Source organism: Chanodichthys erythropterus, chromosome 15 (assembly GCF_024489055.1).
Source record: "Chanodichthys erythropterus isolate Z2021 chromosome 15, ASM2448905v1, whole genome shotgun sequence".
Taxonomy (NCBI): domain Eukaryota; kingdom Metazoa; phylum Chordata; class Actinopteri; order Cypriniformes; family Xenocyprididae; genus Chanodichthys; species Chanodichthys erythropterus.
This window is the reverse complement of record NC_090235.1, coordinates 16,369,963-16,514,141: the sequence shown is the minus strand read 5'-3', so window position 1 is coordinate 16,514,141 and position 144,179 is coordinate 16,369,963. Positions and strand designations below refer to the sequence as shown.

Here is a 144,179-nt window from a genome sequence, read left to right as displayed (position 1 = left end):
CGGCCGGCTGGCTTGAGTGCGAAGCGGCCGGCTGGCTGGAGTGCGACGCGGCCGGCTGGCTTGAGTGCGAAGCGGCCGGCTGGCTTGAGTGCGAAGCGGCCGGCTGGCTTGAGTGCGAAGCGGCCGGCTGGCTTGAGTGCGAAGCGGCCGGCGGATGCTTAGGAATGCCAGCCGCTCGTGTTGATGTCATCGGTGGATCAGCCACACTGGAACGCAAGCCTCTCCGTTCCTGGATTGATCTAGAGACGTGGCGTTGCTCTGGGCGATCAGCGGAGACGTGGCGTTGCTCTGGGCGATCAGCGGAGACGTGGCGTTGCTCTGGGCGATCAGCGGAGACGTGGCGTTGCTCTGGGCGATCAGCGGAGACGTGGCGTTGCTCTGGGCGATCAGCGGAGACGTGGCGTTGCTCTGGGCGATCAGCGGAGACGTGGCGTTGCTCTGGGCGATCAGCGGAGACGTGGCGTTGCTCTGGGCGATCAGCGGAGACGTGGCGTTGCTCTGGGCGATCAGCGGAGACGTGGCGTTGCTCTGGGCGATCAGCGGAGACGTGGCGTTGCTCTGGGCGATCAGCGGAGACGTGGCGTTGCTCTGGGCGATCAGCGGAGACGTGGCGTTGCTCTGGGCGATCAGCGGAGACGTGGCGTTGCTCTGGGCGATCAGCGGAGACGTGGCGTTGCTCTGGGCGATCAGCGGAGACGTGGCGTTGCTCTGGGCGATCAGCGGAGACGTGGCGTTGCTCTGGGCGATCAGCGGAGACGTGGCGTTGCTCTGGGCGATCAGCGGAGACGTGGCGTTGCTCTGGGCGATCAGCGGAGACGTGGCGTTGCTCTGGGCGATCAGCGGAGACGTGGCGTTGCTCTGGGCGATCAGCGGAGACGTGGCGTTGCTCTGGGCGATCAGCGGAGACGTGGCGTTGCTCTGGGCGATCAGCGGAGACGTGGCGTTGCTCTGGGCGATCAGCGGAGACGTGGCGTTGCTCTGGGCGATCAGCGGAGACGTGGCGTTGCTCTGGGCGATCAGCGGAGACGTGGCGTTGCTCTGGGCGATCAGCGGAGACGTGGCGTTGCTCTGGGCGATCAGCGGAGACGTGGCGTTGCTCTGGGCGATCAGCGGAGACGTGGCGTTGCTCTGGGCGATCAGCGGAGACGTGGCGTTGCTCTGGGCGATCAGCGGAGACGTGGCGTTGCTCTGGGCGATCAGCGGAGACGTGGCGTTGCTCTGGGCGATCAGCGGAGACGTGGCGTTGCTCTGGGCGATCAGCGGAGACGTGGCGTTGCTCTGGGCGATCAGCGGAGACGTGGCGTTGCTCTGGGCGATCAGCGGAGACGTGGCGTTGCTCTGGGCGATCAGCGGAGACGTGGCGTTGCTCTGGGCGATCAGCGGAGACGTGGCGTTGCTCTGGGCGATCAGCGGAGACGTGGCGTTGCTCTGGGCGATCAGCGGAGACGTGGCGTTGCTCTGGGCGATCAGCGGAGACGTGGCGTTGCTCTGGGCGATCAGCGGAGACGTGGCGTTGCTCTGGGCGATCAGCGGAGACGTGGCGTTGCTCTGGGCGATCAGCGGAGACGTGGCGTTGCTCTGGGCGATCAGCGGAGACGTGGCGTTGCTCTGGGCGATCAGCGGAGACGTGGCGTTGCTCTGGGCGATCAGCGGAGACGTGGCGTTGCTCTGGGCGATCAGCGGAGACGTGGCGTTGCTCTGGGCGATCAGCGGAGACGTGGCGTTGCTCTGGGCGATCAGCGGAGACGTGGCGTTGCTCTGGGCGATCAGCGGAGACGTGGCGTTGCTCTGGGCGATCAGCGGAGACGTGGCGTTGCTCTGGGCGATCAGCGGAGACGTGGCGTTGCTCTGGGCGATCAGCGGAGACGTGGCGTTGCTCTGGGCGATCAGCGGAGACGTGGCGTTGCTCTGGGCGTTCAGCGGAGACGTGACGTTGCTCTGGGTGCTCTGGGCGATCAGCGGAGAAGTGACGTTGCTCTGGGTGCTCTGGGCGATCAGAGGAGACGTGACGTTGCTCTGGGTGCTCTGATACTGTGCACATGCCAGATCTGAATAATACGCAATGTTCAGGTATTCTGCTATGTAATCCTCCAGTGATCATGTGCCCTGCATTCTCCACAACAACAACTGATCAATGTCCATACCGTACAAATGTCCTCCGGGAAAGCTGCTGGATCGGGGTGGCGGCAAAGTCTTCTGTAACGAGGCGGGAGTCATGGTAAGATCCATATGCAAGCTTTTATTACAAAAGTAAGCGTGGTCGTACAGGCAGGGTAAATCAGGAGCAAACGGGTACAGCAGAGGGTTAGGCAGAATCGTAGTCAGGGCACAGGCAGTAGATCGAGGCAGGCAGATATCATTCACAGGCAGACAGGATACAAGGAAACGCTCAGAATTGTCACAAGGAATCAAGACTTTGCGGTGAGGTGGTGTGTGCATGAGTCCTTTATAGTCCAGGTAATGCATATCAGCTGGGTGTGGTGATAAGTGTGGAGTGTGCATGGCTGTATGTGGCAACAGGTGATTGGTGGAGTGAGTGCATGTGATTGACACGGGGGGATGATGGGAAATGTAGTCCGGGAACTGACAGGATTGTAACAGGAACAGATGGTGATCGTGAAACCTTAGCTTCATCCTCTGCATGATATCTTGACAAATGTGTGCGGAGGGCACAATAATAATCAAGACAAGGTACCGAATTTCCATTCTCAAACGTCCTGTGCTGTAGTCTGTAATGCTGCAGAAGATCACCCCTTGTTGTCGCTCTGAATCCACTTTACACTGCCATCTCATTTGGCGGCACCTAAGGAAAACAAAGTTTTAGATATGAGAAGTGCCTTTCAGTTTCACATTTTTACAGATAAAAATCATCCCTGTGTGAAAAATTAAATGAATTCATGCAAAATATTTACATATTTAGATAAATCCTGGATTTTTTTAATTGGGGAAAAGGAGTTGATGTTATTTTAAAGGATTAGTTCTCCTCAAAATTAAAACTTCCTAATTATTTGCTCACCCCAATGCCATCCAAGATATCCATGTCTTTATTTCCTCAGTGGAAGAGAAATTATGTTTTTTGAGGAAAACATTTCTGGATGTTTCTTTGAATAATGGACTTCAATGGGCTCCAATGTTTTGAAGTCCAAATCAATGCGGTTTCAAAGGTCTTTGAAGTGCTTCAACAGGCTGTGGACGATCACAGCTGAGGATTAGGGGTTCATCTAGCGAATCGATCGGTCATTTTCTAAAAAAAAAAAAATTATTTATATACTTTTTAAGCACAATTATTCATCTTGAGGCGGTATAGGAAGTTTTACTCAAAAAACTAAATTTTGTCTTCCACTCAGGAAATAAAGACATGGATATCTTGGATGGCATTGGGGTGATAAAATGATAAGGAAATTTTCATTTTGAGGTGAACTAATCCTTTAAGGATTTCAATGATATAATTTAACTTTAATTTTGTGGAAAACCATATTAGACAAATTATTATTCCAAGTAACGTTAGTCAAAAAAAATAAAAAAAATAAAAAAATAAATAAAGAAATAAAAAGGTGGCAGAGTGCTCTGAGACACTGAAGTCCTAGATTGCTATACCTGCCCCACTGAGTCCGCTTAAGGTGCCGAAAGCACAGAAGTTCAGGCTCTAAATCTAAAGGCATGCAGAACTCCTCCATAAAAATACACATTGAAATAAGCCTTCAGGACAAGTAAAATTAAGATATTTTAAAGAATAAAGTGACGGTAGGGGCCAATGTTTGATTCAACAACTATTTTGTGGTTAAATTTGGACTTATTTAGGTAAAATGTAACTTAAAAGACTAGCTAGCTAAGTTAGCTAGTTAAAAAGACATTCATCACCAGTCATCTTTATGTTAAATGGCCATTTCTTCCAATGGAGTTTGGCTCACGAATCTCCAAATATCCAAATACAGTATTCTGTTACTAAAATGTTTTCAGAAACTTTTAGTGTACGGTTTGGCTGTAAAACGAGAGAGTTTGTGCCATCTGAATTTGAATTCCTCCCCTCCTGCTAGTTACATTTGCTAACTAACTTAAGTGCTAGCCGCTATGACTAAAATTAACAGATTTATGCATGGAAAGAAATAAAATTGCGCTTTAAAACATAACAATGTTAATAGACTGACTTCATGTGACTTCACATTTAGCTAAGTTAACTTCACATTTGCAAGTTGCAACAAAACGGTGAAATAACCGAGATAAGTTACGTTACCTGCCTCGGGAGGACGAGTTCCACACACGAGAAGTAAAGCCAACGGAACTGCGTCAAGTGCCGTCTGAAATATAAGATGCTCTTCCAGCGATAACCCCAAATATTGCTCTTTATGGAACCTTAAAATTAAACCCAATGTACTTATTTACGCAATTTCATAAAAACATACTGAGGATATTATATTAACACGCAAAAGACCTAGGAACCATGATAGTGATACTTCAAAGACAAAACTGAAGTCATTGCATTTAAAAACAAAGATGAAGATCTCAAAGTGAATGCATACCTTCACTCTAGGGCCAAATAACTAAAATTCAAGTCAGAAATCTTGGTGTGATTTTGAAGTCAGACTTGAGTTTCAGTAGTCATGTAAAATCGATAACTAATTCAGTATACTATCATCGCAAAAATATTGAAAGAATTAGATGCTTTGTCTCCAGTCAAGACAAAAAATACAGAACACTTCTGCCAGGTTTCTGAGCAAAACCAGAAAATATGAACACATCACACCAGTCCTTGGGCCCTTGAGCATTTGGAATTGATTTTAAAGTACTGTTACTTGTTTATAAATCACTTATAGGCCTAGGACCTCAATGCATTGCAGTTATGCCAATAGAATACAAACCTAAAAGATCACTAAGATCATTAGGATCAAGTCACTTAGACATACCAAGGGCTCATTTAAAGCAAGAAGAGTCTGCTTTTAGCTATTATGCCAGCCACAGCTGGAACCAGCTTCCAGAAGAGATCAGATGTGCTCCTACAGTGGTCACATTCAAATCCAGACTCAAAACACTTTTGTTTAGCTATGCATTTACTGAATGAGCACTGTGCTATGTCCAAACTGATTGCACTTTATTTTATTGTAACGTAGTTCGTAAATGTGGGAACCAGCGAACGTTCAACAAAACTTTAATACCAAAATAAACAAAGAACAAAACGAAAGTAATGCCAGCAGACCCTCTCGGACGTCTGCCGGCCACACAAACATAATAAAACATAAAATAAAGTCCAGGCCTGGTCCTCTCTCGTCCTTCACTGCCTCCTGGTGGCCGGCGATGGCTCCTCCGGCTGAGGGCAGCCGGCAGCAAGTCCCCCGTCCCCTGCTCCTCCCCTTCATGGCGGACGGCAGCAGGCTCCGGCCCACAGTGGACGGCGGCGACTCCTCCGCTCCCTCCTGGACGGCAGCCACCCCACCTTGTCCCAGGAGCACGGCATCCGGGTCTCCGTCCCACCTTTCACAAAGCTCCAGTACCATCGCCTCGGACAGCCTCTCGCGGTCTTCACTTCCGCGCTGCCCGAACTCAGCAGCACCGCGATCCCCCTCAGCAGCGAGGGCTCTCCGACAGCATGTCCCTCCTTCCTCCCGGGTTTCGGCACCAATGTAACATAGTTCGTAAATGTGGGAAGAAGGAGGCGGGAACCGGCGAACGTTCAACAAAACTTTAATACCAAAATAAACAAAGAACAAAACAAAAGTAATGCCGGCAGACCCTCGCGGACGTCTGCCGGCCAAACAAACATAATAAAACATAAAATAAAGTCCAGGCCTGGTTCTCTCTCGTCCTTCACTGTAGTCGCTCCTCCTTTTATGCTCCCGAAGCTCCTCCGTGAGGGACTCAAGGCCGGTGCGCCTCGCAGCTGATGCTCATTAACACTCGCGCCACCGGCCTCGCGCCGTTCCCTCACGGCTCTCGCCCGCCCTGGTCGCCACATACCCCCATCGCCCCTCGCAGGCCGAGGGGTACTCCCGAGACTGTGCTCTACTCCCCTTCATGGCGGATGGCAGCAGGCTCCGGTCTTCACTTCCACGCTGCCCGAACTCAGCAGCACTGCGATCCTCCTCAGCAGCAAGGGCTCTCCGACAGCATGTCCCTCCTTCCTCCCGGGTTTCGGCACCAATGTAACGTAGTTCGTAAATGTGGGAAGAAGGAGGTGGGAACCGGCGAACGTTCAACAAAACTTTAATACCAAAATAAGTATGGTCATCAACTCTGGGTTGGACTCAACCTGCACCACTCTTAGTCTTAATCCCCAGAAGACTCAAGGCCACCCTCCAATGCAGCAATCAACATCTGGTCCTCCGCAGGGGCTACAAAAGAGACACTGGGTCCCTCATAAAAGGACCCGCAGACTCATCAGGGAGCATCACAACCCGCAATGGATGTGAGGAGTGGGAGGCCCGTGGGGACTGGCCCAGTGGGAGAACTCCCGCTATAACCGTGATATCATCCTGTGTATTAACTGAAGTGGTCCTCTGCTGTACAGAGGGAACAGACCAGTGAATAGCGGAAGGGGACTCCACCTTTTTCAAGGTATTGGAGTCTCAATCTTAGCATCGCAATTGTCATGTTTCCGAGTCACCAACAAACGCTGTGATTTTGTCTGTCAGACAGGGAAATTGCTACTCACATTGACACCATCAGATGAGAACAAACACTTGAACTGAATTAAGCTGAGCTATTGTCTACTGTAGAGCTGCTCTATAACTGAATCACATCTTGCGTCATTGACATTGTTATTAAAACTGAACCAACACTGACCTGACTAATGCTGAATAATGACATTGCTGCCTTTTGAAGAACTTCTTATAGCTGAACTGAACTTGCTTAAAAATTTGATGAACTTCACTGAACCAACACTGAACTGACTTGAGCTAAATAATGACACTTCTGTCTTTTAGCTTTACAGCAGTATCTGAACTTTCTTTCTTTGCTTTGAAACAGTCTGTATTGTAAAAATCACTATACAAATAAAAGTGACTTGACTTGACATTCAGTTATTGGAATGTAATCAGGTATCAGATTATTTCAGATAAACAAAGACATGCACTTTCTTTTACTGCTGTTTTCTTCTGGAAATATTAGAGATTTTATTTTATTTGAGTTTATTTTTTCATTTCAATTTAATGTATGTTGATTAATGATTAGTTTTTATGGTGGGAAAAATATCTGCCATGCTCTTTAAAGTGGTTCATTGATAACTTTTCATGCATACAAATCATATTTACTTATAAATGCATATCTATTTATAAATCCTGTTTCAACAGAGGAAGACTTGATGAAGTATTGGTGCAGAATGCATTCACTCATATTGTGGTTGAGTAAATTGATTCAGTGGCAGTTATGTCTTCTCATATTAAAATAAAAGAAGTGGGAAAAGATTATTTGAATTATTACATTTGCACATTTCACAGATGCTTTAATATGAAGTGAATTCAAGTTAGACATTTCATCAGTTTATTAATTTCTTGTTCCTTGCAAACAGAACTTGCTTGTGCAGAAACTTCTCATCATGTGTTCAAATATTTAATGTGTGCTCTTGTGATCAGGATGTAAACAATGATCTTCTGCAGTTGCGTAAATTTAAATTGTATTTAGTTTTGTTTGCATTGTTTTTCATGTATGGCATGGATGTTTTGTTCTCAGAATTGCAGAATTTGAGATCTAGAGTTTTTGTCAAACTTTCTAGATGCAATAATTTTATTTAATAAAATAATGATTTTAATTCATAATTTGCAGTTTTACTTATATTAAAATAAATAACGCCTACCTGCACTTGTTCAGTTTATTTATTTGAAATGAGTTGCAACATTTGACTTCATTGCACTCAACTCACTTAAACTCAAATGTTTTTGTGTCTCCAGGTGGGATGGACACAACAGTCGCAGCCCTGTGAAGAAACACAGTAACAGAGAAATAGAGAGGGGTGTATCAAAATGGCATGAAGCATAATAAATACACTGTCAATGTCAAAAGCAAGTTTGTATTAAAGGATTTATTCAAAGTAATTTCATCTTATTTACTCATTTTCTAACCATTTGTGTAAGTATTAAGAGAGAGACAATACTTACAGCTCATTGTTGTTGCTATTATTTGCCAGACTGTTGCCGATTCGGATCTGAGCACCATTTATTCTCTCTGCACAACAATCTCCACGATTAGTGATGCTAACCCTGGTTACCCTGTAGACATCCAGCAAGTCAACTCTCCACCAGGGTTCCTTGTCTGCATTAGTATGACTGCATGATCTACTAATGTAATTTGGATTCCTGTTGCCATCGACAGCATTTTGTTAATCCATTGTATGTGGAAGACTGGACTGCTGTTCCTCCAAGAGCAAGATTCTCTGTTTAAGTCACGATCACCGTCTGTTCCTGTCACTTCCCGGACTACATTCCCCATAATCCTCTCTGCCAATCATCTGCACTCACTCCACCAATCACTACACTAATCACCACACCCAGCTGCAGCTCATTATCAGGACTATAAAGGACTGTCACACACACCACCTCACCGCGAAGTCTTGATTACCCCTTTAACAGTTCTGAGCGTTTATTCCATGTCTGTCTATCTGTTCTTGATCCTGTCTGGTTACCCGTTTATGATTCTTTGCTGCATACCCTTGGACTGTGTATTGTTTCCTGGACTGTGAACACTTTCTGCCTGCCTCGATCTACTGCCTGCACCCTGACCACGACTCTGTCTGTCCCCTGCTGTGCCTGTTTGCTCCTGTTCGACTCTGTCTGTACGACCACTCTAACTTTAATAAAAGCTTGCAAATGGATCTTACCTTGAGTCTCGAATTGTTACAGGTTAACACAAACAAAGGGTCTTATATATATATATATATATATGTCACGATCACCATCTGTTCCTGTCAGTTCCCGGACTACATTACCCACAATCCTCCCTGCCAGTCACATGGTCACTCCACACCAATCACCTGTCGCCACATACAGCCATGCACACACTCCTCACTAATCACCACACCCAGCTGCAGTACATTAACAGGACTATAAAGGACTCACACTCACACCACCAGTTTGCGAAGTCTTGATTCCTTGTGACAATTCTGAGCGTTTCCTTGTTTTCTGTCTGCCTGTGATTGATCTTGCCTGTTCCTGTTTTTGACCCGTTGCTGCCTGTCCTGACCCTTGCCTGTTATACTGTTCTGTGAATGATATCTGCCTGTCCTGACCATTGCCTGCACCCTGATTACGATCCTGCCTGTCCCTTGCTGTTCTCGTCTGCTCCTGATTGACCCTGCCTGTACGACATTCTTAATAAAGCTTGCATTTGGATCTTACCATGACTCCCGCTTCGTTACATATATATATATATCTTAAACTTTATTACTTTAATGTAAAAATTAAAGTTAACTAAAGTATAATCCCAATATAATGGGCAAAATAATGCTAAGCTATGTAATCCAAATGATTATTACATGGCTCTCTGGAAAACTTGATTCTGATTGTCTGATTGGTGAGTCCCGATATTCTGAGGTCTGATATTTCCAAATAATGACCGTCATCAATAGTAAAGCTGTATAACAGAAGCTCATCCGGGTTTCTGAGGCCGGCCTTTCTCTGATGTTTCTTGTATCACACCACAGACTCGCTCTTTGTTGATTCATACAAACACAACTGGTGCGTCTCTGTTAGAGTTATTGATTGTATTGAAGTATTAAGATTGTATAAGTATTTTTAATATTAAGAGTACTGTAGTGTTTGTCTTGTTGCATGAATGATTGTTTTTCTACACTTTAATGGATTCTAAGATAATAAACAGGAAAGAATTTAAAACAGTTTAGTCTCCAATCAATATGTCCATGTAATTATTTATTTGGTGTACATGACTGTACACTACTACTAACATGTTCCCTTTCAAGGGAACTCGCGCTGTTTCATATGACGACACTTCGGGGAATGTGCTTAATAAAAGTTAGCTGGATGAGTGCAAACAAGAGCGCAACCTCCACAATGGGGCTTACCATTTTTACTAATCTTTTTACTGTTGTCCTCAAAAATTTCTAGCTCTACTTTTAATGAATGTAGTGGCATACAGGGAGCTAAGGAGATGGTTATGGGATGATGCTGCAGGTTGAAGAGACTTTGGCCAGGTACCTTTTCCCAGACGCTTCCCACCAAACCCTGCCGCACTACATCTGCTTTGGTGGGTTAAGCATATATGGTGGTGGGTTGGGGTTGAACTTTTAAGGGACCAACCCGGGGGCAAGATATATCACCCCCAACAAGAGCTGTGGAAACTGTGGGTCTGACCCATTAAGGGGCTCAGTACCTAGAGGCTTGTCTCTCAGACAAAAAATGTATGGCCTGAAGTGGAATGTTTTCGCCTCTTGGTGTAGAGAGCATGGGTTAGACCAAGTTAACTTCCCAGTGGCTTTAGTGCTGGAGATCCTCAAGGATCGCTTTTCTGCTGATCTGTGCATGAGCACATGAGCTCTTAAAGTAATCAGAGTCTCTCTTTCCATCTCTTCTTCCATCCATCCATCTACTGCGTATTGAGCATCTCCCTGTGGGTATGTGGAGGACTGCACAGCCTTGGGATTAAGAGCAAGATTCCCTGTTCAAAATTATATGAAATGCATAATAAAAAGATAAGAAGCAATACAAAGAAATATAAATAAATAAATCATAATAAATAAAGGTTTTCAATTACCATATTTCAGCATATAATTTTAATAAATTAATCTGATTGATATGTAATGATCCAGAATGGTTACAGATTTTTAAATCCAGGTATTTTTACTTGTATTATTCTAAACGTACCTTTGGAATCAGCGACACACAGTCCAGTAAGTGTTAGAAACACAATCACACGTATGGCCATCCTGATATAAGACACAACAACACATCACCTCATCTCAGCATATGAAGGAATAATTTTCAATTTCTCATCCTCATAAAAACTAAGAAATACATATATTGCTATTTTAATGATAAAATAATATAGATAAGCCCCATGACAGTAAAGTCAGTGTAATGTGACTAACCTGCCTCTGTTCTTTGGCTTTTAAATGCTTTTGCTGAGTTTGCTCTATTTTTAACTTATATACTTGTATATTAACTAACTTATATGAATTAAAATTCATCTGAAATGTTTTTTTGGTAACACTTTATAATAACGTTCAGTTATAAGTTATTTGTGACTTATTAGTTAATGATTAACAAATAATTTACAAAACATGAATATACATTTATAAATGATTTATAAGTTATATACTAATACTTCATTAATGTTTTATTCATTCAGTTATAAGTCATTTATAAATTATTTGTTAACTATGAACAAATCATTTACAAAACATGGCTATACATTCATAAATGATTAATAAGTGATATGTTAACATTTCATGAATGTTTTATTAATTCAGTTATGAGACATTTATAAGTTATTAGTTAATGATGAACAAATCATTTACAAAACATTACAATATACGTTCATAAATCATTAATACATGTTATGCTAACAATTTACAAATCTTGTTAAATAAATCAAACAGATCATTAGTAGATAGTTTATAAGTTATTAGTTAAGACATTATTTATCACATTGAAGTATTTATGACAATTGTTTTAGTAACATTATGTCAATAAACAATTGTTAATCATGAACAAATGTTGAACAAATCATTAGTAAATGATCAGAATATGATTTATTGATGAATTTGTTAGCTGGTCTGTGTTCAAAAGCACAAACATTCAGGTATGCTAAAGCACAACTTTTAAGAAGAGTAATTTATTTGTTTTGAAGTGGATGAACATTTATTAATGCCTTACAGCCAGGTGATTCCAGTGGATTATATTAAATCCTTTCACTAATCAGCACAGGCTTGTGTTCTGTGTGGAGTGTTTGGGGTCTAGTGATGAAGTCATCCTTTGATCCGGATTTACCTTCCACTGAAGCTCACATCAGGTGCACAGAGTTAAACACTCCATATGTGTCAGAGAAGACAGCTGTCTATACCCTCACCAGTCAGCACTTACACTGCAGTACACACTACAAAGTGTTCAACACCTGTTATAGATGATGTGTAAATGCATGAATAAATCATTTGCAAAGCTTTCTGCATACCCTATTCTAAAGTGTAAACTATTCATCACTTATAAATGTGTTACACATCATTTGTAGACCTTTCTTACCTGTTACAAATTATTTGTATATGTATACAAGTCATTTATAACACTTTCTGCATACCCTATTCTAAAGTGTAAACTATTCATCACTTATAAATGTCTTACATATCATTTGTAGACCTTTCTTACCTGTTACAAATTATTTGTATATGTATACAAGTCATTTATAACACTTTCTGCATACCCTATTCTAAAGTGTAAACTATTCATCACTTATAAATGTCTTACATATCATTTGCAGATCTTCTTTATAAATTATGTACAAACTAAAATCTGTAAATTTACCATTTATTTGCCATATGCAAAGTATACCTTTTGTAACGAATGGAGACTCAGGTAGGGGATCCAAATGCAGCGTTTTATTAGAAGTGAGCGTAGTCATACAGGCAGGGTCAATCAGGAGCAAACAGGAACAGCGAGGGACAGGCAGAATCGTGGTCAAGATACAGGCAGAAGATCAGGGCTGGCAGATATCATTCACAGAACAGGATGGCAAGGCAAGGGTCAAAGGCAGGAACAGGAACAGACAGGGAAACAGGATAATCACAGGGAAACGCTTAGAATTGACACACAGAGTAATCAAGACTTCGCAAACTGGTGGTGTGAGTGTGAGTCCTTTATAGTCCTGGTAATGATGTGCAGCTGGGTGTGGTGATTAGTGTGGAGTGATTGTGAAGTGACTGCAGGTGATAAGCAATGGAGGATCATGGGAAATGTAGTCCGGGATGTGACAGGAACATACGTTGATCATGACATAACGCCCCCCTCCCGGAAGGCGCGTCCTCGCGACGTGAAGGAACAGCTAGGGAGGGGGGGGTGGGTGCATTGGAGATCTAGTAGCAGCCAGGAACGGGATCTCCAATGCAGCCCCTGGAACTCGGGCAGCCACGGTGGGTCAGGTGGCTCGGGCGGCCACGGCAGGTCAGGTGGCCTGGGCGGCCACGGTAGATCGGGTGGTTCAGGCAACCACGGCAGGTCAGGCGGCTTAGGCAGCCACGGCAGGTCAGGCGGCTTGAGCAGCCACGGTAGGTCGGAGTCCATACATGGCCTTAGTGGCCTACAGTCCATTAATGGCCATAGGGGTTTATAGTCCATGGGCGGCCCTAGCAGTTCGGAGCACGCTGATGGTTGCGGCCTTGCAGGGTCCCCACCCACAAGCTCCCCACCCTCTGGTATATGGCCCCCCCCCAAAAAAGTTCTTGGGGAAATCAACGGTGGCCATGGTCGATTCGTGGACAAGGAGCTCGTGGGGCGCTGGCAGGGCAAGTAGCACAGGTTCTGGAGCGGACTCGATGGCTGGAACACCCCCTATGTTCCTTGACACCAAAGGGGCGGCCATCTTGCCCGTAGGCACTGGCGAAACAGCCATCTTGTCCATCGCATCCAGAGAGCTGAGGTGCGTTGCAACCGGCGAACTTGAGTGCGTTGCAAGCGGCGAACTTGAGTGCGTTGCAAGCGGCGAACTTGAGTGCGTTGCAAGCGGCGAACTTGAGTGCGTTGCAAGCGGCGAACTTGAGAGCGTTGCAAGCGGCGAACTTGAGAGCGTTGCAAGCGGCGAACTTGAGAGCGTTGCAAGCGGCGAACTTGAGAGCGAAGCGGCCAGCGGGGCAAACGGCTGCTCTGAGACGGCAGCGGGCCGTTCTGGGACGGCAGCGGGCCGTTCTGGGACGGCAGCGGGCCGTTCTGGGACAACAGCGGGCCGCTCTGGGACAACAGCGGGCCGCTCTGGGACAACAGCGGGCTGCTCTGGGACAACAGCGGGCTCGGGCTGGCAGACTGCTCCCAAGTCCATAGAGCTCGAGTACATCCTCCACGCACGCATGACAGCCAAGACATAAAAAGTGAAGACAGCCCTCTTGGCCATCACAGGACTGACAGGGAAAGCATGCTGGACTGGAGTGGACTCACTGGCTGGAGCGGGCTCGGGAACGGATACACTGGCTGGAACGGGCTCTGGGCGATCAGCGGAGACGTGACGTTGCTCTGGGCGATCAGCGGAGACGTGACGTTGCTCTGGGCGATCAGCGGAGACGTGACGTTGCTCTGGGCGATCAGCGGAGACGTGACGTTGCTCTGGGCGATCAGCGGAGACGTGACGTTGCTCTGGGCGATCAGCGGAGACGTGACGTTGCTCTGGGCGATCAGCGGAGACGTGACGTTGCTCTGGGCGATCAGCGGAGACGTGACGTTGCTCTGGGCGATCAGCGGAGACGTGACGTTGCTCTGGGCGATCAGCGGAGACGTGACGTTGCTCTGGGCGATCAGCGGAGACGTGATGTGATGTTGTTGTGGTGGCCGCCATTTTGTGAGTGTTCTCTTTAGCGGCCGCCATGACGTGATTCACTGTGGTGTCGCATTCCTCTGCGATACCCACAGTAAAAAGTGAACCGACAGTGAACAGGGCAAAGTCCAGAAATTCCATGAGCGACCCTCGGGGACCATTGGTAAGTAAGCAGTTCTTTAATGGTTCGTTTAATCCATAGGTAAAGAAGTCAATGAGGGCGTGGTCCGGCAGATCAGATAAATTAGCAATCCCCAAAAATTTCTGGATATGTGCCTCGAGAGTACTGTTACCTTGACGCAGGCTGACGAGACACCATGCTGGGTACATGCTGAGGCTGGACATGCTCACCGAAGCTGCTGGATCTGGGTATGGCGAAGTCTTCTGTAACGAATGGAGACTCAGGTAGGGGATCCAAATGCAGCGTTTTATTAGAAGTGAGCGTAGTCATACAGGCAGGGTCAATCAGGAGCAAACAGGAACAGCGAGGGACAGGCAGAATCGTGGTCAAGATACAGGCAGAAGATCAGGGCTGGCAGATATCATTCACAGAACAGGATGGCAAGGCAAGGGTCAAAGGCAGGAACAGGAACAGACAGGGAAACAGGATAATCACAGGGAAACGCTTAGAATTGACACACAGAGTAATCAAGACTTCGCAAACTGGTGGTGTGAGTGTGAGTCCTTTATAGTCCTGGTAATGATGTGCAGCTGGGTGTGGTGATTAGTGTGGAGTGATTGTGAAGTGACTGCAGGTGATAAGCAATGGAGGATCATGGGAAATGTAGTCCGGGATGTGACAGGAACATACGTTGATCATGACACCTTTCAGTTACAGGATCTAAAAATCTATACGAATCCCAATATTTAAATTATATATTTTTATATAAAATTATAATATTTTTATGCAAATATATTTTACTATTATATAGATATCTTTGAGCCCCTAACTCACCTCTTATATCTAAACATGACCACATTTAGCTGCTTCACAAAAATAAAAATGCAATATTGATATATTTACAGTGACGGTTATCTTAGTTGATATACTGTTGTATAAAAAGAATAATTTTAAGCTCCCTACTCCACCCTATAACCTTAACCATAACCATTTTGACAATATAAGTAGTATAACAGGCAGATAAATGTACGTTAGTCACAATCATTTATTTAAAACATTACAAAAAACAGTAACGTTATACAAATCAGACAAAACTAAGTATGTGCTACATTACCAGCGAAATGACAGCAAATCATAAATTTGTGTGAGTTACAAAATGAAATTAAAGTGTTTAATCGCTGCAAACATTCCTCTAATCTGCATTTCATCCTTTTAACCGTCGCGCTGAATAATGTGAATAACACAGCAACTGAAATTCGGCATGTCGCAAACAGTCTATGGTAGTCGAAAATCACATGTGACAGCCGGTGACAGCCAATAAGGAGCAAGGTTTGACGTCACTGCCGCAAACTGTGTCGTATTGTGAGAAGCGCCAATTTTGAAAGTTATGAAACGGCGGATTGATACGATTAATGTATAATGGTTATATTACTTTATAAGAATCTTTTCCTTACACAATTGCATCGTTTGACTTCTGAAGACTAAAAAAATGCACGAAATAATGGACTACGTTTATTATCGGTTTATGGTGCGTTTTCATGTTATGGTGAGGAGCTGTTCCATTAAAAACAAAATAAAAATTAAATGATTAAGTGTTGGTTAAATGGTGGCAGAGTGATCGTGTTTTTGTTTTTTTGTTTTGTTTTTTAATAATGTAAAGTTTAGGCTTGGGTAAAGTGATGGAATGAGATGGATCATGTAACAGCTACAAATGATATGTAAGACATTTATAAGTGATGAATAGTTTACACTTTAGAATAGGGTATGCAGAAAGTGTTATAAATGACTTGTATACATATACAAATAATTTGTAACAGGTAAGAAAGGTCTACAAATGATGTGTAACACATTTATAAGTGATGAATAGTTTACACTTTAGAATAGGGTATGCAGAAAGTGTTATAAATGACTTGTATACATATACAAATAATTTGTAACAGGTAAGAAAGGTCTACAAATGATATGTAAGACATTTATAAGTGATGAATAGTTTACACTTTAGAATAGGGTATGCAGAAAGTGTTATAAATGACTTGTATACATATACAAATAATTTGTAACAGGTAAGAAAGGTCTACAAATGATGTGTAACACATTTATAAGTGATGAATTGTTTACACTTTAGAATAGGGTATGCAGAAAGCTTTGCAAATGATTTATTCATGCATTTACACATCATCTATAACAGGTGTTGAACACTTTGTAGTGTGTACTGCAGTGTAAGTGCTGACTGGTGAGGGTATAGACAGCTGTCTTCTCTGACACATATGGAGTGTTTAACTCTGTGCACCTGATGTGAGCTTCAGTGGAAGGTAAATCCGGATCAGAGGATCACTTCATCACTAGACCCCAAACACTCCACACAGAACACAAGCCTGTGCTGATGAGTGAAAGGATTTAATATAATCCACTGGAATCACCTGGCTGTAAGGCATTAATAAATGTTCATCCACTTCAAAACAAGTAAATTACTCTTCTTAAAAGTTGTGCTTTAGCATACCTGAATGTTTGTGCTTTTGAACACAGACCAGCTTACAACTTCATCAATAAATCATATACTGATCATTTACTAATGGTTTGTTCATCATTTGTTCATGATTAACAATTGTTTATTGAGATAATGATACTAAAACAATTGTCATAAATACTTCAATGTGATAAATAATGTCTTAACTAATAACTTATAAACTATCTACTAATGATCTGTTTGATTTATTTAACAAGATTTGTAAATTGTTAGCATAACATGTATTAATGATTTATGAACGTATATTGTAATGTTTTGTAAATGATTTGTTCATCATTAACTAATAACTTATAAATGTCTCATAACTGAATTAATAAAACATTCATGAAATGTTAACATATCACTTATTAATCATTTATGAATGTATAGCCATGTTTTGTAAATGATTTGTTCATAGTTAACAAATGATTTATAAATGACTTGTAACTGAATGAATAAAACATTAATAAAGTATTAGTATATAACTTATAAATCATTTATAAATGTATATTCATGTTTTGTAAATTATTTGTTAATCATTAACTAATAAGTCACAAATGACTTATAACTGAACGTTATTATAAAGTGTTACCGTTTTTTTTTTTCTTTTTTTAGAAATAAATGGTCTTTAGAGGTGAATATTGTTTACAAAAGTGTTACAAAAGTACACTGAAAATAAGTGCACATTTGTGTGGCAGCTGATATTTTAACTTCCATCAAAGCTTACTAATTATACATCAAGAGAAAAAAGCAGAGTTAAAAAAATATGTAGAAAATCATTCATCATTTTGTAACACAATATGAATAAAGCATACCAAGGCAACTTACACTGCTTGAATTAATTGTGAAAAGGAGGGATTTTTTTTTTTTTTTTTTTTTTTTATGCTTTAAGCTTATTGCGACTTCTTTGAATGTTGGATAAAGCATGGGTATGTCCCATGTGTAAGAAATAAGAGCTGTGACCTATGGCCTTTTGTCACACTTGAACTTGGAATATACAAACACACAAACACAAAAATGGACTGGATTTGAGGAGTTTATGAGGTTGAAATTTAAAAAAGTAACAAATCCTTCCCTCATGGATCAATTTGAACCGCACTGTAATGAATGGAATGAGGAATATTTATTTAATTTGTCAAAAAAATATATAAAACAATTCTGGCAAAATGCAGAACAAACACACACGCAAATATAGGCATGAGACTATAGAACATCCACAATGCAGAACACGCTCACATGCACACACACACACACACACACACACACACACACACACACACACACACACACACACACACACACACACACACACACACACACACACACACACACACACAGGTATTCCAAATAAAATGAATGAGAGATCATATAATGGGCAGTTTTTTTGTTTTGTTTTTGTTTTGTTTTTTTTCCAGATAAATATCAATCAGTCACAATGCAGACTTCAAACAGATATGAAGTGGTTAGATTTGAATACATTTACAATTCAGGACAACCCTGAATGAACCAAGCTCATTTGATACATATAGAGCTATAAGGCCATCTAGTTGAAAGTCATGAAATATCATGTTATATTATAATTTTTCCACAAGAGGTCATCAGAGACACCCAATGTGAGATATTTACAGGGTTATGCATGAAAATGGTGAGTTATTTTGAATTTAAGTTGAATGAATTTGAAGAATGTGCTTAAATTATTGTTCATTTATTATTTATTGATAAAATCTAGTCATTTAAAGGTAAATATAAATAAATAAATAAATAATTCAATTAAATGAATAAAATCTCCATAAAACTGCATTAGAAAAAAAATATATATACATATATATATATATATATATATATATATATATATATATATATATATATATATATATATATATATATATAATCAAAACAAAATTAAATAAGCTTTCTGGACCAAAAAAAAGTATCATTTTAAGGGTTCTGGTCATTTTGACCTGCAACAGAAGGATTTGTTACAAGTTGCGAGAAGAGGATGAGGGTTAATGCTATTCTTGTTAAATGTTCTTTTGTCATTGTTGGATTGCAGTGAGCGCAACAAGAAACTTCTAGACTATTATATACTATATCTTTACACCCAGACTAAATAGTCCAAACAAAAGTTTAGTTTTATTAGTAAAACCTCCATTGCATTTCATGCTCTCAATGAAACACCACTAACAGATTTTTCACTAACAAGGCCTTATTTATGTCAGTGTCACAGACACGTCAGGTTCCACCTCCCTGTAGTATCCACGCACACAATCACCAGAGTTCTAATCACCGCCACCTGCACGTCATCAACTCAGCAATCACCAGCACCATATAACCACCACACTCACACACAGTCTTTGTCTGGTCTCGTTTGCACTACAACCTATGTATGCTTACCTTAAGGACTCCAAACGCCATACTTACCTGCTCCAGTCATCTCCTCCATCTCCTCCATCTCCTTCGTCTCCTGTTCTCCTTGTGTGCCTACCTACCTACCTACCTGCCTGTGTGTGTGAGTGTCTCCGCCTTCTCCCTCCAACACAACCATCCTCTACATCTGTAAAACATCAAAAGGACAGTATCACTTTCTCTCCATCCTTCAAGAACTGCTATTCTGCTCATCATTACCCATTGCTCTGCTGTTTAACCAAATAAACTTACCTGTATTGCTTTTACGCCTGCCTCCGTGGGTTCTCGTATGCAGTCGTGTCTCCTCGAGCACCAGGGCCAGTCACCCTCCACCAACCTCCTCCGTCGGTCCGAACCCGTCAGCTCTCCAGAACCAGCCAACGAATCCATGCAGATCGATCACTCACATCTCACTACTAATGAAAGACAGAGAAGGCTGACCTTGACCTTGATATATTGTGGATCTCCGGGGCATGTCATCTCCACATGCCCAACCCGTCCTCCTCGACCCGTGGTGAGTGCAATTATTCCCTCCATTCAGAAAATGAAACCACTTACTACCATTGTAATCCTTACTGCTGCAAATGCCTCTATTCCAGCGCCACGCTCCTCGACTCAGGGTCAGCAGGAAACTTCATCTCCAGCTTCCTCTGTTGACAACTCAAGCTCAAGATCTCCCCGTCTCCGGTTAACTATCAAATCCACTCCATCACGGGCAAACCCCTGAGCCGTAAGACCATCCGACACTGTGTGGGACCACTTCAACTCTGTGTTGGCATTCTTCATACAGAAAACATCCATCTGCTGGTTCTGGAGGAATCAACTGCTGACGTGGTTTTAGGGTGCCCCTGGCTTGAGCAACACAGTCCCACCATCTCCTGGCGCACGGGCGAAGTCCTGAAGTGGGGCGACCACTGTTTTCCTGATTGCTTCCCAGCACTTCCTGCTCCGAACTCTCCACTCTCCAGGTCTCTCTCCATCAATGCCACGTCCATCGAAAGTCTGCAGAGAAGCACTCCGTGGATGTTCCCCCGGACTACGCCCCCTTCAGTGACATCTTCTGCCTGCAACGCACCTCCAAGCTTCCTCCACACCGGCCATGGGACTGTGCCATCGATCTGTTACCGGGTGAGCCAGTGCCCAGGGGACGCATTTACTCCCTGTCAATACCGGAGGAGAAGGCCATGGAGGAATACATCAAAGAGGCCCTCAATCAAGGTTACATCCGCCCGTCTACTTCCCCTGCTGCTTCAAGTTTCTTTTTTGTGGCTAAGAAGGATGGAGGCTTGTGGCCCTGCATTGACTACCGTGCCCTCAACAAAATTACAGTCAAGTTCCGCTACCCACTTCCCCTTGACCCAGCGGCCCTGGAACATCTCCGTGGTGCAACTGTGTTCACTAAGTTGGACCTCCGCAGCACGTATAACCTCATCCGGATACGTGAGGGGGGCGAGTGGAAGACCGCCTTCATCACGCCCACCGGACACTACGAATATCTCGTGATGCCATATGGCCTGGTCAACGCCCCCTCCGTATTCCAGGATTTCATATACGAGGTGCTCCGGGAGTTTCTCCACAAGTTCGTTCTGGTGTATATTGACGACATCCTCATCTACTCCCGGAGCTTGGCCGAACATCACGTCACCATGTTGCGGAGGTCCTCAAACGCTTACAGCAATTCCATCTCTTCCTCAAAGCTGAAAAGTGCTCCTTTCACCAGCCCTCTGTCCAGTTCCTGGGGTACGTAATTGACCACAGTGGCATCCGGATGGACGAGGGGAAGGTCTCCGCTATCCAGACCTGGCACACCATCAACAATCAAAGAACTCCAGAGCTTCCTAGGTTTCTACAATTTATACCGTCGTTTCATCAAAGATTACAGTACCATCGTCAGTCCACTCACCAACTTACTCCGTTACCAGCCCAAGTCTCTGTCCTGGTCCCAACAAGCCACCAACGCCTTTGAGACCCTCAAGAGAGCCTTCACCACCGCTCCCCTCCTCGTCCACCCTAATCCTGATCTCCCTTTCATTGTGAAAGTGGACGCCTCCACCACCGGAGTGGGAGCAGTCCTCTCGCAGCAGCAGGGGACACCAAGTAGACTCCATCCATGCGCCTTCTTCTTCCGCAAGCTCAACCCGGCGAGGGTCAATTACGACATCGGTGACCGTGAACTCCTGGCCGTCAAGCTTGCCCTAGAGGAGTGGAGGCATTGGCTGGAGGGGGCTACTCATCCATTCCAAGTTCTCACCGATCATAAAAACCTTGAGTATCTAAAGATGGCCAAAAGACTCTACCCTCGCCAAGCTCATTGGGCCATGTTTTTCTCAAGGTTCAACTTCTCCATATCATACCGCCCTGGTTCTAAAAATACTAAAGCTGATGCCCTGTCTCGCCTCCATGCCCCAGAAGAAAAGCCCGAAGTCCCAGAGTCCATCCTACCGGAGTCAATCTTCATGAGCCCCATCCTGTGGTCCGAAGAGACCGTTCCCTCCTCCAATGCCTCCACACGCACTCCGCCGGGCTGCCCCCAAGGCTTGCAATACGTCACACGGCACGCCGCACTCCACTTCTGCACAATACCCAACCCTTCACTTGGCACTGGCCACCTGGGGGTCAATGAGACCCTCTCGTTGCTCAAACAACACTTCTGGTGGCCCAACATGGCCAACGACGTCAGAAGGTATGTGCAGGGCTGCAGGGAGTGTGCCATCTCCAAGAGCCCACGCCATCTTCCCACCGGCAAGCTCCATCCTCTGCCCGTTCCTGAGAGACCCTGGTCACACCTGGGAGTGGACTTCATCACCGATCTCCCTGAGTCTGATGGTCACACTTGCATCCTGGTGGTGGTAGACCGCTTCGCAAAATAATGCCGTCTGATCCCCCTGGAGGGTCTACCTACCGCCATGACCACTGCAAAACTGATGTTCAACCATGTTTTTCGTCATTATGGAATACCCGAAGACATAGTCTCCGACAGAGGACCCCAATTTATCTCCCACGTCTGGAAGGCCTTCTCCCTCCTGGGTGTGACCGTCAGCTTGTCATCTGGATACCATCCTCAGTCGAACAGGCAGACGGAACGGAATATCCAGGAGATAGGCCGCTTCCTGTGTACCTTCTGTCACGGCCACCAGAACTCCTGGAACCAGTACCTGGGTTGGGCCGAGTACGCACAAAATTCCCTCCGCCAAGCCACAACTGGACTAACACTGTTTCAGTGCGTACTCGGTTACCAACCCCCACTGTTCCCCTGGGATGAGGAACCCTCCAACGTTCCGGCAGTCGAATACTGGTTCCGGGAGAGCGAGAGGGTTTGGGACTCGGCTCACCACCAACTGCAGAGAGCCCTGAGCAGAAGCAAGATGGCAGCCGACCTTCGGCGCTCCGACGCTCCTGTCTACCAACCGGGCAGAAGGTCTGGCTGTCCACCAGGGACATCAGAATGCGTCTGCCCTGCAAGAAGCTGAGTCCCCGCTTCATTGGCCCGTTTACCATCGTCCGACAGATCAACCCCGTCACCTATCGCCTCCAGCTTCCTGCACATTATAGTAGACTCCATCCCACAATCCATGTTTCACTGCTCAAGCCTCACCACACTTCTGTTCTTCCCTCCACAGAACCTGACGTGGCAGCCGCCGAGCCCCCCCTTCCACTCATCCTGGATGATGGCACTGCTTACGTGGTTCATGAAATTCTGGATTCCCGGCGCCGTGGTGGTCAACTAGAGTATCTGGTCAACTGGGAAGGCTATGGACCAGAGGACCGCTCATGGGTTCCCAAGAATGATATCCTTGATCCTATCCTGTTACAGACCTTCCGCACCAACCTGCCGGACAGACCTGCCCCATGCCTTAGAGGATGACCACCACGACGTCAGGGTCCGCGGCCCTCAGTAGCGGGCCGTGGGAGGGGGGGGTACTGTCACAGACAGAGTTCTAATCACCGCCACCTGCACCTCATCAATCACCAGCACCATATAACCACCACACTCACACACAGTCTTTGTCCGGTCTCGTTTGCACTACAACCTTTTTATATTACCACGCTTGTTTGTACAGTTTATTTTTAACCACTTCCCTTTTTTCTGTGCTTCTAATATGTAAAGCTGCTTTGAAACAATTACCAATTGTAAAAGCGCTATATAAATAAATTTGACTTGACTTGACTTGACAACCTATGTATGCTTACCTTAAGGACTCCAAATGCCATACTTACCTGCTCCAGTCATCTCCTCCATCTCCTTTGTCTCCTGTTCTCCTCGTGTGCCTGCCTGCCTGTGTGTGAGTGTCTCCGCCTTCTCCCTCCAACACAACCATCCTCTGCAAAACATCAAAAGGACAGTATCACTTTCTCTCCATCATTCAAGAACTGCTATTCTGCTCATTACCCATTGCTCTGCTGTTTAACCAAATAAACTTACCTGTATTGCTTTTACGCCTGCCTCCGTGTCTCTGTTGTAATAGTCAGAACAGTTGTTATTAATTAAAAGTGACTGGTATAGTGGTTTGTACTATTAATAGTACATGATGTATTAAATTACAAATTTATTCAATAGTCAGTTTAGTGATCTAGTATAACTTCATTCGATAGACTGAACAATTGCCACCTAAAGAAACTCATTGTGCAATAAGTAACTGTAATTTTTATCAACAACTTGGCTTATTATTTTGTGTTTTTTGCAAAGTATTATTGTGACATTTACTCTGATATAATGGTTTTGTGAAAGGAAACATAAGTAGCACAGCTGCTGTAGTCTTTTTAACAAAGAGTTGTTTTACAAGTGTGATTGGTTTAGAGTTTTGTGCCGAGTTTTGCAAATTTAACACTAGTGAAAGTGATATAAAAAATTAAATAAATAAAAAATTAAATAAATTTTCCCCCATTCCATTTATAAAGTTACCCTGGTGTAGAGAGTGCATAAACATTCAATATTATTTGTTTATAAACAATTGATATACGTATTATTTATCTAATATATTATTCATATGAGGAATATTATGTCCTGTAAAAAAAAATCAAACTAAAAATGTGCTATTAAACATAGATATGAATATTAATACACACCAGCAGTCTGTGAAGAGGGTCTAGTTGAATAATATTGTGCTCAGAAATGCTCTATTTATTGTTGAATTAAGTCCCTTCCAAACAAATGAGTCTTCTCTGATATCTGAAAAATCAATATTAAATGGACTGATAGCGATCACGTCGTTACTGTATATAGCAAATCTATTCCGCCAATATCAAATACATTAACATTACCATGCCATTTTTTTTTATTTATTTATTTTTTTTTTTTTCAAAGAACCAATCCAATACCAAAAACAACCCTCAGATAGGGTAGTGCTACAGTATCACTGAAGTTTTAAAAAGTGAAATTGAAACACTTTTTCTGGCATACAAGACAGAAACACTATTAATATGTTTTGTAGTTTTCTCATGTCTGTATAAAAAGGGTGTGAGCTCAGTGTAGACAGTATTCATTTTCATTTGAGCAGTTAAGTACATTTCGGATGTGTTGAATTTATCATGAAATAAGGAAGAACCATGTAGCTCTCAGTAAATATAACACTGGCAAAATTTATTCACAATCACGCTTTTAAGACTTTGCACACACAGAAACACACAAACCTGTTCCTGGAGATCTACCTTCCTGCAGTGTTCAGTTCCGTCTCTGGTCCAACACACCTGTCTGTAAACATCATTGCCGTGTCAAAATCACCCCTTACCCTCATTCACTATTCTCTACATTAGTCTACTAATATAGTCCAGTTGAAGGAGTGAATGAAAATGAGTAAGTAAATTCAAACACTAAGTGTGCTGAAATGTATGATATTACCCTGTGGTTTGGAAATTGGATGGATGGACGATTCAGCTATGGATGTCACCTTCTTGCGAGACATGGGAATTCATTTAGCACACAACTCTCACAGTGCATTATGGGTATTCTGTAGCTGTTGGGTGTACATCAGTTGTACACATTATTTTGGTACATTATGGGATTAAATGATTGCTATTTGAATCAACAATGGAGTTTAAAAATATGAAGATGGACTGAAGATGAGGTTCAGGCTTTATTAAGCTTACATGCAAACAACAAAATCCAGCTGGAACTGGAAAGTCACACGCAGTCCTACGTCACCAGACTTAAACTGCATGGTACTTTAGACAACGATGAAAACGCAGACAGTGACAAGTCAGGGAGGAAAAAAATTGCTGGGAAAAAAGGTCCTGGGACAAATTGTTCTGGGTAATTTCAGTTGAAAAACAGCCATCCTCTTTTATCTTTTATTGATAGCTTGACATTTTTTAATGGATATAAATCCATAAATTACGTTTTCAACACAGGAAGACTTATTGAAGCATATGTAGAGTGATGTGGATATGTGGTTGAGTAAAACTGGTTCACTGGCAGTGGTGCATTCTTATATCAAAATCAGAAAAGATCACAGATGTTTTTTATCCAAAGTGCGTTCAAGTTAGACATTTCATAAGTTCATGCATTCCTTGTTCGTTTTGAACTGAACTCGACCTTAAGATATCTAGTTTGAAATTTGCATGGTGTAATCAAACACTTTATGTGTGATCATCTTGTGATCAATGTGTACTCGGTGTAAACAGGGTTGTTTCATTTCAAATCTGTGCATATGCAAGCTTTATAAATGAGGCCGTACGTTCCTTTTGAACAAAACTTGCTCATCATGTATTCAAATACTTACAGTGGTGGTCAGAATTATTGGCACCCTTGGTAAATACCATCAAAGATGACAGTAAAAATAAATTTACATTTTTTATCCTTTTGACCTTTAATTCATAAAATAAGCAAAAATCTACCCTTTTATTGAAGGAAAAAAATTGAAAGTGGGGGGAAAATCACATTATGAAATAAATGTTTTTCTCCAAAACAAATTGGCCACAATTATTGGCACCCTTTTATTAAATACTTTTTGCAACTTCCTTTTGCCAAGATAACAGCTCTGAGTCATCTTCTATAATGCCTGATGAGTTTGGAGAACACCTGACAAGAGATCAGAGACCATTCCTTCATACAGAATCTCTCCAGATCCTTCAGATTCCCAGCTCCATGTTGGTGCTTCTTCTCTTCAGTTCACTCCACTCATTTTCTTTAGAGTTCAGGTTTAGGGGAATGGGAAGACCATGGCAGAAGCTTCATTTTGTGCTCACTGACACATTTTTGTGTTGGTTTTGATGTTTGTTTTGGATCATTGTCCTGATGGAAGATCCAACCATGGCCCATTATTGGATTTCTAGCAGAAGAGGTCAGGTTTTGTTTTTTATCTGTTGGTATTTGATAAAATCCATGATACCATGTATCTGAACAAGATGTCCAGAACCTCCAGCAGAAAAATAGGCCCACATCATCATTAAAGATCCAGCAGTATATTTAACCGTGAACATTGGGTACTTTTTATCCATGTGTGCACAAAATCCATCTGGTGGGTTTGCTGCCAAAATGCTCTTTTTTTAGTTTCATCTGACCATAGAAGCCGGTCCCGTTTGAAGTTTCAGTCGTGTCTGACTACTGAATATGCTGGAGATTGTTTCTGGATGAGCGAGGAGGATTTTTCTTGAAACCCTCCTGAACAACTTGTGGGGATGTAGGTGCCATTTGATCTTTTTTTTAAGGCTTTCTGAGACTCAAGACTCAACTAATCTCTGCAATTCTCCAGCTGTGATCCTTGGAGAGTCTTTGGCTTTTTAAACTCTCCTCCTCACCCCGCATTAGGATGATTTAGACACACGTCCTCTTCCAGGCAGATTTGTAACATCTTTAGTTGATTGGAACTTCTTAATTATTTCCCTGATGGTGGAAATGGAGATTTTTTAATGCTTTAGCTATTTTCTTAACCCTCTGGAGTCTGAGGCTGATTTGGGGCCTGGAGAAGTTTTGACATATCCTGACATTTGTGTTTTTTTCATTTGTTCATAAAAACATTAATGACACAAGTGTCATTACACTGTATTCAACACAAACTATGCTACAATAATATGTAAGGAACATGTATGTACATGTTTTTGTTTTTGAAGGAATAATGTTTATGCGTGGTTATTGAAAAAACAAAAAACTTAAGTCACTGAAATAAGGCCAAAAAAAGTATATTAAATCTGTGTTCATAAGACTTCTGGGTATTGGAGGTTGTAGAGTTTTTGCAGAATTATGTAAAAATTATGCTGCTTACTCCTTCATATAAAACAATATATTGATTTACTTTTTGTAAGTCACTTTTTGTCAAGAAACACAGTATGCATGGAGGCGTGAATGATCATGAATAATGGGCCATTTAGACCTGAGAAGACAAAAGAATCAAATAGTAATGACCTGAAATGACTTGCATATTAATGAGGCCTTTCAGTCAGGTAAGGTGTGAAAAAACCCTCTGTAATCATGTCTCAGCTCAATTTAAAATAATGGTATTCTATTATATTCTTTAAAATATAATGTATTTCTGTGATGCAAAGAGTCTGAACAATTATGTTACCTCTGTGGCATTTCATATAGGCTTTTAGCTTAAAGCATGCACATTTTGATATTGATGGATTCTTATATGTTTATGTCAAATTTCTATACAGAGTAGTAATATTTATTCTGTATTTATTCTATATATCATCACTATGAGTGCTGGATACAATTCATACTTGCAGCCGAAGGGCGCTCTGTACACCTTTAGGCCACAAATCCATATAAAGAAGAAGAAGAACCAGGAACTAACTGCATGTCTTCTAGAGTTCAGTAACCATGGCTGCATCCGAAACCGCATACTTCTCTACTATATAGTAGGGGAAAAGCAGTAGGCGAGCGAAAAAGTATGTCCGAATCCGAAGTATTCATAAAAGAGTATGCGAGAATTACCTGGGTGATGACTAATTCTCGCGAGATTCGGACGTGCGTCTACTTAAAGTGCGTCCGAATATGCCTACTTATCTACTATATAGTAGGGGAAAAACAGTACGTGAAAGGAGTAGTATGTCCGAAATCCTCAGTAATCATAAATGAGTAGTCGAGAAGTTCCCGGATGGCCTACTGCTCCCGCCCAGATTCTGAAGTGTTCATCCGATGGACACTCTTCTATCCCAGGAGGCCACGGGAGAGGATACGTCACACTCGAACATGGAGGAGAAAAGCGGCGCGGATGTTTTCAAATGTGAGCATTAAAAACCAAAAACTTGGTTACTTGTGTTAAAATCGCATTTGTTGAAGACGCTAGACACTGTAATATAGTTGTGATTTTGCAGTGAAAACATGTTTTATTGTGTACAGCTAACAGGGGAGCTTCAATAAACACACGTTCGTCTCCAAAGTGGATTTAAGTTACATGAATTCCAAACCATATACATCATAAAGTTGATTACTAAATGTTTATTTAACATCTGACAGGAAAATATTCAATAAGTATTGCAGGTAATGAGTACATCACAATATGAAATATACATCTTGAGTGATGTGTGCTATTATGTAGAATTCACTGTCTGTTCCCAACACTTTACATGAATGGAAGTAAATGTACAGGAATGAATGTAAAAAAACAAATGTACAAGTAATTCGATCTAAGTTATCTATTTTATTTGTCTGTTAGTACTGTTGGTAAATTATGTACAGTTGGATAAGAAGTGAGTTAACACATCATAAACATGTAAATGTAGTATTAAACATGTAGATGTAGCACATAAATCTCAGAGGAAACTTGAATCTTGTCTGGATGTTACAGGGACAGATGAGCACATGTGTTTATCCAGTGGAGAGAGTCCGATGAAGGAAAGATGGCGTCAATGGCTTTGAGTGAGAACACTACAGAAATTAATACAAATCTATTTAAATATTTACTTGTAGTTTATTTTAATTACTGTAATTTCAAACAGAGTTATTACAGCACTTCTAATTCTTGATGTCGGTATGTTTGCCTGCAAGGCAAGGTGATGGCGGCATTTGTGGGGGAAAGAAACCTGAATAATGACTGAATTTATATGTTTGGGTGAACTAACCCTTTAAGCCCCCAAATAGAAACTGTATGTATGCATTTATATTATGGTAGTACCTTGAAAAAGTAAACTTTAAGAAATAATCAGCTTTATTGAGTTTGTGCCCAAGACACTAACAAAAAAGGATTTACAAAAATCACATTTACATTTATTTACAGGTTTGCTTTTGGCAGATGCTTTTATCAAAAGTGACATACAGTGCTCTTATTACAGGGATGATCCCCATGGAGTAACCTGGAGTAAAGTGTCTTGATTAAGGATGGTGACAGCTGCGGACATCGAACCCGGAGATTTAGCCCACTACACCACTAAAATAATAAAGCTGAAACAAAAAAAAATAGCACGTAATTGTAAAAATATGTCAAGAAACAGAATTCTGACATGAATTATTAAACGTTTCAATCAGTTTAAATGTTTTACATGTAGTCTTGTTCATGGAGAGCACATGAATGTTTGGAGCAGACACAGCAGCAGCCAGATTGTCCCGCACATCTTCTCCCACTCCTGCTTCAAGGTTGTGGGGTTCAGGGGTCCATCATCATCTTCCTCGTCCTCCGGATCAAAGATGTCCCCATTGAGAGGAGCAGCAGTGAGGGACATTATAGATGGCAAAGACAGGTGAAGGTGTTCATGGTGGTCAGCTGCTTCATCAGAATAAAGCTGCAGAATTGGCACAGCTGTGTGAGATGGCAGCAGGACTGAAATATGCGATTGTAAGAACAAGTTTGAATAAAGCTTTGTTTCATGTGTTGTTGACTTGTATATGTATTTATTTATTCTGATGATTACTTTTATTTATTCTATAACTCATTTATGTTTCCTATTGTCCGTAAATAAAATATATTTATTTTATTCATGCATTAATTCATTGCTTGACTCAGTTGACTGTATATTGAGATGTATTCACCTTGGTTGTATTTGTCTAGTGTTTATTCATGCATAGCTATGTCATATGACAAAACATTACAATTTGCTTGTTTTAATAATACATTATTTTCTGTAAAAAAAATTAATATGATTAAGTATTGGTCAGCATTTATTATTAAGTGTTAGGGTGGTCTAGCAATGCTGTTCATTCTGGGGTAATCTTATCTTTAGTAGTAATACATTAGTCTTCTCCAAAGGTGATATCTTCAAGCAGCTGTCCGACATCTCCTTTGTGCAGATATTGCAAATGCTGATGAAAACCGTACAAGGTAGCGTTGTCAAGTTACTGGTGCTGTGAGGTGTTAGTGCACCTGTCACTCATATCTTTTTTATTATATTATTATTGCAGAACTAACAATGAGCAATCATAATGACAAAAAAAAAAAAAAAAAAAAATTATATACACAGAAAAAAGCACAATGACAAGGTTAAATATCAGAATATTTTTTTTTATAAGCCTAAGGGATGAAACGACAGTTAAATTCAATGAGAAAAAGGAAAACAGGAGATTTAAGCCACTTTTGCTTGTGGATAAAATTGTATGCATATAAAATAAAGAAATTAACAACATTGTTATGTTATCAAACATATTCAAGAGATCGCGATTTTGGGTTTTCATCACATATATATATATATATATATATATATATATATATATATATATATATATATATATATATATATATATATAGCCTATCTTTAAGGATAAAACTGTGGGTCAGATTAGTAGGGTTAAAAAAAAAATTTCAAGATATTTACAGATATGAATTAAACCTGTTGTAAAGTTGTTGCGCTTGTGATAACGTCGTAGGTCACATGATAACGTCAACATGGCGGATTATATCCGGATCACATTCATACTCAACGAGATTAGTACCTACTCTTTTAGGCTCGTAAAGTAAGTACTTACTGAAATTAAGTACCTACTCAGTGAGTAGGCGATTTCGGACGCAGCCGAATACCATCCAAATAAACACTTTTCAAGACAATAAATACACGATTGAGACGATGTATGCATGTATTGCCTCAGAATTTGCATCTGAATAGCAAAATGATAATTCATATTCAGTAATATAATTTTCACTTGCTATTTCCTACACCGGTGTTCCCCAACCCTGTTCCTGGAGGCACACCAACAGTACACATTTTGAATGCCTCCAGGAACAGGGTTGGGAAACACTGTCCTATACACTAGGTTTAGCATATCATTTAAGCATATATTTTAAAGCTTTATAAGTTGCCAAATTAAAATGAAAATGAATTACAGAAATTACAAGCTGAAATTGTAGCAAAATTATCATTTAAATGTTATTTTTCTTAATTGCATACTCACAGTTAAGACACTTGTGATTGCATTTTCATTAAATGTCCTGCAATGAATGTTAAAACCAGAGTAGGAAATAGCAAATGTAATTATATTATTGAAGTTCAATTATCATTTTGCTCCAAACATTGCACATATGGTATGGAAAATTTACACTTAAATACAGAAATGCATTGCCATTTTGCATATTACGTTTTAAATTGAAAATTGCTACAAATAGCTTCCATATTTCGAGTTGCTATTTAGGGTCTGTATGCTTCTGATTACACATTACACTTCTGATTACCTGCTCACCCACATATACAGACCGTCATAAACTGTCTGCCCTGGTCAAACCTCATCTATATGATATGATCAAGCATCTCTTTCCTCCCCTAAGATGAAAAAGGAGCTCCACTGATAGGTTGCCAGGTATTTGTCCCAGTCACAACAAAGAGAAAAATGTGGTGCAGTTTGAGAAACAATGTCATCTGTTGGTAAACGCACAGTACTGTGATTTTAGCATTTATATATATATATATATATATATATATATATATATATATATATATATATATATATAATACAAACTAAAATAACACTGCTGGAGGGTCACGGTACAGAAATGGGTCTCAGGGTTGCAAGGCAATAGCCTGGGTGCCAGCCCGAACCCCGCCCACAACATTTTTTGGACGGGAAGTCCGGTCTGGACTCGATCCATTGCGGAGTAATTATGCTCGGCTCCCAGAAGGCCGAGCCAATCAAATTGCCAGGGCGGGCTTTAATCGATGATGGACAGGCTATCTGCGGTTACGTAACCACCCACGTCATCAAAGAGCGCTTGGGTTGAATTGGTTTTCACCAACGATGACTGCAGCTGGAGAAGTAAGATGTTTAGATTCCGCTATCACGTCTGTAATAAAAGAAATCGACAGCGCATTAATTTTAAAAGAAGAACAAAGAACCGCAATCAAGGCGTTTGTCGATCGGAAAGATGTGTTTGCCGTCCTTCCAACGGGATTCGGCAAAAGTTTAAGTACAAGTTCAACATACGTCACTTACTGCGTTGCTCTGATTGGTTGTAGGTCTATCCAATTGAGTGCAGAGGGGTTTTTTTAATGGTTGGGTTAAGACACGCCCTATAATTCAAGTGCAATGGAGCAGTATAAGACTCACATTCTGCCTAGAATATGAGTATGATGAAGTCAGGCTAGCAAGGCAAGGCAAGGCAAGGCAATTTTATTTGTATAGCACATTTCATACACAATGGTAATTCAAAGTGCTTTACATAAAGAAAAAGAATAAAAATAGAACATAAGGAATAGAAATAACAGTAAAAACAGATAATTTTGCTATTTGGATTTAAAATGCATTAAAAGTCAGAATCATGATGATACATAAAAGATATAAAAATACATTAAAAATGAAATAAAATCAGGAAAAGAATTTAAAGAATAAAAAGATAATACGTATAAAATAAAGTGCAAACAGTTCGGAGCTCAATCAGCAAATGCATAGGTAAAAAGATGTGTTTTGAGTCTGGATTTGAATGTGGCTACTGTTAGAGCACACCTGACCTCTTCTGGAAGCTGGTTCCAGCTGCGGCTGGCATAACAGCTAAAAGCAGACTCTCCCTGCTTTGAGTGAGCCCTTGGTATTTTTAAGTGAGTTGATCCTGATGATCTGAGTGATCTGTTAGGTTTATATTCTATGAGCATATCTGCAATGTATTGAGGTCCTAGGCCATTGAGTGATTTATAAACAAGCAACAGTACTTTAAAATCAATTCTAAATGCAACTGGAAGCCAGTGCAAGGACCTGAGGACTGGTGTGATGTGTTCATGTTTTCTGGTTCTGCTCAGAATCCTGGCAGCAGCGTTCTGTACAAGCTGCAGCTGTCTTATGGTCTTTTTGGGAAAACCAGTGAGGAGCCCATTACAATAATCCACCCTGCTGGTGATAAAAGCATGAACAAGTTTCTCTAAGTCTTGACTGGAGACAAAGCATCTAATTCTTGCAATATTTTTGAGATGATAAAATGCTGATTTAGTTATTGTCTTTACATGGCTACTGAAACTCAGGTCTAACTCCAAAATCACACCAAGATTCCTGACTTGATTTTTAGTTCTTTGACCCCTAGAGTGAAGGTACATGTTCACTTTGAGAACTTCATCTTTGTTTCCAAACACAATGACTTCAGTTTTGTCTTTGTTAAACTGAAGGAAGTTTAGGCACATCCAATTTTTAATTTCATCAATGCATTGACACAGGGAGTCAATGGGGCTGTAGTCGTTAGGTGAAAGGGCTAGGTAAATCTGCATAGCTGTGATATGCAATTTGTTTCTTTCTCATTATTTGGCTCAGTGGCAGCATATATAGGTTGAACAGGAGGGGTGCAAGTATTGAACCTTGAGGGACTCCTCATGTCATGGATGTCCACTCAGACTTATGGTCACCGATACTCACATAATAACCTCTCCCTTCTAAGTATGACCTGAACCATTTAAGTACCATCCCAGAAAGCCCAACCCAGTTTTCGAGCCTGTCAAGAAGAATGTTGTGATTGTCAAACGCAGCACTGAGGTCGAGTAGAACCAGCACTGATAATTGACCTGTATGTGTGTTTAGGCGAATATCATTTATTATCTTTATGAGTGCTGTTTCTGTGCTGTGATGCGGTCGGAAACCAGATTGAAAGTTATCAAAGTATCCATTCAAGCTTAAGAACTTGTTCAGCTGATTGAAAACAACTTTTTCAATGATCTTGCCTATGAAAGGAAGATTTGAGATTGGCCTGTAGTTGCTTAATATAGTGTTATCAAGATTGCTCTTTTTCAGGAGGGGCTTGACAACTTCAGTTTTCAGGGATTTTGGAAAAGTCCCAGAGAGAAATGAGGCGTTTACCACTTCTAGGAGATCTGCTTCTAAACAGTTTAACACTCTTTTGAAAAAGGAAGTGGGAAGTGTGTCAAGGGCGCAGGTTGATGTTTTAAGGTGCTGTACTGTTTCTTCCAAAATTTTACCAGCAATAATAGCTACTTTCTGAGGTTGTGATCTGATCTGTTTTACTCCAGTGCAGCTCAAGGATGTGCTGATCGCCTTTCTGATATTATGAATTTTCTCAGAGAAGAAGGAAGCAAACTCACTACATTTGCTGTCTGAGAGCATTTCACTGGGAATCTGACTTGGGGGGTTTGTTAGTCTCTCTACTGTAGCAAAAATAGTGCGGGTGTTGTTTAAGTTTCTGTTTATAATATTTGAGAAGAAGGTCTATGCAGCTTTGCCTAATTCCACATTGAAAGCATGAAAAATATCTTTATAGATGTTATAATGGATTTCAAGTTTTGTCTTTCGCCACATGTGCGCAGCTTTGCTGCATAGTCTTTTCATATTTTGCACTGCTGTTGAGTTTCTCCATGGTGCTTTTTGTCTGACACTTTTCTTCCTGACTTTCACAGGAGCAATGTTATCAATAACATTCTATACTTTTGAGTTAAAAGAATCAAGGAGAAAATCAACAGAGTCTGCAGATATGCTTGGTATATAGCCTTCATAAACAGTGCACTAGTGTTCTCATTTAAACATCGCTTTTTGACCGAGACAGACCTAGCTTCAACAGTCGGACAGATCAATATTTCAAAGAAAATACAGAAATGATCAGATAGCGCTACATCCTTAATGACAATGGATGAAATGTGTAGACCCTTACTGAAAATTAAATCTAGAGTGTGTCCACGATTGTGTGTAGGCCCATGTACATGTTGAGTCATATCAAAAGTATTCAAAACAGTTATGATTTCTTTTGCCATATTGGATTCTGTATTTTCTATGTGGATGTTAAAGTCCCCAGTAATAGCAAAACAGTCAAACTCTGAGGAAATTGCTGATAACAGTTCTGTAAAGTCCTCCACAAAAGCTGGAGAGTATTTTGGAGGCCTGTAAATAACTATAAGTAGAATGCAAGGAGCACCTTTTAATACAATACCCAAGTATTCGAAAGACAAGTAATCACCAAATGACACTTGCTTGCATTGATAGACATCTTTAAATAGAGCAGCTACACCTCCACCTCTCCTAACAGCTCTGCAGACACTCATAAAAGTAAAGTTAGGAGGGGCTGTTTCATTTAGGATTGTTGCACTGCAGCTGTCTTCAAGCCATGTTTCATTTAGAAGCATAAAATCTAGGTTGTTTGTGGTTATTAAGTCATTGACTAGAAGTGATTTATTTTTAAGTGAGCGTATGTTTAGAAGTGCTAGCTTAACAGCTAGAAAGAATGCAAGTAGCCATATGAGTATTTGTAAAGAATCGGGACTCAGGCAGGGATCCATTCGCCAGCTTTATTAAAAGTGAGCGTGGTCGTACAGGCAGGGTCAAACAGGAGCAGACAGGTACAGCAAGGGATAGGCAGAAGATCGAGGCAGGCAGATATCTTACACAGTCCAGGAAACAATACACAGTCCAAAGGTATGCAGCAGAGAATCGTAAATGGGTAAACAGACAGGATCGGTAACAGACAGGCAGACAGGATATAAACGCTCGGAATTGCAACAATAGTTAACCCTCTGGAGTCTGAGGCTGATTTGGGGCCTGGAGAAGTTTTGACATGCTCTGACATTTGTGCTTTTTTCAGTTCTTCATAAACATATCGATGGAAAAAGTGTCATTACACTGTATTCAGCACAAACTAGGCTACAATAATATGTGAGGAACATGTATGTACATGTTTGTGTTTTTGAAGGAATAACATTTATGCGTGGTTATTAAAAAAACAAAAAACTTAAGTCACTGAAATAAGGCCAAAAAAAGTATAGTAAATCTGTGTTCACAAGACTTTTGGGTATTGGAGGTTGTAGACTAGAATTTTTGCTTCAGAATTATGTAAAAATTATGCTGCCTACTCCTTCATATAAAACAATATATTGATTTAGTTTTTGTAAGACACTTTTTGCCAAGAAACACAGTATGCGAGGAGGCGTGAATCACCACTGAAAATGGGCCATTCTCACCTGAGAAGACAAAAGAATTGGATAGTAATGAGCTGAAATGACTTGCATATTAATGAGGCATTTCAGTCAGGTAGGCTGTGAAAAAAACCTTCTGTGATGTCTCAAGCTCATTATGATATATGAAACATACAGAAAAATATTATTACAATATAAAGTAATGGTTTTATATTATACTTTAAAATATAATGTATTTCTGTGATGCAAAGAGTCTGAATATAGGCTTTTAGTTTAAAAGCATGCACATTTGGAGAAATATTGGATTCTCATATGCTTATGTCAATTTTCTATACAGAGGAGTTATTTTTTATTTAATATTCACTGTCATTACTATGAGCGCTGGTGTTTTCAATTCATCCTTGAAGTCGGAGGGCGCTCTGTGCATTTTTAGTTCACAAATTCATCTAAAAGAAGAAGAGGCTATTCCATGAATGGAGTTTCCAATTCATACAGCAGCAGGAGGGCGCTAAAGAAACAAAAACTCATCTAAAATTCATCCATAGAAGAAAAGTAAACAGGAACTAACTGTATGTCTTCTAGAGATCGCTAACCATGACTTTTACATCCAGATAAACACTTTTCAAGACAATAAATACACGATTGAGATGATGAATGCATGTATTGCCTCTGAATTTGCGTGGCCGCATTAGCGGATAATGAGCTGAATCACAGTCTTCTGACATGGCTCTCTTTTCATACAGATTACATAAACACAGAAGGTTTGTTTTTGATTTGACTTACATGATTTAAAACCTGACATCTTAACGTTTTTTTAGACATAAGTTTAATTTTTCTGTGATTAGTATTCACTAAGTTACAGTTCATTTTCTGAGAATTATCAGATTGGATTTCGTTCAGAGGGAGAGGAGAGATCACGCATCATGTTAGTTTTCTTTATTTTACAAAAAGCACATTTTGTTTTTACTTTGAGTGTATATAAATAAAAGAAGACATTCTATAGTTTCAATTGATATATTACTTATGTCTCTATGACAAAAAATGACGGAGTATTTGAAGTCTGTTTTGCTGCAATGTGAAAAAAAACTGCAAAACGCGTCGGCGCGTTTTTAGACCTCAGAGTGTTAACAAGACTTTGCAAAGAAGTGGTGTGTGAGTCCTTTATAGTCCAGATGATGTGCTAAGCTGTATGTGGTGCCAGGTGATTAGTGTGGAGTGTGTGCATGTGACTGGCAGAGAGGATGATGGGAAATGTAGTCCAGGAACTGACAGGAACTGATGGTGATCGTGACATAACGCCCCCCTTCCGGGAGGTGCGTCCTCGTGACGTACATGGCACAGATAGGGAGGGGGGGTGGGTGCATTGGCGACGCAGACAGGAACGGGGTCTCCAATGCAGATCCAGGAACTCAGGCAGCCAAGGTGGGTCAGGTGTCACGGGCAGCCATGGTGGGTCAGGAGTGTCAGTAAGCCATGGCGGGTTAGGTGGCTTGGGCAACCACGCAGGTCAGATGGCTGAGGGAACCACAGCAGGTCAGGTGGTTTGTGCAGCCACGGCAGGTCAGGTGCGGTGGCCAGCCCTGGCAAGACAGAGTCCGTAAATGACCATGGTGGTCCATAAATGGCCATAGGAGCTCGGGTAGCGCCGGCAGGGCAAGGCGCTTGGGTGACGCTGGCAGGGAAAGGCGCTTGGGTGATGCTGGCAGGGCAAGGTGCTTGGGTGGTGCTGGCAGGGCAAAACGCTTGGGCGGTGCTGGCAGGGCAAGGGGCTCGGGTGGCACTGGCAGGGCAAGGAGCTTGGGCGGCGCTGGCAAGGCAAGCAACTTGGGCTATGGAATGGACTCAATGGCTGGAACGACCCCTACGTCCACAGACACCGAGGGGGTGGCCATCTTGCCCGTGGGCACTGGCGAAGCGGCCATCTTGTCCATCGCATCCAAAGAGCTTGAGTGCGCTGCATCAGATGAACTTGAGTGGGCTGCAACAGGTGAACTTGAGTGCGTTGCAACTGGCGAACCTGAGTGCGTTGTAACCGGCGAACCTGAGTGCGCTGCACCCAGCGAACCTGAGTGCGTTGCAACCGACGAACTTGAGTGAGTAGCGGCCGGTTGGTTAGAGTGCGTAGCAGCCGGCTGTCCTGAGAGCGAAGCAGCTGGCGGGCTTGAGTGCAAAGCGGCCGGCGGGCTTGAGTGCGAAGCGGCCGGTGGAGGTTTAGGAATGCCAGCCGCTCGTGATGAAGACAGCGGTGGGTCAGCCACTCTGGAACACAATCCTCTCCGCTCTCGAACAGGACCAGTGACGTGACGTGACTCTGGGCGATCCGCAGTGACTTGACTTTGCTCATGAAGATCAACTGTGGCTTGACTTTGTTCATGGAGATCAGCTGGGACATAGACTGGTGTTTTTGTGATGGTGGCCGCCATTTTGTGAGTGTTTTTTGATGCGGCGACCATTACGTGATTAAGCATGGTGTCGCGTTCTTTTGCGACACCCACAGTAAAGGGAGATCCGCTCAGTAGTAAAGCCAGCTCTATATATTGTTCTAATGTCACGTTAGGATCATGTAGTGGCATGACAGCACTGAGCGGGTCAGATAGTCCACCGTGAAAAAATATCATTAGACACTCTTCATTAAAACAGGTTAACGTTGCCAGTTCAATAAAGTCCATGACATAGTCCTCAATGGATCTGTCTCCTTGATGGAGACCTATTAGCTTGGCAGATGAGTTCATATTTGTTGAGACAGGAACACTCACGGTAGCTGCTGGATCTTGGTATGGCGAAGGCAGAAAGGGATCCATTCGCAAGCTTTATTAAAAGTGAGCGTGGTCATACAGGCAGGGTCAAACAGGAGCAGACAGGTACAGCAAGGGACAGGCAGAATAGTGGTCAGGGTACAGGCAGTAAATCGAGGCAGGCAGATATCTTACACAGTCCAGGAAACAATACACAGTCCAAAGGTATGCAGCAGAGAATCGTAAACGGTAGTGATGTTACGGTCTGCGTCGAGGCTTCGGAGCGTGTGTCGAGAAATCCCGGAAGCTTTCAGTGAAGCACGTATCGAGGCTTGTATCGCTTTAGATCAATGACGTCATTGATAACATGGAAGCCTTGCTTCTGCCTGACTTGTTCGAATGGGTTTAGAATAATAATATCGCCCCTCCTGCCTCTTATGACCAAATAATTTGTTTACACACATTTGATAGCACCATTCATTTGAAGCCAATACATTTAATACACAGTTGTGTTATACAATCATTATATACAACCAGAAAATACACATTACATTCAAATAAATATATAAGTCTTTGTGGAATTTGTTTTTTTTCTTCACCGTTATTTCTAGGCCATAACTGCCGCAAAATACAGTGTATCACAGATCACATCAGGTCATCTGTAATGCATCTACTTGTTTTACACTCTTTGACCACCAGGTGGTATTGTAAGCAAATGATGCCTCGAGAAATGAATCTTTTTGCGAACCACTTGGCTGAAAAGCTTCAATGCTTCATGAGGCTTCATCTCGCCATCACTAGTAAACGGGTAAACAGACAGGATCGGTAACAGACAGGCAGACAGGATATAAACGCTCGGAATTGCAACAATAGTTAACAAGACTTCGCGAAGAGGTGGTGTGTGTGTGTGTGAGTCCTTTATAGTCCAGATGATGTGCTAAGCTGTATGTGGCGACAGGTGTTTGGTGTGGAGTGTGTGCATGTGACTGGAAGAGAAGATGATGGGAAATGTAGTCCGGGAACTGACAGGAACTGATGGTGATCGTGACAGTATTGAACAATTTATCAAATTTTACAAGAATTTATTTTTAAATATTTTGTTTTAACAATTGTTTAATTTGTAATTTTTAATTATACATTGTGACACAATTTTAATAATTTTGGCACACAAAAATGTATTGATAAAATTTAATTTAAAATAAATAAAATAAATACAACTATTTTAAATGTATTTTTTTTGCGCACAATTTGCACAATTTACAACTTTTTTTCATTTTGATTTTTGTTTTTTGCACACAATTGCTAATACTACAAGTATTGTACTACTACTATTTCATTCCCTCGATTTGCTAAAAATCAAGAGGACAAATTAGTAAATCATGCACACAATTTAGCCTAATACTTTTCCCCCGCGTGTCATGTGCGGGGTTCTGTAGGACGGTGTATGGAAGGAGCAGAGATTTAAACAGCACTGTGGAGAAGAGAGTGAGAGAGAGACTTCATTACATGAAGATGATTCCTTTCTCCTGCTTCCTTCCCAGAATCATGAGTTGATTTATATTGAGTTGTTCCTGACTAATTGAGCTCAGGATTTTGTTACTAGAAAGAGAATTGAATGTGTTGAACATGTTTTAATCTCTTTGATATTTTACTTATGTTGTAAATAGCTTGTTTCTTTTACATCTTTCCAAGACAATAATTTAATCTCAGTGATCTCACCATGATCCATACCAGGATACTCCTGATCACAATGTGAAGTCACAGCGAGCTAAAAGTGTAACCTCAGCACACTAACTGCTCATACTGTGAGACCACTGTGATATCATTGTGTTCAACTCTCGTTCTGTTAGTTTAGTGAGTTCACTGTGATCTAAAATTTCTCTATTATTGGCCAGTTGAACATCATGTAGGAGTTAATATTTTATTATCATAATTTAACAATTCCACTCTGAGTCCAACTGTACAGCACAAACGGTTTGCTAACAAATCCTGCAGTATCCAAATTTTTCCAGTGTTGAGAAACAGAAAGTATAATGCCCCCCGGTGAGAGACATTTGAACTGCCTCCTCTCAACCTGCTCAACATTTTGAAATCACAGTGAGCTCACATATTAATCACACTGTCAGTATCACAGTATAATAATTGTGTGATGTCACTGTGATCATCGCATGATCTCACATGTTGACTGGGTTACTTCTCTCTTATTTTGGGGAATGTAGGGGGAGAGTGCAATTTTTGTTTGTAATCCTGATTTTCCTGATCCTGATTTATAGTTAAACAGGCAGAGAGGGAAGTGTTATGTAAATATTTTTTTTTTCTGGATTCTCCAGGTAATTTAGATAGATTTCTTTTTGATATTGCTATTTCTGTTATGGTTATTGTTACTTTTGTGCATTGTTTTACTCTTTAAAACAGAAAATTAAAAGTTAATATTGGTTGAATTGGTGGTTGAGTTGTTGATTCTGGGATAGAAGGTTGGAAATCCTCTTTCTCTCCATGTTATCTTTCTTTCTTTTGAAAAAAAAAATGTAATTATTCTTTACTTTGTTACCAGCTCCTCAGTCTCCAGGAGAAGGTCTGGCAGGAGGTCTGGATTCTATCGTAGCTTTCACTAGCCAAGGACCGCCCAAGGGGAAATTTGACTGACATGTAACACAACCAATCACAGTTTGTTTGGTTCCGAGTCATGTTTAGGGGCAAGAAAATGTAAAGTTGATGTCCCCTACAATAACAGACCGGAGTGCATCTAATAAATAATTAATTTAAAAATGTAATACAAGTTTACTGCAACAATGGAGCCGCAAACTTCACATAAAACGCACAAAATCCAGCGTTTGGTTGACGTTCTTCTTCTTCGAGGGGGTTTGGCGTCACGGCATTTGTTTCCAAGCAGACCATTAAAGAACGCGAAACACACATCTCTCGGACATCCTGTAGAATTCAACCAATCAGATGATGACTTTGAAACTCCCGAAGTGTTTCCAGATAAGTGTGTCATATGCATCAGATTTTCAGCCAACTGTCCATGGGCTTGACACCTGAGGCTGAGACTACGAGCTCCTCAACTCTAGATGGGTAGATATGTAACACTACACCTCCTCCTAATTGTAAATATCAAAAAGAGGCAATTTGATCCAGAAACATGAAATACAACATGCAATGCTGAAGTAATTTATTCATGTAGAAAGCAAAGATAAACAAAGATGGGTAAATGCACAACACCCTGGATCAAACTGGGGTTAAGAATCAGGTGCATTTTAAAAACCATTTCATTCCTTTACTGAATGTGCACTGAAACATATCGTTTTTCTTAAGAATAAAGGTGAACAGGTAAAATGAAAATGATGAAAAAGGTGCAATATTAGAATTGCTCAGTTTGCAAAAACAGTTTGGTATTTTGCTTGTAGTATCAGTGGACTGTGGTGTAACATCATCTCATTCCACTTAATCTGGCAATGAAAACAGAACAAAAAAAAAATATTAAGGGATCATACACATAGTATAAATAGTACATATAGTACAAACGTCTACACATCATGTCTCTCTCCTTTTATCACTCACCTGAAAACACCTCAACCTCACACAGTGTGAGATGTTCATTGCGTCCAGGTATAATAATGTTGACATATTGCCCTATAATAGGCTTAAACTCAAATGTTTGAGTCTCTCCAAGTGGGATGGACGCAACAGTTGCAGCCCTGTGAAGAAACACAGTAACAGAGAAATAGAGAGGAGTGTATCAAAACGGCATGAAGCATATTAAATATACTTCTGTCAAAGGCAAGTTTGTATTAGGGATTTATTCAAAGTAATTTAATATTTTTTACTCATTTACTAACCTTTTGTGTAAGTATTAAGAGAGAGACTGTCACGATCACCGTCTGTTCCTGTCAGTTCCCGGACTACATTACCCACAATCCTCCCTGCCAGTCACATGGTCACTCCACACCAATCACCTGTCGCCACATACAGCCATGCACACACTCCTCACTAATCACCACACCCAGCTGCAGTACATTAACAGGACTATAAAGGTCTCACACTCACACCACCAGTTTGCGAAGTCTTGATTCCTTGTGACAATTCTGAGCGTTTCCTTGTTTTCTGTCTGCCTGTGATTGATCTTGCCTGTTCCTGTTTTTGACCCGTTGCTGCCTGTCCTGACCCTTGCCTGTTATACTGTTCTGTGAATGTTATCTGCCTGTCCTGACCATTGCCTGCATCCTGATTACGATCCTGCCTGTCCCTTGCTGTTCTCGTCTGCTCCTGATTGACCCTGCCTGTACGACATTCTTGATAAAGCTTGCATCTGGATCTTACCATGACTCCCGCTTCGTTACAGAGACAATACTTACAGCTGATTATTGTTGCCATTATTTTCCAGGCTGTTGCCGATACAGATCTGAGCACCATTTATTCTCTCTGCAGCACCATCTCCACGATTAGTGATGCTAACTCTGGTTATCCTGTAGACATCCAACAAGTCAACTCTCCACCAGGGGTCCCAGTCCGCATTAGTATGAGTGCATGACCCAAGACTATAAATTGAATCCTTGTTGCCATCCAAAGCATTTTGAGCAGCTCCTATGTCAAATATGGAAGACTGAACAGCTGTGGCTCCAAGAGCAAGATTCCCTGTTTAACACAAAATAATAACAAATATTTTATTTATTTATTTATTTATTTATTTATTATGTGCTAAAGTATAATTCCAATATAATGGGCAAAACAATGTTAAGCTATGTAATCCAAATGATTGTTACGCGTTATTTGATTGATATTTCCAGATAATGACAGCTCATTTGGGTTTCTGAAGCCGGACTTTCTATGATGTTTATTGTATCACACTGTGGACTTGCTACTAATTCTACTAATTATAAAATGTAATTTTAGAACTAGAAACAAAGGAACGTTGAGTCACTTAATTAAAGCTGATTGTATTGTAGTATTATGAGAAAGAGATGGACTTTGAGATGCATTACCTGTATCTAGCTGATATTCTTCAGGTCAATCTAACATTCAGTTTGAATGTCCGCAGAGGACAAAGTGATCTTTGTCCTTTCAACATTTAAGGGGATTGTCTCATGACAGCACTACTCAATGCATTTGTCAGTTATGTCTTGTAAAATGTTGTTTAAAGTAAAAACAACATTCTTGTTTATGGCCTTGCGACTGAATCACTCATAAAGACAGTTTTTGCTGCCATCTAATGGCATATTAATGTAACTTTCACTGAAGTCGAAATCACTAATGGACCCTATCCCAATATGTTATTTATATAAATTCTTATTTATTGAACAATAATATTTAAATGAACAAAAATAGATATTATAACAGTATAAGAAGTTTTTACAATAGTAAAAAAACACAAAAAAACAAAACAAAAAAAACACAAGCAACAGTTCAGTCAAACTTACAAAAGTGCTTTAGTACAAGATTTAATTTCAATGTAAATACAAAGTTATGAAACTTAATATAGCCCTTAAGCCAAATCAATTTACTCTGGAACAAGTAATAGATTAATAAAACCAAAGATTGCCTGTTTGATAAACCCAAACATCATATCTCATGTTTAACCACGATCTACATAAGAGCCAGCGGCAAATTCCTGAACAGCTGTCCAAGATTAAGGTGATCTTTGCGGGTACATGAGCGCTGAACAGCTGCTGACGGCCTGGAGCTCACATCTCCAAAAAATTTCTAAACATTTTTTTTTTTTTCAACTAGGCGCTATAGTTGAAAAGCGCAATCAGCTTTAATTAAGTGACTCAACGTTCCTTTGTTTCTAGTTCTAAAATTACATTTTATAATTAGTAGAATTAGTAGCAAGTCCACAGAAAAAAGAAGAAAGTCTGGCTTCAGAAACCCAAATGAGCTGTCATTATCTGGAAATATCATGCAAGATGCATGGTCTAAATGACTACATTCACACCCAAAACACTCTTAAAACTACATTCCGTGACACAACAACAGTAGTATCTATAAAAATATGGTGCACTTGATTGTTTGCCATTACACTCGCCGTGAGAATGCTGAAGGCGGAGTGATTCAAATGGTGAAACGGTTCCTGTGGTGATACTGGTAGAATATTGCATGGCTTGAAAGACCTCTCAGCCAATCAGATTCGAGAACTAATTGTTGTACAAATATGTTTAACCGACAACATTCAAAGAAATGTAGAACACTTACTTGGAACACAAATGTACGTCGGTATGTAGTTTTCTGTTAATAAAATAATAACAGTTATACACACATTAATAAGTACATAAATTCTATCACAGGATTTTCTTCTGTCACTCACCTGTAAACACCTCGACTTCACACAGAGTAAGGATTTCATCATTACCAGGTAAAAAAATGTTGACATATCGGCCATTAACAAGCTCAAATGAAAATGTTTCTGTGCCATCAGGAACAGTGAGGATAGTTGCAACCCTGCAAATACATAAAGAACAGTGTTAAAATGAAAACCAGAGGCCTCGCAACACAATGAATGTCTAACAATTCAACTATTGAAATCAAAAGGTTTGTACAGCACTCTTCACAATACAAAATATTGTTCATGTTTTATAATGCATTGCTACAAGAAACAATGGTCTAAACTTACAAATGTCTAATCACAGTCTGGATAAAATATGTTCAAGTAAATTACATCTCCATGGCTTGTGGTTCTCTGAGTGGTTGGTTTGTGGAGGAGGTTCAGTTTTGCCTCCTATTTTATTAAACCAGACTGAACATCATAAACATGGGAAGACGACAGAACAATTGAAACATTTCTTACAGCGCATTGTTGTTTCCGTTGTTGGCCAGACTGTTACCAATACGAATCTGAGCTCCTTTAAGCCGCTCTTTGCAACAGTCTCCACGATTAGTGATGGTAACGTTGCTCACACTGTAGACATTTCCAAGGTCAACTCTCCACCATGGATTAAACTCAGAATTAGTGTGAGTGCATGAGCCCTTCCCGTAATCTGAGTCTCTGTTTCCATCTACTGCATGTTGAGCATCTCCCAGTGCGTGGCCTACGGAGGACTGCACAGCCATGGCATTAAGAGCAAGATTCCCTGTTCAATATGATATGAAATCAATAAAAAAAGGATAAGACATGTTCAAAGTGTGGCAAGCAGAGAGCCATGGGAAGGGCCTCATGTCTCTCATGGAGCAACTCCGGGAGGATAAAAGGAGGAGTGAAAGGACCAGGCCTGGATTTTGTTTATGTTTGTGCAGCAGTCATCCATGAGGTGCTGCCACTTTGCTTGTTTTGTGTTAGTTTATTTTATAATTAAAGTGTGTCTAAACGTTCACTGGTTCCCGCCTCCTTTGCTGAACCTTTAAAATTGCTACCGGTGCCGAAACCCAGAAAGAGGAATGCGCTGTCAAAGAACCCTTGCCGCTGTGGGAAATCTATGGTGCCACCCAACTGAGCGGAGTCTACCAACACTCAAGGTGGTGGGCTGGAATGATTTTGGAGTTGTGGAGGGGCGGCTGCCATCCAAAAAGGAGTAGGGAATCAGCGAATGTTCAAACATACTTTATTTATAAAATAAACACAAAATGAAAGTAAATCAGCAGTCCCTCAAAGACGACTGCCACACCAACATAAACAAAATCCAGGCCTGGTCCTCTCTCTTCCTACACTGTCTTCACTCCTTTTATCCTCCCGGAGCTGGTCTGTGAGAGACACAAGGCCGGTGTGGCGCGCAGCTGATGCTCATTAGCAATCACTCCGTTCCAAAGGCTCTCGGCCCCACTCTTCTTACCACACAAAGCAATACAAATAAGTAAATAAATAAAGCTTTCAAGCTTTCAATTACCTATAATTTTAATACATGAATCTGATTGATATGTAATGATACACAATGGTTATAGATTTTTAAATCCAGGTATTTTTACTTGTATTATTCTAAACATACCCTTGGAATCAGCGACGCACAGTCCAGTAAGTGTTAGAAACACAATCACTCGTATGGCCATCCTGATATAAGACACATCAACACATCACCTCATCTCAGCATATGAAGGAATAATTTTCAATTTCTCATCCTCATAAAAACAAAGAAATACATATGTTGCTATTTTAATGATAAAATAATATAGATAAGCCCCATGACAGTAAAGTCAGTGTAATGTGACTAACCCGCCTCTGTTCTTTGGCTTTTAAATGCCTTTGCTGAGTTTGCTCTATTTTTAACTTATATACTTGTATATTAATTAACTTATATCAATTAAAATTCATCTGAAATGAAAATCTGAATTTTCAATTTGTCATCCTCATTTAAACAAAGAAACATATATTGTTATAATAATAATAATAATAATAATAATAATAATAAAAATAGGCCATAAAAGAACCCATGACTTAAAGGCATGACTAAAAACCTCTATGAACACATTTGTCCAATGAAATAGTGCAGGGCACGAATTTATGTCTTATTAAAAGTGCGGAGAACACATCCCCTGCATAGTCTACACCAGGGATGGACAACTCCGGTCCTGGAGGGCCAGTGTCCTGCAGAATTTATCTCCATCCCTGATAAAAACTCACTTGCCTATAACTTTCTACTAATCCTAAAGACCTTGATTAGCTGGTTCAGGTGTGTTTGATTAGGGTTGGAGCTAAACTCTGCTGGATACTGGCCCTCCAGGACCAGAGTTGTCCATCCCTGGTCTACACCCATGATACTGAGACACTTTGGTAAAACTTTACAGCATATATTATTATATCTAACTAAAAATAAATTCATAAAAAAAAAAAAAAAAAAAAAAAATCTTCATTACATAAATGTGAAATGGATCTTGACTGAATAACTTCTTTAGCTTTAATAAGGATTAATCTATATTTAATTTACACATTATAGTATTGTGAGATTCTAGAAACATCCTTGTGCCGTCTTTTTTCATCATGTGATCTTTCTCTGTAAGAGATGCAGGCCTCACGAGTGACCTTATATTCCTTTTATGTAGTTCAGTCACTGAACTGCTAGTTTCACTTCTTATATTCTAATTATATAATGCAACTCTGGACAATAAAGTGTGTGCCATGATTGAACTGCACTTTATGTGTCTGTGTAGTCATTGGTACCCAGGTATACCTGCTTTTCTGTGCTACATCGCTCAACCTGAAAGATCTTCTTAAAATACTTGATCTCCAAATTATTTTATCTGACAGTTTGGGGGCTCGTCCGCGAAACGGGGGGGATTCTCCCTGTGAACTGGGAAAAGAGAAAAGCGCGCCGGGGATCGAAGGACCTACGGAAAAGGGGGTAAGTGTTTTTGGATATTTCTTAAATGAAGTATGCACTTACCCCTGTAGGATCCTATTATAACATCTTGTGGAAATACGAGAGGTTTTTTTTTTTTTTTTTGTAATCACTAGTAGCTAGTGGAATATATCCATTGTTGTTACACTACGGCAGGCAACAGTAGTTTTATTTAACTATTAGCGTAAGGGTGATTGGGTTGAATCACCAATTGTTAGTGGAATTTATTTTCCATTGTTGTTACACTTCGGCTGGCAACAGTAGTTTTAATAAACTATTAACGTGAGGATTGGGTTTAATCACCAGATGTTAGTGGAATATCAGTTCCATTGTTGTGACACTACGGCTGGCAACAGTAGCTTTGATTGAGCTATTAACTGGGGTGGTTGGAAGTGCAGTACTGATCACACTGTACTTCGGATCACGGCAGCGTATACTAATTTGCGGGAAAAAAAAAAAAAAAAGTTTTAATATTTTGATATTGATGAAAATGATTTCAATTTTTTATTGCATGTTGATATATTGTGACATAAAAAAAAAAAAAGGTGTTCTAGGGGCGACCCGAATTCAGTTTGGCGGGAGCCGGACTAATTTGGCGAGAGCCCAAAATTAGCAGAAAACACCCAAAAAAAAAAGAAGGTGACATAGAGGCGATCAGGACGAAAAGTCTTGTGTGAGCCTAACATAGGACCATCACGCACGTCACAATACGATGCATGTACAGCAATTGAGGTTGGGCAATTGAGTACAGAAAAATTTGCGGACGCTACTAACACTGAAATCAATTACTAACACTGAAGTGGAAGATGGGGGGAAGTGGAATCCCGCAATGGGATTATGATTATATGACAAAAAGTTTTAATGTCTGGAAAGAAATAAAGAAAATTTGGGATGAGGGGCCAGAAAAGAAACAGATAGCTGCTTATGTAGCCCAGAAAAAAGCACTCGTAGCAGAAAAACCCCCACCCTATTGTATGGGTATTGAACCATCTGCACCTGCTGTGATAAAACCAAAAAAAAAAAAAAAAAGTTGCAGAATGATTCGAAAGTTGTAAAAAGGGGAAGCGAAACTGAGGCACCCAGCCTGAACGCAATGGTATGGCTAAGAGCTGGAAATGCGATATCTGTGAAACCACTAAAAATGTCTGATATGGAGTCAATATGCAAAAGCCTGCCTTCTCCTCAGAACCCTGGCAAATTCGTGAATGTTCTGCAAATGCATATAAAATATATCCCCACCCTACAGGGGCACATTGCAGAGCAGTTCTGTTGAGAACGTTGGAAGGAGATGTCACTGAGACATTGTTAATCGATGAATGTCCAACACTGAAACGTGAAAATGATAAACCAACAGGCTCAGGTACAGCTGCCTCACCCCATGTTTATTACTGGGAAGAGCCTGAAAACCATAATACCTTTTTTAAGGAACTGAGAGCTTTCTTAGTCAAACGCATCGGTGCAAAACAGACACCTCAAGGGATAGTGCATGACCAAAAAGCAGAAGTAAAACCACCCTTGACCCAGCAAAGAAACTCAGCAGTAGTCTGCTATTACTGTAGGTGAGAAGGTCATATACGCCGTGATTGTAGGAAAATAAAAGGTCACCAAAGGAAGAAGCAATGGGTGAAGCCACAACAACAGAGAAATAAACCACCATTAGCCACGTATCCCACTACAGAGCATGATAACCAACAACAGGGGAGCCAGAGTTCCCCAGTCTGAGTCAGTTCCGACTTATCAATGATGACGCTAACATTTTCAAATCATAGTGAAGATTTAGCTTATATTACATTGATGGTGCATAGTCAACCACAAACGTTCCTTTTGGATTCGGGAGCAGATGTGACATCAGTGACCTCTGCACATTATGAGGGTCCAATCTCTAATCAAGTAGTTAACACTGTGGGTATATCAGGAACTGACATTGCATGTCCCATAACACCTCTTGTAGAAGTAAGAGCTCCTGGATTTAAACCATTTTTTCATAAATTTACAATTATTTACAACAAGGTCCAGATGATCAGAAAAATGAAGTCCCCTCGAACTGTACAGCAGCTACAAAGCTTTCTGGGGTTAGTGAACTATTATCGATCCTGGATACCTGATTGTGCCATACATGATAGGCATTTGCAAAACCTGATTGACCACAAAGCTCCCCCAAGTACTTTTTTGAAATGGACTGATGAGGCAGAGTTACATTTTACTGCCTTGAAACAAGCCATCACTACGGCACCCGCATTGGGCCTTCCAGACTATTCTCGAGATTTTCATTTGCATGTCCGAGAGGCAGAAGGGGTGGCTCTTGGCGTCCTGTTGCAACAGCATGGCTCCACGTATAGACCATTAGCATACCTATCTAAGAAACTAGATAATATAGCTTCAGGTATGCTGGCATGTCTTCGTGCTGTAGCTGCGGCTGCTCTGGTTGTACAGGTGGCAGAAAGAATGGTTTTATCGCATCCACTGATCCTTTATACCTCTCATCAGGTAGGAGCTATCCTACACAATATGCAAAATACAGCATATGACAATGCAACGACGCTCAGGCCATAAGGCAATCCTGTTGGCTACCAAAAACCTCACTATTAAGCAAACAGCATCCATCAACCCTGCGCTATTAGGCGTTCTAGGTATGGCTGGCATGGTAGATGTAGTAAACTTAAGTTCGTAGTGGGGAAGGAAGTGGTCAGGGACGACGAACAACTGGTGACTGAGTCTTTATTGAATGTCAAACAGAAGGACTGTGCAACGCACAACAACGAAAATAAACAATCCACAAAGAGCTTCACTCCAGGTTCGGTATACACTATCCACAAGGGCTTCACTCCACGTTGGGCTTACACTATCCACAAGGGCTTCACTCCACGAACCTCGACTCGACTCAGTCAACAGTTCCCCTCTCTCTCACACACTCCTGCTTCTCACGGCGTTTTGTCCTGTCTCCGCGCCAATCACTGGAATGAGAAACAGGTGTTCGTGATTTGTATTCAAGCCACTCACTTACCACGCGTCTCCCGCTATTCTCTCCGGTTGCAGACCTCGCTGAACCACGCCCCCCTCGCCACATACCCCCACCGCCCGACTCAGGCCGGGGAGCCGTCCGGCCTGCAGCCCCCCCCCCCCCCATTTCTGGAGAGGAAATCGGCCACAGCCATCCGAACACCCGGCCTGTGGACCACCTTGAACTTAAAAGGCTGTAGAGCCAGATACCAACGAGTGATCCGCGCGTTGGTATCCTTCATGCGGTGGAGCCACTGCAGGGGAGCATGGTCCGAACAGAGAGTGAATTCCCGTCCCAGGAGATAATAGCGGAGGGTGAGGACGGCCCACCTGATAGCCAGACACTCTTTTTCTACGGTACTGTACTTAGCTTCTCTCTTAGAGAGCTTACGGCTAATGTACAGTACCGGCCGCTCCTCACCCTCTATCTCCTGGGACAGGACAGCACCCAGCCCTCTGTCCGACGCGTCAGTCTGCAATAGAAAGGGGAGAGAAAAGTCAGGAGAGTGAAGTAGTGGCCCGCCACACAGAGCAGCCTTTACTTGGGTGAAGGCCTGCTGGCACAGCTCCGTCCACTGGACCGTATCTGGAGCATCCTTTTTAGTTAGATCAGTCAACGAGCTGGTGAGGGCCGAATAGTTAGGTACAAACCTTCTGTAGTATCCCGCCAGCCCGAGGAACTGTCTAACCTCCTTTTTGGTCTTGGGGCGCGGACAGGTCGCAATCGCTGCCGTCTTGTCAATTTGGGGACGCACCTGCCCATGCCCCAAGTGGAAGCCCAGATACTTTACCTCCACGCGCCCAATTGCACACTTCTTCGGGTTGGCCGTGAGCCCAGCCCCTCTCAGCGATCTCAGGACGGCTCTCACATGCTGCATATGCCACTGCCAATCGTTACTATAGATAATAATATCATCTAGATAGGCAGCCGCATACGCAGCATGGGGCCGGAGAATCTTATCCATGAGTCGCTGAAAGGTAGCCGGTGCCCCGAACAGCCCGAACGGAAGCGTAACGAATTGGTGTAATCCGAACGGCGTCGTGAAAGCTGTCTTTTCTTTGGATAAAGGCGACAAGGGGATCTGCCAGTACCCTTTCGTTAAGTCCAGTGTCGAATAAAATCGAGCCGTACCTAGCCGGTCAAGCAATTCGTCCACCCGCGGCATTGGATACGCGTCGAATTTCGACACTGCATTCACCCTGCGATAATCCACACAGAAACGAACCGAGCCGTCGGTCTTAGGGACCAAAACTATCGGGCTCGCCCAGTTACTGCTGGACTCTTCTATTACTCCCATTTTCAGCATTGCCTCTAATTCGTCCTGAACTACCTTTTTTTTGTGTTCAGGTAACCTATACGGCCGGCTGCGAACCACCACGCCCGGCTCCGTCTCGACATGGTGCTGAATAAGGTTCGTACGCCCCGGCAGGGGAGAGAACACGTCTGCAAATTCCTTTTGCAATTTGGATAAATCAGTGAGCTGGGAGGGCGAGAGGTGATCTCCCCCCGGGACCAGAGCGAGAGATTGAGTTTTTACATTCGCCTCTGGTCCGAGATCATCCTCCCCACTAATCACCGTCGCCAGCATCACTGATTCTGCCTCATTCCATTTTTTTAGTAGGTTGAGGTGATAGATTTGACGTGCCCCCCTCCTGTCGGACCGTACCACCTTGTAATCGAGCTCGCCGACTTGCCGTGTGACCTCAAAGGGTCCTTGCCACTTTGCAAGTAATTTCGAACTGGAAGTAGGGAGCAATACAAGCACTTTTTCCCCCGGTGCGAATTTACGTAGGTTAGACCGTCTGTTATACAGTTGGCTCTGTCTGTGCTGGGCCTGTAACAAATTCTCCATTGATAGCCGCCCCAAAGTGTGGAGTTTTGATCGCAAGTCCAGCACATACTGAATTTCATTTTTGGCCTGAGATGGTCCATCCTCCCAAGTTTCCCTGAGGACATCCAGCACCCCACGGGGCTGGCGCCCAAAGAGAAGCTCGAAGGGGGAAAACCCCGTGGAGGCTTGCGGGACTTCTCGCACTGCGAATAACAGAGGTTCCAACCACTTATCCCAATTTTTGGCGTCCTCTTGCACGAACTTACGAATCATGGATTTAAGCGTGCGATTAAAACGTTCGACCAGCCCGTCCGTTTGTGGGTGAAAGACGCTGGTACGAACCGATTTAATGCCCAATAATTCGTACAGTTCGCGTAACGTGTGTGACATAAACGCCGTGCCTTGATCAGTGAGGATTTCTTTTGGAATCCCCACCCGGGAGATTAAGCGAAACAGTGCATCCGCAACACTTTTAGCAGAAATGTTGCGGAGAGCCACTGCTTCAGGATATCGTGTTGCATAATCAACAATGACTAATGCAAAGCGATGTCCCCTTGCTGATCGTTCTAATGGCCCGATGAGGTCCATACCAATTCTCTCGAAGGGGACCTGCATTAAGGGAAGTGGGCGCAATGGCGCTTTTAGGGTGGCCGGTGGGTTCACCAACTGGCATTCACGACAAGACGCGCACCACCTGCGTACATTCTCGTGAATGCCCGGCCAGAAAAAACGGGTCATGAGACGATTTAGTGTCGCTGCCTGTCCCAAATGCCCCGCCATTGGATTAGAATGAGCCGCGTGGAAAAGCATTTCCCTGCGGCTCTTTGGCACTAATAACTGGGTTGTATCTTCTTTTGTTTGAGTGTCTTGGGTCACTCGATACAACCTATCTTTTATAATCGCGAAATATGGGTAAGCAAGCGGACGTCCAGGCTGGAGAGGCTGACCATCAATCATCGAGACCCTATCAAAAGCATTCTTTAATGTCTCATCCTGAGACTGCTCCAGGGGAAAATCATCGCGTTCCGGAAGAATTAGTCTTCCGGCTTCACTCAGATCCCCTGCAGCAGAACTCTCCGGTCTCTGATCAGTCTCTCCGACCTGCACTCGCGCTTGCTCACCCCGCGTTCTTTCCCCCAAGAGGCATCCGAGCATAGACATCCCAATAATTGTTTAAACGCGGGCCAATCCGTCCCCAAAATTATCGGATGCCGGAGGTGCGGGTTAACTGCCACCTCAACACTATGCTTTTGTCCCCTAAATTTAATTATGACGGACATTACGGGATATCTTACCACATCCCCGTGCACGCACCGAACCCCAACCATGCGGCCTGTATCCAATGCCCCAGACGAAATCAGGCTTTGATGGAGAGAGGTTTGGTTACAGCCCGAGTCCACCAAAGCCTGATAGGTACCCCCCTTGATACTCACAGGTATTTGGTACCCGCCAGCCTGACCAGGGGTGGCCTGAGGATCGTCGGGGACCCGGATCACCGTCCCGACCTCCATAACCGGACATTTATCCACAAAATGATCCGGATCCCCGCACCGCCAACAGGCCGGCCCAGACCTGCCCGCCGCTCCAGTGGCAGAGAGTGGGCTGAATACATGGCGCGGAGAGAGGGGGGAAGCAGGAGCGGGGTCCGCCCCGGCAGCAGGGAGTCCCGCCCCCCTGGGCGGAACACGAGGTGGGCCGGGCGGACGAGACCTAGGGAAAGGGACAGGTCTAGAGAGAGAGGGGGACAAAAGAGAGGGAGAGAGAGAGGCAGCTGGAAGGGGTTCGCCGCCCCCTTGGCACGCCACCAGATGATCCTCCGCCAGTTGGATGGCTGAGTCCAGCGACGTGGGGCGGTGGCACTGGACCCACTCGGCCGTCTTTTCCGGGAGCCGAGTGATGAATTGCTCCAGCACCACGCGATCGACGACCAGGTCCACGTCGCTTCCCTCAGCCAGCAACCATTTGCGGCACGAGTCCCGGAGCTGCTGGGCCAACGTGAAGGGCCGGCCGGACTCACCCAGGTCGAGGGAGCGAAAGCGCTGTCGGTGCTGCCCCGGGGTCCGACCGACCCGCTGGATGATGGCCCGTCGTAGGTCTTCATAGACCAGGAGGTTCGGGACGGGGAGCTGCTGTGCCGCCACCTGTGCTTCTCCTGAGAGGAGCGGGACCAGCCTCATCGACCACTGGTCCCGCGGCCATTTACACGCCTCCGCGGATCTCTGGAAGAGGTCTAAGAACACCTCTGGATCATCCAGTGGGCCCATCTTATTTAAGGGCAGGTGGACAGGCACAGCGGGCGGTTCGATGGGCTCCCGGGGAACCTCCCGGTCAATCCAGCTCCGGAACGCCTCGCGGTCCTCCTGCTGGGTCTGTAGGATGGCTTGAAAACACCGCTCCTGGTCGCCTCTTAACTCCAGCAGGGCCTGTTGTTGTTCGCGGTGCAGGACCGCGAGGGACGCGATGATGTCCGCAAATGTGGCGGAGGACGACGATTGCATGGCGACGTGCACACCGACTTCCTTCCCGGGTTTCGGCACCAGTGTAGTAAACTTAAGTTCGTAGTGGGGAAGGAAGTGGTCAGGGACGACGAACAACTGGTGACTGAGTCTTTATTGAATGTCAAACAGAAGGACTGTGCAACGCACAACAACGAAAATAAACAATCCACAAAGGGCTTCACTCCAGGTTCGGTATACACTATCCACAAGGGCTTCACTCCACGTTGGGCTTACACTATCCACAAGGGCTTCACTCCACGAACCTCGACTCGACTCAGTCAACAGTTCCCCTCTCTCTCACACACTCCTGCTTCTCACGGCGTTTTGTCCTGTCTCCGCGCCAATCACTGGAATGAGAAACAGGTGTTCGTGATTTGTATTCAAGCCACTCACTTACCACGCGTCTCCCGCTATTCTCTCCGGTTGCAGACCTCGCTGAACCACGCCCCCCTCGCCACAGTAGATAATGCGACAGATCATGACTGTATCATTGAATTGCCTTCCTCATGTTCTTCCAGGGCCGATCTTTCGGATACGCCCCTGGATGGGGGGAGAATATTTATATTGATGGGTCATGTTCAAAACCTTCTGATGGCGTCTACCTTTGTGGCTATGCTGTGGTGTCAGACACTGGAGAGGTAATAGAGGCTTTTGCCTTGGATTATAATTCAGTCCAAGCTGCTGAATTAGTAGCGTTAACTCAAGCATCTGAACTGATGGCAGGAAAACGTGTAACTATTCACACTGATTCAAAGTATGCATGGGGGGTCGTGCATTATTTTGCTAAAACATGGGAAGCTAGAGATTTTAAAACAGCAGATGGCAAACCCATAGCACACTCTAACCTAATAGGACAATTGACTAAGGCAGTACAGTTACCCTCCGAAGTTTATGTCCAGTCTATGTCCCAGCTGATCTCCATGAGCAATGTCACGTCTCCGCTGATCGCCCAGAGTCACGTCACGTCTCCGCTGATCGCCCAGAGTCACGTCACGTCTCCGCTGATCGCCCAGAGTCACGTCACGTCTCCGCTGATCGCCCAGAGTCACGTCACGTCTCCGCTGATCGCCCAGAGCAACGTCACGCCTTCGCTGATCGCCCAGAGCAACGTCACGCCTTCGCTGATCGCCCAGAGCAACGTCACGCCTTCGCTGATCGCCCAGAGCAACGTCACGCCTTCGCTGATCGCCCAGAGCAACGTCACGCCTTCGCTGATCGCCCAGAGCAACGTCACGCCTTCGCCGATCGCCCAGAGCAACGTCACGCCTTCGCCGATCGCCCAGAGCAACGTCACGCCTTCGCCGATCGCCCAGAGCAACGTCACGCCTTCGCTGATCGCCCAGAGCAACGTCACGCCTTCGCTGATCGCCCAGAGCAACGTCACGCCTTCGCTGATCGCCCAGAGCAACGTCACGTCTCTAGATCAGTTCGGGAGCGGAGAGGGTTGCGTTCCAGTGTGACTGATTCACCGCTGATTTCAGCACGAGCGGCTGGCATTCCTAAGCCTCCGCCGGCCGCGTCGCACTCAAGCCAGCCGGCCGCGTCGCACTCAAACTCGTCGGACGCTACGCTCTCAAGTTCGTCGGACGCTACGCTCTCAAGTTCGTCGGACGCTACGCTCTCAAGTTCGTCGGACGCTACGCTCTCAAGTTCGTCGGACGCTACGCTCTCAAGTTCGTCGGACGCTACGCTCTCAAGTTCGTCGGACGCTACGCTCTCAAGTTCGTCGGACGCAACGTTCTCAAGTTCGTCGGTTGCAACGCTCTCAAGTTCGTCGGTTGCAACGCTCTCAAGTTCGTCGGTTGCAACGCTCTCAAGCGCCCTGGATGCGATGGACAAGATGGCTGCTTTGCCAGTGCCCACGGGCAAGATGGCCGCCCCTGCAGTGCTGAAAGATGTAGGGGGTGTTCCAGCCATTGAGTCCGCTCCAGAACCTGCTTCAGCCAGTGAGTCTGCTCCAGAACCCACTCCAACCGGTGAACCATCACCTCACCCTCGGAAGAGGAGGAGAAGGAGGAAGAAGGCTTCTTTAATTCCTCAAGGCTCAGAAGCCTTTCAAGAGGCCGCTGGGGGTCCAGAGACTACTCCAGAGGTCTCTCCCACTCCGCCCAGGTGTCTCGCTCTGCCGGCGCCACCTGAGCTCCTTGCCCTGCCGGCGCCACCTGAGCTCCTTGCCCTGCCGGCGCCACCTGAGCTCCTTGCCCTGCCGGCGCCACCTGTGCTCCTTGCCCTGCCGGCGCCACCTGAGCTCCTCGCCCTGCCGGCATCTACTGAGCTCCTCGCCCTACCGGCATCTACCGAGCTCCTCGCTCTGCCGGCGCCACCCAAGCTTCCAGCCCTGCCGGGGCCATCCAAGCTTCCAGCCCTGCCGGCGCCGCTCAAACGCCTTGCGCTGCCAGCTTCACCCACACGCCTTGCCCTGCTGGCGCCACCCGAACTCCTTGCCCATGAACCTGTGACGGGCCCCGCTGAAATCCCCAAGAACTTTTTTGGGGGGGGGCAGTATACCTAGGGGTGGGGAGCTGGTGGGTGGGGACCCTGCTCAACCACTGCTGTCATGGCCATTAATGGACTGTAGGCCACTAAGGCCATGTATGGACTCCGACCTGCCGTGGCTGCCCAAGCCGCCTGACCTGCCGTGGCCGCCTAAGCCGCCTGACCTGCCGTGGTTGCCTGAACCACCCGACCTACCGTGGCCGCCCAGGCCACCTGACCTGCCGTGGCCGCCCGAGCCACCTGACCCGCCGTGGCTGCCCGAGTTCCAGGGGCTGCATTGGAGATCCCGTTCCTGGCTGCTACTAGATCTCCAATGCACCCACCCCCCCCCTCCCTAGCTGTTCCTTCACGTCGCGAGGACGCGCCTTCCGGGAGGGGGGCGTTATGTCATGATCACCGTCTGTTCCTGTCAGTTCCCGGACTACATCTCCCATCATCCTCTCTGCCACTCACCTGCACACACTTAACACTAATCACTAATCACCACACCCAGCTGCAGCTCATTACCAGGACAATAAAAGACTCTTACACACATCACCTCACTGCTAGGTCTTGTTTTCCCAGTGTAACATTTCCAAGCGTTTGTCCTGTTTATCCCGTCTGTTCCGGTTCCTGTTTCTGATCCCTGTCTGGTTCTCCTGTCCTGTGATTGATAGCTGCCTGCCTTTTGACCACTGCCTGTTCTCTGACTACGATCCTGCCTGTCTCTGATGTTCCTGTTTACCCCGTTTGACCACGCCTGTACGACCACGCTCAACATTTAATAAAGCTTCGCATGTGGATCTTACTCTGAGTCCCGCCTTCGTTACAGCTACATCGCTCAACCTGAAAGATCTTCTTAAAATACTTGATCTCCAAATTATTTTATCTGACAAGTATTTAGTACCCGAATACTACTACTAGACATGAAGATCTTGTTTGTCTAATTTGTATCGTTATTCTATTGTATTTATTTGTGCTATTTTTTTTTTTTTTTTGCAATTTGTTTATTTGTTCTTATTTTATTACTGACTGTTTACTTGTCTTTATTTAACATTACTTATTCAAATACTTTTTTTTTTTTCATTTATGTTTCTCATAATTCATTTTAGCTGCATTTTGATTTCCTAATTTGGAATATGATCAAGGTTTGCGCAAAGAGATGTAGCTCATGTGGACATCATGTATAATTATCCTTTATACTGTTTTGCTTTGTTTACATTCACAAACCCTGAACAAATGTACCGATACTTCAAGCTGTCTATCTGTTTTCTGTACATTGATGACTGTATGTTTCTTTCTTTTTGAATTGTATTGTTATTTTGTTAGTTTTGTTTTGAGGAACCGAGGTATTGAAATGAAATCTACAAGCAGACATAAGATATTTTTGTATGTGTTGGAAAGTTTCCACGCTGGGAAGACAAAAGTTTGTCACAGTACTATTAATAGAACATGTTGTATTAAATTACAAATGTATTCAATATTCAGTTTAGTGATATAGTATCACTGAGTATATTCACTCCATTCAATAGACTGAACAAATGCCACCTAATGAAACTCATTGTGCAATAAGTAACTGTGAAGTTTTTAATGTAATTTAATCTAGCTGCTCTTAATTATCAACAAACTCACTTATTTTGTGTTTTTGTGAAGTATGAACATGAAATTCACAAGTGTGAGTTTTGTGCCAAGAGTTTTGCAAATTTATCACTAGTGAAAGTGTTACCAAATTTATTTAAACACTGCATTCAATAAATGACTTTTTCCCATTATAATGATGGTTACAGTTATAATCATAATGGTATAGAGAGTGCATAAACATTCAACTCACCTGGAATTCATCAATGCATCAACCTCACAGAACACCTTCATAATTCAGCAGTTATCTGACTTTAAACAAAATAATAAGTTTTGATGTAATAAATATTTCGAATAATATTGCTATATTTATTATTTTTCCAATATTCATATGCTGCCCTGACAGAACAGTTCAAACCAAAAAATGTGCTATTGCTGTAAACATAGATATGAATGTTAATACATACCAGCAGTCTGTGAAGAGGGTCTAGTTGAATAATATTGAGCTCAGAAATGATGCTCTATTTATTGTTGAATTAAGACCCTCCCAACAAAATAAGTCTTATCTCATATCTGGTTAATAGAACTATTACAAAAGAGTCCCCCCCCCCCCCTTTGTTAAGTCTTTATTCTGATAAGAGAAAAGTACAAATGTGGCAACACTGGCATCGAGTGTCATGGAAGGATAAAAGGAGGAGTGATGACGTGTAAGAAGTGTAAGACGAGACTGGTGTGGCACACAGGTGGCATTCATTAGCAATCACGCCACTGGCCTTGCTCCACTCCCACAGCTCTTGGCCCTGCCCTGCTTGCCACAACAAAGTTCTGTTATAAAACTTTAGATGCCACAGGCTGATAGGTCCTTACAGGGTTAGTTCACAAAAAAAATTAATTCTGTCATTAATTATACTCACCCTCATGTCATTGCAAACCCGTACGAATTTCGTTAATCTTCAGGACATGTGAGATGAAAATTTGTGTATGAAATCTTAGAGATTTCTGTCCTTCCATTGACAGCTACGCAACTACTAATTTGATGCTTCAAAAAGTTCATAAAGACATCATAATCTATATAAATTGAGCAGTTTAGTCCAAATTTTCCGGAAAAAAAAAAAAAAATGATTGTGTCACATGAACAGATTTAATTTAGGCTTTTATTCACATAGAAACATTCATCCACTCACACATCAGTTGTGGTAAACAGAAGCTCAAGCATGTTCGCTTGACGTGCAAGAAAAGTAGCCACCAGTGTGTGTAGTTTGTGCACCTTATCTGTGTTGTGTTGTATGAGTGCTCTAACTTGTGTAGTGTGAGCACCATGCTGATTAATGAAGTCTCATAGTTCTGTAGTGTTCTGTAGTGAACGCACTGATGCAGAATGCTCTGAGTGCAAACCCTTATCGCTCTCCTTCTCTTAACCTCTCACACCCAGACACACCTAACAAAATAATAAAATCTTCCTACCAAAAACAAATAAAATCTGTTTATAACTGTTTTAATTATTCTTTTTTTATATTTATTTTTGGTTGTCTAAATGCAGCTGGAAGCCAGTGCAAAGACCTACAGACTGGTGTGATACGTTTATATTTTCTGGTTCTGCTCAGAATCCTGGCAGCAGTGCTCTGCATGAACTGCAGCTGTCTTATGGTCTTATTGGGAAGGCCAGTGAGGAGCCCATTACAATAATTCACCCTGCTGGTGATGAAAGCATGAACAAGTTTCTCTAAGTCTTGACTGGAAACAACATCTAATTTTTGAATTTTTTTTAGATAATTGATTTAGTTGATTTAGATAATTGAATGCTTTTTCATGGCTACTGAAACCCAGGTCCAACTCCAGAATCACATCTGACTTGATTTTTTGTTTTTAGACCCCTAGCCTCAAGGTATATGCATTCACCTTGAGAATTTTTTCTTTGTTTCCAAATGCAGTGACTTCAGTAAAACCAGCAAAAAAATAAAAAATATTTATAAACAAATTGCCTACCCTGCCTTTAAGTAGCTTAAGATGTAGTATCAGTGCAACACACTTTTGCTATGTAGTATATGCATGTGCATATAGGCTGTTGAAATAATTATCTGTCTTTATTGGAGCTATTACAGCAACATCCCGCTAGAGGGCAGTGTTACCCATGTCACATTCTTTATGTGGGTTCACTTATAAAAGACTGTTAGGGCAAGCTCACACTACAGAACTATGAGACTACCTGGTGCTCACACTACACAACAAGTTTTCTTGTCATCTGTCGTTGTCTTGTCTTAGCATTCATACTACACAACACAACACCAATAAGATGCAGAATCTACAAGAACTTTGGCCAAGCAGCAACCACAAGTCAATAATGTACTTTAGATGCTGTTTATCATGGTGCTCTAAGATTTATATGAAATTGTAAATCTTCAACTCATCATTGCGCCTTGTATAACAGAGTTGGTTGGCCCTCTTTGTCTAGCAGGAGAACAATGCATTGCAACAATGCAACATCTTGGGGATGTTGCCTTCATATCTTTGCTGTCTTATTCAACAGAAAACTGTAGAGAAATATTTTCTACATTCTCAAAACTGTTATACTCTTTGTTCCTTTCGCTAGATCTGAATTAGGTAAGACCACCTTTGTGCATGCAGCCCCATTCAAGACATCCAACTACTCTCGTCTCACTTTTCTTTCTTTTACTTAGAACATGAGACTCAATGGAAAAGAATGGAAACTAAGTTAGAGACCTGCAGCAAATCAAAAGAACCTGGGAAACACCCTTCTCCAAGCCAAAGACACCAGCAAAGGGAATTCCCATTTTAAAGACACAAACATCGAACACAAGTGTACCTCCAGATTCTATAGCTGAACTGGTGCATTGATATAAAGTCTAATAACCCTGCATAAGAAGCAATAGAAGGGTTAAATTATTGATTGATGGTTTGTTCAGTCATCATTTCATTCTCTTAAAACTCATTCTTTCCTTACTTCCTGTCTTTCTGCAACTGGTGTAAATGTGTGTGTGTGTTTGCTAGATTTTAGTTTATGTGTTAGAATAATCAAAGTCTCATTTATATTTTTAAAGCGAAGTCTTGTGTTATGTGCTTATGAATCGAATGACTTAAACTGAATGACAAATGAACGCTGGACAATTCAGTTGCTCTGTCATGAAATAAGTGACTCCTAAAATTCTTTGAGCTAAATTGACCTGTGAACCCTTACATCAGCATGGCTTTGATGTTACTTCCTGTTGCTCAAACTGATGGTAATTCAGTGCTTTGATGAAGCAGTTATTAATCAGAGCATTGGAATGACTGTAAATGCGGCAGGACCACAAAGAGCAGCTGAGTCTGATCTCATTTGAGATGAACGAGCAGTGAACTATAGGCAGTCTGCTGCTATTCGTGTGAGAAGATGCACTGAGATGACTGAGCATTGACCGAAGATGGTCAGAGAGAAAAAAACTTCCTGTCATGAGTTGATTTATATTGAGTTGTTTCTTACTAGGTGAGCTTATGGCTTTGTTGTGATGCACTTTTTTTTTGTTTTAACAGAAAGAGAATTAAATGTGTTGAACATGTTTTGACTCTCTTTGATATTTTACTTATGTTGTAAATAGCTTTTTTTTTTTTTGTTTGTTTTTTTTTTCTTTATCTTTATTTCTTTCCTGTTTGGGGAATGTATGGTGCAATTTTTGTTTGTAATCCTGCTTTTCTCCAGTTTATGGTTAAACGCGGAGAGAAGGACGTGTTATGTAAATTATTTTTCTGGATTATATTTCTCCAGGTAATTTAGAGAGATTTCTGGATTAGTTCATTTTGTTTTGTTTATTATTTTGGCCAGGGTCTTCCCTGAAGCTATCACCCATATTTTCAAAATTATTATTTTTTATATTGATATTTTTGTTATGGTTATTATAACTTTTGTGCATTTTTTTTACTCGTTATAACAGAAAAATTTAAAGTTAATATTGGTTGAATTGGTGGTTGTGTTGTTAATTCTGGGACAGAAGATTTGACATCCTCGTTCTATCCATGTTTTTTGTTCTTTCTCTTTTTTTGAAAATGTAATCTTTACATTGTTTCCAGCTCCTCAACCCTTTTTTGATCCAGAAACATGAAATACAATGTGCAATGCTGTAGTAATTTATTCATGTAGAAAGAAAAGATAAACAAAGATGAAATACACAATTTTAAAAACCATTTCAATCCTTTACTGAATGTGAACTGAAACTTATCTTTTATCTTAATGATAAAAGTTGCACAGGTAAAATAAAAACAATGAAAAAAGTGCAATATTAGTATTGCTCAGAAAACAGTAGTTTGGTATTTTGCTTATAGGATCAGTGGACTGTGGTGTAACATCATCTCGTTCCACTTAATCTGGCAATGAAATCAGAAAAAGAAAAATAATTATAACAATTATAGTATAAATACACATAGTATAAATATTACATATAGCACAAATGTCTACACACCATGCCTCTCTCCTTTTATCACTCACCTGCAAACACCTCAACCTCACACAGTACGAGATATTCATTGCGTCCAGGTATAAAAATGTTGACATATCGTCCCTTAATAGGCTTAAACTTGAATGTTTTAGTCTCTCCAAGTGGGATGGAAACAACAGTTTCAGCCCTGTGAAGAAACACAGTAACAGAGAAATAGAGAGATGCGTATCAAAACGACATGAAGCACACTACAGTTTTTCCTCGATTGCTAACACACTATATAACTGATTCATTTGAAACAATTTCCCAAACCATTTATTCAATTCTCAAAACAAAGACATTTCTCAAAACTATAAACACGTTTCACTTGTTTTCACACACATGCCAATTTTCTTAATGATTTATGCAAAGCTCTACACAAAAATGCCCTTATTTTACAGTGGTTTAACCATCTTCTCATTTAGAAAACACATAAAATGATTAACTCGTGTCACTATGTAAACTCAAATAGCAGACATTTATCCATCAGTAAACATTCAGTAACAAAAATGCAGACACACCAATCAGAATCTCGGGATATTGGGATAACATAAACAGGTGATTGTGCTTTAGAAATTGTATCCTAGAATCATTGACAGGGTTTTATACTACTTTTTTACGTATACAGTATAATTATAGTACACAGTACTTTATATGAGAGAAAATTCACTATTCTGTGTCCAGTAAACTGTAGTACATGTACACCCTCAAATTTGTGATCGTCAAAATTTTATTTTTCATGTGCTGTATTTTTGAAGAACTAAAAGATGACTGCCTAAGGAAGGTAGAGAAAGTCTTTTGTCAGAAGACCAAGAAACTGCTATAGTATTGTATACTGCAATGAAATTTGGCTGAAGGTGCAGAGGATGGCGAATGTATTTCTTTATTTATGTAATACTGTAAATGACAGTATACTGTATTGTGCTGGATACACATTTTATATTTAGTTCTTCGGTTTTTTTAAGATCACTTTACGGTAGTGAAATGAAATAATTTAACAAGTTTATTGTTGCATTTTACTCTATCTGCACTCTTTCATTTATGTTGTATATTGTATTGTTCACTGGACAGGAAAGTAATCTGTGTATTTGCAGGTTTTGTGTGTCATCTGAGATTTTGACAGAAGTGAATACGTTTTTGACTGAAATATTTGATTTTGACGTGGAAGTTTGATGTTTGTACAAGTTGGTGTGTAGTTACGAGATTGTTTATAGTTGTGGGAAAATGGTAAATTGTTTCATTAATTGTGTTAGCAATTGAGAAAAACTGTAAATATACTTCTGTAAAAGGCAAGCTAATATTATTCAATGTAATTATAGCGTATATACTCATTTTCTAACCATTTGTGTTAAGTATTAAGAGAGACGATACTTACAGTTGATTATTGTTGCCATTATTTTCCAGGCTGTTGCCGATACGTATCTGAGCACCATTAATTCTCTCTGCACAACAAACTCCAAGATTAGTGATGCTAACCCTGGTTACCTCGTAGACTTCCAACAAGTCAACTCTCCACCAGGGGTCCTTGTCCGCATTAGTATGACTGCATGATCCAAGACTATAAATTGAATTCCTGTTGCCATCGACAGCTTTTTGAGCAGCTGCTGTTTCATATATGGAAGACTGGACAGCTGTGGCTCCAAGAGCAAGATTCCCTGTGTAACATAAAAAAAAAAGAAAAAAAAATATATATATATATATGATAAAGTATAATTCCAATATAATGGACAAAATAATGCTAAGCTATGCAATGCAAATGATTATTACACAGCTCTCCTTGAAATACTGGAATTCTGATTGGTCAGTCATCGCGACATTCTAGGGTCTGATATTTCTAGATAATAACTGTCATCAATAGTACTGTTGTATTACAGGCTTATCCGGGTTTCTGAAGCCGGTCTTTCTGGTTTCTGGTATTTCCACCGCGCATAACCTGATATTGCTGAGTTCAACATGTTCCTGGGTCAACATTTTTGTTGATCCTGGAACAACATTCAAATCAACCAATCAGATTTGAGGGACACGTTTACAGATTATGTCAAGTTTAGGTTTAAAATCATGATTTGGTGCTTCTACATCAGTGTTGTTCATCTATCATTTCCCTCTGATTTTTGGGATAACTTATGGGTAGGGTTAGGTTTAGGGTTAGGAATAGGGTTAAGACTACATTTTCAGACTAGAATGTTGTTCCATGATCAACAAAATATGTTGACCCAGGAACGCACCTAACTCAGCAATATCAGGACGTGTCACACACACACACACACACACACACACACACAACAGTTATATTTTAGTGATAATAGCACTCTTACCTTTTTGAATGAATGAATGAGGCATGAATTTTCACCGTTTGTATCACTCCAGTTAAAGCAACTGTCATGGAACAAATCCAGTGTAATTTTTGCAAATACTACATTTCTTGCACTATGAACTGTAGTTTTAAGTTTTTTTTTTTTTTTTTTTTTTTTTTTTGATGAGAATGTAGTTGTTATTTCTTATTTATTTGTAACTTTGAGAGTTGACCGTGTCATATTGATAATGTATCATGTATTTATATGTATGTGTGTGTGTGTGTTACTGACAAAATTCAAAGTAAAGAAAAACACTCACTTGGATTACAAACGTAAGAGGGTGTGTCCTTTACTGTTAAAATAATAAGTTAAACACACATTAATAAGTACATAAACAAATTCTATGACAGAGTTTTCTTCTCTCTCTGTCCCTTACCTGCAGACACCTCAACTTCACACAGAGTAAGGACTTCATCATTCCCAGGTAAATAAATGTTGACATATCGGCCATTAACAGGCTCAAATGAAAATGTTTGTGTGCCATCAAGAACAGTGAGAAGAGTTGCAACGCTGCAAATACATAAAGAACAGTGTTAAAATGAAAACCAGAGGCCTCGCAACACAATGTACATCTAACAAATTCAATTCAACTCTATTGAAATCAAATGATTTTGTACAGCACTCTTCACAATACAAATTATTGTTCATGTTTTATAATGCATTGCTACAAGAAACAATGGTCTAAACTTACAAATGTCTAATCACAGTCTGGATAAAATATGTTCAAGTAAAGTACATCTCCATGGCTGTGGCTCTCTGAGTGGTTAGTTTGTGGAGGAGGTTCAATTTTGCCTCCTGTTTTATTAAACCAGATTGAACTTCATAAACATGGGAAGATGACAGAACAATTGAAACATTTCTTACAGCTCATTGTCGTTTCCGTTGTTGTCCAGACTGTTACCAACACGAATCTGAGCTCCTCTAAGCCGCTCTTTGCAACAGTCTCCACGATTAGTGATGGTAACGTTGCTTACACTGTAGATATTTCCAAGGTCAACTCTCCACCATGGATTAAATTCAGTTTTAGTGTGAGTGCATGAGCTCTTAAAGTAATCAGAGTCTCTGTTTCCATCTACTGCATGTTGAGCATCTCCCAGTGCGTGGCCTAAGGAGGACTGCATAGCCTTGGCATTAAGAGCAAGATTCCCTGTTCAATATGATATGAAATCGATAAAAAAAGAAAAGCATAAGACAGGTTCAAAGCAATACAAATAAAATAGAAATAAGTTTTCAATTACCATATTTCAGCCTATAATTTTAATAAATTAATCTGATAGATATGTAACGATACACAATGGTTACAGATTTTTAAATCCTTTCATTTTTACTTCTATTATTCTAAACCTACCTTTGGAATCAGCGACGCACAGTCCAGTAAGTGTCAGAAACAAAATCACTTGTATGGCCATCCTAATATAAGACATAACAACACATCACCTCATCTCAGCATATGAAGGAATAATTTTCAATTTCTCATCCCCATTTAAACAAAAACACGAATATGTAATGAAAAAATAGTATGGAAGAACTACATGACTTACAGTAAAGTCAGTGTGATATGACTAGAGGTGATGAGGATTTTAGAGGTGAATAATTTACAACGTAACTGGCAGATTTAAAGAAAATTACAGTTGTTTGGGAACTACATAAAATACAGACAGTTACACATGCAATACCAACATTTTATCATGTAGGCTTTACGGAACGCCCCAAACAAGGGGATTTAGAGTGTTAAAGGAATAGTTCACCCAAAAAATTCGGTCATTATTTACTCTGCCTCAAGTTGTTCCAAACCCGTATAAATTTCTTTGTTCTGCTGTACACAATGGAAGATATTTGGAAGAATGTTTGTAGTATTTGTAGTATTTTTTTTCCCTACTATGGCAGTCAATGGGGGGTGAGATCTGTTCGGTTACAAACATTCTTCCAAATATCTATTTGTCTACGAATGGCTTGGGTATTCAGAGTATTTGCAGCTTATATGGACCGCGCACACCACCGCTATATACTATATCTTTACACCCTGACTTGAATTGTCCAAACAAAAGTTTAGTTTTATTACTAAACCTACATTGCATTTCATGCTCTCAAATAAACACCACTAATGCTGCGTTCACACCGAACGCGTCTGGGGCGTCTGAGGCGTCTGACTTACATGTTAAGTCAATGCAAACGCGCGTCTAGAGGTCCTGCGGCCCGAATCAAGCGTCTAGCGCGGCGCGAATCGGCCGTTGACGCGCGAATGGCGCGGCGCGAATTGAGCGTTCACGCGGCTGACGCGCGAATTGAGCGTCTGACGCCCAAACGCCCGAGTTGAAAAATCTGAACTTTGGCGTAAATTCGCGGCGCGTTAACCAATCAGGGACTCTGCTTTGGTAGTAACGTGTTTATGATGCGATCAGTGATGCCGGAGACCAGAACAAAGATGTCGCTGTGTGTGGCCACCCTGAGCTCTGTGATGTGTCAATATATTTTTATCGAGACAGGAATAAAAAGGACTTTGCCTGGAAGAGAATAAGCGAAGAAATCGGACAATCTGGTTAGTTGTAAAACTTTTTGCATGATTTTAGCCATTGATACTAGCCCACCTTCTAGCTAGCAAAAGTCGGCCGGCATAACCGAGTTAAATTGCCTCTACAGGTTTCCAACTGACGAGATTATGTGTTTATTCAGAGGATCTGTGCAGAAAGAGATGAAAGCCCCTCCCATGACGCGAATTCGCGTTTGAACACACTTTGTTTAGACGTGCGAATTGAGCGAATTTTAAGCGCATCTGACTTCAAAATGTTCAAGCGTCCAACTAGACGCGTCTGGCGCGAATTTGACGCCCCAGACGCGTTCGGTGTGACCGCAGCATAACAGCTTCTTCACTAACAAGACCTTCTTTATGTCAGAACAGTTAATAATTAAAAGTGACTGGTACAGTGATTTGTACTATTAATAGTACATGTTAAATTACAAATTTATTCAATAGTCAATTTAGTGATATTGTATATCTGAGAACATTCAGACTGACCAATTACCACCTAATGAAACTCATTGTTCAACTGTGATGCTTTTAATGTAATTTTATCTAGCTGCTCTTAATTATCAACAAACTCTCTTGGTTTATGATGTGTTGCTAAGTAGAACGTGACATTCATACGTGTGATTGGTTTAGAGTTTTGTGCCTATTTGAGTTTTGCAAATTTGTCACTTGAGAAAGTGATACCAAAATATAAAAACTACAATAAATAAATTACTTTTTAAAAAAATTCCAATTATAATGTTACCCTGGTGTAGAGAGTGCATAAACAATCAACTCACCTGGAATTTGTCACTTAATCAACCTCACAGAAGACCTTCACAATTCAGCAGTTATCTGACTAAACAAAATAATATGTTTTATATAGTAAATGGTATTAAAAAAAATTTATAATACATAAATCATAAGGAATATTATGCCATCAAAACATTTCAAAACCAAAAATGTGCTATTCAATGTAGATGTGAATATTAATACACACCAGCAGTCTGTGAAGAATGTCTAGTTGAATCATATTGTGCTCAGAAATTAGGCTCTATTTATTGTTGAATTAAGTCCCTCCCAAACAAATAATTCTTATCTGATTGCTGATTGCATAGACCTATAACAAGAGTCCCTTTGTTAAGCCTTTATTTTGATAAGAGACAAATACAAAGTTCTGGTATGACACTCTAGATGGCACAGGCTGATAGGTCCTTAAAGGGATAGTTCAACCAAAAATTTACACACCCTCATGGTATTCCAAACCAGTAAGACTTTTGTTAATCTTCAAAACACAAATTAAGAGATTTCTGTCCCTTTGTTGACAGCTACGCAACTACCACTTTGATGCTTCAAGTTCCTAAAGAGATCGTAAAACGAATGCATATGAATCGAGCAAGAAGAACCAATGAGGTTTGTTCTTGCGCGTCAGGCAGGTTCGGTTGAGTTTCTATTTATGTTTGCTGATTAATATTAATACATGAATGAAAGACCGAATTCAATCTGTTAATACTGCTACGGGTTATTTCATGTACAAAGCAGCAAGTCTATATATATATACATATCGGCAATAGCAAGTCTCTAGCAAGTACCTTTCTGGATCTTGAGAAGTACGGTGGCATTGCTGGCAATAGAACGAAGGTCTTGCGGGTGTAGAACGACATGAGGACGAGTAATAAATGACATTATTTTAATTTTGGTTGAACTAGCCCTTTAAAATATCCATTACCATGCCAATCTCTCAGAGAGTTGTCATGACAGAATCACAATTACATACAGAATTTGGAATATTCCTTTATAAAGGTAATCAAGATATTACAAGTAATAAAAGGACTTTAATTAATCATGTTCTTGACAACAGCACCAAAAAAAATACAATGAATTACAAAATCTAGGTGATGTGATTGGTCTCAACTTCTGAAAGCTTTTACTGATAGCTTAACTTTTCATACATACAAATCTATAAATCCTTTTTTCAACGCAGGAAGTCTTATATGTATGCATGCACTGATATGTGGTTGAGTAAAATATTCAAGTTGCGTATGGCCCCCAGAAGTGTAGGGTTAGAACTGGGTGCAGTCTTACATCAAAATCAAGAATCAGAAAAGACTGTTATATTTACAAAGTTTATCCAAAGAGCATTCAAGTTAGACACTTCATCAGTTCATGTATTCATTATTCCTTTTGAACAAACCCTTGAACTTAAGATTTCTAGTGCCACGTTTTCCTGATTGAAATTCTCATTGTGTAATCATACACTCTATGTGTGATCATCTTGTGATTAATGTGTACTCAGTGTAAACAGGGTCATTTCATTTATATAGTTAGGTAAATTTAGTTTAGTCTCGTTTTTGTCATAGCAAACAAAACAGTCTTTATTATAATCCACCAACTAGGAAAGCAGGAGAAGTACAGAACAATCACCTTCACAATGGCAATACCAGACAACTAAACTTAGGAAAAACAGGGCTTAAATACATGGAACAAACCAAGGGAACTAATTAGGAAACAGCTGAACAGTATGACTAATGGATGAGTAACTAAAGAAACTAATAAAAACTCAGGCAGGCAGGTAACAAAAAACAAAACAAAAACTAGACTTAAAGTGTCTCTATTGTGGATTTTTGAAAATTACCTTTCATGTAGTGCGTAACATAGCTCTAAGTGAATGAAAACTTAAATTTTCGATTAATCAAAATACATACCATTAGCAGCTATCTGACCTAAACTGGGTTCTGATTGGTTCATTGTATTCTAAACTTAATTGGCAATCAGTTGTTGAAGCTATTAAGGTGTGCTGACCCAAAAATCTTTTACAAACCTCGGCCAAGTTTAAACCAGTAACCAGCATCACAGCTGGCAAAGGGGCATGTCTGACTTTGACATGCATATATTGCCATTATTACGTAATCAAAACGAAAATTATTATTGCTGGTCTTCAATAATAATGTCAAGTTACTTTAATATATTTGCACCAAAAATGCTAAGGATTTATGCTGATATTGTCCAAAACCACACTTTGCCAGGGGTGTTTCCAAAATATTGGAGGGCAGTGTAGGCCTACATGTTAACAGTTTTCATTATGCTATGTTTGGCAGGAATAGGATGTTTTTAGACTGGACATGATTTTCTGCCAGGACAAGATCCATTATTTTACAGACATTTTCATTAACCTTAAAACTAACTCTTAAAATGTATAATAGACAGCTCTTCAGTGGACACGCCATAATGAAATTTACTACGTCTACTGCTCTGTCCAGTACATCAGAGAGTTCCTTCGGGAGCATCTTTGATACCAGTGCCTCCCTATGTAAAAAGCAGCGAGTGGCTTTCACATGTAGGTTTTGTACATATGAATCGAGCGGTTTAGTACAAATTTTCTGAAGCGACTTGATCGCTTTCTAAGATGAACAAATTTAATTTAGGCATCTATTCACATATAAACATTCATCTACTCAAACATCAGTTGTTGTAAACGAAAGCTCAAGCATGTTCGCCTGATGTGTAACATGAGAATGAACCTCATTGGTTCTCTCACATCACTTTTGATCTTCCGGAAGAACCAATGAGGTTAGTTCTTGCACGTCAGGCAGGTTTGGTTGAGCTTCTATTTATGTTTGCTGATTAATATTAATACATGAATGAAAGACCAAATTCAATCTGTTACTCCTGTAAAGTGATTGTGGCTCTTCCAAAAGTTTGTATTAAACTGCTTTTCATATGGATTTGTTTTTCAATCTTTTTCTTTCTTTTTTCGCTGTCATTGGAGGGACAGAAAGCTTTCAGATTTCGTCAAAATTATCTTAATTTGTTTTCCGAAAATGAACGAAAGTCTTACGGGTTTGGAACGACATGAGGGTGAGTAATAAATGCATTTTCATTTTGATCTAACCCTTTAAATCAATCTGCTAGGGATCACGTCATTATCTACTTAGCAAAGCTGATTGGGTTGTGTTGTAGCAGCAGCCAATGAGCTTGCTTTTCAGCATTCAAATACTTGGTCATGTTTGCCGTTAACAGCCTCCAGCACGCTTTCAGAGACCCTTCCTCAGCTCCACCTGTATAGATCTGCTACGGGTTATTTCATGTACACAGCAGCAAGTATATATATATCATCAAAAGTCTCTGTACTTGTACCTTTCTGGATCTTGAGAAGTTCGGTGGCATTGCTGGCAATAGAATGAAAGCCTTGTGGGTGTAGAACGACATGAGGACGACATTATTTTCATTTTTTGGGGGAACTAGCACTTTAATATATCCATTACCATGCCAATCTCTCAGAGAGTTGTCATGACAGAATCACAATTACATACAGAATTTGGAACATTCCTTTATAAATGTAATCAAGATATTACAAGTAATAAAAGGACTTTAATTAATCATGTTCTTGACAACAGCACCAAAAAAAATACAGTGAATTACAAAATCTAGGTGATGAGACAGTGATTGGTCTCAACTTCTGAAAGCTTTTACTGATAGCTTAACTTTTCATACATACAAATCTATAAATCCTTTTTTCAACGCAGGAAGACTTATATGTATGCATGCACTGATATGTGGTTGAGTAAAATATTCAAGTTGCGTATGGCCCCCAGAAGTGTAGGGTTAGAACTGGGTGCAGTCTTACATCAAAATCAAGAATCAGAAAAGACTGTTATATTTACAAAGTTTATCCAAAGAGCATTCAAGTTAGACACTTCATCAGTTCATGTATTCATTTTTCCTTTTGAACAAACCCTTGAACTTAAGATTTCTAGTGCCACGTTTTCCTGTTTGAAATTCTCATTGTGTAATCAAACACTCTATGTGTGATCATCTTGCGATTAATGTGTACTCAGTGTAAACAGGGTCATTTCATTTATATAGTTAGGTAAATTTAGTTTAGTCTCGTTTTTGTCACAGCAAACAAAACAGTCTTTATTATAATCCACCAACTAGGAAAGCAGGAGAAGTACAGAACAATCACCTTCACAATGACAATACCGGACAACTAAACTTAGGAAAAACAGGGCTTAAATACATGGAACAAACCAAGGGAACTAATTAGGAAACAGCTGAACAGTATGACTAATGGATGAGTAACTAAAGAAACTAATAAAAACTCAGGCAGGCAGGTAACAAAAAACAAAACAAAAACTAGACTTAAAGTGTCTCTATTGTGGATTTTTGAAAATTACTTTTCATGTAGTGCGTAACATAGCTCTAAGTGAATGAAAACTAAAATTTTCGATTCATCAAAATATATACCATTAGCAGCTATCTGACCTAAACTGGGTTCTGATTGGTTCATTGTATTCTAACTTAATTGGCAACCAATTGTTGAAGCTATTAAGGTGTGCTGACCCAAAAATCTGTTACAAACCTCGGCCAAGTTTAAACCAGTAACCAGCATCACAGCTGGCAAAGGGGCATGTCTGACTTTGACATGCATATATTACCATTATTACGTAATCAAAACGAAAATTATTATTGCTGGTCTTCAATAATAATGTCAAGTTACTTTAATATATTTGCACCAAAAATGCTAAGGATTTATGCTGATATTGTCCAAAACCACACTTTGCCAGGGGTGTTTCCAAAATATTGGAGGGCAGTGTAGGCCTACATGTTAACAGTTTTCATTATGCTATGTTTGGCAGGAATAGGATGTTTTTAGACTGGACATGATTTTCTGCCAGGACAAGATCCATTATTTTACAGACATTTTCATTAACCTTAAAACTAACTCTTAAAATTTATAATAGACAGCTCTTCAGTGGACACGCCATAATGAAATTTACTACGTGTACTACTCTTTCCACATCAGAGAGTTCCTTCGGGAGCATCTTTGATACACTGTAAGCAATTGCTGTAAATTTACAGCCAATTTTCAACATTAAAATACTGTTTTCATGTTAAACAGTTTAGTACTGTAGTTTGCAATGCATTGTGGGCTGCTTAAATTGGAGCAACAAGACAGAGGCCCTAAACAGTACGCTGATGTTTAAAATTACAGGACACTACAGTATTTTTTGGAAACTGCGTGTTGACCTGGGGAATTTGGAGCACGGTCAGAAGCTCAATGACGTTAGTCTGTAAAAATTGAGGCTACTGCTTTTGTTCAATTCATCGTCGAGTGTTCTCATCTACAAATTAAACGGTAATTCAAATCTTATTCATATTGCAAAGAATGCTTGATATCAAACTGATAGCTTGTCTTGCTAGGGATTTTAACATGCCATTGAACAGTGAGGCTTAGATTTGAATAGCCAAAACAATAGCCTATTACTTTTGGGTGGTAGCCTATTTTGTTTAATTTTGGTAACGTTAGCCGAACTTCTGCATCCGAGAAACAACATTTGTTAACCGACGAGAGAGAGAGAGAGAGAGAGAGCGAGAGAGAGGCCGATCGGCAGCAGTAAAATAGCACTAGAATAACTTTGGTAAAGTTGGTACTGGAATAATTAGCCTACATCTTGCTCGGTGATTAAGAATTTATTTAAACCAATCCATAGGATTATTTGAACATCGGCTAACCAAGATGGTTTTGGTGAGTTTTATTTTGTTTGTGTCGACTTTTAATGAAATGTGTTTTACAAACAGCTAACAAGAAAATTAAGCTAATTGTAGTTCAGTTAAAGAAAATTGAATCGTCAAGGCTTTGCATTTTTCTGTTTAAACGCCAAATTGGTGTGAAAATATTGTCTTTCTGGACTCTTTGTGAATGCATTTTGTTTATTTATCCATGCGCGCGTCTCACACAGCCAACTTATTAACTATTTTAGAGGATAAACTTTGTCAAACCGTTTTGGATCATCTGTGGCTTTTCTTTCACAATCTTAACATTGCAGCTCGGTTAAGGTTAAACATTTCTGCGCGAAGACTGATACGGCGTCACTAAATATCAGCCAGCAGCCGTAATCAAGACTAATGAATGTTTGTTGATGAGAATTTTCAATCTAGCCTACAAGGAATTTACCATCTGGCAATGACAAAATGTTCCCATGTCAGATCTGTTGTCATAACTGTGCCACAATAGTGACATACATAAGGCACATGAGAATTCATAAAAATACACCTAATTTAACCTTTAAGTGTGTTTTGCCAGATTGCAGTCAGACTTTTCAAAGATTTTCTAAGTTTAAGTGTCACATCTACAGACATAACAAACGTGTAGTTAGGCCTACTTTGTCTGGTGTTGAACTAACATGTCATGTTGATATCTGCAGTGCAAGGTGTGAGACTTTGACAGCATTTTACTCTCATTTGAAATCACACATTAGAGAGGGGAAAAAAGTTGCATGTCCTTACAGACACTGTAGCAAGAGCTTTACAGTTTTATCCACATTCACATCACACATGAGTCGGAAACATAAAAAGGGTGCTGAGGAAAATTTGTCTGAGTTCATTGTGAATCCTAGTGTTTCCCATGAGAGTGAACAAGATCAGTCTGATATGCAAATTAATCCTCCCAGTGATGCAGGTTATGAACAAGAGATTTACCCAGAAATTGCTGATGAATTACAGTTCTTTAAAAATTTAGCCCTTTTTTATTTGAAATTGCAAGCAAAGTGTTTGCTTCCATCCTCTGTCATCCAAACAATTATTGAAGATTTTCAGGAAATACATGATATAAGCCAGTCACATTTGCTTTTCAAACTCAAAGAAAAGTTGATTACACTTGGGATTTCTGAAGCAGACACAAACAATGTGATTGAAGTCATGAAAACTGAGGATCTCTTTAGGACCTGCAACACTCAACCACTGAAAACTAATCAGAAAAAAAAAAAAACAGTTTTTAAGAACAGCTTCAACTATGTTGAGCCAGTTCAGATCTGTCTAGGTCAGAATGAGACAGGCAAAGAGTGTTTTGCCCAGTATGTTCCTATTAAACAGACAATTGATTCTCTATTCCATTGCCAATCAGTGCAGGAACAATATAAGCAAGTACACTCCACTATTGGTTCTAAGGATATTCTTAAGGATGTGTGGGATGGCAAAAATATGGCTGAGAATGTGCTCTTCCAGACGGAGAGCTCATCACTGAGTTTGATACTGTATCAGGATGCATTTGAAGTGGTAAACCCACTGGGTTCTGGGAAGAAAAAACAAAAGATACTTGCAGTGTATCTAACTCTTGCAGATTTAATGCCACACAACAGATCCAGCACTGATCAAATGCAACTTGTTCTTCTCTGAAAAGAACAAGATTTTAAGTATTTTGGTCAAGACTTGGTTATGGGCACTCTTGTCAATGACCTTAAAGATCTTGAGCTCAATGGTGTTACCCTGTCTGATGGAAAGGTTTACAAGGGAAGTTTGTGTGTCATTGCAGGTGACAACCTAGGCTCACATAACATAGGAGGCTTTGTGGAGAACTTCAGCAGGAGTTCACACTTCTGCAGATATTGTGATATCAGCAGAGAAGCGTTCCATGCAGATCCTCTTATCCAGAGCACAAAACGCACAGTGCAGTCATACAGTGGTTATGTTCAGAGCAGTGAAGAACAGTCTACGTCTAGTGGAGGTGTTAAATTTGACTCTGCGTTTAATACGCTCAAATACTTCCATGTATGTCAGCCAGGGTTTCCTCCATGTCTTGGCCACAATCTTTTTGAAGGTATGGTATCCTCTGATCTGGCACTGTACATTAACCATCTTGTTAAGGTGGATAAAATGTTTAGCTATCTTGAGTTGAATCGACGAATAAGTCAGTTTAAGTATCTTGGTAGGGATGCTAATGACAAACCGTGTGAGGTTAATCCAGAGGGTGGAAAACTTGGGGGACATGCTGTGCAGAATTGGTGATTGCTGAGAATGTTGCCCATTTTGATTGGAGACAAAGTAAAAAATCCAGGTGACAACCAAGTTTGGCAGTTGGTTTTGCAACTTAAAGAAGTTGTGGACCTCAGTTGTGCATCTGCGATTTCAATTGGCCAGACAGCCTACCTAAGAGTTCTGATTGATGAATATTTGCTTTGCCGAATTCAAACCTTTCCTGACAACCCACTGAAGCCCAAACATAATTATGTCAGTCATTATCCTGAGCTCATTATCCAGTTTGGGCCACTTATTCGCCTATGGACTTTAAGATTGCGCAACTTTAAGAATCCATGTTCTACTCTTGCAGAGAGACATCAGCTTCTGCAGGCTTTTCTGAGTGCAGGTACCTTCTTCCCTCCAGATGTTTCAGTGGAGAGGGGCACCCAGTTTTTCTCAGATGACTACAATGATGTAATCATAGAAGCAGTTGCACATCACAATTTTGAGTCCACAAACACTCTGATAGCCAATGAAGTGACTGTGAAGGGGACAAAATACAGAAAGAACATGATCATTGTAATTGATGATGATGACGATGAGGGGCTTGTTGGAAAAATCAAAGTGATTCTCGTTCATAAGGATTCAGCAGTATATTTTATTGCTGAAAAGTATCATGCCCTGCGTATTCCGGACATGGGTGTTTACAGCCTCACACTGATGCAGAGAAGCTACTGTTGTATTAATCAGGAGAATCTGCTTGATTACTATCCCTTGCCTGAGTACACTGTCCATGGCACACCACTGATAATTCTTCACCATTCTTTCCCTCTTGTCCAGAATGATGGCAAACCTGAGTGAAGAAATAAAAGAGATCATCTATAAGACCTTGCCAAATCTGTCTGAAGAGACCCAGTGGCAAATAATATCAAAACTTCAGAGCTCCGGCTTGGAGTCAAAAGAAAACTTAAAATATGTACAACAAGAAGACATTGCTGATCTGTTACCTGTTATCCAGCGCAGAAAACTCCTGGATGCATTCAAATTAGGTAATGTATGGTTAATTTAGTGTGGCATTCTCTTGTTATATTCTCTTGTTTATTCAGTTGTGGAATTTGTTTTTCTGAAACTATATAATGCAACTTTTCAAATATACCTAATACATAGCAAAAACTGCAGTGTTAAATTAACTCTCCAGGGAGTACATGTGAGACCATACTCAAGAGTGTTAAAGTGTTAAAATAAGAGTGTTAAATGAACACTGAAGCGGTGTTAAAGTTAATGAGATAATTAAGTGATTAATTGAGTGATGATTGACCATTATTGAAGACACCTGATGTTAACAAGCAGAATCACCAGGAGAAAATCACAATTTTTAAGCCACCATCATGGAGATGAGGGTTTGTTTTAGTTGGGCTCTTGTCCCTTGACTTTTTAAAATAAAATTTAGTTTGGGCTGTTTTAACTGAGTTAAAACATCCAGACAAACAAGTGGAAAAAATGGTCAGGTTGTGTTGGTTATGTTTTTACATAATCATTATTTGATCTGAATATCTGAACTCATTTAGAGTCCAATCTCTGAGTTTGATTTACAGCAGAAGATCAGCTTTATCAATATAATCTGAAGGATTTCACAAACAGTTGTTCAGAGCAAACAAAAAAAAAAGTCTTTCTTTTAGGCACACACAGACATCAAGAATCAGCCTGTGAATCTCAAGGACGTTGACAAGCAACATATTCTGATCAACAGATCAACTCTGAACATTAGAAAACAAGCTTAGTTAAAGCTAGTTAAAACAACCCAAACAAAATTTTATTTTAAAAAGTCAAGGGTCAAGAGCCCAACTAAAGCAAACCCTCATCTCCACGATGGTGGCTTAAAAATTGTGATTTTTCTCCTTTGGTGATTCTGCTTGTTATCATCAGGTGTCTTCAATAATGGTCAATCATGACTGTTAATCACTTAATTATCTTATTAACTTTAGCACTTTTCAGTGTTCATTTAACACTCTTATTTTAACACTTTAACACTCTTGAGTATGGTCTCACATGTTCTCCCTGGAGAGTTAATTTAACACTGCAGTTTTTGCTGTGATGAGGAGAGTTTAGTAGACTTTTGGCCAAATGTCTGCAGTGACTCTGATATACCTTTATTAGTTGTGTGCCCTAATATTTTTTTTGTTTGTTTGTTTGTTTTTTTAGAAACTGAGACAGTTACATTGGATTTACAAGTCATTCCAACTTCATCACCATTGAGTAGTGATATGTCAGTGTCTGGGTCATCATCACCCACATTATGCACTCCGCCTAATTCTAGCTCATCACAGCTATCAGCCATTTCGTCATGTTCAAGCCAGGCAAGAAACAGCGAGCCAAGCAACAGACCTTCCACTTCTCAGATACTGAAAACATGGCCAGAAACATTCCAGGTACCTTGGGAACAAATGCCACAGGAAATTCGTTCTGCAATTGCAGATGGCAAGAGACCTAAACCAGTGGAGCGACGCCAGATGGTACGAGTACTCGCGGATGAAATGAGAAGGTATGAAGCTAACCCCACTCGCGCAGAATGCCTTACTGTGGTTCGAAATATCATCAGGCAGTACCCAAAGAGTTTTGCTGATATTGCACCAGATGGGTCACTTCTGTGTGGAGGTTATACCTCACTTTTGATTCAACTGAAAAACCGCATTGAGAATCTGAACCGTGATGGAAGCTTCTCATGCCACCGATCCTCTACAGGCAAGAGGGGTCCAACTGACACGTATGGATGTACGCGATTTCAGCCAGAGCTACCCCCAGAAGAAACTGATGACACTGTGGAGCAGCACCGCCAGAGACTGGAGGAGATTTACAGACAAGAGGGTGCAGGTGGAGCAGAAAGAGCAGAAGTTAAAAAATCTAATGGAGCTCACATTCTCTCTACAACGTCGCCATATAAATACACTTCCACCACCTGACATTGAAGATGTGAAAAGCAAATGGCCTTTTCTTTTCACGCCAAGGTATATATACGCACATTTTGAGTTGCTCACAGACATCAATGTGCTTCGTAGCTTGGAACTCAGTATGGAGGAATGTGGAAGAGCCATCACAGAATACTTCAGGGGAAAACCTACCAACAAAGATGTCAAGGATATCTTCTCTAAAGGTGAAGATAATGAGATTGCACTTCGTGTTGTTCAGCTGCTTATGGCACACTTTGGAGAGGACCTAACCGGGCTGATCCTGCTTACAGATGTAAGTTTTATTTTTTATTTTTTAACTGTTTTAAAAGATGACTCCACCAGTCTTCAGTGTCCAGACACCTAATGTGTGTACTAGTTTTAGGTAGTACTACTACATATGTGAAACAAAAGTGTAAATTATTTTGTGGCTCAGAGGAAGCTGCATGTAAGCTGATAAATTACCTCCATGTTGTCACACAGTTGCTAAATTGCATTATGGTTAAAGTAGGTGCAAGGTTTTAAAAAGTATTTCACTTGTCTTCTTTGCCCTACTATGACACTATTGAATGTTTTAAAAGCAAATAATCAAATCAATACAACAGAAGCACAAATATTAACTTTGTTATTCCACATTCTTCTTCCTTTTCAAAACCTGGTTCCTACATTATCCACAATGCAACTTGACCACTGAGTCACTGGAGGCAGTTTATCAGATTATGTGCAGTTTCCTCTAGAGCCACAAAAGGGTTCATACTACTTTTTAGACATTTGCAGTAGAACTCCCCAAGACCTGTAAAAATAAATTTGTTACCCTTTAAATTTTGAATGACAAATCTATTTAGCAGTTTGATTGTAGGTACTTCAGAAGCCTACCTCATTCGCTTCTAGGTTACTCTCACCTAATGTTTACTAATTATTGTCCTTTTTATAATTTTTTTTTCTTAAAAATCTTATTATGGTAAGGATAATGCATTTGTTCCCTTCAGATGTCTGCCACTGCAGCTGATGTTGAGACAACTCACAGTCTTCCTGCAAGTCCTCGCCTGATACTGCCTGGTAACATACATTTAATTTAGATTCACTGATAGACACATTGTATATCATATCGGGCATTCATCTTGAGTTTACAAATGTTTACACAAGGTAACAAGTATTCCCATGTTGCTATGACTTGAAGTTTCAGGTGCAACAGGACAAGTCACAATTAAGGGTTGGATGATCACCTTTGAGGGCCGTGTAATCTCTGAGGGCATCACACCAACATTTGCAATGGGACTAGCTGCTATGTTTGCAATTTACTACATATTCAACCTTCAGTATCAAGATGAGGCAGCCTGCACTCTGGAATTCATTCAGAGGTAAACCCCCTTCATTCCCTGTCATCATTATATGGATATATACTATTAAGTTAATGTTTGACTTTGTATTTTTTTTTTTTTGCATAAAACGGTTATTAGTTCTGTACATTTCAAGCCTCAACACACACACACCTACACACCTACACACACACACACACACCTACACACCTACACACACACACACCTACACACCTACACACACACACACCTACACACCTACACACCTACACACCTACACACACACACACCTACACACCTACACACACACACACACACACACACACACAGGGTATAGCCTTTATTATAATTCCATTTGACGTCATTCAATCCACTCACATTTGTGCAATGAAGAAAGACAAAAAAAAAAAAAAAAACAATCATTGCATTTAATTGCATGTACAAAAACAGTATGTTGTTGCAACCCCACTCTGATTTTAGACAATTTTGATATCAGGCGCTTCATTGGTATAAATCCAGAGAGAGGGACAAAGGCCAAAAGGTGCAAGGTTGTCTCCAAGAAGAAAGGTGTGATCGTCCAGAAGAAGTCTTCTGCAGTCAATACACACGTCGCCATGCTACTGAAGAATCTCCTTGACTTTGAATGGAACTTCATATAAATCGGTGAGCTCTTTAATCTTTCTCTTTGTTTTGACAGTCTGGCATTGCCACATTAAGCCACAAGAGAACTGATAGTATTAGTTTTTTTCGATTGCTAAATGACAGTGAGCACAACTGGAGCTACATGTGCAAAACTCTAACTACAGTCTGCACTATCAACAGTCACCTGAGCTAAACCGTTCACATCACCTGCAAAACTCATTCCAAGCAACACAACTCTTAACACATGGCTCAAAACAGGCTCAGTTCAGCCAAACACTATGCACAACCCTCACTGTGATAACACACACTGTCACTCAGAACACACTGAGAGTGAAAACACTAGCATCAAACACCAACACAGAAAATAAAAACTTTTCATCTTTACAGTTTGAACAATTTCAGTGACTTCATACAAAGTAATATTTTCTTCAAAGAAAAGAGTGACATTCTTTCACATGATTTATTTACATTTTTAGAACATAACAGTTCTTTACAGTTTTTTTCGATTGCTAAACGACAGTGGGCACAACTGGAGTCACATGTGCAAAACTCTAACTACAGTCTGCACAGCAGCAGTTCATGTGGACCAAACTCTAGTTGGTTTTCATTGCTTGAACACAGTTTTCAAAACTCTACACACTTATCCCATGATTTTAACCACAACCTGCACAACACTGTGGATTTACAGCACTTTGTTCAAATGCTAACAAAACTGTGAACCACACATTCAAAACAGAATAGATTTCAGCCTTGTGCCTTTCAAACACTGCTGATTGCAATTTCAGCTGAAAGCCTAAGCAGGTGTCTTGTTATTTTTTAGACTTGTTAGTGAACACACACACACACACATATAGGCTATATATAGTTTCTACCTTTTTTTTCCTCATTACTGTAATTCTGTAAATTACTACAGACTATTGAAGCAATTTTCATTTACCTTAAAGAATTGTTGTTCTAAAAATTGAAATAAATCATGTGAAACAATGTCACTCTTTTCTTTGAAGAAAATATACTTTGTATGAAGTCACTGAAATTGTTAAAACTGTAAAGATGAAAAGTTTGTATTTTCTGTGTTGGAGTTTGATGCTAGTGTTTTTACTCTCAGCGTGTTCTGAGTGACAGTGTGTGTTATCACAGTGAGGGTTGTGCATAGTGTTTGGCTGCACTGAGCCTGTTTTGAGCCATGTGTTAACTGTTTAGCTCAGGGGACTGTTGGTAGTGCAGACTGTAGTTAGTTTTGCACATGTGACTCCAGTTGTGCTCACTGTCGTTTAGCAATCAAAAAAAACTAACTTTATAAGCATTAACTTGGAGTGTATACTGTACATTCCTGATTGTATAGTTTATTTATTATTATGATTATGATTGTTTGTTGTTGTTTGATATTGGCAGCACTGGAATAATGCTGCAGAGAGGAACAGTGGCTACCAAAGTGATGTTCATCTCTACTGGACCCCAAAAACTAAGATGTAAAAAAACAAGCCTACCTCACAGGACAATTTTAAGAGATAACCTGCAAGTCTAGTTTGCAGTGGAACAGGTGCCTTCCTTACAGTTTCATCCTTGAATGACTTTATTGATGCATATTATTGATACATCCTGCCAAAATTTTCTACTGTACTATAATAATTTCAAAATGGCCTTAATGCACATTTTCAGAATGTTCTTAAGTATGTTTTCAAAATGTTGCCAATTCTGCATATGTTCAAATGTTATTAGAAAAGTATATTTTTACAGACAGCAGAGAATATATTGCAGATTACATATATAAATCTTTTAAAGGGATACTCCACTTTTTTTGGAAATAGGCTCATTTTACTACTTCCCCAGAGCTAAACAGTTGAGTTTTACCGTTTTCGAATCTTTTCAGCCGATCTCCGGGTCTGGCGGTACCACTGTTAGCATAGCTTAGCATAGTTCATTGAATCTGATTAGACCGTTAACATCTTGCTCAAAAATGACCAAAGAGTTTCAATATTTTTCCTATTTAAAACTTGACTCTTCTGTAGTTACATCGTGTACTAAGTTAGATTAAAATTTCCTCAAAAGTCAACTTAAAGGGACACTCCACTTTTTTTTTGAGTTGAGAGAAAAAACACGAGCCTGTGGGCGTTTTCCCCCAAAAATGTGCCAAAGATGCTTGCATCCTGAATGTTATTACTCATGTTATCAAAAAGGTCTTAATGTTCCTTAAGTCTCAATAGTGTAGTTTTCCAAACATTGCTAATGATGTGTATTTGTTGCCTTGGTCCTTTTCTTAGACCTGTGTTACTCAAGGTAAAGCTTAAATCACTGTTGGTAAGATCACTTATGACAAGAATTTGGTAAGTGTTCAAACGTATGTCTTAAAAAAAAAAAAAAAAGTCAACTATAGGCTATGCCTGAGTCTGAAAAGCAAATTAAGAATGTACATTTATTGCCATAGTCAAGCAGACGCTACTGTTTCTTTTTGCTACTAGAAAGTTGTTCTCAGCATCGTCCAACAGGGATTTTATTTTTTTTTTCCATTTTTTGTATTCATGTTGACCTTGACATTGCTGTTTGAAATAAAGATATATTGCTTATTTTGCATAATATTCACAATAATGCATATCTTAAGCAATTGTCTTTTGCCCTGGGAATAATGAAGTTCATTGGAAGACTGATATTTTAAAAATCAATGAAGAAGATATTTTAGGAATATTTAGGAAACTGATAAATTTATGTCATTTCTAATACAGTAAAAAAATGAGGCATATATCTGTGATTATTTGGAAAGTACAATAATATTATTTATGTTCTTGCATTAACTTCTCACAGTTTACTGTAGACAGGCACAGTAGATGTGCCTATCTACAGTAAACTGCGATAAGTTAAATTAACAACCTAAACAATATTATTTTAGTTTTCAAATAAATCACAGACATATGCATAATTTTACATATGAATACCGTAAAAATAACAGTATATTGCTGGTGTCTTTGCTGCCAGCTCTTTACTGTAAATTTTAGAACTACAGAAAAAGTTTTTCTGGTTTACAGACTACTACCGTAAAATAATTTTACATATGAATACCGTAAAAATAACGGTGTACTGCTGGCGTCTCTGCTGCCAGCTCTTTACTGTTATTTTACAGGAAAAATTTTTACAGTGTACCAGTGCCTCACTATGTAAAAAGCAGCGAGTGGCTTTCACATGTAGGTTTTGTACTTGGACTCTGCTAATGAAGCCCTTTGTACTCCCCATCATGGCAGCAGCCCCATCAGTACACCTACTGAGACAGTCCTTCCAATTCAACCCTCCAATTCAATACTCTGTTGTCACATGATACAATGTTTCTCTAATAATTTCGCCATCTACAAATCGAACATTTGCCAAGAACTGAGCATGCCCACTAATGTCAGTTGATTAATCCAGCAGCAAGGAAAATTCCCTGCTGGATTGGATTTTTTCCAAAACACTTTCAGTGTATGTAACATATGTGAATAAGATATTCTGCCTCCTTGCTTGCTTACTATTTTTTTTTTTTTGCCTTTTTAGTTTCTTCAACAGTTTGTCCCCACATACCAGACAGAGGAAGAGGACATGATGGATCTCCAATAAAGGTGAAAGATTATTTTATAATACAACTCTGATCGTGTTTGGCTGAAGGAAGAAAGTCGTATACACCTAGGATGGCTTGAGGGTGAGTAAATTATGGGATAATTTCCATTTTTAGGTTAACTAACCCTTTAAAGATTGGAAATGGCTAATTAGCCAACAAGTGCTCCTCTGCTGCCATATACTGGTTATAGTGTTATTTTTTTTTAATTTTTCAAATAAGTGTTTGTTTTCCTCCATATGTTAGTTCCCTTTCAGTCGGTCACGTACGACGTACGTCAGTAGTGACTGCCGAATTGGGATATCGCTAGAGAGCCCTATCAGCTTTGAGAGACCTAAAACAAGCCAATGGAGATTGGCATGCGATATTTGCACAATGCACATCACCCCCAACAGGGGATATAAATAGAAAGCAGTTGCAATCGTACTCTGTCTTTCCCTTTGGAGCCAAACACATGGTGTCCTGCAGCTTCAAGACTCTTTTCATGCCTCTTCTCAGCTTTAGTGTTGGAGTGACGGCACAAGCAGCGAGTTGGAGCCCGCGCGTGGAGTCTTTCACGGTGGTCTACGCTCAATTCGCATGTCGCATCTCGCCCACCATCTCTTGTTATGGAGTCAGAAGCATCTGAGATTGCTTCGTGCCATTTATGTCCCAGGTGCGCTCAACCGTGCAGCCGACGAGCTCTCACGGCAGCCTCCACTTGCAGGCGAGTGGAGACTCCATCCCCAGGCGGTCCAGCTGATTTGTTTTTACTTCGGCGAGGCTCAGATAGACCTGTTTGCCTCCACGGAGTCCGCCCATTGCCAGTGGTTCTATTCCCTGACCAATGGCACTCTCAGCATGAATTCCCTGGCACACAGCTAGCCCCGGGGCCTTCACAAATATGCGTTTCCCCCAGTGAGCCTTCTTGCACAGCTACTGTGCAAAGTCAGGGAGGATGAGGAGCAGGTCTTGCTTGTGGCTTCGTATTGGCCCACTCGGACCTGGTTCTCTGACTTGACGCTCCTCGCGACAGCCCCTCCCTGGCCCATTCCTCTGAGGAAGGATCTTCTGACTCAGAGACGGGGCATCCTGTGGCACCCGCGTCCCGACCTGTGGAACCTCTACGTGTGGTCCCTGGACGGGACGCGGAGGTTCTAAGTGATCTCCCGCAAGCGGTTGCAGACACTATCACCTCCACTAGAGCTCCCTCTACTAGGAACCTCTATTCATTGAATGGTGCTCCTCTCACCGAGAGGACCCCCGATCATGCTCGGTCAAGAGGGCCTGGAGCGTAGGCTGTCCCCCTCAACTGTCAAAGTGTATGTTGCCGCTATTGCCGCACATCACGATGCAGTTGATGGAAAGTCCTTGGGGAAGCATGATCTGATCGTCAGGCTCCTGAGGGGGGCGAGGAGATTAAATCCACCCCGTCCTCCCTCTTTACCCTCTTGGGATCTTACCTTAGTTCTTACATCTCTTCGGCGTCATCCCTTCGAGCCTTTGCAATCAGTCGAGTTAAAAGTACTGTCCCTTAAGACCGTCCTCCTGGCTGCATTGGCCACGCTCAAGAGGGTAGGGGACTTGCACGCATTTTCGGTTGATGAATCGTGCCTAGAGTTCGGGCCCAGTGACTCTCACGTCATCCTGATACTCCGGCCCGGATATGTACCCAAGGTTCCTACCACTCCCTTCAGAGATCAGGTAGTGAACCTGCAAGCGCTGCCCTCGGAGGAGGCAGACCCAGCCCTGGCTTTGCTCTGTCCAGTTTGCGCTCTGCGTGTGTACATGGACAGAACGCAAAGCTTTAGGACCTCAGATCAGCTCTCCGTCTGTTACGGAGGCCAGCAGAAGGGGAAGGCTGTCTCTAAGCAGATGATGGCCCACTGGATAGTGGATGCCATCGCCCTGGCATACGAATCCCAGGACGTGCCTTGCCCATTCGGGTTGAGAGCCCACTCCACTACAGGAGTGGCCTCTTCCTGGGTGCTGGCTCATGGCACCTCGCTGACAGATATCTGTAGAGCTGCGGGCTGGGCGACACAACACGTTCGCTAGATTCTATAGCCTACGTATAGAGCCGGTATCTTCCCGTGTACTCACTTCCACTAGCCGGTAGACGCGTTAAACTCGCTCTAAGTGTCGGCTTGCTATGCCACTCCCGCCCCCTGGGCCGGATACGTGCATCATTTCACTCCAGTTGCGTTCCCCGCTTGGCGAACCCTGTCGAGTTCCTCCGCCTCCCCCTTCGGCTCGGACATTGCGGAGTGTCTGAGGCCAGGCCAACATCCGTCCCCAACGTTGATGATTGGCTGGGTTCCATGTGTCGTGACCCCTCTACGTGTGCGGTCCCATATGTGTATTGTCCACAGTCAAACTCTCTCTCTCTGCGGTGAGCCCATGTCTTGGCACTTGAAGGGGTTTCGAAGGGGTTCTGGTTTTTTTTTTGGGATCCCAATTCGTCAGTCAACATTGACGTACGTCGAACGTGACGGACTGAAAGGGAGCGTCCTCCTCAGCGAAAAACAGAGTGATTGCAACTGCTTCCTATTTATATCCCCTGTTGGGCCGGTGCACATTATGCAAATATCGCACGCCAATCTCCATTGGCTTATTTTAGTTCTCTCGAAGCTGATATAGCGATATCCCAATTCGTCCGTCACTACTGACGTACGTCTCCATTCCCTCCTTCAGGGAACGAGGGTTACATACGTAACCGAGACGTTTTCCTGCATTGTGAAACTTTTAGCTTTACAAATGGGGATGATCTTGGAAAGAAACAAACTTTTGAGCTTTTAAGTGCTGGAAAAGGTTGTGTGAAGTACTTTAAAGTCCTTCATTCTTAACAGTGGTCTAACCATCTACTGTCTATAAATTTGCTTCTTCAAGATCAAAATATAGGTCTATGGATCTAACCACTTTAGTCACAGACTTTAGTCACGGATCTAACCACTCCACCGGGTTCTCACTTTGGTTAACAAATTTAAAGGAGATATTGTTGAATCGTTGATTTCTACGGAAGGAAGATGGGTTATTCTTGTCACTAAGCTTGATAATGCTACTTTTATAATATATAATATATATGGCCACAACTTAAGATCTGCCAACAAGTCTCTTATTACAGAAAAATATTGAAGCTTTAAAAAATAAATATTGTATTTAATAGGCTAGGTGGCCTCTCTTCATCACAAAAATGTAATTACTCCACTGGTAAATTACCTGTTAAACTGACTAGATTTCATCAACAAGCTTTGTTTGCCTGGAAATTGGTTTACAATCTCAACTTTTCCCCCCACAAAACCATCTTATGGAATATATATTAAATTTAGATATTAAAATTAGAAATAGATCAGTCTTTTTTGATAAATGGTTTAATAAAAACATAATTTTTGTTGCTGATCTATTTAACTCCAATGGTGATTTGATATCTTATGAATGTTTTATGAATATCCATCAATGTCCTGTTCCATTTAAAGAATTTAAATCTGTTATAAAGGTGATTCCTGATAGATTAATTTGTCTGATGAAAGCTTCCCTTTCCCATGAGTCATGCTCCAAACAACTTTCACAGTTATGTTTTGGAGGTGTTTTGCTTTTAAGTAAAGAATGTAATAATAAATTTATTCGTCAACTTTCTCAGTCTCAAAACTCAATTTCTCCAAAAGGGATTTTTTGGAGGGGGGGTTCTAAAATAGATAATATTCAATGGAGATAAACAGTTATTACCATATAAATATTGTTTACCCAAAAAAGTGAAAAGTGCATTTAAAAATTTTGCATAATATGTACCCTTGTAATATTCTTGTGTTAATTTTGTGATGTAGCTGATATATGCAACTTTTTTTTTTTTTTTTTTTTTTTGATATACGCATGTTCTGTAAAAAAGAAAGTTTGTCATTTATTTTTTGTTTGTACAATCTACAAATCGCAACGATAAAAAAGTACACAACAGTAAAGGGATGACACTCTAAAACATCAAGACTGAAATAAACACACCCATATACACACACACACACACACACACACACACACACACACACACACACACACACACACAATTACATTTGTGTTACATTTTGGGTTACATTTCAGGTGTCTGGTCACTTTTGACTGGGAAGAACACAAGTGTGACTCCCAAATGACAAGCACCAGAGGTTAATAAAACATATTTAAGTGAGACCTGAGCAAATCTTCAAACATATTAGTTAAAACATGTTAAATAAATGGACTGTTGGTATGAGGTGTAGTGTCTCACAGATATTTAATCAATTAGCTCAAATCATGGGTGAAATATATATTTAATAGATCATAAAGTATTATGATTAATTATGATATATGTCGTCCCAAGAGGGAATTATGCACATATTGTGAATTAATTACAACGGATTATAATCAATTACATATATGATTAGTTCTACCTTAATAGTTGTTTGAGAAAAAAATATCCTAGTTTGTCCAGCAAACCATTAGTTTTCTTACAGACTATTATAAAAAGAATGTTATTCTCTGGCCACGAGAATAACTTCCTATTATAGCATCAAAGCATAAAGCAGTGTTGCTGGATTGAAAATGTAGAAGTGACTAGGTTTTCTAAATGAGCAGCAGAAACAATCGAGCATGAATATAATGTATTTAATATATGAAACTATGAATAGATAGGCTCAATATACACTAAGAATACTGTGGCGAAGGGGGCGTGGTTCAGCGAGGTCTGCAGCGGGAGAGAGCATCGGGAGATCTTTGGTGAGTGAGCGAGTTAAATGTAAATCACGGACACCTGTTTCTCGTTTCAGTAATTGGCGCGGAGACAGGTTAAAACGCCGCGAGAAGCAGGAGTCGGAGAGAGAGAGGGGAACTGCTGAATGAGCCGCTGGTGCACGACACGTTGGAGTGAAGCCCTTTGTGGATTGTATATGCCGTGACTGGAGTGAAGCCCTTTGTGGATCGTATATGCCGTGACTGGAGTAAAGCCCTTGTGGTTTATTTTGTTTTGTGCCTTGCACAATTTTTGTTTTACATTTCTGAATTTTGAAATAAAAGCTCAGTCAGCAGTTAACCGCCGACCCTGTCCCCTTCTTTCCTACACTAACGAACATTGTTTGTACTACAAATACACATATATGGGAAACGAAAGTAAAGTCAAGAAAACAGAGGTGATCAAAAGAGTGGCAAATTACAAACAGTTAACCTTTGAGAGCCAGCAAGGAAACTCAGTTTACACAAATTTTAAAAGGTTGTTACTTGCATGAGTTCAGAGTGCTGTAGTTACTGCCTTTCCGCAGAGTTTCAGCGCGCTTGGCGCGATTGGTCCTTTTCCAGGAGGGTGTTCTCTGGCGGGTTTTTCAAACAAGGTTTTAACTGAAGAGTAAAATAACCGGAAAAGAAAGAAGAGAGAGTCTGTCTCCTAGGTGATTGAGGATGACGAAGGCTTGACACAAGGGAACTTGTGCCAAGAAGATGGTCGTCCCGATGAAGAAGAGCACGTGATGCGGTCGCCGAGACGTCTGGGAGAGATGTGCATGCCAATACCAACTGGATCATTGAAGGTCAGCAGCAAAAACATTGGTTTATAAAGTGAGATTAAATGCATAAAGTGTATTTGTGTAATTTAATATAGTTAATTATGACAGGTTTGTATAAAATTCTGAGATTGCATTTCACTGTTTTTATTCATTTGAGGAATACTGAATGTTTTCGTGCAAGTGAGATGAGTAAATGCATGTTCACATTTAGTCTAGAACTACAATAACCATCATGTTTACACAGCGCACACAAAGCATCTGCACTTACTCCCAATTTCTCTCAACATGGGGACAGGAGAGCAGTCAGTCAATAAATGTGAAAAAGTAACTTGCATTACTTATGTGAAAAAAGTAATGCTTTACTTTAATAGTTAATCAATTACGTCAACTGGAACTGAGAACACTTCAGAATCTGAACTGTCTCCGTAGTTGAGTTTCCATAATTGATTTTTATTTTCCTGTTTATCACTGTGATGTAGCTTTGTCAGTATTGTCAGTAACAGTCTGTATTATAAAAGGCACTACACAAATAAAGGTGATTTGACATTTAATTACTGGAATGTAATCGGGTATCAGAATATTTCAGATAAACAAAGACTTGCACTTTTTTACTGCTGTTCTCTTCTGGAAACATGGAGATTTATTTATTTATTTATTTATTTATTTATTTATTTATTTATTTATTTATGGTAAAAACATCTGTCTCAGATGTGTCTCAGATTCTTTTATGAAGTGAATTCAAGTTAGACATTTAATCAGTTAATTCATTCCTTGTTCCTTGTGAACAGAACTTGCTTGTGCAGGAAATTCTTATGTTTGCAAATACTCAATGTGTGATCTTGTGATCAGGATGTTTGCATTATGTCATGTGGGAATAGCATGGATGTTTTCGTCTTAGAATTACAGAATTTGATATCTGAGTTTTTGGCAAACTGTCTATGAAAAAAAAAAAAAAAAAAAAAAAAAAAATATATATATATATATATTTTTTTTTTTTATAAAATAATGATTTTAAGTCATAATGACCAGTTTTATTTAGATTAAAATAAATAACACTAATCTGCACTCTTTTTGATCACTTTCTATCTTTTGAGTGAAATAGTCTAGTACTTAAAATAAACAAACTTGCAGGCAAGTACAATTTTATAAAATATTTGTCAGAACAAGACACTTAAAACAATACAAATACTTTTGCTGCTTGTTCAGTTTACTTAAAATTGCACTCAATTCACTTAAAATTGTAAGAGGAAGTTAATATATAATGCTTTTGAGTTGGGATAGCGTGAATCATTTTTATTGACATCTAAAACTGGACAGTGGATTTCCCAGCATGCTTTGCATGGGAATGGATTGGGAAACTAAACTAAAAACATCCTCCATTACATTACAATTATGATGTGATAAAATTATGATGTGAAGTGGAGGGTGCCATTTTTGTTTGTAATCCTGGTTTTCTCCTGTTTACAGTTACAGGGAGAGAGGGAAGATTTATGTCATTAATTTTTCTGGATTATTTTTCTCCAGGTAATTTAGAGAGGTTTCTGGGTTAGTTTTTTTGTTTGTTATTTTGGCCAGGCTCTTCCCTGAAGCTATCACCTCTTTTTTTATTATTATTCTTTTTGATATTGATATTTATGTTATGGTTATTTCTTTATAACAGAAAATTAAAAGTTAATATTGGTTGAATTGGTGGTTGTGTTGTTGATTCTGGGACAGAAGGTTTGACATCCTTGTTCTCTCCAAGTTTTTCTATTTCTTTCTCTTTTTTGAAAAATGTAATTCTTTAACTTTGTTACCAGCTCCTCAACTCTAGATAGGTAGCTATGTAACACTACACCTCCTCCTCATTGTGAATATCCAAATGAGCCTTTTTTTTTTGATCCAGAAACATGAAATACAACATGCAATGCTGAAGTAATTTATTCATGTAGAAAGCAAAGATAAACAAAGCTGAGTAAAAGATAGGTGCATTTTAAGAACAATTTCCTCTCTTTACTGAATGTGCACTGAAATGTATCTTTTATCTGAAGAATAAAAGGTGCACAAGTAAAATGAAAACAATGAAAAAAGTTCAATATTAGTATTGCTCAGAAAACAGTTTGGTATTTTGCCCTATAGGATCAGTGGACTGTGGTGTAACATCATCTGATTCCACTTAATCTGGCAATGAAAACAGAACAAAACATCAATAAGGGAACGTACGCATAGTTTAAATAGTACATATAGTACAAATATCTACACATCATGTCTCTCTCCTTTTATCACTCACCTGCAAACACCTCAACCTCACACAGTGTGAGATGTTCATTGCGGCCAGGTATAAAAATGTTGACATATCGCCCCTTAATAGGCTTAAAAGCAAATGTTCTTGTCTCTCCAAGTAGGATGGACACAACAGTTGCAGCCCTGTGAAGAAACACAGTAACAGAGAAATAGAGAGGGGCGTATCAAAACATCATGAATCATATTAAATGTACTTCTGTCAAAAGCAAGTTTGTATTAATATTACTTTGAATAAATCCTTTTATTTTATTTACTCATTTTCTAACTATTTGTGTAAGTATTAAGAGAGAGACAATACTTACAGCTCATTATTGTTGCCATTATTTTCCAGGCTGTTGCCAATACGGATCTGAGCACCATTTATTCTCTCTGCATAACCATCTCCACGATTAGTGATGCTAACCCTGGTTATCTTGTAGACTTCCAACAAGTCAACTCTCCACCAGGGGTCCTTATCCCCATTAGTATGAGTGCATGACCCATGACTGCGAATTGAATTCCTGTTGCCATCAACAGCATTTTGAGCAGCTAATCCATCGTATGTGGAAGACTGGACAGCTGTGGCTCCAAGAGCAAGATTCCCTGTTTAACATAAAATAATAAACAATAAAATTTTTATTTATTTATTTATTTTTATTTCAATGTGCTAAAGTATAATCCCAATATAATGGACAACATAATGCTAAGCTATGTAATCCCAATGATTATTACATGGCTCTCTGGAATACTTGATTCTGATTGGTCAGTCGTGACATTCTGAGGTCTGATATTTCCAGATAATGACAGTCATCAATAGTAACGCTGTATAACAGAAGCTCATCCGGGTTTCTGAAGCTAGCCTTTCTCTGATGTTTCTTGTATAGTATAGTATAGTTATTGATTGTATTGAAGTATTAAAATTGAATTGAAGTATTTTTAGTATTAAGAGTACTGTAGTGTTTGCCAGAATTATTGTTTTTGTACACTGTTATGGATTCTAAGATAATAAACAGGCAAGAACTTAAAACATTTTAATCTCAAATCAAAATGTCCATGTAATCATTTATTTGGTGTACATGACTGTACATTATTCCTTAAATGTTTGATTTCACGAGTTCACACTTACAAATAAGTCAGGTAAATAAATTGGTAAACGTATTTGGCGTGCTGTCCGGGGAGAGGGCTCCGAGCTTGCCCCCTTTTTGATTATATGAAGTAATCCAGAGAGTGTGAGGAGACGGGGTGGTGGAGGGATTCAGGAAACTGTCAAGGATCCTTGGGTGAGTTTTGACTGTGATTATATACAGGACTGAACTCATGCCGATTGGGTAGATACGTTGCTTACAGATTGTTGACAGCTGGTTGAGATGACATAATCATTAATATGACATAATGATTGGGTAGCTTATTTGACTTGTTCCTCCTGAACTACATTAATAAAACCTAATTTGTTTGAACTTGTTCGTTTGTCTTGCTTGGTATATTTTTTTCTTCATGGAAGTTTTATGTTTATTACAAGTGAGCTTATAAAATATTTTAACTCAAATCAATATTTTGTCTCCAAAATTATTTATTTGTAGCTAGCAGCCATATAATAATCACCCTGTCAGGTTTATTTTGTGATAACAACTGTCTTGATGTACATTATCCCTTATTGGTTACCAAATGTTCAATAAGAATATTATATATGTTACTGATATGTTATTTAATGTAATGAAGAACACTTACTTGGAACACAAATGTACGGTGGTGTGTACTTATCTGTTAATAAAATAATATCAGTTATACTCACATTAATAAGTACATAAACAAATTATATGACTCTACTATGAGTTTTCTTCTCTCTCTGTCCCTTACCTGCAAACACCTCAACTTCACACAGAGTAAGGACTTCATCATTCCTGGGTAAATAAATGTTGACATATCGGCCAATAACAGACTCAAATGAAAATGTTTCTGTGCCATCAAGAACAGTGAGAATAGTTGCAGCCCTGAAAATACATAAAAAACAGTGTTCAAATGAAAACCAGAGGCCTCGCAACACAATGCACATCTAACAAATTCAATTCAACTGTATTGACATAAAACGGTTTTGTACAGCACTCTTCACTGGGGTGTAACGATACGCTCAGCTCACGATACAGTACGTATTTCAATACGGAGTTCACGATACGATACGCATCACGATATTTTGAACAAAATTAAACTGAAATTCAAACAAGATTTATTCAAAAAACATTAACAAATTTCAATAATTTTCCTTGTTGTACATACAAGATCACATTTCAAGGTTTAATAAAAACCTTCTGTATTCAAATTAACAGTTGAATAGGGCTGTCTGTCACTGAAAAAGAATGTTAAATTTAACATGAACTTAGAATTATGAATAGGGGCCGTTCACATATCGCGTCTAAAAATGCATGGAAGGCGCGGCCGCGCCACTTCTTCTTTCCAAAGCACTTGCACTCCTGTGGCATCGGTCATTGCTATGCAACCATGAACTGCGCTCTCGAAGAGGATCAGGAAGTTTCTGCAAATGATAAATGATTTCTAGCCCTTGCATTAGCTTTACTTCTAGATATATTTATGGAGATATATAAAAACCACCCTGTACAGCTATGATCAGCTGTTTGGCTGAGCTTTTGTTGTTTTGTTTTGTTACGGAATAGCTGATCAGTTGATTCTTGTCACACGACCTGCGGTGCGCTCGCGGCATTCTGAAAAGTTGAGAATTGTTCATCTCGATGCGCCTGGAAAACGCACCGGATGCGCCTCGCGACCGCGTTGATCCCATTATGAGCACGCCTGCCGTGCGGCTAAATTTGAAATAACTGACTTGCACACGGAAAAGACGCAATATGTTAACGGCCCTGCGGAACTTCTTAAAGCTGTGGCACTGCGGTAAAGGAAAGCCACGACTTTTCTCACACGACCAAGCAAGAGACTGACGCGAGAAACGTTTAAACATGCTTGCAAGATTCAATGTGTGCCCAAAACACTTACTGGACTAGAGAGCTGATTGAGACACACCCTTAATATGCGGTGACAACCGGCTTCTCTCACTCCCACCTTGCAGAGTAGGTCACGTTGGCAGCTCAACCAATAAGATTAGACTGTCGTCATATCGTAAAAGCATCGCCATCATTCTACGATGCATATCGTAACATTTTTACATCACGATATATCGTACTGTGATAAATCGTTACACCGCTACTCTTCACAATACAAATTATTGTTCATGTTTTAAACTTACAAATGTCTAATCACAGTCTGAATAAAATATGTTGAAGTAAAGTACATCTTCATGGCTGTGGCTCTCTGAGCGGTTGGTTTGTGGAGGAGGTTCAATTTTGTTTTATTAAACCAGACTGAACATCATAAACATGGAAAGATGACAGAACAATTGAACCATTTCTTACAGCTCATTGTTGTTTCCGTTGTTGTCCAAACTGTTACCAATACGAATCTGAGCTCCTCTAAGTCGCTCTTTGCAACAGTCTCCACGATTAGTGATGGTAACATTGCTTATACTGTAGACATTTCCAAGGTCAACTCTCCACCATGGATTAAACTCAGTTTTAGTGTGAGTGCATGAGCTCTTCCCGTAATCTGTGTCTCTGTTTCCATCTACTGCATGTTGAGCATCTCCCTGTGGGTTGTTTGTGGAGGACTGCACAGCCTTGGCATGAAGAGCAAGATTCCCTGTTCAATATGATATGAAATTGATTGCGGGAAAAAAAATTATAAGACAGGTTTAAAGCAATACAAACAAGCAAACGAACAAATAAATAAATCACAAGCTTTCATTTACCATGTTTTAGACTATAATTTTAATAGATTAATCTGATTGATATGTAATGATACAAAATGGTTAAAGATTTTTAAATCCAGGCATTTTCACTTGTATTATTCTAAACGTACCTTTGGAATCAGCGACGCACATCCCAGTAAAAAGTGTAAGAAACAAAATCACATGTATGGCCATCCTGATATGAGACACAACACATCACCTCATCTCAGCATATGAATCAATCATTTTCAATTTCTCATCCTCATTTAAACAAATAGGCACATATATTGCTATTTTATGATGCAATAGTATATATTCTTTGTATTTTAAATGTCTTTGCTGAGTGAGTTCTATTTTTAACTTAAATACTTTTTTAACTTCTATAACATATTATATAATGTATATTAATTAAAATCATCTCAAATGTGTTTTTATTATTATTATTATTATTTTTATATATAAAATACATGGTCTTTAGAGAGAATATTGTTTACAAAAATGTTACAACACTGATTCTTGAGAGATGGGACAAAACATGTCCAGCAATTGTAACTGCTATTAGGTTTAAAAATAAAAATATTTTCTATTTTAAATGTTATGAGGGATTAATAATAGAAAGTATTTATCACAATTATCCCCTTCAATTTAATTTTATCATTATTATATCAAATGTATAACACTTATTGTCTTCTCACTACATCTAAAACAGTGTGTCCACAGAGAAGGGTTCAAAAATTTGTATGCAATAAAATGGATAAAAATGTTTTTTTTAATGATGAAAAAGCTTGTTTTATAAAAAGCAATACTTGATAATATTTCATGTCAGAGCAATATTGTTTTTCAATGACACATGCATGTTTTATAAGATTTCCAAGTTGTGTCCCCACTTTTTGTCAACACCGTCAGACATTTATTAAAATGTAATAATATCAGGGAATATCAGGGGCAGCTGTCACTCTGAGGGACCCCCTTGCCACATTCCACCTCTGCAGAGTACATCAATGTCAGACAGGCTCTAGTAAGTTTTATAATTTTAGAATATTTTAAATCTTAATGTTAATATTCCCTGTGTCACAACCATGATATGTCAACACCCTCTTCCAATTCATGAGGAAATTATTCAAAATTTTTAGATTATTTTTTTCTCCTGAAGCAGGTTCTATTAGCATATAGCATCAACAGAGAAAACAAAATGGCTACTACATGAACTCCATTTGTTTTGTGAAAGAAATGCCAATATGTCAACACCGTCAGTGTCAACACCGTCAGATTTTCTGTCTGATGGTGGTGACAGGCCAATGACGGAGTTGACATTCAACATGAAGTCATCATATTTTTGTGGTTTTCAAGTCATTTTTAATTATATTAAATATAAAATAGTGTATAGTTTTTCTAATATTGTACTAATACTAACTATATGACCTGACAGCGTATATTGCTTTTGTGGATTAGTCATCACTTCTAGCAGAGTTAGGCTTAATTTAATTATTACCCTGCTGCTCCGATAAGCTTTATAATGGCAGTGCACAGAAACTACCTGTTTAAAACTCAAAAAAGTGCATCCATCCATCATAAATGTACTCCACACAGCTCCGGGGGGTTAATAAAGTCCATCTGACTTGAAGCAATGCATTTGTGTAAAAAAAAATATTCATATTCAACACATTATGAAGTAAAATATCTAGCTTCCGCCAGACCGCCTTCCATATTCAACTTAGGAAGAAAGTGTAAAACTCTAACAGTTAAAAATGCTTCTTCCTTAGTTAAATATGGATATTTTTTTAACACATCGTTTCGCTTCAGAAGGACTTTATTAATCCCCCAGAGCTGTGTGGAGTATGTTTATGATGGATGGATGCACTTTTGTGTTTCAAACAGGTGGTTTCTGTGCACTCCCATTATAAAGATTAGGAGCATCAGGGTGATTATTAATATTTCTCCAGTTGTATTCGTCAGAAAGCAGAAAGTCATAAACACCTAGGATGGCTTGAGGGTGAGTAAAGCTTGGGCTAATTGTCATTTTAAAGTGAACTAATCTTTTAATCCTTTACTTGCCCTCATGTCGTTCCACATAAGACCTTCAGACCACAAATTAAGATATTTTTGATGAAATCCAAGAGGTTTATGACTTGTCCATAGACAGCAATATAATCACCACTTTCAAGGTCCAGAAAGGTACTAAAGACATTGTTAAAACTCAAGTGGTTCAACTTAAGTGCTGTGGTTCTACCTCAATATTATGAAGAGACGAGAATACTTTTTGTGCCCAAAAACTAAACAAAAATAACGATTTTATTCAACAGTATCCTCGCTTCTGTGTCATTCTTCTATGCTGTTTATATGTTCAGCGCTTCCAGGTTCTACAGATATTGTTGAATAAAGTCATTATTTTTGTTTTGTTAACATACTCACTGTTTGTTGTGTTTGTTTTAATAGAGTAATTGATTGATTCAAGTATTTGATAGTTAACATGACTACAAGTCAGGTTTTCGTCAACACCGTCAGATGTGTCAACTCCGTCAGATGAATATTTTGATATATCATTATGATATTTTATATTTGTTTAGGAATTGTTGGTCATAGGTAAAAATGTAATCTGTCTGCTAACATGAGAATGGGTTTTGAAATGTTAAAATCATCTTGATTTTTGTTAAAGATAAAGTTAAAGTTATATTTCACAGTCCAATTTAAAGAAACACAAATGAAAATCTTTATAATAAATATATATACACATATTGAAAGTATTTTTTTGTGGCCTCTGTCAGCCTTGGTAAAAATGAGTGTTTACTATACTTTTTATAGGTCTTGCATAATGTGAGTGAAAATTAATTTGTGTTTTTGTTGTCTGACGGTGTTGACACAATATAAGTGATGGCAAGGTAAAAAGCACATTTTGATTAAAAAGAGTAAAGTTGGGAGGTTGTATCAAAGCATTGCTCAGTAGCTTATTACATGTAAGATACATAAATGTAGTTTAACTTGCCTGAGAATAAGGTTTATTTTTTTCAATATTGCATCCTGTTTTGTCCCACTTCTCAAGAATCAGTGATATGTTACTGAAAATAAGTGCACATTTGTGCAGATAGCTGATACTTTAATTGCCATCAAAGCTTGCTAATTATTTATCAACAGAAATAGACAGAGTTTAAACAAATATGTAGATACAATTTGGATACCACATGCACAGGCAACTTACATTTCTTGACTTAATCATGAAAAAGGAGTGAAGGGTTTTTGGCACTTTGAGCTCATTGTGACTTCTCTGAATGTTACATGTATAAAGTGCATGTATGACACGTGTAGGAACTGAAAGCTAATCAGACATAAATAACTCCTTCAAACTGTGAAAAAGAGCCAAATTCCAAATCAACACTCAGGACCCTAAATCAGTTTGAACCAGTTTGCCTTTCCATGGGCTTGAGAGCCACCACAGAGCCAGGTCTTATGTCATTGTAAATGTCTCATCTTTCACAGCAACGCTTGTCTCACAGACACGCCAGGCTCTACCCTCACACAGACACAGCGCACATCATCACCGGAGTTTTAATCACGCACACGTGCAGCCGATCAGCACCCTCATTAACAGCAGCACAAAAGGCGCTCTGTCTGGTCACTGTCCGGTCTCCTTGTTGTCTCCTCGTCCTGCTTGAGTTTATCTGTGTCTGCTCAAGTCCCAAGTCTGTTATCCGTCTGCCATTCCTGCAACACAAAGACAAGTATCTGTTCTACATCTGCCATCATATTAACCTGCCATTGCTTACCTGCACTCTGTCCCCTCTTCTGGTTGTTCAATAAACATCATTACCTGCATTCCTGTGTCGCTGTCCCCTTCTGTATTGTAACAGAAGACCGGACCAACACCGCTGAACACCAGAATGAACACCCCAGATCCATTCCAAGATCTTGTGGATCTTCTCTGGTTTGGCGGAGGATTGCAACGGGTTCCTCTTGCAATGTTCGCTGGTCCTGGAGATGCAACAACCCAACAACCACTCTTTTTCGCATTTATAATCTCTCAACTAGATGGCAAGGTGCTTCACTGGGTTGAACCGCTCTGGTCCCAGAATAATCCTATCACTCAGTCTCTCTCCAGTTTCATCGGTCACTTCAAAGAAGTCTTTGGAAGACCTGCTTGGGATTCTTTGATCGGTGAGCAGTTATACCAACTAAAACAAGGTTCAATGACTGTTAACGACTATGCTCTCCAATTCAGTACCCTTGCTGCCGCTAGCGGATGGAACGAGCAGGCCCTCATTACCACTTACCGGCAAGGATTGGATCCACGCATGCGATTGCATCTCACTGCATATGAGGATTCCATCGGGCTGGAACACTTCATTCAACTCTCCATCAGATTTACCACTCGTATGCAGTTGTGTCTCGAAGAGTACCAGGGCCAGCCATGATTTCCATCTACACTCTGCCGACCAGAATCCGTCAGCTCAACAGAACCAGCCCACAATCCTATGCGAGTTGAAAACACTCGTCTGTCTGCGGCTGAGCCAGTGCCCCGAGGGAAGATCTATTCCCTCTCCATCCCGGAGGAGAAGGCCATGGAGGAGTACATTCAAGAGGCACTGTCACAGGGGTCCATGCTGTCTCTGCATAGTGCAACATCAGCACTCCTCCTCAGAACCGGTACACAGATATCCACCGTCCGTGCTGTTTCGAAGGTTCGATCCAGTCCCATACGTCTGTGTGCTTCCCCTCCGATCAGAGCGCTCTCATTGTCTGCCTGTTTCTGTAAGAAAAGTAAAAGAAGAGAAGCGCGTGGCTGGAGATGACGGAAGGACAGAATATAAACATCCATTTGTTGTCCTAACTGAACACAAGAACCTGGAATATCTTTGGGATGCAAAACGAGTCCTAATGAGGGCTCTGAGACTCCAGAGCCCATCCTGTCTAAGAAGCTCTTCGTAAAACCCATCATCTGGTCTGAAAAGACTCTTCCCGAGTCCAATGCCTCCACCAACGCTCCGCCGGGTTGCTCTACGTCACCCGGACATGGCCACTCCCCTCATTCACTCATCTCACACGTCATTGGGCACTGGCCACCCAGGGGTCAATGAAACCCTCTCATTGCTTAAACAATGGTGGCCGAACATGGCATCGGACGTCAGGAGGTACATGCAGGGATGCAAGGAACGCACCATCTGTAAGAATCCGCAGCATCTTCCCTCCAACCTCTACCCGTTCCCAATCGTCCATGGTCACACATAGGAGTCAATTTTATTACTGATCTCCCTGCCTCAGACAATTGTACCTGCATACTAGTGGTTGTTGACAGATTTTCTAAGTCATGTCGTCTGATCCCTTTAAGGGGACTGTCCACGGCCATGGAGACTGCTGAACTTATGTTTAACTATATTTCCAACGGGCCCTCTGCAGGCGTAGGATGACCTCCGCCAACCTTCGCCGCTCCAACCTACCAGCTGGGACAGAAGGTTTGGCTGTCAACAAGAGACATCAGAATGTGCCTGCCCTGTAGGAAACTGAGTCCCAGGTTCATTGGCCCCTTCACCATCCTTCACCACCATCCACCACCATCTAACCTCACACAGACACAGCTCACGTCATCACCAGAGTTTTAATCACACACACCTGCAACCCACCAGCACCCTCATTAACAGCAGCGCAAAAGACTCACGGTCTCACTCACTCACTGTCCGGTCTCGTTTGCACATGGTCTTACCTGTCTGCTTACCTCAAGGACTCCACCGAAGATACTTACCTGTCTCCAGCGTGTTCCTTCATCTCCTTGTTGTCTCCTCGTTCTGCATGAGTTCATCTGTGTCGCTGTCTCCTTCTGTATTATAACAGCTAGAGCGTTTTTGTTGTTTTGTATTTTATTATTCTTGTTTTCTGAACCCGGTGAACTGTTGACCCTCGCCTGCCCTTGTCTTCCTCTGTTCATTTGCTTGGTGACTTTAATATTCATGTTGATGTTGTCTGCTCTAACTCCAATCAATTACTGTCAGTTTTTGACTGTTTGAATTTAGCTCAGCATGTTAATTTTTCTACTCATAAGCGTGGCCACATCCTTGATCTGATATGTGCATCTGGAGTTTATATTTCTTCTGTTTCCTCTTCTGACACTAGCATTTCTGATCATAAACTTATTGACTTTAGCCTTTACTTGCCTGTGCATACTAAATGTCCTAAGACTATCATCTTATTGCAATCTTAAAACTGTTGATATTTTGTACTTCCATTGTTGTCTCTGACCTCTCTTATGTTTATGCTATATGTTCTCAATCACTGATATTATCGATATATCATTCTACAATTTCTGAGATATTGCAGGAGCATGCTCCTACTAAGCCCAGATCTCTCCCTTCTACTCACATTTCACATGGTACACTCCTGAGCTTTGTGTCTTAAAGGCCTTACTGTTCATTACTTGCTTTCCTTGAACATCTAAACAAATACTACAACCACTCTGCTACAACCAAAAAAAAAAAAAAAAAAAAAAAAGTAATAGGCCAAAAAGCATTATTTAACCCTCAGGTGTCTAAGGATTTTTGGGGCCCTGGAGAAGTTTTGACATGCCCTGACATTTGTGCTTTTTTTCAGTTGTTCATAAACATATTAATGGAAAAAGTGCCATTACACTGTATTCAGCACAAAGTAGGCTACAATAATATTGGAGGAACATGTATGTACATGTTTGTATTTTTGAAGGAATAACGTTTATACGTGGTTATTGAAAAAAAAAAAAAAAAAAAAAAACTTAAGTCACTGAAATAAAGCAAAAAAAATATATATTAAATCTGTGTTCACAAGACTTCTGTGTATTGGAGGTTGTAGACTAGAGTTTTTGCTTCAGAATGAGGTAAAATTATGCTGTCTGCTTGTTCATTTAAAACAATAGAGAGATTTAAATTTTCTAAAACATCATTGGTCAAGAAACACAGTATGCGTGGAGGTGTAAATCATCATGAATAATGGGCGATTCTCACCTGAAAAGACAAAAGAATCGCATACAGAAATCTAATGACCTGCATAAATAATGAGCTCTTTCAGTCAGGTAGGCTGTGAAAAAACCCTCTGTTGATCATGTCTCATCATGGTGTAAATCAAACATACAGAAAAAACAGCAATACTGTGAAATATTATTACAATTTAAAATAATGGTATTCTATTATATTCTTTAAAATATAATGCATTTCTGTGATGCAAAGTGTCTGAACAGTTATGTTACCTCTATGGCATTTCATATAGGCTTTTAGCTTAAAAGCATGCACATTTGGAAAATATATTGATGGATTCTCATATGTTTGTCAATTTTCTATACAGAGGAGTAATGTCTTCTAGAGGTCGCTTACCATGGCTTTAACATCCAGATAAACACTTTTCAATACAATAAATACACAATTGAGATGATGTATGCTTGTATTGCCTCAGAATTTGCCTCTGAATAGCGCCCGCTCCGTGGGCGTGGCCACATTAGCGGATAATGAGCTGAATCACGGACTTCTGACACAGAATTTTTGTTTTCGATTTGACTTACATGATTTAAAACCTGACATTTCAAAAATTTTTACACAGAAGTCTCATTTTTTTGTGATTAGTATTCACTAAGTTACATTTTATTTTTACTCTGAGTGTACACAAATAAAATAAGATATTCCACAGATTAAAATGGTGTATAGCTCTTAATTGTATGTACAACATTGACAGAGTATTTTGAGTCTCTTTCACACTCGTTAGAAAAAAAACGCGGTGGTCACCCGAGGGAGTTAATACAAATTTTCCTAATAAGGCTACGAAGCTCAATTTAGCGCCCAATCTCTCTGGTCAGTCTTTTTCTTGCTTTTCATTGACTAATCCATCTTCCATCAATGAGTTAATTTTGAAAGCTAATTCGTTGTCCTGTCATCTTGACCCAGCTCCTACTCCTCTCCTAAAATTGTGCCACTCTGTCATTTCTGCACCTATTTCTCATTTCATCAATGCGTCTCTTACCTCAGCATCATTCCCTATGCCACTTTAAACTGCTGCAGTTACCCCAATTCTCAAAAAACCCAACCTTGATCCCTCAGTTTTATATAATTATTATCTGATTTCAAATTTACCATTCATTGCCAAATTACTGGAAAGCACTGTTGCCTCTCAGCTTCAGTCTTTTCACTTACAAAACAATCGCTTCGATTCTTTTTAATTTCGACCACTGCATAGTACTGAAAGTGCACTAGTAAAGGTACTGAATGATTTGCTACTCTCTGCTGAAGCTGGTTCTCTCTCCATACTTTTGCTACTTGATCTTAGCTTCGCCTTTGATACAGTTTCCCATGATCTACTCATTTCTCGCCTTTCAGATGTGGGTGTCATGGTTCATGGGTCTGTGTGTTCATCTCTGCATATCTGTCTGCTGTTGTAACTTGTTTGATTGCTTGTTAGCATTGCCTAGCAAACTTGGCCCTAACGAGTTAATCAGAACAGTTGCACCTGCTGTGCATTACCTCTCCTATATCTGCCCTGCATTTTGCTGTGTTTGTTGTCAGATCGTTGCTTACTCATGTCCTGTTGTTGCTTCCACCAGCTTCTCTCCAGTTGCTCTGTTCCTGTGTTTGCATTTAGCCTTGTGTGGAATTACCAGCTTTGTGTGGACCTATCAGTTTGGTGTGGATTATTTCTACCTTCTCAGTCTCTGTAAAACTGGGGTCTGCTTGGGATGCTTACAAATTATGATAATTCGCCTTGCTTTATTCCTCACTTAATAAACAATTTCCTGCACTCGCAATTGGACCTTGAGTTTTTTCATTCCTGACAGAGGGTGTTTCTGGTTCTGATCTCTTTCTTGGTTTTCCTCCTATCTCTCCTTCTATCTTTATTCTGCATGTTTTAGCAAGGCTATCTGTGTTGCAAGTAGGTGAATGAAGATACTTGCCAGGTTATGTGCCCCTACTCTGCTTATTTAACTTATCCAGTGTAAAACCCGGACACCGCCACACAAATGTGGCTTTTTGTTAATGACTGTCCTACTACAGGATTTAACACAGAGTAACAGCTCAAAACCAGTTACAAAATACACTGTAACAGTCTGTCACAGGCAATTCTAGTTGAATTTTTCAATTAATTTATTAAATTATACTTTGACTATGTTCTGGCCTACCATCCAGTGGCAGATGTTTTTATTTATTTATTTATCTATTTATTTATTTTGGCCCGATGCCAAACTTAATGGCAGACCCCAAACCCGAATATGTGCCCAAGGTTCCCACCCTTCCTTTCAGTGACCAGGTGGTGGACCTGCAAGTGCTGCCCCTGTAGGAGGCAGGCCCAGCCCTTGCTTTGATCTGTCCTGTCTGCGCTTGCACCTGTATGTGGACCAAATGCAGAGCTTCAGGACCTCAGAGCAGCTGTTTGTCTGAAGGGAAAGGCTATCTCTAAGCAGAGGTTGGCCCACTGAAAGTGAATGCCATCATCTTGGCATACTGGACCCAAGGCGCGCCGTTGAGAACTCACGCTACCAGGGCTGTTGCTTCCTCTTGGGAGCTGGTGTATGGCGCCTTACTGAAAGATATAGGTAGAGCTGCAGTCTAGGCAATGGTGTTTTGGTAGGGATCCCAATTCATCAGTTCAGTTCTGACATAATGTCGAACTGACTGAAAAGGAACGTCTCAGTTGTATGTAACCCTTGTTCCCTGAAGGAGGGAACTAGATTCAATCTAGTAAATCATCTCAGTTACAAAGGTAACCCTCGTTCCCTGAAGGAACGAATAGGAATCTCGCTAGAGAGGCCAATCTACTTCGAGTGTAACTACAATGAGCCAATGCACATTGGCAAGCAATCATATGCATTAGCTGCTCACCTCGCAGCACGGGTATATAATGAGCAGCAGGTGCATTGCATCTTCAGGTTTTCGCTGAGGAGCTGAACCAAGCAGGCAGCAGCATCAGCAGGACAATGACTGTGGCGACGGGACGTACGTCTCCGTTCCCTCCTTCAGGGAACGCGGTTACCTTCATGGCCGCGGGAAGTGAGGGTGCTGGGGGTGCTGCAGCAGTTACGTTGTCAACGTCAGGCAGGCAGGTTTGGTCGCCGAGTAAAGAGGCTTCCCGCTCGTTCCTTGCAGAATACATCCATCTTTGGCAGCAGCTGACTAGTAAATTTACATAGTTTAATGACAGAAACGAGGAGAAAATATGTCATAGAAACGGATTTTGGACATTTGGACACCTGTAACCAGGGCACCCCGCCTGCATGTAGCTCAGGTAAGAGCATGGTGCTGCTGCGCTTGTAACATTTATTTTTTTGGCAACAAGTGTGGGATCAGCTTTGACTAGCCAAGCAATTGTAGGTAGTACACTATAGTATTTTTGTAAGGTGGTGGGGATGGAGATGGAGAGTATTATTTTGTTCGTGTGTTCTTTGCGTAATGGTTGTGGAGAACTGTTAAATAACGTTTAAATAGTCTGAGATCATTTCCTTGTGGTTTGTGTAAAAAGGTTGGAGATGGAGACAGAAAGCTTTATACTGTGCGTGTGTTATTTGCGTAATGGATGTGGAGAACTGTTCAATAAACAAATTGCTTACATAGTCAGAGATTATTTCCTTGTGGTGTGCGTAAAAAAGATTTTGGAGTTAATAGAGTTGCGTGTGACAAACGTGCAGTGACTCAAGCCAGCTGACCAAATCGATTGCATTGTTTTAGCGTTATTGTGATAAGTTTGATTAATGAAGTTTAGTTTGAAAGTTAAGTTTGAAAATAAGTTTGATTAATATTATATTTTGTTGTAATATTATTTGTTGTATCTAAATAAGTTGCATGTATGTATAGGCTATCTGAAATTGTAATGAAAGTAATTATTTCGTTTTCTTTTGATTATTAAACTATTATTTCTGATTCTGCTTCTGCTTCAGATTAATAGCGCATTGCGCATATCTGAGAACAGATGTCTGTGTGTTTCAGACCCTGGCTGGCTGTGCACTGAAGTGTATATGACAATAAAGTAGTAAATCTCAATGTGTAATTATTTTTAAAATGTATTTTAAATAGGCTTATAGGCTCATAGGTTTTTTGTCAAAAAAAAAAAAAAAAAAATTCACAGCACCCACCTGTTCAAAATTACTTCCCGTGGCCCTGGTTACCTTTGTAACCAAGACGTTCCCATTCAGTGAAGGGAGTGGTAGGAACCTTGGGCACATAGCTATGCCGGGGTCTCAGTACCACGTGGCTGCCACCCGGCCCAAACTCTAGGCACGATTCGTCGACTGAAAATGACTGCAGGTCCCCTACCCTCTTGATGGAGGCCAATGCAATCATCAGCAAAGTCTTCAGAGACAGAATCTTTAAGTCTGCTGATTGCAAAGGCTCAAAGGGAGCAATCTGAAGTGCTCGAAGCACCAGAGTAAGGTCTCAAGAGGGTATGGAGGGGGAACGAGGAGGATTTAACCATCTCGCCCCCTTAAGGAACCTGACGACCAGGTCATACTGACCAACAGTTTTGCCATCTATGTGGTCATGGTAAGTGGAGATAGCAGCAGTGTGGACTTTGAGGGTGGAGGTCGACAGCCTACGCTCCACCCATGCTCCAAGAAGGACAGGGGGTAAGTCACCTAGAACCTCCGCATCCCGTCCAAGGACCAGACATGGCCAGAGGTCTGGACGCGGGTGCCAAAGAGTGCCCCGTCTCTGAGAAGAAGGTTCTTCCTCAGAGGAATGGGCCAGGGAGGGGCTGTCGCGAGGAGTGAGTTCTGGGAACCAGGTCCAGTTGGGCCAGTACTCTCGGTCAGAGAGTAAAACAACTGGCAATGAGAGGTTTCTGGAGAGTCAAACAGGTCCACCTGAGCTGGACCAACTGGGGGTGGAGTCTCCACTCTCCCGGCAGTGCAGCTCGTGAACGCTCGTCGGCCGCACGGTTGAGCACACCGGGAACATGAATGGCGCGAAGCGACCTCAGATTCTTCCGACTTCACAGGAGAAGATGGCGGGAGAGTTGCGTCATGCGACAGGATCGTAGACCACCTTGACGGTTGATGTACGCAACGGTTGCAGTATTGTCCGTACGGACCAGTACATGCTTGCCCCGTAGCGGTCTTTTGAGGCGGCCCAGAGCATGGCATACTGCGAGCAACTTGAGGCAGTTGATGTGCCACTGCAGCTGGGGTTCCTTTCCAAACCCCTGAAATTGCAAGCCTGTTTTACGTGGCTCCCCAGCCGGTGGTCGAGGCATTCGTGAAAACCACAGCATGCCGGGACACCCGTTCTAGGGGCACTCCTGCCCGAAGAAACAAGGGGTCCGACCACAGGCTGAAGGCTTGGCGACACTCCTGAGTGATAGCCACCCAGAACGTGCCGCGTTGCCACGCCCATCTCGGGACTCGGTCATAAAGCCAGTGCTGAAGCAGTCTCATATGAAGCAGACCGAGCAGTGTTACAGCCGCTGCAGCCGCCATATGCCCCAGGAAGCTCTGAAAGAATTTCAGTGGGACCGCTGTCCTGCCGTTGAACGTATTCAGGCAGTTCAACACTGACTGAGCATGTTCCTCTGTGAGATGTGCTACCTGTTCGACCGAATCCAACTCCATACCGAGAAAAAAGACCCTCTGCACCGGGGCGAGTTTGCTCTTTTCCCAGTTGACCTGAAGACCCAACTGGCTGAGGTGTCTGAGCACCAAATCCCTGTGTTTGCACAACTGATCCCAAGACTGTGCTAGAATGAGCCAGTCGTTGAGATAGTTGAGATTGCGAACACCCTGTTCTCTCATGGGAACAATGGCTCCCTCCATGTGAAGACGCGGGGAAACAGGGCCAGCCCGAAGGGTAGGACTCTGTACTGATATGCTCGACCTTTGAACGCGAAACGCAGGAATGGCCTGTGTCGTGGAAGAATCGAGACATGAAAAGTATGTGTCCTTTAGGTCGATCGCTGTAAACCAATCCTGGGGACGGGTGCACTCGAAAATGCGTTTCTGCGTGAGCATTTTGAACGGTAGCTTGTGAAGGCTCTGATTCAAAACTTGCAGGTCCAGGATAGGCCGTAACCCACCGCTCTTCTTGGGTGCAATGAAGTAGGGACTGTAGAACCCTGACCTCATATCTGCTGGAGGGACCGGCTCCATCACGTCCTTCGCCAGTAGGACTGCGATCTCTGCATGCAAGACAGGGGCATCGACATCTTTCACTGAAGTAAAGAGGACGCCCCTGAACTTGGGGGAATACCGGGCGAACTGAATCGCATAGCCGAGCCCGAGCAGCCCACCCATCTCTGGGTCTCCCATCACAGGGGTGATTTTCTCACCAACCACTTACACAGTGGCAGAGATGGGAGGCGTCATCTCCAGCGGACACAGTCGCCTTTTTTTTCTGTTTTTTTTATAAGCAGGCTGGGCCGGAGTGTTTTGCAGGGGATGACACCCTTGGCGACGAGCAGACTGAGGGGCGGCCCAAGAGGAACTCAATGGTTTGTCATGGGAAGCTCACCAGTCTGCTACTAACTGAGGAGAACAACTAGGCTCAGTCCTCGACAGTGTCACCAAAAAAGGCCACCTTGTGAGATGGGAGACCTCACAAGATAAGCCATCGTCTGGCTGAAGGCCTGCGCCGTGGCTTTGATCATGGTTAGTCAACAAGCGCAGCTCAACCCTGGCTCAGAACTACCCTCATGCATAATGAGTGCCTTGGCCTCACATGCAGGGAGGGAGTGGTCTGTGTACAGCCACCCCATCCAAGAGGGCAGTGAGACAGGAAAAACTTTTTGGCCCTTTTGGCGTTCCATATTTATGGCACCAAAATACCTCCATACTGCCAAGTTTTCCATGCACATCCAGGGCACCTGGGAAAGCATGGCTGTAAATTCTGAATCTGAGTCAGCATAAGTACACACCATTACAGTGGGCAGCGTCAAACTCATTACCAGAGCAAAACAGCACTCTCTCCAATGCTGCAATCGACGTCTGTCCCTCAGCTGGAGCTCTGAATGAAATGCTAGGTTCCCTTATGAGAAGGACCAACAATCCAATTCAGAAACTGCACAGCTTATAGATTATTATTATGCACTAGAGAGGGAGGGGCTCTAGGGGGTTGGTTCCCCAAAAAAACCCTCAACCTCATGTCACCCAAGCCATATCAGTATAGTAGACCTCTTCTGGTGCACTAGAGAGGGCGCTACAATAGAGATTAGGCAAGGGAACCGCGCATCTAGAGCGCCGAGTGAGCGTTGGGTTGCCGTGACAACCCACGCTGCAGCCCGACAGCTCGATGGCACACGACACGCGGGGGAGCGAGAGGTTTGCTCCCGCTGATCTCCCAGAGTGTCGGCAGACCCGCGGCTGTTCTTTTACACACAAGCAGCAGCTGACCAACAACAGAGGGGACTCAAGCTTCCCGGAGAAAGAAGAGTCACGACCGCCGTGTCGACGTGATCATGTTCTCATGTGAAAACATGAATCACCCACGAGCATCATTTCAGCACGCGCCCAGACATGTGAAACAGTGATCATGGCCGTCAGTGAGGACAGGAAACCACCGCATCCAGAAGCACACAAGTAGAATGTCATCTTTAAAAAGATGCAAGCTCTACATGTGTAAGCTCTTTTAGGAACTGAAACTCTTTTAAGTGCCGAAGCATGCAGGGGAATGGCCGCTGCAGCACAGACAGGGGATAGTGCAGCCTGTCGTGTGCACCCTCTCTTTGAAGCCGCTCTCTTACCAGCTGTCAAAACGGCTTTTCCGCGCTAAACAGCGCACCGTTTACCAGCCGTGAGAGCGGCTTTTCAGCTGGATACTCACGCGTTGCTCAATGAAAGGTAAACAAAACTAAACCAAAACAAAAAGAAAGAGATCGACCCTGCTGCATTGCTGTCCGCCTGCACCAAACAAAGAGCAGTCTTCCAAAAAGGGCTGACTCGTTGTCGTCACACACTCCGTAGACACCATGAAGGTATGGCTCCGAAGCGAAAAGCTGAAGATGCAATGCACCTGCTGCTCATTATATACCCGTGCTGCGAGGTGAGCAGCTGATGCATATGATTGCATGCCAATGTGCATTGGCTCGTTGTAGTTACACTCAAAGTAGATTGGCCTCTCTAGCGAGATTCCTATTCCTGAATGGGAACTAGATTTACACATACACATTGTCGTCTCATGAAAACCTCTATGTAAACACACTTGTCCAATGAAAAAGTGCAGGGTACAAATATATGTTTTATTAAAAGTACGGGGAACACATCCCCTGTATATTCTACACTCATGATACTGAGTAAGACAATTTGGTAAAACATTACAATAGTGTTATTATAGTTATTAACTCAAACTAAAACCATAAAAAACACACGTTGCTTAAAATAAATGTTAACTGAAATAAAATAAAATGTAAAAATCTGCTCTTGTCTTAATAACTTATTTAGCTTTAATAAGGATTAATCTATATTTAATTTACACATTATAGTATTTTGTACCTGAAAAAAAATGTTTATTTAATTTGTATCTTTATTCTATTTTTATTTATTTGTGCTATTTATTGTATTTGTTACTTTGTTCTTGTTTTATTACTGACAGTTTACTTGTCTTTATTTAACATTACTTAAAATAAAACATTACTTATTAAAATACTTATTTTATGTTTGTCATAATTTATCTTTGGCTGCATTATGATTTCCTATTTCGGAATATAATCAAAGTTTGTGCAAGTAGATGTAGCTCATGTGGACATCATATATAATTATCCTTTTGCTGTTTTGTTTTGTTTTGTTTTACATTCACAAACCCTGAACAAATCTACCAATACTTTATGCTGTCTCACTGTTCTTGTACATTGATGACTGTATGTTTCTTTCTTTTGAAATTGTATTATTTTGTTGTGCTTAAGTAATTGCTGTACAAGTAATTAACTTCCCCCTTTGTCTCCCCCTTTCAGATTCCTTATACAAGTTTGTTTTGAGGAACGAGAGTATTGTAATAAAATCTACAAGCAGATAATATAATTTTATCATATTTCCAAAAGTGTTGGGAAGTATTAAATGTTCAGTGTTAATTGCCATTTAGAATAATTAGCAAAAACACTTGTTTAGCCATATTTTGCCTTTTTTTTAAACAAATTATCAATACAACTAATTATTGTTGAATGTTCTTTTGAGTGCAACAAGACACTTCTACACTACTTACTATATACTATATCTTTACACCCTGACTGAATTGTCTAAACAAAAGTTTAGTTTTATTAGTAAAACCTTCATTGCATATCATGTGCTCAAAGAAACACCATTAACAGCTTCTTCACTAACAAGGCCTTCTTTATGTCAGAACAGTTGTTATTAATTAAAAGTGACTGGTATAGTGATTTGTACTATTAATAGTACCTGTTTTATTCAATTACAAATTTAATTAATATTCATTTCAATGATATAGTATAACCGAGTACATTCAGTCTATTGAATAGACTGAACAATTGCCACCTAATGAAACTCACTGTGCAATAAGCAACTGTGATTTTTTAATGTAATTTAATCTAGCTGCTCTTAATTTTTGCAAAATACAAATTTGACTTACTCTGATATTATGATTTTGTGAAAGGAAACATACAACATTAATTAAAGAACAGGAGCACAGCTACGGTAGCCTTTTTTTAACAAAGAGCTGTGTTACAAGTGTGAATTGTTTTGAGTTTTGTGCCAAGAGTTTTGCAAATTTATCACTAGTGAAAGTGATACCAAATTTATTTAAAAACTGCATTCAACAAATTACTTTTTTATTAAAAAACAAAAAAACAAAAAACAAACAAACAAACAAAAAACCTTTTTAAACCAATTATAATGTTAATAGCTTTCCTGTAGCTCAGTGGTTAGAGCATGGCACTAGCAATGCCAAGGTCATGGGTTCGATCCCAGGGATTGCACATACTCAGATACAAATGTATAGTATAATGCAATGTAAGTCGCTTTGGATAAAAGCGTCTGCCAAATGCGTAAAATGTAAATGTAATGTAAATGCATAATGTTACCCTGGTGTAGAGAGTGCATAAACATTCAACTCACCTGGAATTCATCAACGTATCAACCTCACAGAAGACCTTCACAATTCAGCAGCTATCTGTTTTTACACAAAATAATACATTTTCATATAATAAATGAATGGAATTAATAATAGTTTAATAAACAATTGCTATAATTGTCACAGAAAAGGTCTCTGTGGCTCCCTCCGATCGCCACCTGACGGAACCCTCACCAGAGTATTAACCATTCGTTGGACTACATTTCCAACACCACGTACCTGGACTGATTACACACACTTACCTGATTCTCATTTCATGGACTATAAAAGACTCTCACACCCCATCGTGCTTCGCAAAGTCTTGTTTTGCCTAGCTGACATTTCTGAGCGTTTTTCCCCTGATTACTGATCTCCTGTGTAAGACCTTGGACTGCCCCGAACCCCTGAACTCTGTCTGCTGCCTGCCTTGTGATATATCCTGGTTACTGATTACCCCTGTCTTGTCTGCCGCCTGTCCCGACTTGTCTACAACACTGCTGTTGCTGGTATCTGACCCTTGCCTGTACGACCACGATTATCTAATAAAGCTGCAAATGGATCTCCCCGAGTCTGCCGCCTCATTACAATAATATTTATCCAATATATTATTCATATGCGGAATACTATGCCGTCAAAACAGTTCAAACCAAAAATGTGCTATTAAACATAGATATGAATATTGATACATACCAGCGAAGAGGGTCTAGTTGAATAATAGTGTGTTTAGAAATGATGCTCTATTTATTGTTGAATTAAGATCCTCCCAATCAAAATTAAATTGACCTATTACAAAAGAGTCCTCATTTTTGTAAGCTGGGGTTCGAACATTCCGACATGCAAAGTGAATCGCTCATGTGATTGGACAGAAAGTGAGGCTTCGTTTTGTCATTGATCACATGACTATGTAAAACCAATAATCTCCCCGATACAGGCCAGATTGTGCTCCGTGCTTGATATGAGCCTTGAAGCTTCAGTGTTATTTGTAACATCACTATCATGTGATCTGTGAAAAGTTCAGAGTGCAATCTAGGGGAGAGGCCAGAAATGTTCAAGCTATGACAAACTGACAAACACAATAAAATGGCTTGATTACACTTTATTTTATGGTGCTCTTGTTACAGTGTAATTATATATTTAAGTTCTAATAATAGAATAGAAATGAACAACATGTACTTTCTATATATTTATGGTTAGGGTTTGGTTTTGTTTGGTTTAGGATTAGAATTAGTTACATGTAATTATGCATAATTTACTGTTATTACTATAGTAAGTACATGTAACTTACGTATCAAAGACACTAAAATAAAGTGTTACCAATGGCTTTTCCTATTTTCTCTCAAGTATAACATCAGTATAAATATGATGTGAATTACTGTTTAGATTTTAAATATAAACACTCAGATGTTTGTACTTACCTTTACATGTCCTCTGTTGGATTATCCATGAACGTAGCCCATCAAATGAACACAACACCACATTCCACTCTCTAACAGAAACAGACTCAAAATTGCTGATAATGATATGAATAAAACACCAGTAGGTGCCTTATATACACAATATATTGGCAAAAGTGTATGTGCCAAAAGGAATGTCTGCCTTTACATGTACATAAACTGACATCCCATTCTTAATCCATAGGGTTTCATATGGAGTTGGCCCACTCCATATTTGGGAAGACTTTCCAATAGGTTTAGGAGTGTGTTTATGCAAATTTTTGACCATTCTTCTAGAAGCGCATTTGTGAGGTCAGGCTCTGATGTTGGCTGAGAAGGCCTGTTTCACAGTCTCCGCTCTAATTCATCCCAAAGGTGTTCTATCGGGTTGAGGTCAGGACTTTGTGCAGGCCAGTCAAATTGCTCCACACCAAACTCGCTCATCCATGTCTTTTCTGGACCTTCCTTTGGACTACAATGACCAAACCTATGCCCTTGCCAAAGCTGACGTGCTACATGGCGTTCCTTGGACATTTGAACCCTTCCCACCTAGCCCATCTCTTTCTGTCATCACCCGCCATAAGCACACTACAGCTGTGCAAAAGCCCGCCTCCTCTGCAGTTGGCATCTCATCCCAATTTTTCTATGATAACTCTCCAAACTTTGGACACAGCCATCCAAACTATTCAAATGGAAACCCCTGGGCATGCATGCCAAGTTGCACATCAGCCACCATCCAATCTCCTCTGGGCAATTGGAGAATACAAACAGAACCATGGTCAGCATGATGAAGAAGTATGTGTCTGCAAACCAAAAGGACTGGGACATCAAGCTCCCCCTAGTGCTGATGGCTATCAGGGTAACTAACAAATCCATTGGGGTGCCTCCCTTTGAGCTGATGACGGGACGGCAAATGACAGTGCCACTTCACCTGCTCTACCAGCCAGGTGACATGAGCCTTATCACAGCATTTACCAACCACTAATATCTAACTAATATCAGATTTCTCTAGCACTTGCTGATGTCCACAACTGGAACATTGCCGACCGAAGGGGGGAATATGTAGGATTATCCAAGAATGAAGCCCATCAAATGAACACAACATGACTTTCCAAAGACCCCCCCCCCCCCCCCCCAAAAAAAAATGAACCCGTGGTGTTAATTTGCTGAAGGAGACTGCTCTCCTATGCCTGCTTAATCTCAAACCAGGGTTTGTATTAACAGAGCTGATCAATACAGGAAATCTTCTTTTGTTCCACAAACTTTAACACTCTGGAGTCTGAGGTATCGCCGGCGATACAGCCTCGGTTTTTTTCTTACCAGTGTGAAAGAGACTCAAAATACTCCGTCAATGTTGCACATACAATTAAGACTTATACACCATTTTGATCTGTTGGATATCTTCTTTTATTTGTGTACACTCAAAGTAAAAACAATGTTGTACTTTTTGTAAAATAAAGAAAACTAACATGATGCGTGATCTGTCGTCTCCCTCCGAACAAAGTCCAATCTGATAGTTCTCAGAAAATGAACTGTAACTTAGTGAATACTAATCACAAAAAAAAAAAATAAAAAATAGTCTTATGTCTAAAGAAACTTTGAAATGTCAGGCATGTCTAAGTCAAATTGAAAACAAAAATTGTCTGTTTATGTAATCTGTATGAAAAGAGACACATGTCAGACGCCCGTGATTCAGCTCATTATCCGCTAATGTGGCCATGCCCACGGAATAAGCGCTATTCAGACGCAAATTCTGAGGCAATGTATGTATACATCGTCACAATCGTGTATTTATTGTCTTTAAAAGTGTTTATCTGGAAGTTATAGTGATCTCTGGCCTCTGTTAGTTCCTGGAATGTCACATGGCCTGTTCTTCTTTAGGAGGCATTTGTGGCCTAAATGTGCGCAGAGCGCCCTCCGGCTGTAAGTATGAATTGAAAACACAGAATCCAGTGCTCACAGCTATGACAATAAATAAATATGATTCCTCTGTATAGAAAATTTAAATAAATATATGAGAATCCATCAATATTTTCCAAATGTGCATGCTTTTAAGCATATTAAGAAATGACGGTCAATATAAGATTTTAAGAGTCAAAATGTGAAGCTTAAGTCTTAGATCTTTTAAATGATGTATAGTTTGTCAACTGCACATTAACATTTAGGCTATATAATATAACAAATATACTAGCCTATATGAAATGCCATAGAGGTAGGAATGTTCAGACGCTTTGCATCACAGAAATACATTATATTTTAAAGTATATTCAAATAGAAAATCATTATTTGGTAAGAGACTAAAGACTTTTTTTTTTAAAAATGTGTACACAATTTTTTTTAGCATCATGTGCAATAATACGTGCATGCATGAGATCACAAAAATCATGTTTTGTTTTTTGTTTTTTGTTTTTTGTCAAGAGTGGACAGTAATCCTGTTATCAGCATGATCAACAGAGGGTTTTTTCACAGCCTACCTGACTGAAAGAGCTCATTAATATGCAGGTCATTACAGGTCTTTATGCAAATCTTTTGTCTTCTCAGGTGTGAATTACAGGAATATTCATGATGATTCACGCCTCCATGCATACTGTGTTTCTTGACCAAAGATGTCTTAGAAAATTTAAATCTCTCTATTGTTTTATATGAAAGAGTAGGCAGGATATTTTTACATCATTTTGAAGCAAAAACTCTAGTCTATAACCTCCAATACCAAGAAGTCTTGTGAACACAGATTTAATATATATATATATTTTTTGGCCTTATTTCAGTGACTTAAGTTTTTTTTTTTTTTTTCCAATAACCACACATAAACGTTATTCCTTCAAAAACACAAACATGTACATACATATTCCTCACATATTATTGTAGCCTAGTTTGTGCTGAATACAGTGTAATGACACTTTTTCCATTAATATGTTTATGAACAACTGAAAAAAGCACAAATGTCAGGGCATGTCAAAACTTCTCCAGGGCCCCAAAAATCCTCAGGTCCCAGAGGGTTAAGACCAAAGGCTAAGTAACACCTTTGTGACCTTAATTTGTAAATCCACAACCTTATCAGGGAATGGAGATTTGCGGAGACATTTCAAGGCCTAAATCACCACAGGCCTAAACAGTGGCTACTTGATATCAGTCAGTCATTTGAAAGCTGCATTTCTAAAATTTGTAAAACCGTGTTTTTCTATCTTAAAAAAACTCAATTATCACATATGCTCAATAACACTGTGATGAACTTCACAGTGTTATTGATCTGAACTGACTTGAGCTAAATAATGACACTACTGTCTTTTAGCTTTACAGCATTATCTGAACTGTCTCCATAGTTGAGTTACCATAATTGATTCTGCTATTTTATCTGTTTATCACTGTGTTTATGAAGGTGCTTTGAAACGATCTGGATTGTAAAAAGCACTATACAGATATAATTTGACTTGGCATACAGTTATTGGAATGTAATCAGGTATCAGAATATTTCAGATAAACTAAGACACACATTTTCTTTTATTGCTGTTCTCTTCTAGAAATATGGGTGTTTTTTATTTATTTGAGTTTATTTTAAGGTGATGAGACAGCGCTTTCACTCATCTGTATGATAATTAATTATTAGTTTTTTATGGTGGTAAAAACATCTGTCTCATGCTCTGTAAAGTGTTTCACTGATAAATTTATATACATATCATATTTGTGTGTGTGTGTGTGTGTGTATATATATATATATATATATATATATATATATATATATATATATATATATATATATATACAAATCATACTTGTTTATTTATAAATACACATTTATTTAAAAATCCTGGTTCAACACAGGAAGACTTGATGAAGTATTGGTGCAGAATTCATTCACTCATTTTTTTTGGTGAAGTAAATTGATTCAGTGGCAATTGTGTCTTCTCATATCAAAATAAAAGAAGTGGGAAAAGATTAATTTAATTATTACATTTGCACATTTTGCAGATGCTTTTTTATTGAAGTGAATTCAAGTTAGACATTTATCAGTTTATTCATTCCTTGTTCCTTGTGAACAGAACTTGCTTGTGCAGGAACTTCTTATCATGTTTTCAAATACTTAATGTTTGATCTTGTGATCAGGATGTTTGCATTATTTCATGTGCTTTGCAGGAATAGCATGGATGTTTTGTGCAGTTTTGGTACTTTTAGTTGTGTTTACTTTAAATAAGGAAGAACGAGGAAGCTCATATAATAAGGAAGCTCAGTTTACAATAAGTAAGCTCAGTTTACATTGGCAGAATGTACTTTGGACATGCAATGCAATAAAGGCAGTTTCAGTAATGGCAGATATAAATGATTTTAAGCATCATAATTGTTTATAATAATAATAATAATAATAATAAGAAGAAGATTAATAATTCTTCTTCTTATTATTATTTACTTTAAGATTATATATATATATATATATATATATATATATATATATATATATATATATATATATATATATATATATAATCTTATTTACCTTTCAGATTATATATATTATATAAAGACTGAGCTTCTCATCTCGCCAGTTCGACTCTAAATCATGATTTCAGCATCCAGCTAGCTACATCGTCAATTACCCCATCAAATTCGGCCAGAAATCTTGGAGCAATCCTTGATGACAAACTGACCTTCAAAGACCACATTGCAAAGACAGCTTAAAAAAAATAAATAGAAACAAGCATTTTATTATTATGGGCATTAGTATTTCATGTTAGATATGTGTAGGACAAGTGGGACAAATCAAATCCAAACCATATCCTTTATTCATATATCTGTGTTACTCAACACAGTATAGGTAGCAAAATGTTGTTAATCAAATCCATTTATAAAACTAACAATTTCTTTAACTGTTACCATCCCATTGCTGCTCTTTTTTATTGCCTTTTTTTCCTATCACATATTTTATTAATCATCATAAATTCAGTCACATTTGAAGGCTTATACCCTCAGTATGTATCCTGTGAAAACCATTTTGTCATGTTTCATATTACAAAATTTACTTCAATATTTTATAATCAAAACTCTTTCTAATCTTGACAAAACAGATATTGTTAGAAAGGTGATTGTGGCGAGGGGGGCGTGGTTTAGCGGGGTCTGCGGCAGGAGGGAGTGTCTGGGGATGTGCGGTGATTGAACGGGTTGAATGTAAATCACGAACACCTGTTTCTCGTTCCAGTAACTGGCGTGGAGACAGGATAAAACGCCAGGAGAAGCAGGAGCGTGGGAGAGAGAGAGGGACTGCTGACAGTCGGACTAAGTGAGCTGTGCTCGTGTCGTGGAGTGAAGCCCGTCCTTGGATGTGGAATTATTGAGTGTGCGTTGCACCGTCTTTTTGTTTATGTGTTGGATATTTTTTCTCTGGTGAGAATAAAGACTGTCAGCAGCCCTAAAGCCGATTCCTGTCCTCTTCCTTCCCATTACACAAAGAACCTTCGTTACACTGGTGCCGAAACCCGGGAAGGAAGACGGAAGCCGCCGCCATGCAGGCATCCCCCGCCGCTGGAAAGCCGTTTGCGGACATCATTGCATCCCTCGCGGTCCTGCATCAAGAACAACATCGGGCCCTGATGGATCTTCGGAGTGACCAGGAACGCCGCTTCGAGGCGATCATCCAGGGCCAGCACGAGGACCGTGAGAGGTTCCGGAGCTGGATAGACCGGGAGGTTCCCACGGCGACCAGCGCGGCAGCTGCTGGCCCCTTCCAGCTGCCACTGCAGAAGATGGGCCCGCAAGATGACCCGGAGGCCTTCCTGGACCTGTTCGAAAAGGCTGCTGAGGTCTCAGGTTGGCCCCGGGACCAGTGGCCCATGCGGCTCGTCCCGCTGCTCTCGGGCGAGTCGCAGGTGGCAGCACAGCAGCTGCCCGTCCAGAACCTCCTGGTCTTCAACGACCTCAAGAGGGCCATCCTGCAGCGGGTCGGCCGCTCCCCCGAGCAGCACCGTCAGCGCTTCCGGTCTCTGGAGCTGGGGGAGGCGGGCCGACCCTTCGTGTTGGCCCAACAGCTCCGGGACTCGTGCCGCAAATGGCTGATGGCCGACGGAGGCGACGCGGAGCAAATGATCGATCGCGTGGTGCTGGAACAGTTCACCACTCGGCTCCCAAAGAAGACCGCCGAGTGGGTCCAGTGCCACCGGCCCACGTCGCTGGATTCGGCCATCCAATTGGCGGAGGACCACTTGGTGGCGTGCCCAGGGGTCGGCGAATCCCTGCCATCTGTCTCTCTCTCTCCCTCTCTTCTTCCCCTCTCTCTCTCTAAACCTGTCCCTCTACCTAGGTCCCGTCCGCCCGGCCCGCCTCGTGTTCCGCCCCGAGGGCGGGGTGGAACGGATCCTCGGCAGTTCGTGGCGCCAAGAGCACCGCCCAGGGGGCGGGACTGGCCACCGCCGGGCTGGACCCCGCGCCTGCTTCTCCCCTCTCTCCACGCCAATCATTCGGCCCGTTCTCCGCCACTGGAGCGGCGGGCAGGTCTGGGCCGGCCTGTTGGCGTTGCGGGGACCCGGATCACTTCATAGACCGGTGCCCAGTGATGGAGGTGGGGACATTGATCCGGGTCCCGGACGACCTGCAGGTCGCCCCGGTCAGGCTGGTCAGTACCAGATACCAGTGAGTATCAAGGGGGTACATATCAGGCTTTGGTGGACTCGGGTTGTAACCAAACCTCCGTGCATCAAAGCCTGATTTCATCCGGGGCATTGGATACAGGCCGCGTGGTTAAGGTACGGTGTGTGCACGGGGATATCGCGAGTTATCCGTTGGTGTCAGTCGGGATTCTATTTAGGGGTCAAAAGCATAGTGTGGAGGTGGCAGTTAATCCGCACCTCCGGCACCCGTTAATTTTGGGGACGAATTGGCCCGCATTTAATAAATTATTGGGGCATTTATGCTCGGGTGCCTCTTGGAGTAAGTGTACGCGGGGAAGGGAAGTGCGAGTGCAGGCGGGGGAGACTGACCGGGGACCAGTGGTGACTGCCTCAGGGGAACCGAGCGGGATCGGGAGACTGATTCTCTCGGACCGTGATGATTTTCCCCTGGAGCAGTCTCACGATGAGACGCTGAAAAATGCGTTTGAGAGGGTCAGTACGATTGACGGTCAGCCTCTCCAGCCTGGACGACCACTAACTTATCCCTATTTTGCGATTATTAAAGATAGGTTGTATCGAGTGACCCAAGACACTCAATCAAAGGAAGATACAACCCAGTTGTTAGTACCAAAGAGCCGCAGGGAAATGCTTTTCCATGCGGCTCACTCCAACCCAATGGCTGGACACTTAGGACAAACAGCGACACTAAATCGCCTCATGACCCGATTCTTTTGGCCGGGCATTCACGAGAACGTGCGCAGGTGGTGCGCGTCTTGTCGTGAATGTCAGCTGGTAAATCCTCCGGCCACTCCAAAAGCGCCTTTGCGCCCCCTTCCATTAATGCAGGTCCCCTTCGAACGAATTGGCATGGACCTCATCGGGCCATTAGAGCGATCAGCGAGAGGGCATCGTTTTGCATTGGTCATTGTGGATTATGCAACACGATATCCAGAAGCAGTGGCTCTCCGCAACATTTCCGCTAAGAGTGTTGCGGACGCCCTCTTCAGTTTAATCTCCCGAGTGGGGATTCCGAAAGAAATCCTCACTGATCAAGGCACGGCGTTTATGTCACGTACGCTACGCGAACTGTACGAATTGTTGGGCATTAACTCGATTCGAACCAGCGTCTTTCACCCACAAACGGACGGGCTGGTCGAACGTTTTAATCGCACGCTTAAATCCATGATTCGTAAGTTCGTTCAAGAAGACGCCAAAAATTGGGATAAATGGTTGGAACCCCTGTTGTTCGCTGTGCGAGAGGTCCCGCAAGCCTCCACGGGGTTTTCCCCCTTCGAGCTTCTCTTTGGGCGCCACCCCCGCGGGGTGTTGGATGTCCTAAGAGAATCTTGGGAGGACGGACCGTCTCAATCAAAAAATGAAATTCAGTATGTGCTGGACTTGAGAACAAAACTCCACACTTTGGGGCGGCTATCTATGGAGAATTTGTTACAAGCCCAGGACAGACAGTGCCGGTTGTATAACAGGGGAACTAATCTGCGTAAATTTGCACCGGGAGAGAAAGTGCTCGTATTACTCCCCACATCAAGCTCAAAATTACTGGCGAAGTGGCAAGGACCATTTGAGGTCACACGGCGAGTTGGTGATCTCGATTATGAAGTAATACGGTCCGATAGGAGAGGGGCACGTCAAATTTATCACCTCAACCTCCTGAAAAAGTGGAGTGAGGCGGAATCAGTGATGCTGGCGACGGTGATTAGCGGGGAGGATGATCTCGGGCCAGAGGCGAATGTAAAAAAACAATCCCTCGCTCTGGCCCCGGGGGGAGATCACCTTTCGCCCTCACAGCTCACTGATGTTTCCAAATTACAGGCTGAATTTGCCGACGTGTTCTCTCCCCTACCGGGCCGTACTGACCTCATTCAGCACCACATCGAGACAGAGCCGGGCGTGGTGATTCGCAGCCGGCCGTATAGGTTACCTGAACACAAATTAAAAGTGGTTCAGGCAGAATTAGAGGCAATGCTTGAAATGGGGGTAATAGAGGAATCCAGCAGTAACTGGGCGAGCCCGATAGTTTTGGTCCCCAAAACAGACGGCTCAGTACGGTTCTGTGTGGATTATCGCAAGGTGAATGCAGTGTCGAAATTCGACGCGTATCCAATGCCGCGTGTGGACGAATTGCTTGACCGGCTCGGTACAGCTCGCTTTTATTCGACACTGGACTTAACAAAAGGGTATTGGCAGATCCCCTTGTCTCCATTATCCAAAGAAAAGACCGCTTTCACGACGCCGTTTGGATTACACCAATTCGTGACCCTTCCGTTCGGGCTGTTCGGGGCACCGGCTACCTTTCAGCGACTCATGGACAAGATCTTACGGCCCCATGCTGCGTATGCGGCTGCCTATCTGGATGACATTATTATTTTTAGTAATGATTGGCAGCGGCATATGCAGCATTTGAGGGCTGTCCTGAGATCGCTGAGAGGGGCTGGGCTCACGGCCAACCCGAAGAAGTGCGCAATTGGGCGCGTGGAAGTAAGGTATCTGGGCTTCCACTTGGGATATGGACAGGTGCGTCCCCAAATTGATAAGACAGCAGCGGTTGCAACCTGTCCGCGTCCCAAGACCAAAAAGGAGGTAAGACAGTTCCTCGGGCTGGCGGGATATTACAGAAGGTTTGTTCCTAATTATTCGGACCTCACCAGCCCGTTGACTGATCTGACTAAAAAGGATGCACCAGATACGGTCCAGTGGACGGAGCTGTGCCAGCAGGCCTTCACCCAGGTGAAGGCTGCTTTATGTGGCGGGCCGTTACTTCATTCCCCTGATTTCTCTCTCCCCTTTTTGTTGCAGACAGACGCGTCGGACAGAGGGCTGGGTGCGGTCCTGTCCCAGGAGATAGAGGGTGAGGAGCGGCCGGTGCTGTACATTAGCCGCAAGCTCTCTAAGAGAGAGGCTAAGTACAGCACCGTGGAGAAAGAGTGTTTAGCCATCAGGTGGGCCGTCCTCACCCTCCGCTATTATCTCCTGGGGCGGGAATTCACCCTCTGTTCGGACCATGCCCCTCTGCAGTGGCTCCACCGCATGAAGGACACCAACGCGCGGATCACTCGTTGGTATCTTGCTTTACAGCCTTTTAAATTCAAAGTGATCCACAGGCCGGGTGTTCAGATGGCTGTGGCCGACTTCCTCTCCAGAAATGGGGGGGGGGGGGGCTGCAGGCCGGACGGCTCCCCGGCCTGAGTCGGGCGGTGGGGGTATGTGGCGAGGGGGCGTGGTTTAGCGGGGTCTGCGGCAGGAGGGAGTGTCTGGGGATGTGCGGTGATTGAACGGGTTGAATGTAAATCACGAACACCTGTTTCTCGTTCCAGTAACTGGCGTGGAGACAGGATAAAACGCCAGGAGAAGCAGGAGCGTGGGAGAGAGAGAGGGACTGCTGACAGTCGGACTAAGTGAGCTGTGCTCGTGTCGTGGAGTGAAGCCCGTCCTTGGATGTGGAATTATTGAGTGTGCGTTGCACCGTCTTTTTGTTTATGTGTTGGATATTTTTTCTCTGGTGAGAATAAAGACTGTCAGCAGCCCTAAAGCCGATTCCTGTCCTCTTCCTTCCCATTACACAAAGAACCTTCGTTACAGTGATATTGAGAGAAATTTTATTAATTAGTGATAGGAGATCGCATACCAAAGAATAAATAAATAAATAAATAAATAAAAAAATCAATAGAATGTGGGAGACACCCAGTGACTATTTTTGGTACAGCGCCTAAACAAAATCTCATGGGAACTTCAAGCTTGGTTAGAAATGTGGGATTGATTTTATAGCATTTAGATAAATAATATATATTTTGAATAAAATAAATGTTTAGTAGACTACATGACAGATTCTAATCTTTGCTTATTATGTTCATTTTCACTATATTAAGCTTGTGTTCAAATGGTCTTGCCCCTCAGCCTTTGTGTAATTTTTTTTTTTTTTTTTTTTTTTTTTTTGAGAGAGATTGCAGTGGTGCAGCAGATTTAGTGATAATTGTGTTTTGTAAAACATCTTTTTGTCAGACTGCTTTCTCTGTGAAAGGTACAAAATTTTCTGATTATTTAATCTGCTGCAAGTTAATATTTTTTAAGAGAGCTACTAAATCTTGGTTAATTTAGCAACAAACTTGTATTCATAATTAGTGGAGGTTTTATATATAACTATAGTCTATAAAAATTAGCCTTATATACAAACACTATGAGACTTGCATTGGGTGGCTGTTGTCTCAGTTATGTACTGTACATTGCATCTGTCCCTATCCAAATATTAATAAATAAAAACCCTATTACTTACAAACATGTTGCACATTTTTGGCTGATTATATGGCTGATACTTGTTTTAATTTTAATTTTTAATTGAAGGTTTTCCTACTTTTTAAATCCTGCAGGAACAGTATTCATCAATCAAACTATGATCAACTGTGCATGTCTTCAGTCAAAACTGGAAGTGGGAATGTGCTTTTATTTTTTTTCTTTAATATCTGTCAGTGGCACAAACGGGTATTAAAGAATAAAACTTTCATTAATATTGTCATTAAAATCAGGTTTATGTAGGAAGGGCAGAATATTATTAAAAATGGTTTCGGATGCTGTTAACATCAAACATTAGCTTCATCAGTCCATTTCACATCACTATTGTTACATCTGAGGATGTTTATTATAGCGTTGTGTGTACATCTGTATATTTTGTGCTGTATTCAGGTATATTTTTTGTTCTCTGCTCTCTCTTTTTCTTCCTCCATCATAAGAGGTGCTCTGACTGACCAGCTGTATTCAGTCAGTTGATGTTGGAGGCGATAGGATCATTCTTTCTTGATTTGGGGAATGAAAGTGGAGGGTGTCATTTTTGTTTTTAATCCTTATTTTTTCCTGTTTACAGGGAGAGAGGGAAGATTTATGTCATTTATTTTTCTGGATTACATTTCACCAGGTAATTTAATTATCGCCTGTATTTTCATTATTATTCTTTTTGATATTGATATTTGTGATATGGTTTTTGTTAATTTTGTTCCTTTTTTACACTTTATAACAGAAAATTTAAAGTTAATATTGGTCAAATTGGTGGTTGTGTTGTTGATTCTGGACATCCTTGTTCTCTGTTTTCCTTTACTTTCTTTAGAAAAAAATTCTGTACTTTGTTAGCAGCTCCTCATCTCTAGATAGGTAGCTATGTAACACTACACCTCCTCCTCAATGTGAATATCTAAATGAGCCTTTTTGATCCAGAAACATGAAATACAACATGCAATGCTGAAGTAATTTATTCATGTAGAAAGCAAAGATAAACAAAGATGGGTAAAATATAGGTGCATTTTGAGAACCATTCCTTTACTGAATGTGCACTGAAACTTATCTTATATCTTAAGAATAAAAGGTGCACAGGTAAATGAAAACAATGAAAAAAGCGCAATATTAGTATTGCTCAGAAAACGTATCAGTGTCAAAAGTATCAGTGGACTGTGGTGTAACATCATCTCATTCCACTTAATCTGGCAATGAAGACAGAACAAAACAATCATTAAGGGAAATAGTACACATAGTACAAATTTCTACACATCATGTCTCTCTTCCTTTATCACTCACCTGCAAACACCTCAACCTCACACAGTGTGAGATGTTCGTTGCGGCCAGGAATAAATATGTTGACATATCGTCCCTTAATAGGCTTAAACTTAAATGTTTGTGTCTCTCCAAGTGGGATGGACGCAACAGTTGCAGCCCTGTGAAGAAACACAGTAACAGAGAAATAGAGAGGGGCATATTAAAATATCATGAATCATATTAAATATACTTCTGTCAAAGGCAAGTGTGTATTAAAAGGATTTATTTATATTTATACAGAAAGAAGGATTTTTAAATATCATATCTGATTTTATCTTATTTACTAATTTTCTAACCATTTGTGTAAGTATCAAGAGAGAGACAATACTTACAGCTCATTATTGTTGCCATTATTTTCCAGGCTGTTGCCGACACGGATCTGAGCACCATTTATTCTCTCTACATAACCATCTCCACGATTAGTGATGCTAACCCTGGTTATCTTGTAGACTTCCAACAAGTCAACTCTCCACCAGGGGTCCCTGTCTGCTTTAGTCACACTGCATGACCCACGTTTGCGAATTGAATTCCTGTTGCCATCGATAGCTTTTTGAGCAACTGCTAATTCATCGTATGTGGAAGACTGGACAGCTGTGGCTCCAAGAGCAAGATTCCCTGTTTAACATAAAATAATAAACAATAACATTTTTTAACTTTAATGTGCTAAAGTATAATCTCAATATAATGGGCAAAATAATGCTAAAATATGTAATCCAAATGATTATTACATGGCTCTCTGGTATACTTGATTCTGATTGGTCAGTCGTGACATTCTGAGGTCTGATATTTCCATAATGACCGTCATCAATAGTAACGCTGTATAACAAAAAGATCATCTGGGTTTCTGAAGCCGGTCTTTCTCTGATGTTTCTTGTATCACACCACAGATTCACTCTCTCTCATTTTATATAAACACAACTGGTGCGTCTCTGCTATAGTTATTGTTGTATTGAAGTATTAAGATTGAATTGAAGTATTTTTAGTATTAAGAGTACTGTCGTGTTCGCCAGAATTATTGTTTTTGTACACTGTAATGGATTCAAAGATTATAAGCAGGTAAGAATGTAAAACAAATTTAATCTCAAATCATTATGTCCATATAATTATGTATTTGGTGTACATGACTGTACATTATTCCTTAAATGTTTTTTTCTCGTTTGAACTTGTTCGTTTGTCTTGCAAAGAATATTTTTTCTTCACGGAAGCTTTACTTGTATTACAAGTGAGCTAATAAAATATTTCACCACAAATCAATATTTCGTAGTAGTAAGAATATTATATATACAGTATGTGTGTGTTTGTGTGTTACTGACAACATTCAAAGTAATGAAGAACACTCACTTGGAACACAAATGTACGGTGGTGTGTAGTTATCGGTTAATAAAATAATAACACGCATTAATAAGTACAGTATATAAGCAAATTCTATGGCAGAGTTTTCTTCTCTCTCTGTCTCTTACCTGCAAACAGCTCGACTTCACACAGAGAAAGGATTTCATCATTCCCAGGTAAAAAAAAGTTGACATATCGGCCATTAATAGGCTCAAATGAAAATGTTTGTGTGCCATCAGGAACAGTGAGAACAGTTGTAGCCCTGCAAATACATAAAAAACAGTGTTGAAATGAAAACCAGAGGCATGTGTCTAACGAATTCAATTCATCTCTATTGAAATCAAATGGTTTTGTACAGCACTCTTCACAATACACATTATTGTTCATGTTTTATATTGCATCGCAACAAGAAACAATGGTATAAACTAACAGTCTAATCACAATCTGGATAAAATATGTTCAAGTAAAGTTCATCTCCATGGCTGTGGCTCTCTGAGTGGTTGGTTTATGGAGGAGGTTCAATTTTGTCTCCTGTTTTATTAAACCAGATTGTGCATCATTATCATGGGAAGATGACAGAACAATTGAAATATTTCTTACAGCTCATTGTTGTTTCCGTTGTTGTCCAGACTGTTACCAATACGAATCTGAGCTCCTCTAAGCCGCTCTTTGCAACAGTCTTGACGATTAGTGATGGTAACGTTGCTTACACTGTATACATTTCCAAGGTCAACTCTCTACCATGGATTAAACTCAGGATTAGTCTGAGAACATGAGCCCTTATTGGCATCTGAGTTTCTGTTTCCATCTACTGCATGTTGAGCAGCTCCCAGTGGGGCTGTGGAAGACTGCACAGCCTTGGCATTAAGAGCAAGATTCCCTGTTCAATATGATATGAAATAGAAAAAAAGAGGAAAATATAGGTTCAAAGCAATACAAATAAAAATTATAAATAATAAAATCTATCAATCACAAGTTTTCAATTACCATATTTCAGCCTATAATTTTGATAAATTAATCTGATAGATATGTAATGATACACAATGGTTACAGATTTTTAAATCCAGGCATTTTTACTTGTATTATTCTAAATGTACCTTTGGAATCAGCGACACACAGCCCAGTAAGTGTTAGAAACACAATCACTCGTATGGCCATCCTGATATAAGACACAACAATACATCACCTCATCTCAGCATATGAAGGAATATGTTTCAATTGATCATCCAAGTGGATGCTGCACACTGGTGGTGGATGAGGAGAGACCCCTGATATGATTGGAAAGCGCTTTGGGTGTACAGTAGTACATATGAAAGCGCTATATAAATGCCTCATTCATTCATTCATTCATTTAAACAAAGAAACAACAAATTATTTTACTTACTAAATTGTTAAAAATGGATATGTCTTTTTACACAAATGCATTGCTTCACTTTAACCCCGAGAGCCGTGTGGAGTACACGTTTATGATGGATGAATGTGGATGGAGGCACTTTCTTCAGCTCATACTCATTGGTATCGCTCGCTGCCATTATAAAACCTGGATGCATCAGGATATTTATTAATATATCTCCGATTGTGTTCATTAGAAAGAAGAAAGTCATATACACCTAGGATGGCTTGAGGGTGAGCAAGGCTTGGGGTCATTTTAATTTGAAAGTGAACTAATCCTTTAAGTAATTGCTGTACAAATAATTAACCTCCCCCTTTCAGATTCCTTAGATAAGTTTTGTTTTGAGGAACCGAGGGATGAAACGTTTTCAAATCTTATAGAGACAAATTGTCAACTGATTCTTGTTGAATGTTCTTTTGTCATTTTTGGATTGCAGTGAGTACAACAAGACACTTCTAGACTAATATATACTATATCTTTACACCCTCACTTTAATTGTCCAAACAGAAGTTTAGTTTTATTAGTAAAACCTCCATTGCATATCATGCTCTCAAAGAAACACCACTAACAGCTTCTTCACTAACAAGGCCTTCTTTATGTCAGAACAGTTGTTATTAATCAAAAGTGATTGGTATAGTGATTTGTACTATGTTGTATTAAATTACAAATTTATTCAATATTCAGTTTAGTGATGAAGTATAACAGAGTATATTCAGTCCATTCTACAGACTGAACAATTGCCACCTAAAGAAACTCATGTGCAATAAGTAACTGTGATGTTTTAATGTAATTTAGCTGCTCTTAATCATCAACAAACTCATTTGATTTATTATTTTGTGTTTTTGCGAAGTATGAACGTGACATTCATTCTGATATAATGGTTTTGTAAAAAATGAAACATAAGTAGCACAGCTACTGCAGTCTTTTTTAACAAAGAGCTGTGTTACAAGTGTGATTGGTTGAGTTTTGTGTCAAGAGTTTTGCAAATGAATCACTAGTGAAAGTGATATCAAATTGATCAACACATTACATTTTTTCATTCCAATTATAACATTACCCTGGTGTAGAGAGTACCTAAACATTTAACTCACCTGGAATTCTTCACTGTATCAACCTCACAGAAGACCTTCACAATTCAGCAGTTATCTGCTTTTAAACAAATTAATACATTATATAATAAATAATGGCATTATTAATATTTGTTTATAAACAATTGCTATACGTATTATTTATCTAATATATTATTCATATGAGGAATATTATGTCCTGTCAAAAAAATTCAAACCAAAAATGTGCTATTAAACATAGATATGAACATTAATACATACCAGCAGTCTGTGAAGAGGGTCTAGTTGAATAATATTGAGCTCAGAAATTATGCTCTATTTATTGTTGAATTAAGTCCCTCCCAACCAAATGAGTCTGATCTGATATTTGATTAAATTGACCTACAAAAGAGTTCCCTTTTTAAGCCTTTATTCTGATGAAACAAATACAAAATTTTGTTATAAAAATTAATAAATTAATATTGAAGATATTTGTATATATTGTTTTTGATACTGACATTGCTGTTTATCTGTTTTAATGTTATGTTGTTTGTTTGCTTTTAAGTTAAGGCCATATATGATTGAACAATAATAATTTTAATTTATATATCTAGTGCCTTTCCAACACCCAAGGTTACTTTACAAAGGTAGGTTTAAGGAACAATGAATGCTTGAATGATTATGAAATTAAGTAACTGCAATACTTCCTTTGATTGTTATAAGATAAGATGACTAAGCAACAGATGAAAGTTAGGTTCTTGAGTTTGATACTTTTGTAACTGACCACAAAGGTTAACAAGAGGGTACTCAGGGTGAAGAGAGCATGCTGCAACCTCTAGTGAAGGTGAGGTGAGGTGAGCCAGATAAAGAAGTGGAAGACAACAGTGTAAACAACAGAGGAAGAACATCCGGTGGATTAATCATGAGTTACAAAGACTGATACTGCTATATGCCTGCTGTCATGCATGCTCAGCTCCCAAACAAACCGTGCACAAATTGTGTGTATCCTCGCCCGTGATGAAGCGAGGGCAAGAAGATTTAAATACATGTTTGCTCGCCATTGTGTTTTTGGCATTGTAACTTGAACAAACAACAATGAATAATACAATTAATAATCTAACCCTACCAATTACTAGGGTTAATCATTGTTTTAAAAATTTACTGAAAACATCTTTTTACTGAAGCTTTTAAGTAATAATTTTACATTACTTGTTTTTGTGTTATGATTGTGTATGTCATTATGGAGTTGTGCTGTTCTTTTGTTGTTGCTTGTTTTCTTATTGTTGTAGTGCCTTAAGTGTAAGAAAGGCGCAATACAAATAAAATGTATTATTATTATTATTATTATTATTATTAAGTGAATTTTAGTGAAACTGAGTAAATGATTGAAAATGAATCGTTTGAATATAAAGCAAACCCAAAATCCAAAGGCAAGACACATACTTAAACAACTCATCCAGATCGTCGAGGAAGTACTTATGCATTTTTCCTTTCTTCAGAAACCTTCAAAGAGATGTTCTTCAATGCCAGAAAGCATTGCTATGACCAGGAAAAAAAAGAACATCATTAGACTATATAGAGAGGGTTACAGAAAAATAACACAGCTGTGATCATTGTATGAAATGGTGTGAATATTTGAAACATTTGTACGTTTACTAAATGCATGATTAAAGCAAACTACACACTGGACATTAATTCTTTCCTCAGTGCCCCTGCCTCAACTCCTGGCTCTCCTTGTCACAATACAGTCATATTCAGGAAAATCATGAAAGTCATCAGAATCTTATATTTTTTACAAGTTGCTTTTGGTATGCGAACCAATTCAGGGGCATCTGGTCACACTGGTGTCATATCAAGCTCATCCCACAATGGCACGATGTACAACAAGTTCTTCCCACCACCAAAAGCACGTTTGATCATAGATCCTGATGAATCACTTTTTTTTCCCTTTTTTTTTTTCGTGGATGGCCGGGTGTGTGTGCGTCGCTTACCTGGGGAACACATGGCACCAGGATGCACTATGAGAAGAAGGCAGTGCGATTCATTGGGCAATGTTCTGCTGGAAAACCTTGGGTCCTGCCATCCATGTGGGTTTTACTTTGACACGTACCACCTACCTAAGCGTTGTTGCAGACCATGTACTCCCTTTCAATGAAACGGTATTCCCTGGTGGCCATGGCCTCGATAATGTGCCCTGCAACAAAGCAAAAAATGGTTCAGGAATGGTTTGAGGAGCACAACAACGAGTTTGAGGTGTTGACCTGGCCTCCAAATTCCCCAGATCTCAATCCAACTGAGCATCTGTGGGATGTGCTGAACAAACAAGTCCGATCCATGGAGGCTCCACCTTACAGGACTTAAAGGATCTGCTGCTAACATCTTGTTGCAGATCCCACAGCACACCTTCAGGGGTCTAGAGGAGTCCATGCCTCGACGGGTCAGGGCTGTTTTGGCAGCAAAAGGGGGACCAAAACAATATTAGGAAGGCGGTCATAATGTTATGCCTGATCGGTGTAACAGTACTGTCTAATGAGATTAAGTGATATAATATCAACATCACAAATGACACAAGACAAATGTATGGTAAAGATATGATTAATATATCATTAATAATAAAAATATTAAAAATAACCTAATCAGCTTGTGATTAGTGTCTAAATGGACAAGAGACAAAAGAGCAGGAACAGAGCTGGACCATCCACACATTGCTTTTATGCTGTCTCTCCACACCAGTTTCTGCAATCAGAAACAGGTCAACTGTAGTCATTTTGCACTTGACCTACTTACTCGCCGCTCATCTTCTGACTCCTTCTCCCATCGCAGACAATTTATTTTTCACTGTGAAATGCAACTGCCTTAGTATCATGTTGCATAGTCCACCAGCACTAATGTAAAGTGATGCCCGTGTGAAGATCATTCTAATGGCCCGATGAGGTCCATACCAATCCGTTCAAAAGGGACCTGCATCAGTGGTAACAGGTGCAATGACACTTTTGGGGTGGCCGGTGGATTTAAAAAGTGAAAGTTACGTGACGGGTGTCCCATACTTGGAATTTTTGCACTGCATTTCACCCATCCAAGTGCACACACACACAGCAGTGAGTATTTAACTCTCACACACCGTGAACACACAACCGGAGCAGTGGGTAACCTCAGTTGTGGGTAATGAGAGTGGAAGTGAGCGCTGTGTGAACTCTTAACATTAGTAAAATACATGTTGTGTTGTAATATGGTACATTTGAAGAAGAAATTGAGCAATATCACATTCGCAACTATAGACTTGTCTAATGGGAACTATGAGTCTTTCTACATATACAGATTCATACATAATATTAGTTCTTCCGTTGCTTTTCACTCTGTACATGCTGCCCTTAGGAGAGATAATTAGGAAGCATGGTGTTAGTTTTCACTGCTACGCTGACGATACTCAGCTCTATATTTCCTCGCGCCCTGACGAAACCTACAAATTCACAAAACTAACAGAATGCATAGCTGACATTAAAAACTGGATGACAAGAAATTTCTTATTATTAAATTCAGAAAAAACTGATATCCTAATCTTTGGACCAAAAACTTCCTCACGAAAAAACCTTGAATACTCTCTAACACTTGACGGGTGCTCCATTAAACCTTCGTCCTCAGTTAGGAACCTGGGTGTGCTCTTTGATACCAATCTTTCATTTGAAAGTCATGTTTCTAGTATCTGTAAAACCGCCTTCTTCCATCTAAAAAATATATCTAAATTACGACACATGCTCTCAATGACAAATGCGGAACAGTTGGTTCATGCATTCATGACCTCAAGACTAGATTATTTTAACGCTCAACTGGGTGGTTGTTCTGCTCGGCTTTTAAACAGGCTATAGTTGGTCCAAAATGCGGCAGCTAGAGTTCTTACTAGAACCAGAAAGTATGACCATATTAGCCCAGTTCTGTCAACATTACATTGGCTCCCTATTAAACATCGTATAGACCTGGTAACATGCCATATGCTCAGCGTCTGGACTTAGGCTGGGTTATTGTGGGAGAAGTGTGTATGGGTGGAATACACAAGTCCGAGACTGCAAATGTTTTCAGGACAAACATACTGCAAAATGGACGCACATCTTTTTTTCTGACCCTGCTCAAAAGGAATTCAGGTCAAAGAACAGTTTGGCACTCCAAATTGTCAATACCAGTCCACTCTACCTTGGTGTCCAGTCACAAGCTGTTTGACAGATCACCTGGGTGACAAAGTCTTTCAGCGAACCCCTGATGATGATAAGCTTTCACTGTCTGTTGAGGATGACATCTTCCTTGATGTTATGAACAGAGAAATGTATATAGATGAGTCAAACCACTGGGTAGCTCCCTTACCATTTCGTTTACCTCACAGCCCACTGCCGAACAACCAAGACCAAGCAATGAAGCGTCTTAACGTCCTGCAACGCACCTTACAAAAGAAACCTGAGATGGCTAATCACTTTGTGGAGTTTATGCAAAACATGTTCATCAACAAACATGCAGAAATAGCTCCCCCGCTGCAGCCTGATGAAGAATGCTGGTATTTACCAATATTTGGTGTGTACCACCCTCTGAAACCTGGGAAGATTAGGGTCGTCTTCGATTCTAGTGCGCAATATGAAGGCATCTCGTTGAATAACGTTCTTCTTCGTGGACCAGATCTAAACAACAAGCTTCTGGGGGTCTTGATGCGCTTTCGTAAGGAGCAGATTGCAGTCACAGCTGATGTAGAACAAATGTTCTACTGCTTCAAGGTCAGGGAAGATCACCAAAACTTTCTGAGGTTTCTGTGGTTTAAGGAAAATTATCTCTCTATAGAAATTACAGAGTACCGAATGACAGTTCATGTTTTTGGGAACAGCCCGTCTCCAGCAGTGGCAATCTTTGGATTAAGACGAGCAGCTGAGTTTGGAGAAGAGGAGCATGGTAGAGAAGCCAAACACTTGACGGCCTGATCTCTGTATCCAATGCAGATGAAGCCATCAGTCTCCTAAAGAATACCAAAAACATGTTGGCTGAGTCAAACATCAAGCTCCACAAGATTTCAACAAACAGTCATCAAGTCATGGAAGCATTCCCTCCATCTGAGAGAGCCAATGACCTGAAGGATCTGGATCTGAATGTTGATCCTCTACTTCTCCCACGAAGCTTAGGGTTGAGTTGGAACTTAGAGACTGACTGTTTCACATTTCATGTATCTACAGAAGTTAAACCATTCACACGTCGAGGCATACTTTCAACAGTTAACATTCTCTACGATCCTTTGGGACTTGTTGCTCCTGTTACCATGCAGGGTAAGGCCTTAGTAAGAGAGCTGTCATCAGAGCAGTTTGACTGGGACACGCCACTCCCAACTGATAAAGAGGCCCAGTTGAAAGCATGGACAGATTCTTTAACAGATCTCAAAGAAGTCCAGATTCACAGACCCTATGTACCAGTCTCTATGTCCTACACTTCTGAGAGAGAGATAATCATTTTTGCTGATGCATCCACATTAGCCATAGCTGCGGTTGCCTACCTTAGGGTTGTAACTACAGACGGTGAGTGTCATACTGGGTTTGTTATGGCCAAATCAAAGTTGGCGCCATACCCTGCTCATACAGTGCCACGTCTAGAGTTGTGTGCGGCAGTTCTTGCTGTTGAGCTGGCAGAGCTGATTAAAGAAGAGCTGGATGTAGATCTAACTGCAGTAAAATTTTACACTGATAGTAAAATCGTTTTAGGTTACATCTACAACACATCCCGACGATTCTATGTGTATGTTGCAAATCGAGTGGCGCAAATCAGACGTTCCTCAAAGCCAGAACAGTGGCATCACGTTAATTCAGATCTGAATCCGGCAGACCTTGGTACCAGATTCATTTCAGCAGCTGTCTTACCTTACACTAATTGGTTCTCTGGTCCAGAATTCCTCCATCAGCCTATTCTCGGGGACACATCTGACAATGAATCGTTTGAGCTTGTAGAGCCAGAGAAGGATCAGGACACTCGCCCTCAGGTGGTAACCTTGACCACGAAAACAACAGAACAGTGTCTTGGTTCACACAGATTTGAGCGCTTCTCTGAGTGGAGATCCCTTTTAAGAAGTATGGCCATGCTTGTCCATGTTGCAAGATCATTTTCTCGAGAGAGAAATACAGGAGATTGTAAAGGCTGGCATTGGTGCAAAAAAGGTCTCCAGTCTGAGCACACACAAGCAAAAACTTTCATTATTAAATGTGTGCAGGAAGAGCACTATAAAGATGAACTTAAAGGTTTGGAGAAAGGTGAGGAAATCTCACAGCAAAGTGCTCTGTAGAAACTATCTCCCTTTGTGGACAAAGAAGGACTGATTCGAGTAGGAGGTCGCTTACAATCAGCAGAACTGTCTGATCAGGAAAAACACCCACTAATAATTCCAGCAAGTCAACACATAGCCACGTTGTTGGTCAGATACTATCATGATCGAGTGGCACATCAAGGACGACATCTAACTGCCGGTGCACTACATACAGCAGGTCTCTGGATTGTTAAGGGAACTAAACTAATCAACTGTGTGATTCATCAGTGCGTTCTCTGTAGGAAGTTAAGAGGAAGACTTGAAGAACAGAGAATGTCCGATTTACCTATGGATAGAGTGAAAGTGGATCCTCCATTTTCTCATGTGGGCTTGGATGTTTTTGGGCCATGGAACATAATATCACGCCGCACTAGAGGGGGCAGCGCTGAAAGTAAAAGATGGGTTGTCATTTTCTCTTGTTTAAGTACAAGGGCTGTCCATCTAGAAGTTATTGAGTCCATGTCAACCTCAAGTTTCATTAATGCCCTCAGACGGTTCTTAGCAGTTCACGGACCAGTCAAAACACTTCAGATCTGACAGAGAAACTAATTTCATCGGGGCTTGTCGTGAACTGAACATCAGTGCAGATGATCCAGAACTAAAAGGTTACTTGCAGGAGCAAGGTTGCGTATGGACGTTTAATGCTCCCCACTCTTCCCACATGGGAGGAGCTTGGGAAAGAATGATCTACATAGCACAGCGCATTCTGGATGCATTACTGCTAAAAACCGGCCTTTGTCGTCTTACCCATGAGGTTTTGACTACTCTCATGTCAGAGGTCATGGCAATAATGAATGCTAGACCTTTACTTCCAATTTCTTCTGATCCTGACACATTGGAAGTTCTATCCCCTGCAATGCTTCTCAACCAGAAGGCTAGTACTGTACCAGCACCTCTTGGGGACTTTGACATTAAGGACCTGTACAAGAAAGAGTGGAGACAGGTTCAGTGTCTGCCGGATGCTTTCTGGAAAGCTTGGAGGAGAGATTATCTTGCAACATTGCAAGTACGAAGGAAATGGACTGAGAAAAGACGAAACCTTGAGGAAGGTGATGTTGTCTTGCTTAAGGACTCTAATGTGAAACGTAATGAGTGGCCAATTGGACTCATCGTAAAAACTATACCCAGCAGTGATGATAAAGTGAGGAAGGTGGAGGTAGAGATAATTAAAGAAGGATCTACAAAAGTATACCTAAGGCCTGTCTCAGAGGTAGTTCTACTCCTGCCTGAAAAGTCACGGAAGGATCAATAGTGGTATAATAATTTATTATACCAGGCGGGGAGTGTGCTGTTAGTTATGTGTGCTGTATGTTTCTTTTCCACCTCCTACTGGAGTTTTAAGGTACTGCACTATATTTTGCTGTTTGCTTTCGGTTTCTCTCAGTGAACGCGGTCGAGAAGAATGTGCACGCAGTTCCTATCAGCTATTGATTCTATCGTTTACACTTTGGAAATATATGTTTGTAAGTGTTAAAATTTATACTAAATAGTGTTTTTAAGTGGTATGTAGAGTAGGGATGTCCAGATCTGATCACATGATCGGAAATCGGGCCCGATCATGTGGTTTCAGACTCGATCGGAATCGGACATTACCTCCCGATCAGGACTCGGATATATATGTATTAGGGGTGCAACGGTTCTCCACTTACGGACCGCACTTGCACTGCGGTCCATCTCGAATGACGACGCATCTATTGGTTAATATGGTTTGTTTAAAATAGCAACGTGGAATACAGACAGAGTTCAGATAATGTATGTTTCAGTCGATGGATGCACAAAACGTTACAACAACGATAATCAGAAAGCGTGGACAAAACAGTCACTCTTTGTAAACTGTTAACTGTGAGTGCCGTCTGCTCTAATGTCCAGTCATTTACGCCGTCATCACCCGGGTGTTGATAGCGCGCGAGCGCAGGTGAGACCTGAACAGCACACGTTGCTGTCTGTATTTAAACTAACTCGTTTAAGCCTTGCTGATTTAAACCTTAAAGAACAAGACACGAAAGAGAACTCGCACGCGCTGTGAGAAGATTTGTGTGCGCTCATCCGAAGCGCGCACACGCTTATTCCAGTAAGCGAGCAAATACTGAGTTCTCTTTCAAGTCTTGCGCTTCGGCGGCCACATTCATACAAAAATTATGTCAATATGCCCGTCCTAGCGAGTATCCTAGCAAACATAGTCGGTTATGTCTTAAGTGAACGTATATTAGTCGAGAAAGACAGCGCATGTGGAACAGTATATGTACTGGATCGTGCATGTCTTAAAGGGAAAACAACTATTCCTGCTGCCTGTATTTAATGTTAAATCAAACAACAAAAAACAAAGAAATCACTCACTGCTCTTGACTGAATAGTTTTTGTAACTTCAATAATGATGAATCTTTATTTATTTTATACAGTAAAGATAATATGCAGTGATATTTTATATTTGATTACTATTTGAAAACTGAATATCTGAAAAACCTGAAAAGCACTGTTCCTGGATCTGTTTTTTCGCTCTGCTTTATTCTTTTATGTAGGCTATTAAGTATCGGATCGGGACTCTGTATCGGCAGATACTCAAAATCAAATGACTCGGACTCGAGGGCAAAAAAACGTGATCGGGACATCCCTAATGTAGAGTAAAGTAAATTGTAGATTACGATTATTGTTATATTTTTGTTATAATCAGACATGATTCGCGTTATTGGTAACGTGCCTTGTTTTAGCATACTAGCCTGCTAATTTCTCTTTATAAGTGTATGTGCATAATCTCATTAGAATATAATTTCGAATGTAATTTCTTGACATGTACATTATTTAAAATAATGTTAAAAAGGAACTATGTACAGAATCAAACTGTAATGTTAAGCTGAATGTGTACATACTGTTCATACATATTTTTTCTTCTTGTTTGTAGTTTTACATAAAAGAATTGAGAAGAACAATCACCAGCAAAGTCACTAAAGTTATGAAAACTGCTTTCTGGAGTTCTTTTCTGGAAGTGTACACTATCTGTTAAGCCTTTGCTCAAGCTACGCAATTGGTCAGAACAGAATAAGTGGGCTAATAAAATATTTCAACTCAAAACAATATTTTGTGTCCAAACTTATTTGAGATTAGTAGCCATATAATAAATCTCTCTATCTGGGTTTATTATGCATATTATATATAAATGACTACAACATTCAATGTAATGAACACTTACTTGAAACACAAATGTACAATGGTGTGTCATTTTCTGTTAATAAAATAATAACAGTTATACACACATTAATAAGGACATAAATTCTGTCACAGAGTTTTCTTCTCTCTCTTTCCCTTACCTCCACTTCACACAGAGTAAGGGTTTTATCATTCCCAGGTAAATAAATGTTGACATATCGGCCAATAACAGGCTCAAATGAAAATGTTTGTGTGCCAACAGGAGCAGTGACAACAGTTGCAGCCCTGAAAATACATAAAGAACAACACAATTCATATCTAACAAAATCAATTCAAATGTATTAAAATCAAATGGTTTTGCACAACACTCTTCAAAATACACATTATTGTTCATGTTTTATATAACAGTTTGCCTCCTGATTTATTAAACCAGATTGAACATTATAATCATGGGAAGATGACAGAACAATTGAAACATTTCTTACAGCTCATTGTTGTTTCCATTGTTGTCCAGACTGTTACCAACACGAATCTGAGCTCCTTTAAGGCGGTCTTCGCAACAGTCTCCACGATTAGTGATGGTAACGTTGCGTACAGTGTAGACATTTCCAAGGTCAACGCTCCACCATGGATTAAACTCAGATTTAGTGTGAGTGCATGAGCTCTTAAAGTAACCAGAGTATCTCTTTCCATCTACTGCATGTTGAGCATCTCCCAGTGAGTGGCCTAAGGAGGACTGCATAGCCTTGGCATTAAGAGCAAGATTCCCTGTTCAATATGATATGAAATCGATAAAAAAGGATAAGACAAGTTTTCAATTACCATATTTCAGCCTATAATTTTAATAAATCAATCTGATAGATATGTAATGATACACAGTGGTTACAGATTTTCAAATCCAGGTATTTTTACTTGTATTATTCTAAACGTACCTGTGTAATCAGCGACGCACAATCCAGTAAGTGTTAGAAACACAATCACTCGTATGGCCATCCTGATATAAGACACAACAACACATCACCTCATCTCAGCATATGAAGGAATAATTTTCAATTTATCATCTGCATTTAAACAAAAAAACACATATATCACTATAGTAGAGTGTGCTCTATTTTTAACTAATATAACTTATATTAATTCAAAATAATCTTAAACGTTTTTTTTTTTTTTTTTTTTCTAATATTTTTTCTTTCATATAGTAATAAATAGAGGTGAATGTTGTTTACAAAAGTGTTACGAAAATGCACCGAAAATAAGTGCACGTTTGTGCGGGCAGCTGATATTTTAATTGTCGTCAAAGCTTGCTAATTATTCATCAAAAGAAATCGGTAGAGTTTAAACAAATATGTAAAAAATTATTCATCATCTTGCAACACTCTTTGGATAACACCAAGGCAACTTACACTGCTTGACTTAATCGTGCAAAAGGAGTGAAGGGTTTTTTTTTTTTTACGCTTTGAGCTCATTGTGACTTCTCTGAATGTTGGATAAAGTGTGGGTATGAGCATGGGTATGTCATGGAAATGTCAGTTTTGTACTGTACTGTATCTTGTCTTTTCGAATTTTAAATGTAGGTTTATACACATACACATTGCCCCATGAAAACTTGGATGTGAACACACCTGTCCAATGAACAAGTGCAGGACAAAAATTTTCGTTTTAATAAAAGTGTGGGGAACACATCCCCTGCCTATTCTACTTGTTACGTATCCGGCTACCCTCATCTAGGAACCAATCACACACTCGCACTTGTTTCCCATCAGTGGACCCTTTATAAACTGCACACAGACACAGACACACACACACAGACACACACACACACACACACACACACACACACATGTTTGTTTTTGTGAATTGTGGGGACTTTCCATAGACTTCAATGCATTTTACACTGAACAAACTGTACATTCTATCCCCCTACCCTGCCCCTACCCCTAAACCTAACCCTCACAGGAAACTGTGCAAACTTTTACTTTTTCACAAAAACTCATTCTATATGATTTATAAACCCATTTACATTGTGGGGACCGCTGGCTGGTCCCCACAATGTAGGTGAACTCAGGTTTATATTACATCATGGGGACATTTGGTCCCCACAATGTAATATAAACAAAAGCACACACACACACACACACACACACACACAGGGCTGAGTATTGTTGCCTTTATCCAACCTT

General features: G+C 40.7%; 2 protein-coding genes and 1 pseudogene across 4 annotated transcripts; all 3 read right to left on the bottom strand.

Moving 5' to 3' along the window:
* Positions 1 to 64,170: 64,170 nt before the first annotated feature.
* LOC137001987 (uncharacterized) lies at positions 64,171 to 70,405 on the bottom strand. The gene is made up of 9 exons (XM_067361390.1): positions 70,385 to 70,405; positions 70,185 to 70,243; positions 68,227 to 68,288; positions 67,743 to 68,025; positions 67,255 to 67,388; positions 67,138 to 67,170; positions 65,900 to 66,179; positions 64,536 to 64,672; positions 64,171 to 64,414 (listed from the first exon to the last, which is right to left on the bottom strand). Exons 3-9 carry the CDS (start codon positions 68,285 to 68,287, stop codon positions 64,410 to 64,412), a joined length of 933 nt encoding a protein of 310 aa, XP_067217491.1. The 5' UTR covers position 68,288; positions 70,185 to 70,243; positions 70,385 to 70,405; the 3' UTR covers positions 64,171 to 64,409.
* A 23,613-nt stretch (positions 70,406 to 94,018) lies between these two features.
* LOC137001984 (uncharacterized) lies at positions 94,019 to 116,086 on the bottom strand. 3 transcript variants are annotated; one of them, XM_067361382.1, is made up of 9 exons: positions 115,829 to 116,086; positions 115,144 to 115,198; positions 98,294 to 98,358; positions 97,792 to 98,074; positions 96,230 to 96,363; positions 96,101 to 96,133; positions 94,696 to 94,975; positions 94,380 to 94,516; positions 94,019 to 94,270 (listed from the first exon to the last, which is right to left on the bottom strand). In XM_067361382.1, exons 2-9 carry the CDS (start codon positions 115,152 to 115,154, stop codon positions 94,266 to 94,268), a joined length of 948 nt encoding a protein of 315 aa, XP_067217483.1. In that variant the 5' UTR covers positions 115,155 to 115,198; positions 115,829 to 116,086; the 3' UTR covers positions 94,019 to 94,265. The 3 variants fall into 3 exon arrangements, with proteins under 3 accessions (XP_067217483.1, XP_067217482.1, XP_067217485.1); XM_067361381.1 differs by lacking the exon at positions 115,829 to 116,086 and adding an exon at positions 115,402 to 115,539; XM_067361384.1 differs by lacking the exon at positions 115,829 to 116,086 and adding an exon at positions 115,334 to 115,360.
* Positions 116,087 to 128,645: 12,559 nt separating this feature from the next.
* On the bottom strand, positions 128,646 to 131,252 carry LOC137002117 (uncharacterized; annotated as a pseudogene).
* Positions 131,253 to 144,179: the final 12,927 nt, after the last annotated feature.

What these genes read in the sequence shown, in the direction of transcription:
- LOC137001987 (XM_067361390.1), bottom strand. Translation starts at nt 68,287, where the DNA reads ATGGCCATACAAGTGATTTTGTTTCTGACACTTACTGGACTGTGCGTC. An exon ending in TGAAGTTGAGGTGTCTGCAG is followed by an intron (nt 67,171 to 67,254) that starts GTAAGGGACAGA and finishes TTATTTTAACAG; the next exon opens with TAAAGGACACACCCTCTTAC. An exon ending in CTCTTACGTTTGTAATCCAA is followed by an intron (nt 66,180 to 67,137) that starts GTGAGTGTTTTT and finishes TATGTTACACAG; the next exon opens with GGAATCTTGCTCTTGGAGCC.
- LOC137001984 (XM_067361382.1), bottom strand. An exon ending in AACGGAAACAACAATGAGCT is followed by an intron (nt 96,364 to 97,791) that starts GTAAGAAATGGT and finishes ATGTATTTTCAG; the next exon opens with GGCTGCAACTATTCTCACTG. An exon ending in TGAAGTTGAGGTGTTTGCAG is followed by an intron (nt 96,134 to 96,229) that starts GTAAGGGACAGA and finishes TTTTATTAACAG; the next exon opens with ATAAGTACACACCACCGTAC.